Source organism: Carettochelys insculpta, chromosome 6, assembly GCF_033958435.1.
Source record: "Carettochelys insculpta isolate YL-2023 chromosome 6, ASM3395843v1, whole genome shotgun sequence".
Taxonomy (NCBI): domain Eukaryota; kingdom Metazoa; phylum Chordata; order Testudines; family Carettochelyidae; genus Carettochelys; species Carettochelys insculpta.
In genome coordinates, this window is record NC_134142.1 from 9,077,334 (window position 1) to 9,221,512 (window position 144,179).

At 44.8% G+C, this 144,179-nt stretch overlaps 1 protein-coding gene and 1 long non-coding RNA gene across 6 annotated transcripts in view; one reads left to right on the plus strand and one right to left on the minus strand.

The window, feature by feature from the left end:
- Window positions 1–17,599: 17,599 nt before the first annotated feature.
- On the minus strand, window positions 17,600–118,590 carry FERMT2 (FERM domain containing kindlin 2). Of its 5 annotated transcripts, none has more exons than XM_074996222.1 (17): window positions 118,437–118,590; window positions 117,436–117,604; window positions 87,704–87,937; window positions 53,244–53,378; window positions 46,558–46,590; window positions 45,892–46,117; window positions 44,976–45,078; window positions 44,464–44,571; window positions 38,956–39,090; window positions 35,302–35,351; window positions 30,331–30,455; window positions 28,006–28,112; window positions 27,467–27,688; window positions 21,093–21,113; window positions 20,356–20,480; window positions 19,845–19,986; window positions 17,601–18,918 (listed from the first exon to the last, which is right to left on the minus strand). In XM_074996222.1, the coding sequence occupies exons 2-17, from the start codon at window positions 117,590–117,592 to the stop codon at window positions 18,745–18,747; spliced, it is 2,097 nt and encodes a 698-aa protein (XP_074852323.1). In that variant the 5' UTR covers window positions 117,593–117,604; window positions 118,437–118,590; the 3' UTR covers window positions 17,601–18,744. The 5 variants fall into 5 exon arrangements, with proteins under 5 accessions (XP_074852326.1, XP_074852325.1, XP_074852327.1 ...); XM_074996223.1 differs by lacking the exon at window positions 118,437–118,590 and adding an exon at window positions 117,835–117,972; XM_074996225.1 differs by lacking the exon at window positions 46,558–46,590 and having other exon boundaries at window positions 17,600–18,918.
- Window positions 118,591–140,824: 22,234 nt separating this feature from the next.
- The window catches only part of LOC142015105 (uncharacterized), a 7,758-nt gene continuing 4,403 nt past the window's right edge, over window positions 140,825–144,179 (plus strand). Inside the window, exons 1-2 of the long non-coding RNA XR_012646099.1 lie at window positions 140,825–141,353; window positions 142,352–142,447. This is a non-coding gene — a long non-coding RNA (uncharacterized LOC142015105). The remainder of the gene's footprint in view (window positions 141,354–142,351; window positions 142,448–144,179) is intronic.

Sequence of the window (144,179 nt, forward strand, 5' to 3'; positions counted from 1 at the left end):
AAAGTGTTAAAATTAATCTCACACAATATATTTTGGACCACAACAGAGTCAAGACAAAGCCAATTATGTTGTTCTGGTTGCACATTTCTCCGTTTCTTTCATGAGCCCAGTAAAGGATTTTTTGATCCTTTGAACATCTGCCTGTGTCAAAGTGTGAGTGTCAAGAATGGAGAGGGCAGTGGCTCACAATGGATGTGATTCATACAGAAAACTTACTGAAGTGGGTTCAGGCCTTTAACACAATTACTATTTTTAATCAACTTAATGGCCCCTGCTTGATTATACTAAAATGGAACGCATCAAATTTGCATGCAATGTAAGTACATTTGGGTCTGCAAGCAGGAATGGCCATCTTAATGAGAGACCTTGTGCTTAAAACTTGTTACATCCAAGGAGGAATTTGCTTCAAACTTGCATTGCTATTTGGCAGCATCTCAACCTGCCAAGAAACTTCCCTCTGAGCTACGAGAGCCCTTTCTGAAGTTCCTCAAAATTCTGGAGAATTTTGATGATGAATCCTCTTCATTTGTCAGAGGTGTTCTGGCTCCTGGGATAGCCACAGGCTTTTCCCAGATGCAGAGCATGCTTGCTCATGTGTTGAACATAGTCTTTGGAATGGAGCTGGATTTTGGCAGCTGTCATGGCATAAGCACACAATTGCTCCATGGGGTTTATTATCAGAGAGAGGTAGCCGAGTTAGTCTATCAGGTGCCACAGGACTTCTTGTTGTTTTTGAAGATACAGACTAACAGAAATTTTGGAGCCTAAGCTTTCATGGGCAAAGACCCGCTTCGTCAGACACATGGGGTTTGGGGATCGAGTAAATCAAGCTCCTCAGTCCAGCTCTGCAGAAGGGTGTTTGGCCACCTAACTCCAAAAGCCTCTCCTACCTTTGAGGACTTTGGAATGTGACCCCCCCCCCTGACATTTGAGCTCCTTCTTGGAGGCATCTGGATCCACTTTGTTATCAGGAGCGCCTGAGGCTGACCTGACCTAGCAATGAGCAGACGAGACTTTTGAGGATGTGTCCGGGAGGCATAGCAGAGGCTCGGCACCCAGTTCTAACTCCACTAGGCAAGGGAACCTATTAGCTTCCCTAGGCTTCTGTCTGGCTCAGCTTCATTCATGTTTTCTGTGATACTTTTCTGCACCCACATCTGTGTCTGCATTCAAGGACTTCTTGATGGCCTCCTCATGAGTGACAACGTAATTGAACCTACGCTTTGGGGGTGCATCGCTGTGAGCCCTGCACATCGGCAGGCACGCTCGTGTAACAGTGCCTAGTACAACTTTTGCCATATCCCAATGCAAGCTGGGAGTGAGTGTGCCAAGAAGGGTTCACGCCAGCATTCCCTGTAAGCTGAGTGCTTGGTCCACCACATCAGAGCGATCCAGGTGCTACCCAGTTGATTATCAGAGCACCCACTGCCATGCCCAGCGAGTAGCACCCGTTTCTATAAGCTGGTGCACATCCACACATACAACAAAATTTATTCCACCCACGAATTCCAACTAAAATCCTACGCCATGTGAAATAGGGCTATCACTTGTTTTTTGCTGTAACACAGCAGCACGCTGTAGCTACACGTTGAACCTTTCCCTCAAGGGTCTCAGGGCACATTACGGAAGAGGGAGAGATCCCTGGGGTACAGATCACACAACTGAGACAGGAGAGGGCAAGTGAGAGAGAGTCCACATGGTGAAGCTCTGCGATGCTGCCTGGGGTCTCCAGCTTCCCAATGCCATTCTCCAACAAGTAGCTCCCTGGCTTCTCTTCAGTGGCCAGTGTGTCTTCCGGCGTGAACCAGGGCCCAAAGGCTGGGCAAAGCTGTTTCTTGTAACTCTGCTGTGCTAAAATGAGAGAGATCGGGGAAAAGCCATTTGAAGAAACAGAAAAGGAAGCGACGGTACTTTCCAAATTTTAAATGACTGCTTTCAATATCCATCGCCCTAGTCTTCAAGAGGGTCATAATTTACTGGGCTTGAACAATAACAGAGAGCATTGCTTCCTGTTACGGTAGCTCAACAGCCTGTGAGCAGCACTGGCAGTGACTGTATCCTCTTGCCCAGTGGAAATCCCCCTAGGAGCTGAAAATGCTAAGGTGATTTATTTGGAAATTCCTGATCCAAGACTTCCGTGTGACCCTTTGGGATAGCTGTGGCTCTGCAAAGCAGAGATGCAAAGGGTTGAACCGTCCGAAGGTCAGACCTCAACTGCTATCAAAGGCATGTTGGGGGCACTTACTCCAAGGGTTTTCTTTGCTACATGCTGCCAGGTGTGGCATAATTAACTGTGCCCACTCTGGCTGGCACAATGCGTCTGATGACGATGACTGGGTCCCAGGGAGGCCTTCACCTCCTCACCCTGAGTGGGGAGTTGGCCCTCCCAGCCCACCTTGGTGACATGAGAGTGCCTGAAGGAAAGCCTTAACAGCGGCTGGAAAGCATTTTACTTCAAATACAAAATTAAGAGATACGCCATAAACAGAACATATGATGGGGCAGGGGGGCGTCACAGCAATACAATGGGATGAAAAAGAAGAGGGGCTAGATGGAAGTGGTTTGAGCGTCGCCCTGTACAACCCTGGGTGGTGAGCTCAATCCTCGCGGGGCCATTTAGGGACCTGGTGTCAGAAAAAAAACAGCTGGTGCTTGCTGACCTCTTCAGGTCCCTTCCAGCTCTGTGAGATGTGATGTGTGTGAATGCAGCTCTAGCATAGACCAATAGATTCTTAATGCTATAAACAGCTTCCATGGCCACGGTGCAACATCACTAGAGAACACTGGCCCTGCGTAGCGAGGGCTATCAGCTAGAGAGAGGACTGCCTCAAAGCACCCATGTTTATTCAAACGGATTCCATGCCGTGGCCCATCAGCCGTCAGGGCTCCCCTGTTTGGATTCTGGCCCGTGCTGGCCAGGCCTACCCCTTCTGTGCAGCCAGGAGCTGCAACGTCAGTCTTAATATTCAAGTCAAGAATGTTATTCTGGCAAACAACGGGGGTTTCACCAGCAGCATGTGTCCTCTGCCAGCCAGCCGGGCACAGCAATCCCAACAGCGCTCAATGGGCCTCAGCGTGGTGGGTAAAGGAATTAACAGCTTAGTTATGTGATGATCTCCAAACACAGCTGTCCAGATCATTCAATGTCAACCCGCAGTGCCATTTTTCTCCAGAGGGGTTCTGCGTAACAGACAGCCTTATGCTCTATCGCAAGTGAGATAACCAGGGCTACAGAGCGTTGCATGTCCCGCCTGCACTTGGTCTTTGCACTCTAAATTATTCAATTCATTTTGGCCTAGAAAGGCCGGTGAACGCTGTAGCGCTTTGTGCATTTCCTGGCTTAAAAGGTCATGTGAATCTCCCATCTGCAGGCTATTCAATTACTTCAGGCTTGAAAAGCTAGATGAATTTTAGATGACACAGCTAAGCAGATACACGAGCCCCCTGCGCGCATTAAGCAAAGTGGTTTTGCACTCAGGCAAACGGTTTCCATTAGCAGCTCTCTCTCTCTCTCTCTTTTTTTAAAAGCAAGGTGATTGCCTGGCACAGTCACATAGCAAAGAAAAAAACACTGGCTGGCTTGAGTCTATGCATTCTTATTTTGCTCAGCTCATCTTTGGAGTTGGCAGGGTTTCCTCCACATACTTCACTCCTCTTAGAGAATGGGCTAGTATTATTTGTACTGAAGTAGCAACTAGAGATTCTAACTCCCAGCAGAGACTCAGCGTGCTAGGCCCTGTACAAACACATACAAACACAAATGTGGTAGGAGAAACACAGGTAGACTGAAGAGACACAACTGAGGTCAAACAGCAAGTCAGTGTCGAGCTGGGAGTAGAAACCAGCTCACCTACTTTCAAGGCTTGGCCCCTATCCAGGACTACATAAGAGCAGATCATGCATCTCCCCCTGCATCAGTGGTGGGTGATGGACTAGATGCCTTTTTTGAGGCCTCTTCAAGCCCTGGACTTTTATGGTGCTCTATGGATTTATCAGGCTAATGTTAGGCACTCACTGTAGCAAATGGCTTTTGGTTCTTTCATCTGCCACCAACTTGTACAGCCTCACAGTCTCTGAGAACCCTCCATTTAGCTGCTTTAAAAATACCCTTGACGGTTTCCAAGGGGGTCACAGACTTTGGGTGCTCACCATGAGCCGGTGGTGCTCAGCACTTCCAGAACAATCAGGCCAAAGGTGGGCCCCCCAAAAATCCGAACTCGGTGGCCACCAGTGACAATTCTGCCCATTAGTTGTCATGAGCTATTTTAACAACAACATGCATTTCACATGATTCTGTTTGCGTGCCGTGGTGGCCGCAGACCCCTTCTGATCAGAATCGCTAGCTGCCCCCCAGGACACTGTAGGAAAGAGAAGAAGGGAGACTTCATGGATGGGTATTTTGGAGGAATCCACTTCAGCTCCGAGCCTAATGAGGCTGTGGATGAGGAGGTCCTGGGTAGCAGCCAGCCCTAGGCTCAGTCTCATGAGCATTGTAGATGCTGGGATTCCTCCCCGCCATGGATTGGTATGGGGCTAGACTAGAACTGACTGGCTTCTCCTCCCCTCAAGTCTCTCCCTCTTTCACACTAAAGTGGGGTGGGTGAGGATTTTATCCCTCTGCTTAGGTTGCATGTTTCCTACTGTCCTGTAGTAACCCGAGGTGGGTGCCTCAGTTTACCTAGGCCCTGAATCAGTGCAGAGTGGTGATGCAATAACATCTCACACACAGGCAATGGCCCTCCCTGCTCTTTGTAACCCAGGCAACCAGGTGACATCTTTCTTCCCTGGGAACCAAAACAAGGGAGGGAGGAGAGGCCTGGATGCTTTGAATTGGAACGGTGCTGTTGAGGGAGGCAGTCTGGTCTGGTTGGAGGAGGAGGAAAGAGGGCCAGGGCCCCCTCTTCCCATGATGGATTGTACTGATGGCTTCTGTGCTGAAGAATTTGCTCTACACTGTGTCCCTGTCAAATAATAAACCTTTTACTGTACCTGCTGAATGAGTCACATACAACTGCAGATGGGGTGCAGAGCCCCTAAAGACCTGCACAATTCGCCCCAGCCTAGTTGTCTGTCCTGTTATGCTCTTGACTGTTGTCATAGCTCTGCCAATAATGCCAGCCGCCACCGCCCACTTCTCCTCTTCTCCCACCAACTTATTTTTCCAAGGTCTTCCGCCAGAGTTGGCACTAACCTTGCAACCTTGGGTGCCTCCCAATGGTTTGCTGCTGTAGCTCCCACTTGGGCTGCTCACAACCAGCCAAACAGCATGCAAGGTACACCCTGCGTGGAGGTGCATAGCCACAGTGCTGGGTCAGCAAAAATCAGCCACATTCTGGCTTCCAGCAGCCTTACTTATTACTTGCAGGATGACACCAACACCAGCCAAGGGATGCATTTCCTCCTCAAAAAAACGTGTGTTCTTCACTAGCCAGTTCTCTCCTGGACAATCTAGATATATCAATATACAAAAATCTGCTACTTCAAAGGAAATGAACCACACCTGTCCGTGTAAGGCAGCGATGGATTTGTTTTGATTAAAGAGTAAAATGTGTATTTAACTGCAAAGAGATAGGTTTCATGTGAGTAAAAGTATAAGGCATTAAAGCCAAAACTGGTCATAAAAAAACCCCAAAGATAAAATGTGTCCTAAACTCGACAAACTAGACTTTCTCCAAGGTGAAGTTTTTAACTGTAGGGGTCCGGTCACACTGCTGACCAGACTCTTAGGCCAGGACCTGCTCCCAAAGTCCAACGGCTGTTTCTTTTGGCCTCTGAAGTGTCAAAGAGAGGGATGAAGAGGGAAAGACCAGGTGGGGTGGTCTTGCCCCTCTCTTTTATAGTTCCAGCCTCCTTTGCAATGTATTTTCCTGAGGGTTACTCTTAGGAAAAAGGTCCTTCCAATGGTGATTGTGGAGACATGGGAGCCAGTGGTAAGAGACTGCATGCTGTTCCTTCCCACCAATCTTTGCCAAAATGCACATTTGCCTATTTTCTCTCACTGAGGACCCTGTTTAAATGGAGATGTAACTTGAGGTAAGTAAATCCACACTCCTTTGTTTTGGAACTGTGTGGTCAGTTTTGCCTAGATGAGCTTGACCATATGCCACCATCTTTTGCTGGGAATTCAGAACTTCACGTGTAATGTTGCTGCCCACATTTCATCATGATATTATGGCCCAGCAAGTCTTAGTTTTCACATGGTACCTCAGCAAGGGACATTTTGTACAAAGATTGTTATAATGAGGTGGAGGGTGTGCATACAGGAGTGCATTTGGTCACTGCTTCATACTTGATCTTGCAAATAACTGGCCTAGAATATTGCACCCTAATGACCTCCTATTCACTCCAACTATTTCCACTTGCTGGCTCCTGAGATTAGGATTTCAAACCATGTTTTCTTTGCTTTCCAAAAATCAACACACATTGCGTTGATGGCTTCCTCTCAGCAGCTGCTTCAAGGAAAAAGGCCCCTAGTGCTGGGAATTCACTTGCCTTGATCTTCTTCAACCCAAAGGTCCCTTCTCAGTTCTGTCCCTGTGCTGTCACTTCTGTACATCTCCAGTGGGCAGGTCTAGTCTATCTTAGCTTCCTTCTTGCCTGGTGGAAATACTACACCAACATCCACAAAACTAAGTCTTTATTCTCCTTCAATCTCTCCTTTCATGGGACGCTACGGAAAAACTTGATGGTGGTTAGGCTGCAGGTTGTGTTTACTACCCAGCCTGCTGAACTATAATGTCTCATTGTTTCCTAGTTCTCCCCCCATTTGGATGTATCCATTTGTTGTCTCTTGTCAGTCAGTGGTTTGGGGTGATACAAAATAATTAATATTACATACTTCAGTGGAGGTGTTACATCAGCTTCACCAGCTCTCTTCCAGAGACAGTGTGAACACCTCTGCTGAAGAATCCCATATTTCATTGGTCACTTGTTTTAGATGTTCTCATCTTTCCCTACTCTGGGCTGATTTGCTTCCAGTGGTATTTTGTCTTCATGGCCTCAGGGCGGATGTATGTATGGTGTCAGTTTGTGGCAAACATTCCTCATTGTCCTTATTTGTTTAAAGCAATGTCTGCCTTCCCATGACCCTCCACTGACCTCTTCTGCTTTTGAACTTACAATGTTTCCTATGTCTGACATTCTTTTGCAGTTTTCCTTTTAGTCTCCACTTCTGGACTTAAAAAAAAAAAAAATCATATTCCTACCTTGGGCCCTGATTCAGCAAAGCACAAGAACATGGGAACTGCCAGAAAGGGTCAGAGCCAGAGGCCATTTAAGCCAGTACCCTGTTTCTGACAATGGCCAAGAGCATCTACTTGATAGGAAAGTGGAAGAATTCTCCCGCTAGCATACATGGGGTAATCTGGCCTGCACACAGGGCTAATGCCGATCTCAGCTGCACAAGGCCTAAAATCACAGGGCTCGTCTGCACGTATAGCGTTGTACCACTGCAGCTGTAGCACTCTAGTGAAGACACTCCTGCATTGATAGACTCGACCTCTCCAAGAGGTCTCAGCTATGTTGTAGGAGCAGTAGTGATCTGTATGTCTAAAAAGCTTGTTACACCTCCCCACTCCTGTCTCTCACTGAACGCCTGGGAGATGGCTCTCCCTTCACCATCTCCTGGAATGTCTGTTGGGATGAACCAGAGGTTTGAGCAGCTGGAGATTGGCTGAGCTCCCAGGTAGACAAAGCATCTGGGACCCTGATAATCACATGCCCCATGCATGGACACTACCTGAGGTGGAGTTTGACCAACCAGACATGGCCAAGTCACCTCTAGGCCCAGACCAGAAGGAGCAGGTCCTTAAAAGGGGAAGGAGCCAGATGCTCAAGAGTGCACTCACAAGACTGCACCGCCCAAGGTGGCCCTTCGCCCGGACTGCCTGGCCAGTGGTCCACTGCATTGCGTTCCATCCTGCCTCAGGAAGACATCTCCAGTGCTCTGCTTGTCCTGAGAGAGGCCTGACGTCTCCAGTGCCCGGGAGCGTGAGTACGAATATGCGAGTGTGAATGTGACCCCCTTCCTCCACCCCTTACTTATCATTGCAATAAACGTGTTGCTTTCTGCCAAACTCTGGTGGGTCATCAGTCCTCCCTAAGCTTAGTAGGTGGCCCAATTTTGGGTAACAACCTACAGTAGCAGGAGATGTTCTCCCACTGGGATAGCACTGTCCATGCAGGAGGTTAGGTCAGTATAGCTACACTGCTCATGCGTGTGGATTTTTCACTTCCTTGAGTGGTGCAGTTATGTTAGTGTAAGTGTGTAGTGTAGACCTGGCCATAGAAACATAGGGCTGGAAAGGACCTCAAGAGGTCTTCCAGGCCAGGCTTCTGCACCAAGGCAAGACTAAGTATTGTCAAGCCATCCCTGACAGGTGTTTGACTAACCTGGTCTTAAAAAAACCCATCCAACAATGGAGGTTCCACTTAACCACCCTTGTGGAAATTTTGTTAAGAGTCAGTCCTAGCTCTGGGCATTCTCATCATTCACGCAGATGTCCACTGCCTCTCAAAGCTTGTCAAGATTCTGACACACTTGTGTAACTTTAAGCTTGTGCTTCATTTCCTTCAAGGGCTTGCTTTCTGGGGCAGGGCTCCAGGCGATTTATCCAGCAGCGTTCCCTCTAATTTTTTCGTCCCTGCATGTAATAAATTTTGTTATGTGCACCCAGCTGTGTGCTGATGCGCACCACCGACAGAAACACCTACTGCTGGCTGTGGGGGCTCTGCTAATCAGCTGTGGGGTGCCTGAAACTCTCAGCTCAGCTTAGAGGGAACACTGTGCAATGAAGCCAAGTCATTGGGCAGGCTGCTGGGGCTTTCTGAAGTGTGAGTGCAGGGTTGCTGGATACGGTATATCCAGATCGTGCTGTCTGCTCTTCTTATGAGAAAGGAGACCACATCTGCAGTGGTGCAGCCCCTCCCACCCATTAACCAGGTCTCGGGATTCTTGGCTGATTCGGATTCTCGGCTTATCTGGGGCAGGTGTTGCCTGTTTCAGTCACAGAAAATGGAACTTAAGGAGGCAGAGAGATAGCAAAAGTGAAACTCGCAAATGGGGCGGGAATACAGATAAATTGGCAGTTGTTCTGTGACCCAACCATGCAGTAAGGAAGCCCTGCCTTGTGCTTAGCCTCATCTGCCAATCCTTTGGTCCTGTTCTGTTTTTGTTTTCTAGATTTAAACCACTGTGTAACATCAGACATCTTGTCCCAGGGTCTTGGTAGGGAAGGTGACATCCAGCAGCACAGAAAGCAAAGGAAGTCTCTGGTGTTCCCGCCCATGGGGATGCAAGAGAACTGTGCAGTCTTCAGCAAGTGCCCAGAACTCCTAGGATGCTCCTCTCTGCTGCCCTGAGAGGGTTCTGGAAAGTGGACCAGGCTCTGCCTTACAGTAATACCCTCTCTCTCCTCATTGAGCATGGTGGCAGCTACCCAACGTTTCCTTCAACATGCAGATCGGATGTGCAAAGCTCCATCAGGAACACAGGCTGACCTCTTGCTTTATTCCTCCCACTTCACGTCCCAGGTTGTGGCCCAGCAGAGCTTCCAAATTAATTATGGGATTAATTAATTAATTAATTGTCACAGAACTTCCTGTCTGCTTTCTTTGACTACACCGAACAGACTTGCTGGAATCATCTTTCCATTCCGAACAAGGCTTTTCCACAGCTGGTGCTGCTGTCAGATTCTCTCCTTTTGTGATCTCGGCTTGAATCCCAAAGTTGTGCGAAGAAGGAACAGCTGCAGCTTGAGTTATTTTGGTCAGTGGCGTTCATTCAATGACATGCCTACATTCCTGATTTTAGCTTAAAAGCAAAAAGGATTGCAATGTGGAGGCAATTATCAGCTTCACTGGCTGAAATCACTTCTCCACTTCAGCATATTTCATGGCAAGGATATCCAGATAGTAAATGGACAACAGGAGGGATTGGGTGTCTCTATCTAAAGCCAAAACCAGTAGACGAGAAACACTCATTTGAAATGAGGCAGTGCAATACATAGTGGGAAAGCAGAGGATGAGAAGTCAGGAGAGCCAGCTCTGCCACTGACCTGCTGGGTAATCTCAGACATTTCCTGTGACTTGATTTAGTTTGTAAGTTTCTTCCAGCTGGGCCTGTTTTTATTGCATCCAGCACGGCCAGGCACTGATCTCAGTTTGGGACGTTAGGTGCTACCCTGACAATACTAAATTTGGATGCTTTCTGCTATTGCTCTTCCTTTCAGGTTTTTGCAGGTAAATAGTTACAAATGCAGACACTAGCTCATTTAGGGTGCCTATGGTGGAACAGTGGAGCCAGAGGTGAACGGACCCCACAGAATAACTTAACTACCTGCTATACTACTACTAACAACTGATCTGCACGACAGGTTGAACCTCTCTAATCTGGAACTCTCTTGTCCAGCAAACTCTGTAATCCAGCAGGATTTCAATTAGCCGGATGACCACGCATGAGTGTGGCCAAGTTTCCCATGGTCCCATAAAGTTTGTTTCCAGCCACCTGTCCTAGCTCAGTGTTCTGTGCTGCTATTTAGCTGTAATTTACCCCAACTGTCTTCTAAGAGCCCAATAAGCAGCAGGTGTTGGTAGTGAGCTAAAAAATATTGACCTCCTGTCATCCAGCAAATTCTCTCGTCCGGCACCAGTCAGGTTCCAAGGATGTCCAACAAGAGAGGTTCAACCTGTACAAAGGAACATTAAAATGGTAACACAAAGGACTTGTGAAGCAGGACGTTAGGTGTTTCAAAGACCATCACTGTCAGCAAAAAGGAACCCAGTAGGGTTATATATAGACACAGCGTTGTAGCGTCACTCCAAGGGGCACTAGGAGTGACTCAGTGGGTACCCTAGGGAAAAAAAAATCTTCTCACAATGGTGCATGCAGAAACATAATGCAATACACCTGAGCAATCATGCAAAGAAGGAAATGTTTTGGTAGATTAACAACAACAAAAAAAAATCTGTCACTGGCTCCAGTACCTGGATCTGCAAATACAGGCAGAGGTGATATTAGTGCAATGTTATGAGATACCAAAGATCCCTTTTACGATAAATCTCTACTAGCAGTCCTGTTATTCTCTGACTACATTAGTTTTACAAATGTCTTACAAGAGGATTTCACAATTACAATTACACTGTTGTAAACTGAGTTTTGTCCCAATCAGGAAGTATTATTTTCTCTTCCCTTGTACTAATCTTCACTCATCATACTAATAACATTGTATTTAAATTTCATTACCCCACCAATTCAATTGAAAGGATAAAATGTAAGGTTTGCCCCATTACGTTTTAAGTCTGGCCTGTCAATAGATCTAGTTTTCCCTTGCACAAATAGAATTAGCACTGAACTTGGTGCACTTATGCCAGGGGACTGTCATTGAAAATGACTTGCAAAAAATAATTCTATCAGGAGACGACAATTGTAGCAGGTAAAAAAGTTACTTCAAGTTGTTTTGTAGAGAGTTGGCCACTTCTTTTTAAATGGAAGCCTGCACTGCAGCAGCTCTCAGACTTCTGCAACACAAGGACTCCTATTCTGATTGAAAAACTTTTCCCGTGGCCCCTCCGCTCAGCCCCAACTTCCATCCTCACCCCTGAGCACGCCTCATAGCCCCTCTTCTGCCTCCTGTCTACTGCGGAACAGCTGTTCCGCAGCATGCAGGAGAGAGCGGGAGGGAGGAGGCAGAGTTGATCGGGGTGCTGGTGGCCCATACATGGCTTGCAGATCCCCTTGGGTTTGCAAACCCCAATCTGAGGATGGCTGCTGGAGTGCGTGGGGCTGGCAAAAGCAAAGAGTCATTAAAGACTTTCACCAGAACATTCTCTTTCCATCAGATGGGCAATCAACGGGGAGGGAATGGAGGTGAAATATCTTGTGCCAACAGGCTGAGGTGACTAGTTTTGAATGCCACCTGGGATAAGGACTCACTGGCAGCAAAGCACAGGTGGGTGATAGCTGGGAGTGGGACAGTCGAGGTAGCAGGTTAATGAATGACCCGAAGCTGTAGTCCCTCCTCTCGATCGCATTCCACTTCCAAAACAGCTGCTCTGGTTCGGTGGCAGCAGCTTGCAGGCGGGCATCTTCAGACCAAGTTGTATGCCGGCTTGTCTCTCTGCAATGGCAGGTCGTCAGATGCTTGGCAGCCGAGGACACAGGGCCACCTTTGTTGGTGCAGTAACTGCTATTTACTATTTCGACCGCAGTAGCGCCTAAGGGGTCAGCCCCATCTCTATGCGCTAAGCACTGCTCAGACGAAACAACCCATCTGCTGCAGGGAGCTGGCAATCAAGGATTTAGCCACAGCACAACAGCTGGTCGGGGGATGGGTGGGAAGGATGCATTTAAGAGCCGAGATGGATGCGTACGTATAAATTAATTCTAACAGGGGTCTTAATAGTCGCAAGTTGAAGCTCTCTGTTAAGAGAGGGCTGGAATGCTTTTAGGCATCTGGGTTGGAAACACACACAGGCCGTTGTCTGTGAGAGGTGGGTGGGGGAGAACAGGACCAGGCAAGTGATGTATTAGAGTTTGAGCTGAGCGGGTGAGGAATCAGAAGACAAATGATGAGTGAAACCCTTTGCCTCTCCCTAGAGACTGGCCAGGGGCTACTGACTGCAAACACCAAACAGGAAAAGGACGACACATGAGGAACAGCTGGACCAGGCTGTACGCAAGCCCAGATTGGTGCTTTTTCCACAGACAAACAAAAATGGTAATGTTTAACATACAGGTTGAACCTCTCTTGTCCGGCAACCTTGGGAACTGACTGGTGCCAGACAAGAGAATTTCTCAGAGGATGGGAGGTCAACATTTCCTAGCATGTTACCACTAAATGTCTTCTAAAAGCCCAGTAGGCAGTGGAAGGGTTGGTAAAATTACAGCTCAACAACAGCACAGAACACTGAGAGCCAGGACTGGTGGCTGTAAGCAAACTTCATGGGGCCACGGGAAACTTGGCCACCCCCATAAGAGGTTGTCTGGTTAACCAAAATCATGCCAGATTATGGAGTTTGCCAGACAAGAGATGTTCCAGATTAGAGAGCGTGAACCTAGACTACCTGGTGCATCCTAGGGCATTGTTCCTGTGCTGTTACAAGGCTCCTTGGCTCCTCTAGGCACCATTTGGGCATTCAGGGTGTAACTGAAGGAAGCTCAGCAGCCCACAAACCCTACAAAGAAGCAGAATTCTCCATCATGCCTCCAACAGGTTTGCCAGGTGCAAGAGTCTCTTGCATTCATGGAAAGTGAATGCCGACAGAGGTAGTGCAAGGATCTTGGCGGGAACAGGCCTCCTTACATGATTTCTAATTTCCCCCTCTTTGGATGAGTTACTACTTTACGGGCTGTAGCAAATGTACCCTTGCCAGCGGAGGCATCTCAGTGTCAGGCACTGTACAGATGCAGCAGCAGTTGTGATCCCAGCAAGCTTGCAGTCTAAAAAGGCAGAGGGGTAGATCTGGACATACCACATTCACCATCTTAAATTCCTTCCTCTTCTTCCGCATGGTATTTAACCTAGACTTTATTAGGGCAAGATCTATCAGACTTTGGGACGTCATCCATTGCTCACTGAGTTGTCCTCCCTCTTCTACAGGGGTTCGAACACACGCAGAGTCAGTGTTTTGGAACATAAGTGACTGATGGCACTGGTGGAAAAACCAAAGCTGAGCACCACTTAGGGCTCAGCTCAGAGGGAAAAGGAGACTTATCCATCCATGCTGCTCGTCCCGTGGTCTGCGGCCAGGTCTACACTAGGAAACTAAGTCAGTTTCAGATAGTAGAATCTGGCTGTCCACGCTGAGGGAGGTCAACGGGAGGGCTTCTCCCATCCACCTCTCTTGCACCTCACACCTGGTAAGGTGTACAGGGGTCGACTGACGTGAGAGGTCAATTTTGTGTCCCCCTGCCGGATGTGCGAAATCAAACCCTGGAAAAATCGACCCCAAGTGGGTTGATCTTCTGGGGTAGTGTAGATATAGTCCGACACTGGTAAAGCAATGCAAGATTGACATCTTGCAACTGTCCCTGATCCTCCTTTGGGGCAGGAGAGTTGGCTAGCAGGCCACACTCTTGTCCAGATCGTCAGGCGAACAAGCTATAGGAGTAAACACTGGAGCTTTTCCTTTCAGAGCTGAGCTGGCCTAGGATGGGGAGTTGAGGAATTGCTCTACTTACCCCTGAGGAGTACTCAGTCTGGGAGTGCTAAAATCTGCGAATTGCCTGCATTCGTAGAAGCATTCCCAGGTAAGTACCTGCGGGGGTGGTAAGAGAACCTCCATTCCACCGCAGCCTGTTAACAGCACTCCCCTTCGGCAGCTCTGGAACAGGGCTCTGCACAGACTGAGGCAGCAGAGAGGAGCTTTGGCAGCCCACAGGAGAGGTTGTGCTCCCTGCAGCCCACAAATAAAAGTTGACCTGCTAAGGTGCTAAAGGACATGGTGGCAGCTGCTCTGTTCCACCTTGCCTGAGGGGCAGAACCAGGGACAAGTCAGAACCAACTCTGCAGTAAGTAGGGCGTGAGACTCAGGCCGAACGCTGCCTGAGAAGCAGGCCAGCGTAACAATGCTCAGAGGAACGTGGTCGAATTGTCTCATGAATGTCATTTCTTGGACTCTGGACAGTACCCTGTTCAGTTCTTCTTTTCTTCCATCTCTCCCCATCGCAGGATTCTCCATCACTGCAGGAATTTCAAGCTTGGACTTGGTAGAGCCCCTCCTAGCATTTCAGCCCTGAAGAGAGCCTAGATATTGCTAAGGTGTCTGTCTGTGAGGAAGTGTGCGCAGACCAAGGAGAGAGGAAGGGAGATCATGGTACTAGGTGCCTTACTGGGAAGCAAAAGAGGTGCTTGTGTGCACACATGTGGGCAGCAGGCTGGGCACTGTGTGCATAGCTGGGGAATCTCTCCAGCCCTCTTCCATAGAGATCGGGAGCCAGAATGTCTCTAGATCATTGTGCCGGGAGGTCTAAGCCAGCATGACAATCTTTGCAGCCCAGAGGGCTGTGCCAGCAGCTTGCCAGGAGCCAAGGGGCAGCCCACCATTGTTATGGGTATTTACAAATCTGCACATGAGCAATGGAGTATTTAAGCGCATCTCAGTCCTTACAGGGTAGCTAGGTCTTGCTTTTACTTGTTGCTCATTTCCTCCCCCACCTTTATTTTTTCTTCATTATTTTCTTCTCTCCTTGACCATTGTTTTAATCCTCCTTTGTGCTCAATTCCATCCTTTGCCCCTTTTCCTGTCCCCGCCCCCACAGCAAACTGTGCTTTTACTCCTTTGCCTGATTGCCTGCTGTCATAGCTAGTCTTCCACCCTGCTCTGTATCCTTGTCTTTCTCTAGCCCAGCTAGTCTTCACAGGATCCTAGAAATGAAGGGCTGGACGGACTGTAAGAGGTCATTAAATCTAGCCCCCCTGTGCCGAAGCAGGACTAAGGAAACCTGGACTATCCCTGACAGATGCTAGTCCAACATGCTTTAAAAGCTACCTGTGATGGAGGCTCTGCAGGCTCCCTGAGGCTAGTGTCACACGGCAGCAGAAGAATGACCTGCTGAGGGTCGATCTTCTGGGAATTGGTCCCAGGGGTTGGCGTTGCCCCTGTACTCCTGGCGAGAGGTGGGAAGTAAGGAAGGTTGATGGGAGAAACGCCTCCGGCGACCTTCCGCTGTATAGACAGATGTGGAAGTCCACTGCAGATAAATCGATTTTAGCTAAACAATTGCTCTTCAGCCTGGTCACACCTCTGGATTTAGCCTAAACACGAGTGAGTGGTTACAGTAGAAAGTAACACTTGAGCTGCTGCATCCACACTGGTGTGATCCTGACTTATCTGTGGTACTGAGCCTTTAGGGGATACATCCCAGGGTTCTTTGTGCTGCAAGAAGCTGCATCCCTCTGCTGTGTTGGCCCGTAAATTGTGGGAGGACTTGTCCATGCTTGTCGCGTGGAAGAGCTGCAGATAGGCACTGGAGGACCAGTAGCATTTGCATGGAGCTAGCCTGCACCCCCCACTGCAGAGGTTGTATTAGCTCACAGCTCACTAGTGACTGACACAGATTTCAGGCTGCGTGCCGTGACAGGCCACCCAACTCAAACACCACCGCACACGGAGTGAAAGGGTCTGTGTGTGGGGATGGGACTTAAGTTGGGGACAATCCTAGAGTTAAGTTTGAAGTGGTGACAAGCCCATTGTGATTACAGCCAAGACATCCTTTTCACATTTCATCTCAAAGGCACCAGGAGCTTCTAACAGCAGAAAGTGGCTCCCCATCCCAATCCCACACTGCTATATCCTGCTTAGTACTGTAACATTATAACCAATATAGTCTCTCTAGCCATTTTGAGAGGCCTATAGCTTGTCTGCAGCCAGACTAAAGAGCAGCAGCCATTAACTGTGAAGTTACAAGTCACATGCTCACATTCCATCTTCGTTCCAGTACAACAATGTCACATCAGGCTGTTAAGAAGATGACCACATCCTAATGCCGCCCATTGTTAAACAGATCTCCAGATAGGTAAAGAAAACTTAGTTAACAGCATTTCGTCTGGCAGGCAACAACTTTTCAATAGCTGAGGTGGAACCACCATTCTCTGATCATTGTCTTCAGTTTTCTACTGTTTTCTGTATATTCTCTGTCTGGTTTGTAATTGCTCCTGTCTGCTGTATAATTAATTTTGTTAGGTGTACATTAGTTAAGGTGGTGGGTTATAATTGTTAGGTAATTCTGTTACTGTAGGTTATGACTGGTTTGTAAAATTGTACTAACATAATTGGTCAAGGTATAGCTAAGCAGGACTCATGTTTCACTACTTAAAACAGGGGTCCAAGAAGGAAAGAAGGAAGAACAGAACATTGGAGGCGGGGAGGGGGCAGAAAAGAAGAACAGAACATCAAGCAGGAAGGAAGAAGAAAGACCTTAAGGACTCAGGCCCCGCCCGCCCCCGCCGCCCGCAAGACCTCCCCCAAGACCCTGAGGTGCAGCAACCAGAAGCCAGAGAGTGACTTTGTCTGTTCCAGCTGGGGAAGCCTGCCTGACTTATCAGCATTGGTGAGCATGAGACTGTGCTTAGCATGTATTGTGCTTTCTTGGCAACTGTAAATAAATAGAGAATAAGAATATTACTGTGTGAGGCTTTTTTCAGTGACACAGACCCTGCATACCCGCAGGGAATTACACCCTGAGCCCTTGGAATTGGGTGAGGGTGGAAGTTTAGATTAACAGGGTCATGCCTTGAGCCCTTCGGATTGTGTAAAGGTGTGTATGTCCCTGTGCGTGGAAGGGTTGAGAAATTTGTGTGGGTAACAGTACTGGTTTGGTGGAGAAGAGCAATACCTACCCAGTCACCAGTTCTGGTTTCTAGAGCACCTGGATAATCCATCCAAGTACTGACCCATGCAAACATCATTTGGCTCATGAGTTAGGAGAGTCAGGATGGAATCACACCACTCTTATGCAATTGTACAAGTTACTAGCAACATTGAGAACCCACCAAATCCTGTAAAACGTGGTGGGAAACCTATGAGGTATGGTACGAAACCAAGATTCCTCTACACAAGTCACAAGAACCAGAAGTGGAAACGAAACATTAAATAAAACGTATGGCTTTTATTTAAAATAAAATGTATTTATACATAGTCCATGGTTTAAAGACTATCCGAACAGAATACTAGTTATTTTGGAGGGCGGGGGGGGGGAAGGGAAGGAAGGGGCGGGAGCACCCTTATTATTATTATTAGTGTTCATTCTGCGTTGGTGCAGGATATGGGACATCTTGCCTCCAGGCATTAGAGTTATTAAAGACATTGTGGCACAACTGTAACAAAGTCAGATTAACTTAGATAAAAATGTATTGTACGGCAAGTTTTTTCCTAAATGGCTATCTGTATCTTTTAAAAGCACTGTAGAGTTAATATTGATAAACTAAATCTAATGCAAAATTTTATTTGGCTTGTGAGACCAGTTTAAAAAAAAACTGTACAATTTTATAAAATTTGTGTTTTTACATAAGTTACACAAAACCTATACTTCATAGACTTTTACTTCATATTGTAATAAAAAGGTTGCATATCATAGCCAGACAGTGAGTATGCTGGTGAGTACTAAGAGTGTTGTAATACAATATGGTGCAAAAATAAAAAAAGGGACAATATAAATGATTATCAAAAGGAAAGTTAACAAATAGGCTAAACTATAACAGACTAACAGAGAGGACAGTTCTTCAAAGCCCCCCAAAACTATCTTCAAAGTAACGTCCGGCTTTTGTAACTGTCCTAATTCATGTAGTTTGAAAACAGATTAAAATTGTAACCAAAAAGGTAACATGGTAAAATTTACAGTATTAAAAAAAACACTAAAAGAAAAAAACATGCATTAAACATGATAAATAGACTTCATATAGTTTAAGCCCTGGATAGCTTTGTAGTAAATGGCTTAGAGTTCTCTTTATAATTTGGCTAGTTTGAGTCAATCAAGTCTGATCGAGATCTGCCTGTTGTGTCTTGCGCACGGACCAGAGGCAGAATTTGCTACACTATGTAGCTCTCACACTGTCTCTTTGTAGCAGATTAACGGAAGTGCTCATTAGTGCACATACATTAACTGGTCTGGTAATGCAAAAATTTCCATAATTAAAAAGATACATTTCAAGCTTACTTTATTAAGCAGCATATTTCAGACAACAGCTTTTGAAGTTAAATATTAATACGGCCATCGGGTTTCTCTCAGTATACAGCTCATCAAACTCACACCCAGCCGCTAGTGAGTTTGTAGAACATCTCTTCATCTAAACTTTCGTTCTGATCTTTTGCTCGCGTTGACAAGAAGATGTAGCCACCAATGAATTCGTGAACCACTTTGCAATCCACCTCAGTACAAATGAAGGAAACCCTTACGTCATCTGCAAACTCTACGGTGACCTATAGTGCAAAACACACTGGATTAGGATAAAAAAAGATGTTCATTGTAAATTATACCAACTTCGAGATTTACCCCTCTTGACACTACTGTGCTTTATTAACCCAGATGTATCCTCTGTTGTTTACAAAAACGCTGTTAGGTAGCTGAAAATGAAGTAAATACTGTTCTTCTTAAAACATGGTTAGAGCTCTGGCCTTGTAAATCCAGGGTTGAGAGTTCAATCCTTGGGGAGCCTTTCAAGGGTCTGGAGCAGATTAAATTTAAAAAACAAAACAAAAAAGAAGAATTGTCAGGGGTGGTGATAGGTCCTGCCATGAGAGCAGGGCACTGGACTCTGACCTCTTGAGGTCCCTTCCAGTTCTAGGAGACATATGTATATGCATATGCATATGCATATTTAAAAATCTCCTTTTCCCCAAAGGAATAAGTCTCCCTTGTAGCAAACAATGGTATAAAGTTTCATGCTTGATCTTCTGTGTCTCTTTTCTAAACAGAAAATTAAAAAAAGATTGGATAGAGGACTACTGGGGGGCAGGATTTGCTCTCCCCCCAATTATTACTGTCCTCCAAGAAGCCTGTTGTGGCTCTGTTGAAAGTCTTTCACTTGAAGTCTTCAGAAAAACTCCTTCCAGTGATGTGTTTTGTTAACTCTTCATATCAGCACAATGTTACCACGTACTAGTCAAACTCTGGAATAAGTGACACCAACAAGTTCCTTGCTGAGCATCTGGTCCCAACAGCCTGGAATGCTGTGACTTAAGGAACTGGTTAAAAAAAATCCAAACAGTGCCCCACACAGCACACATCAGGAGGACCCCTCAGGCTAAGTTTTTTTAAATAAGGCAGTACTGACCAAAAAGATGCCTTACAATGGACATTTGGGCAAACAGTGTCTCCCCAGCCCTGTGAATACGGCTTTGCTTACCATTTTTATTTCCCAGTTTACATTCCACTGTTTCATGTTGCTGAATCGCCATGTTTTAATGGCATCTCCTGTGCTTGCATCCATTCTGATCAGTCTGTTATAGGCAATTCCAATCAGCTCCTCTTTCTTGCCCCCTTGGAACCTATGGCATGTAGATGTAAAAAAATGTAAACCGTACACATATGCAGACATGTTTTATGAGTCGGTTTAATAACTGGACACACAAGCTGAACCGATGTAATTTTAAATTTTTCTTTCCAAGGTGGGTACAGGAGGACTGTAAATGCAGAAATAGCTTAAAATCCTTCCCTAGACATTTAAATGGAAGTTTAAGTATTGGATGCAAACAAGTATGTGTGTGAATGTATAATTATACATACTGAAGCATTTTATAGAAGTTGTTTCTGTCTGAACTACACTGTTCCCAAAAGGAATATCTCCTGGTAACTTCAAATATAATCTGCGTGTTCATCCATGAAATTTTACCATCTTATTTAGCAGAACCACTGACCTTGCAATAAAGTGTGTGATGCCAAATTCCGGTAGAGATTGCCAAGCTTGAATAAACCGCATCTTGGCTTCAATTAGACTCATCTGAGCTACATTCTGATGGGCCTCCAATATCCGGGCTGTGATCTGAATGTGATGACACAGTCTTCAGGCTACTGTTGCATGTTTGAAATACTGTGTTAACCATCCCCCAAAACAAACAAACATCCTTCCCCCACAGCCCCAAAATCCTACACACCCAAGACCATGCATAAAAATATTATCCTCCCTGGTGGGAATTTTCATAAGTCAATTACACTGTCAGACAGATGTTTTTTCTGCAGCCTCTAAATGGCAGCTATACTTCATACACTATCAGACATGAAACGGAGTATCTTACAGAAAACTGCTGCCATTTTTGCTATGGTTAAAACATAAATATGGTGGTGTTTTTACCAGAGCACCACTGAACATTTTTGGGTTTTTTTTTTGTTTTGTTTTTTATACAAGGCATTTGATGCAAGCAATTTGAACGCCCATTAAGGTTCACAATGAGAATCAATTCCTGAAATGTACATTTCTAACACAAAGGATTTTTATTAGCATGTTGAGAGCATTAAACTACTGAGGATCATCATTAAATCTAAAAGAGCTACATTCCTTTAGGTGTTCTGTTTTAGGAGTACCCTTCATGTTAAAAGGTTTAAAAAACTACTTTTTAAAGTTATCTGAATATTATTTATTTTTACTGTCACTTACCAAATCTCTTATATAGCCTGGCTGTAGATGACAATGTGAATAAAAGAAAAGGAAGCAGAAAGAAAAAAAAGCAATCAGAAATATGGCAACCAAGCAAAGAAAAAAGTGCAAATTATCTGCAAATGAAAGTACGAGCAAAATCATGCAAATTGTCTTAGGAAGAGAAAACAGCAAAAAGTGAATGCAAGCATGAAAAAGCGAACAAGGAAACAACCATCCCTCATGTTATAGCCATCAAAAATTAGCAATGTCTCATTCATCCAGAATGATTTATAGGGATTTCTGAGTTCTACTGTTGGCCAAAGTCAAGAATTGAGTGAAAAGTCCCACCCCCATTCTTCTTTCAAGGGCCGCATCTTCGCTAGCAAGTTCTTTCAGAAAATCAGGCTCTCTTCCAAAAGAGCAAGCGGAGCGTCCACAAGCATTTCGAAAACACGGCGCTTCTTTCAGTGGCCCTTTTCCTCTCCCAAATGAGGAAGGCCACAGTAATAATAGGAGATTTCAATTATCCCCATATTGATTGGGTGCATGTCACCTCAGGACGGGATTCAGAGATTAAATTTCTTGATGCCTTAAATGACTGCTTCTTGGAGCAGCTAGTACAGGAACCCACAAGGGGAGAGTCGGTTCTCGATCTAGTCTTAACTGGAACGCAGGATCTGGTCCAAGAGGTAACTGTTACTGGACCGCTTGGAAATAGTGACCACAATATAATAACTTTTAATATTCCTGTGTTGGGAAGAACACCGCAGCGGTCAAACACTCTGGCATTTAATTTCAAAAAGGGGAATTACACTAAAATGAGGAAGCTAGTTAAACAGAAACTAAAAGGTAGAGTAATTAAACTAAAATCCCTGGAAGCTGCATGGAAACTGTTTAAAGACACCATACTAGAGGCCCAACTTAAATGTATACCCCAAATAAAAAAACACAGTAAGAGACCTAACAAAGAACCACCATGGCTAAACAGCCATGTTAAAAAGGCAGTGAGAGAGAAAAGGGCAGCTTTTAAAAAGTGGAAGTCAAATCCTAGTGAGGAAAATAGAAGGGAACATAAACACTCCCAAATTAACTGTCATAATGTAGTAAGAAAAGCCAAAAAAGAGTTTGAGGAACAGCTAGCCAAAAATTCAAAAAACAATAGTAAAATGTTTTTTAAATACATTAGAAGCAGGAAGCCTGCTAAAAAAGCAGTGGGGCCCTTGGATGATAAAGATATAAAAGGAGCGATCAAGGAAGACAGTGCCATTGCGGAGCGATTAAATGATTTCTTTGCTTCAGTCTTCACGGCTGAAGATGTTACAGAGGTTCCTAAATCTGAGCCGGCCTTTTTAGGCGACAAATCTGAGGAACTCACTCAGATTGAAGTGACATTAGAGGAGGTTTTGGAATTAATTGATAAGCTGAATAGTAACAAGTCTCCAGGACCAGATGGCATTCACCCAAGGGTTCTGAAAGAACTCAAATGTGAAATTGCGGAGTTATTAACAGTGGTTTGTAACCTATCCTTTAAATCCACTTTGGTACCAAATGACTGGAAGACGGCCAATATAACACCAATATTTAAAAAAGGCTCTAGAGGAGATCCTGGCAATTATAGACCGATAAGTTTAACATCAGTACCAGGTAAATTAGTAGAAACACTAGTAAAGAGTAAAATTGCAAGGCACATAGAAGAGCACGAATTGTTGGGCAAAAGTCAGCATGGTTTCTGCAGAGGGAAGTCGTGTCTGTCTAATCTATTAGAATTCTTTGAAGGGGTTAATAAACATGCGGACAAGGGGCACCCAGTGGACATAATATACCTAGATTTCCAGAAAGCCTTTGACACGGTCCCACACCAAAGGCTTTTATGTAAATTAGGTGGTCATGGGATAGGAGGAAAGGTCCTTTCATGGATCGGAAATTGGTTAAAAGACAGAAAACAAAGGGTTGGAATAAATGGTAAATTTTCACAATGGAGAGGGGTAACTAGTGGTGTTCCCCAGGGCTCAGTCCTGGGACCGATCCTGTTCAACTTGTTCATCAATGATCTAGAAAATGAGGTAAGCAGTGAGGTGGCAAAGTTTGCAGATGACACCAAGTTGTTCAGGACAGTCAAAACCAAAAGGGATTGTGAAGAACTACAAGGAGATCTCAGCAAACTGAGTGATTGGGCAGCAAAATGGCAAATGAAATTTAATGTGGGTAAGTGTAAGGTAATGCACGTTGGAAAAAATAACCCAAATTACACGTACTACATGATGGGGTCAAATTTAGCTACGACAGATCAGGAAAGGGATCTTGGAGTTATAGTGGATAGTTCTCTGAAGACATCCACGCAGTGTGCAGCGGCAGTTAGTAAGGCAAATAGGATGTTAGGAATTATTAAAAAAGGGATCGATAATAAGACAAAAGATATCATACTTCCCCTATATAAAACTATGGTACGCCCACATCTCGAGTACTGCGTGCAGATGTGGTCTCCTCACCTCAAAAAAGATATATTGGCATTAGAAAAGGTTCAGAAAAGGGCGACTAAGATGATTAGGGGCTTGGAAAGGGTCCCATATGGGGAGAGGCTAGAGAGACTGGGACTTTTCAGTTTGGAAAAGAGGCGATTGAGGGGCGATATGATAGAGGTATATAAAATCATGAATGGTGTGGAGAAAGTGAATATAGAAAAATTATTTACCTTTTCCCATAATACAAGAACTAGGGGACACCAAATGAAATTGATGGGTAGTAGGTTCAAAACTAATAAAAGGAAATTTTTCTTCACACAGCGCACAGTCAACCTGTGGAACTCCTTGCCCGAGGAGGCTGTGAAGGCCAGGACTCTATTAGGGTTTAAAAAAGAGCTTGATAAATTTTTGCAGGTCAGGTCCATAAATGGCTATTAGCCAGGGATAAAGTATGGTGCCCTAGCCTTCATAACAAGGGCAGGAGATGGATGGCAGGAGATAAATCACTTGTCTTCTGTTCTCCTTCTCTGGGGCACCTGGCATTGGCCACCGTCGGCAGATGGGATGCTGGGCTTGATGGACCTTTGGTCTGACCCAGTATGGCCATTCTTATGTTCTTATGTTCTTATGTTCCAAAAGATTCTTTTGGAAAAAAAGTCATGTGTAGACACCCTGGGAGCCCTTTGTTCAGAAGGGTGGTCCTCATGGGGCTGGATTTTTCAATCCCTGGCCCGTTCTTTCAAAAGAGCAGATCTCTCTTTTGATCTGCTTTTTTGGTGTGTGGACACGCTTGTCTGAAAGAAGATCGTCTTTCAAAAGATCATTGTAGTGTAGATGCGGCCAAGGTATTTAGTTGCATGAAACTCAAGTTTACTCCGCTTTACTGTGTGCAAAAGCGCTCTTGCTATTTAAAAATAAAGTAGCTTCTGCCACTTCAGATAAGGAAAGTATTCCTAAAGTGCCCTTCTCAGGCTGCATTAAAGATACCCCCACAGTTCAGTGACTACAAAGATTCTCAGAAGTTAAAACTGCCACCTGCTTTATGCATTCTCTTTCCCGAGGATACAACTACGCTAAGGGCTGCAACTGGAAATGCAGTGTTCCTTTTTACACCGGACTAAATATTTTAGATGTAAAACCACATAAGTTCATTGCTCTGAGCAGAGTAAATGCCACAAAAAAATCAAATCAGCACCCTCACATTACTACTTAAACATACTAAGCCTAAAAACACTTGTTTTTGTGTTTCTCTCAAGACCTTCTAAATCGCTTGCAAACCTGTAATACTTTAAAGGTCGACATAGTACACTCATCCCTTGCTGTATGAGCACAATTGGTTCCCACCTTTCTGCTTGTAGACGGGATGCTAAATTCTCATTAAAATACATGTAAAAGTCTCTGATCGGCGAAGGAGTGGCAGCATGCGGTGCTGCTTTTGAGAGGTAAGAGAACCTTGGGTTGGGGGGGCAGAGGGGGTTTAAAGGCTGGGGACAGTTTGAGGCCATGAGTAGGAGGAAGAGTTAAAAGCTGGGGGTGGGTAGCATCCAGGGGGCGGGGGTGGGGTTAAGGCTGCTGCAGGTTGGGTATGTGGCCGGTGGAGGCAGGGCCAGGCTGTGGTGGGTTAGGCCTGCGGGACCAGCCAAGGGGGGGACGGGTTGGTAGCACCAGGCTGCTGCAGGGTCAGTGGCGGAGTTAAGGCTGCTGTGGGCTGGGGCCACAGGGCCAGTGGGTGTGGGAGTCAGGCTGCCGAGGCCGGTCTGCGGAGCCAGTGGTTTAAGCCTGCCGGGGCCAGCGGGGGTTAGGCCGCCATGGGTTGGGGCCAGAGAGTGGGCGGGCAGGGATGTCAGCGCACACCAAATTGGAGCCGTGTGGAGTATGGTAAAGCTCGTAACAGTGGGGAGAGTTCACTCATTCAGTGAACTAAGGCGTGTATGTGTGCCCCTCATTTAAGCGAGTTCTTGTAAGTAACGTACTCATTTAACAAGGGATGAGTGTAAAACCATGAACCAATTTGTAACGGCTCTCAATCTAGTAACCATTACGGGCTGCATCCAATACTACCTATATAACCATGAGGATGTCACGAGGGCCACAGCTTTGTACTTATTGGGCTGCAAGGGGACCCACAGGTTACAGGTTGAGAACCTCAGAGTTAGCAATTAATTTATAAACCAAGTGTCTATGTTGCTGTATCTATCACTGCATCCCTCAGTCAACCTCTACCTGATACCATCGTTAACATGATCAAAGACATTCACATTTATATTGACCTAATGAGATCCTTAGTCCAATAATGAGACTATATGAGTTAGCGAAAACTTAACATTTATCTTTCACAGATCAGTGGATATTGTAAATGGACATTTCAAATTCATTTACACTTGATGGGAAACCCCCACCCCACCACCTCCCAAATTGCTCTCAAATTTAATAGCTTGGCGTTCCTTTTCAGCTAGCAACCTACATTCCACAAATTCCCTGAGGGCAGCACTTCCTCCATTCCCTTACTCCCCCGTCACATGATGCTGGGGAATAATCAGCCTCAATGCAGTCTTACACAGCCTCCAGGAGACCAAGGAGGAGGAGAGTAATAAAATGCAAAGGGAGCAAAAAACTGCCGAATATGCTTGTTGCCTTTCTAAATGAAAGGCTCTATTTATGCTTAACTAGTCATTGAAAGGGATCTATGGCTTTTCAGAATTGTTGTCCTGGCTTTTACCAGTCTAACTGCTATCTCCCATTTTCAGCGCTACACCTATTGCTTCTCAAATGAAGATATACACACACTAGGTAAACACCACAAGTGAATAGTTTCTCTAGGGTCTATTTCACTATATGCTCAAGTCCACATACAATGAACGATAAGTTATAATTTGTTGTATGTGCAATCCTTCCCCATCCCCCTGGATATAAAGGCTTATTCAGAGAACAATACGGGCTATAGAAAATGAAATTCCACTGCCTGGAAATGATATTGTGCCAATAAGTAACTATTTTCCTGCTTCTCTGCATGGCAAACCCCCTTCTCATGCTAGAGATCAGATTCAGACACAGTAATTTAACTACAGATTAACAATCAGGTTACTGGAGTTTATTAAATCATTAAAGAGACACTGAGCAGTGGTTTACTTCTTTTTTGCAGCTTTAGCCAAATACTGGGTAACACTGTGTTTTGCTCTGTGTGTTTCATGTCAGAAATAATCTGGCTCTGCCCTGCATTGACTACAGATAGATCACTACTCGAATATTAAGTCACAGCTCTTTAAAAATGAATATTTTCAATGGCTGTTATTTCATCTGTTTACAAATGTTGTTAGCCATGTGACTAAAACTAACAGAATGTATTAACAAAAAAAGCCTGCATGGAACACATGATAAAACAATGGGAACCTAAATTAATCCCAAGGATTTCTTATGAGCCTTGTCAAGTAAGCAGAACTAAAAATCAATTCTTTCTGCTGATTTACTCTGCCACGGAAGACCCATTAGATTAAAACTAAGAGTTACACAGAAAATGAACAACATACTTATGTGCAAATAGTCTAGAATCTGATGCATGGAAAAGAAGTTCCAAAAATGTGCATGAAGTAACTGACCCCACCATTCAGATTCTGGGAGACTGTCAGAGTCTGCTATCTTATGGCAAATTTGACAAACACACTCTGCATGAAATAGTTAAGAATACTGGGACTACATGCACCGAGATATTGGCTCAAGACTTCAAAGTAGATTTACATATGATTTAATCAGCAGTGCAGTCGAATTTGGTTAAAATGAATTGATATTTTGAGTACCTGGGATAATATCCTAACCCCTACTGGAGGCATCTACTGACATAACAAAATTTAAATAGACTTCATCAATGGGGCCAGGATTTCACACTGGGTCACAAAAGTAAGTTTTCTGGAAAATGACTAAAAACACCAGTACCTGTTTGTTCTTGTACTTTTTCAGGTAGCGCGGTGAAACCAGACATTCTGGATTAATGTCAGTTGTGACTTGTTCTGGGATTAACTGCGGATCTGGGTTCAAATGCTGCATCTTCAAAAACGACAGAATATTCTGAACTTCTAAGTTGTACGAGCTGTCTGCCATGGTCTTGCCCTTGGAAGCTAGCCTGCAGGCTGCCATCCAGTGCGCATACTGCCTCTCCTGCAATTAAAAGGAAAGGGGCGTTTGTAGGAAGGCATTTTTTTTTCAAATGTTCAAACAAAGCTCTGTTGAATTTTTCAGTATAAGAATCAAACTGAAACATATCAAGAGTGTCAAAAACCTGAGTAAAGTGTAGGATATAACAATGGACCATGAGGAAAAGGAACAAAGGCCAGTCTCATATATTACATCTATCTACACACAATGCCGTGGGTCTGTCCAAAAGACCATGACCAGCTTATCAAAACATAAGCTATGATGTAGAAGTGAACCGGGGGCAAAGAGAAGAGAAAACACAAGGCCAGCAACAGACTTACACTATCACAGCGAAGCCAGATTTCATTCATACCATCTGCAACTGGAATCAGAAGCTTGATATTAAACTTCTGACCAGAGATGTTTACATCAGGAGTAACCTCACAGCCTGTGATAAAGAGGAAGTCATTAGTGCGGATGCAGAAACACACACGCTAAATAAATAACCATGCCAGTCTAATAGTATTAAAACTGTTCCAGTGATATTTTGCGTTACAACCTGGCTGAGGAACATACACCAGGCTTTGTTTCTACTAAAAGAGGTAAAAACAACATGGAAATCAGACAGAAAAAACCCACTAAACATGGCGTTAGGAATAAACTGATGCCTTGCAGCTAAAACCAGAACTATCGCCTGGTTGCAAAGGGTGTGGCACTGTGGAGAATAGAAGACCAATTGCAGGATTTAGCTCACTGTTTACGTTACAATCTAGGCTATAACATTTCAGCTTCTGTGGTGAATCATCTCCAAGCCGATGGCAGAAAAAAGAAAACAATAAAAAGCATCCAACACATTTCAATTCAATTTGACATGACAAAATTTGCATGACAGTGAAATTGCATAGTCTAATAATTCTTTTAGAACAGCAAATCCAAATGTCAGTTTTAGATTAGTGACACCCAACTGATCATTCTGTAAAGATTACGTGGGTTGGGTGTACCACGTATATCTTTAATGATGAGGTGCCATTTTTTCCTCAGAGTTGGTTGCCAAAAAAAAAACTTAAAAGTATTTATATTGGATCTTAGGCATTTGAGAACTCCAGTTTCTTGAAAACATTCACATTAATGTGGGCTTCATTTCAGCTCAGGCTCCAAGATTCTTTTAAAATGCAGTCAGAAGCAGCGACATCAAGAAGTCCCAAAAAGGTATTTCAAGCTACACATCTCCCTAACTATAATGTGAGATCATCTGGAAGCCTATTTGTTGTTGCCTCCATGGTAAAAAAATTAAATCTGTCAAGTAGCTTCTGCTGCTCCACAGCCCTCTGAGCTGGAATAGTTTACTTCTGAATATGTAAGAAAGGCCAATAGCCTTAGGAATTTAAATGTAACATTCACATCTTGCAGGCTGTGTTTGAGTAAGAGCTGTGTGCTTATATAATAGACAAGAGGAAAGAAAAGCCTGCATTTGAGGAGAAAATGTTTCTATTTACAACTGATTTGCTGCAATCTCTACTTGTTTTTAAAGGTTGGATGTCTATTTCACTAAGTCCATCCCAAAAATAGCATTACAGAATATATAGGTCTTATATGCTGTAATTCAATGGGCTCGTCTATGCTACCTCCCTCCTTCGAAGGTACAAATATGGGGCAACTTCGCAGTACCGGCGGGTGAGCTAGATGCAAGCTGGCACTTCTAAGTTAACACACTTCGAAGTTGCCGCGGGGGGAATTTGCTTAATGAAGTGCTCCATATGCACTGCAGCACTTCATTAATAAAACTCCCAACACCCTACTTACCATTCTCCCTTTGAAGGAGGTAGGTTGTGTAGACACAGCCAATGTTTCTTAAACTTTCTGAGACCATGGAACACCAAACAATTATCTATTTTTTATGTTAACACCTATGAACATTTTCTTTAAAAAATAGCTGTCAGACCCCCCCAAAAAAAAAAGCAAAAGAAAAAAAAAAAGCAACATATCTCTCAAAACCAGAATGAAGTTGTTTCATCAGGTATCACAGCAGTGAAGAAGTAACATTGCATCTGGTTGCAACAACAGGAAATATCTACCAGCAGGGTATTTTTCCAAATGCTCACAGCACACCTGTGAGTAGTTCATGGCACACCAGTGTTCTGTAGGACACAATTTAAGAACCACTGCTCTGACTTATTTTTATTGCACTTTAGAAGCTAGGTATCTGTACCATCAATTAAAATAAATACAGATCTCAACAATGAGCTTTGAATACTTTTACTAGGCGAAAACAGGCTACGACTTCTACCAGGCTTCTGATCCACATGGCATAATCTATACTATTACCAAAATCACTTATTCAGATGTGTATTTTTATACCACACTTAGAAACTGCAGTCACTTTTCCTTTAATATTCAACACTAGAATGACATTTAAGTGCAAAACAAAAATGAACGAACGTATACATAAAAGGGGACAATGACACACTTGTTTGGATGATGTTACTAGAAAAGCATGTCTCTTTTCTCCTAAAAAACAAACAAAAAAAAAGCAGTCTTATGGCACATTAAAGGCTAACAAATTCATTTACTAGGTAATGAGCTTTCCTATTTTTTGTGATGCTAAAGGACTGCTTGTTTTTTCGTGAAGCTACAGGCTAGTGTGGCTACCCCCTGAGACTACTTACCTCTTAAGTTCATTTGATGAGCTGGAGTCCCATTGGATTCATCTTTGCTTTTATAGCAGGAAATGGATGTGTCTTTGAAGGTGCACCAGTATTGCTTGTAACCTTTCAGCGTCAGTTTCTTAGGCCTGCCAGACAGGTGGATATTACTACATTAGAGCTACAATTCACAGGGGTAATAGCGTTTAGTTTCAGGGACACTGCAGATAGCTGGGCTCTTAAGCTGATCTTCTGTACCTTGATCATGTCCCATATTGAAGTCCTTATCAGAAAGCCAGGTGTGCTTACCTCCCTAACCATATCACGTGTCATCTAGGTTTAGCCCCCGCCATGACAATAACATACAGTAAACAAACTAATGCACAAGTGATCCCACTGGATCATTAACGAAGATGCACTGTTACTTGTACACTTCTTATTTTCATTACATTGTTATAGGGAATATTTGTACAAGAAAAATAAAACAAGGTAAAAAGATTGGACTCTTGTATCCAAGTACTTCCAAAGAAGACACGTGTCAGGATAGTTCCTATTAATGTCTACAAAAAGAAACTTTCACGAGTCATGGAAAAAGGTTGCTTTTCTCCTGTACTAATAAAATAAATTTATTTATTATTTTGATGGTTGATGCTTAGATATTTAATGAAAAATCATGATATCTATTAAAGAAAAAAAACAGCAAATCAACCATATGTAGTCTCTTCTGGGCACCTCATTTTCATATGGTTTATACAGTAAACCCTTGAGATACTCTTGGGTTAACGTGTCTTGGGAAACTGCTCCTGTCAGGAGCAGCAGCCTGACTCTGCAGGAGTTGTTTCCCAGTTCCAGGAGTGCCAGGGAGCTGGGAACCAGGCAGCCACCTGGCTCCTGGCTCTCCTCTGTTTGCAGGGCCAGGAAATTGACCAGGGCAACAGCCTTAGTGAGTTTTCTGGCTCCAAGGAGCGGAGGAGAGCCAAAAGCCAGGCTGCCCTGATACTGACTCCCCTCCACTGGCTGGAGTCAGGAAACTGACCCAGGTTGCTGCCCCAGTCAGTTTCCTGGGTCTTGCAAGTGGCAGGGAGATGGGAACCAGGCTGCCCCATGGTTCCTTGCTCCCTGCCACTCAGAGCCAAGAAACTGACCAGTCCTGCACGCCCAGGGAGCCCTGAACCAGGTGGCTCCTGTCTCCCCTCAACTTGCATGAAAATTTGTGTTACATGCGGGTTGTAAGAACACAACCCCTGCGGAACTCGAGGGTTTACTGTAACAGCTTTGCAAAGGCAAAGGGCTGTCCAACTAAAGGCTTTGGTGCCCTCTCTGTGGGAGGCATGGATGCTAACTCCACAACCAGCCACTTGGCAGCCACAGCAGCCCTTCAGGACAATTCTCTTCTGCTAAGCTGCAGGGAGCCGTAAAAGCTACCATCTACTGGAGTGAAACCCACACAGCGTTAGCCCCCTCCCCACTTGACTGTACACTTCACTCCAGGGCAGCAAGCATTTTAGATGCTACTAGGTGAACTTCAAGAAAGGTTTAGGAGATTCAATCCAGGACAATATTTAGAGCATCAGTGCACCTATTCTGGCCTCCCATTGGGTTCCTGCTTTGCTATTCCACAGCCCAGCACAGCGCCCAACCACTTTCTCCCTCTTCAAACCACCACTGGGTCCTTCCTCTCCTTTTTCAATCACCCCTCCAAAAGAGGAGGGAGGAATCTGTTCTCAAACATTCTACGTCTCTGGTAGCAAAGCTCCTTCCGTTTTAAGGCTAGCGAGAACTATGGTGCTCAATAAGCCTTGAATGGCGATGTTCAAATCCCAACATGTGAAATGTAAAGAGGAGGTGCCCAGCAAACAACAGGAAGACAACCGACTCCTCCTGTCAAGTCTAAAGAAAGTATGGAGAGAGGTGTTCTTGGTACTGGAGAAACCATGGAAATGTGGGGGAAGGGTTCAGAGGAAGTCAGGGGGAGGGGGAGAAAGTACAGCCCAAAGCTGCTGCAGATACCACAATACCCTGTGTGTGGTTATGGGAAGGCTCAATTTTAAAGTCCCTTCCCTAGTCAGTTTTCTTTTTAAGATGTTCAGCTTCTAGCCAGAGAAGAAAAATGAGCAGGTTTTTCCATCTTTTGTCTGAATGCCTTGATCCACATTTCCCTTTGCAACACTCCTTTTATTCCTCTAACCTGCAAAAGGGGCCAGGCAGGGCACTTTGGCTGCTACGCTTAGCCACTAGACTGGTATGGGTGACCTTAAGTCTCTCGAGCCCAGGGACAACAGTGCTTCTTTCATGAATTAGTGTTGCAACTTTGTGTCAGTTAAGTGTGTTTCTTATAACAAACTGCCCCCCCCTTCTGTTTTTTTTTTTTTTTTTAAAGTTCTGACAATATGCTCTAGACTTTTTATAGATGATGAGAGACCTTTCCGTTTAAGATACTCTATTTAGGAAATCAGGTGACTAGAGCAGTGGTTCCCACCCTTTTCAGTTACACGGCATTACTTCAATGAGACGAATTATTTCACGGTGCATCCACTTTTTTCAGCTCCGTTGAATGCTCACAAACATCACATTTACTGCGGCTACAGTCTTATTAGGGCGGTCTGCAACCTAGTCATGAATACAACAAGCTAAACAGGGATCGAATGGGAAGTTGAGTAATGGAGTAACTGCTGAAAAGGTCAGTGTTACTCAATTGCTCGGGGGGGGGGGGGGCGCTCCAGACAGCAGCCTTCATTCCCCACCAGCTCGCTGCAGATGGGATGTGAGATAAATTGCATCCCAGCTCCTGCCCTGCTTCCTCCCTTGCCACAACAGGGAAGGGACGTGAGCATCCCACCAGCCCGTTTGGGCTAGGAATTGGCATTTCAGCTGCCTCCTGGCATGAACAGGCTCCTGAAGGGTCAGCATTTCCCTCACAGTGGATTGGCAAAACACCATCATCATGAGTGGAAACTGACAAATCCTGCACCAGCTGGAGCTCAAGTGGCAAGGCTGCCTGAGTCCCAGCTGGCATGCAGTTTGTTAATTTCTCCCCGTGGTGGTGCTCTGCAGAGCCCCAGTGAGGGGAAACCGATGACATTTCACAGCACACTTGGACAGTTCCTAAGGCATACCACTGTGTCACAGTACACTGGCTGAAAACTACTGGACTAGAGGAACAAACATTGGTTTCAATCCGTACCATCTGCTTTCTGTCAAGTAGTGGCAGCTTCAGCTGAAGCCACTGTCAGCACTTCAGACACACTTGGCTCACTGTCTGGTTGCAGGCTAAAGAAATCAAGCCCCAGTTTGTTCAAAATGCAGAAACAAATTTGGCTGAAATTCAACTATTTAACCTACAGCAGATGCTGGAACTCAAACAAAGACAAAACACGACGATAGCCAGGTTTGGAGAATTCAGGAACCTAGAGCATCCAGTGCTTTGCCTTACAGATTTTTTCTATTTGTTTAACCTTTCTGCATATTAAAATTTCATTTTAAATAAATATTCACATCCCTTTTCTCTAGGCACACTTATCCAAGGGAGTCTTGTGAGTCTAACACCTTCCAGACAAGCAAGGTCTGTCCCAAAACTAGAACTCTAGTTGGCCAATCAGCTAGCTTCCCAAGTTATGCCTTTTTATTAACAATTAAGTATGTTAAACCATATTGATAACTAAGACCCCCTCTCTCTCTTTTGCTCTCTCTCTCTCTTTAAAAGGCCCCCCCTACATGAACAGAGACTTTAGTCCTGAAGCTGTGCTGCAGTAATCAAAATACACAACAGAGTCGCAGTCGAGTACTATAGTTAACTTGACAAATATGCATTATAAATGGTCAAAAACTTTTTCACTGAACAAGTGATAGTTTGTTTTCTTGATCCACAGCCTATTACAAAATAAAGGTTAATTACAACACTGCTTTGAGGCAGTTGTTTTCCTTCTGTTCTCTGAAGTGCTGTTGAAATCGCTGTACAGATTCCAGAACTTCCTATCATGTCCTTCACACAGTGGACACTATATTGCAAGAGATGACCACGACTGCCAAAACATTAGTCAAGATCCAAACATGGTTATTCCCAGTTGTCAGACGCCATGATGCAATTTATAATTTAAAAAAAGCACTACAGGAGATAGAAGAGCACTACAGTAAACTCAAGCCTGCTTCTTTTGGCATCCAGAAAAGAACAGATTAGATGGCCAATTGTTTGCTATTCATCCAGTCTCTCAAACCAAGAAAAACACTTGAGTGAGGTTTCTAGTTATGTGATACAGTTCTAATTTTAGGATAGCTTGATTAGCTCATTGGCATAACATTAAATAAACACTTAATCTCCAGCCTAAAGAGCAGCCTAAGCATGTCCCCGTTCCCAACTCCAGTAGTGTACGTGTGAGAGGTGGGGAGGACTAAGGAATAATGGAAGATACTTAAACATTCGAAGAACTGAATCACTGTACTAGAAAACGTAGTAAAGCTACAGCTGAGTCCTTTAAATAATGTCAAGTGACTAGTTTATAGAATAGGCAGAATATAAAGTGGAACATAGGGATGTGAATATCCCTTAAAATAGTTACCTAGTTAAATGACTAAAATTATATTGTTTTATCGGTTAACTGCTGGTGGGCCACTCCAGCGCAGCTGGGGCTGGCACCCTGCCTCCCAACCCAATCTGCTCCAGTGCGGCTGGGGCAGCTTCAGCCTGGTGTGGCTGGCAGTCTAACTGATTATCTGGAAATTATTTTATTAAGCCTAATGCTTACTGGGTAACCAGTTAACCTCTTACACCCTAGTGGAAATGAACAGGAAGCTTTAATATCTAGAGCACTATAGCATTTTAGCTAAACAGAAACTATCAAGTCAATGTGCTAGAAGGTATTTCACGAGTTACACAAATCCAAATAGCAGCGTACAGCAAAGAACCCAGACAGTCGGGTGGAATGGGAATTATGCAGTACAGTCATTAATGATTCATTGACATCAGTTTCACAAGCACCTCTTCCCATCAGTACTTACTTGAACACTTTAATGTAGTCGGCAAGCTCAGGAATGGAAGTGATGTCACCCTAAAAATAAAAGATCACTCGTTTGATTTGTTTGCCAATTATCTGAGTCAGTTCTAAGATGGGAAGGTCCCAAACCAGGGCACTGGGGACTACGGTTCAGTTTAAAGGACAATGCCATGCAATTACTCAATTTCCTAAGTTATGGGGAGTGCGGGGTGGAAACTCCTTGATAGAACTTCACGGTCAAATGTCAAGGGCTTGCAGATCACAGCCTACTTTATTAGAATACAGTTTATGTCACAGACAGAGAAAAGAAAATTCACTCCAAAGTGATGTTGCTTTGAATCTCTATTCTCTCTGCACACAAGTAGTAGGAGACTACTGACTCATTAATATAGGTTTTTAAAAGGTCAGTGCAGGTTGAATCTCTAATCTGGCACCCTCGGGATCTGACTGGTGCTGAATGAGTGAATTTGCCAGACCATAGGAGGTTAATATTGTCCAGCAGCATTACCAACACTTTCACTGCTTACTGGGCTCTTAGAAGACATTAAGGAGTAAATTAGAGCTAAACAACAGCACAGAACACAGAGCCAGGACTGGTGGTTACTATCAGACTTTATGGGACCCTGGGAAACTTGGCTACCCCCATGATAGCTGGTCTTACAGCTAACTAAAATCATGCTGGATTACGGATGTTGCCGGACAAGAGTGCCAGACTACAGAGGTTCCACCAGAACCAGTTCCACTGGAGTTGATTCTGCTCTCTCTCTCTCTCTCTCTCTCTCTCTCTCTCTCACTCTCACACACACACTTCAAGCTGTTTAGGACTGGTTTCATGTTTGAAGATCAACATAGGTTCTCTACAACAAAGATGCGGATTTAAAATATTACAGCGGGTTGCTTAATTGCTTCCCAATTGTTTAAAATGGAAATCTTTCAGTATTTTCACATTTAATTTTATCCCAAAAGATATTATATGGATTTCAGATTAACAATTCTCAAGGGATCAGATTAAGCAATTCAGGAATGACCGATTCAAAACTTTTCCACGGCCATTTTCAATACTGTTCCACCCAGAGATAGCATGTTTACTTTCAAATAACTATCACTAGCGTCACTGATTGTTGAAGAAACTTCCCAAATGAACAACTTATTTGATTATCTACTAACCACATACACTTACCCAGCTGCACCTGGTACCATTTGCTGAAAGACACAGATATTGAATTGGACAGTTTGAACCACTGTGTCATTTCTAAACTTTTAAACTCTTCTCGGGCAGGGCAGACCCCTCGATATGTTTCGAATCATTTTCAGGGGCACTGAAATCTGAAGGTTCCTCTTATGAAAAAACACAAGAGCACTAATTTATATGTGTCATCTAGACCAGCAGTGGGCGATGAGCTGGAGGTGGTACAGCAGGGTTAGCCCCTAAAGGGCCCCCAACACTTTAATACCTGTACATCTGCAGGTATGACTGCTTGCAGTGCTCATTGGCCACACATCATCACTCCTGGCCAATGGAAGCCACGGGAAGCGATGTCCCAGTTTGCATCGCTTCCTGAGGCTCCTATTGCCAGGAATGGTGATCTGGGGCCAACAGCAGTTGCAAGCAGCCGCACCTGCAGACATGCTGGTAAATAAAGTGATGGAGCTGCCAGAGGCTAACCTGGTAAACTACATCCGGCCCGTGGGCTTATTGCTCAAAACTGATTTAGGCAATTTTCTTCTTCCCACAGTACATCCATCAGAGGGAACACAAAGCTCTAAAACTCTGTTTTTAGTAACGATAACTTTAGAAAGCAAAAGCTACACTTAAGACGTCTGCTAAAACAGAGAGGGGAAAAAACCCCCCAAAACTGGAAGGCGTCCGTCTTTTATCTGCCTTGAAAGAGTCTTTTCGCCTGCTTTGACAGGGTTAGAACATAAGCATGTGATTTCAGAGGCGGCATAAAGGTGCCTTACTCCATTTCATTCAGAGGAGCAACTCCAGTAAGACACACAAACCTTTCTAGGCTGGCATTTGGCCTGAATTCTTCTTTCACAGCTCTGTTCCACAGAAGAGCCAACTAATACAATAGAACTGTGTTTTACAAGCTTTATAATTTGAAACTAGTCCTGTTGACTAGGGCTTCTAGCTGCTACGGTAATACAAAAATAATAAAAATTGCTTTACAGAAAAAAAAATCTCAAGCACACTATTAAACTACTTGAGGCCAAAACCACTACCCAAATTATATTTTCAAAATTACTTGTTATGAAACTTACACATGAAGCAGTATGGTGGCTTCTTCTGGCATTGTAAAGCTTTGTCCACCAATTAAGAAATAGTGGAAGAAAAACTACATATGTTCAGAACTGGGTATTTTCTAAGCAATTAGCTGAAATAAATGTGTATTTCATTTGTGTTTTCCTTGATGCTGCTCTATTTCACACATACAGTCATTCAACTATTTCGCGCATATACTGATCATGTTATAATGGGGCCCTACTTCACTCAGTTTTCCACATGAGTAAGCTAATGCTTCAGGAGGCCAGTTTGACTCACTTGTGGTCTAGACTGGAGTCTAAATCTTCTTGCCTCACAGCTTGTTGCTATAGCCACAGATTTATTGTTTATTTATTTATTTCTATGGGAGGACATTTATATGCAAGCTGATTGGACAGTATGACGGCAGGTAACATTTGGTGTAAAGGGATATACATAAGAACAAACAATCTGAGCTACTGATGCATGTCAGCAGGGTCTAGATTAACTGAGAAAGGAGATATCTGAAGAACTCAATGAAATCATCCACTCAGTAACAGGCATTGGTCTCTCTCTCTCTCTTTTATACACACACACACACACACACACACACACTCTCTCTTTTATACACACACACACACACACACACACACACACAAAAAACAGTCCTGTAGCACCTTACAGCGTGGTAATTTTACTCATTAGCATTTATTGACCATTAGGTGTTAGTTACAGTGTATTATACTGCATTAAAGGGTTAGAGCACAATGCCAAAAATGTTATATTTACTAGGGTATCTTCACACTACCATACGAACTTCTCTAGTCCAGCACCCTCTGGATCTGACTGATGCCAAATGAGAGAATTTGCTGAACCACGGGAGGTCGGTATTGCCCAGCAGTGTTACCAACACTTCCATTGCTGACTGGGCTCTTGGAAGGCATTTACCAGTAAATTACAGCTAAATAACAGCACAGGACACAGAGCCAGGACTGGTGGCTTGAAACAAACTTTATGGGACCACAAGAAACTTGGCCAAACTGATGGTAAGTGGATACCTGGCTAACTAAAATCGTGCCAGACACAGATGCTGCTGGATGAGAAGTGCTGGAGTAGAGAAGATCACACTGTATTGGATTTAAGGAGGGTTGCAGTGCTCAGTTCTAACGAACTCCTCTTAAATTCAAGACAGCAGAAAAGTTTCCAGGGAAGGGCACCCAAAATGATCAGAGGCATAGAAAAGACTTCCACTGGAGGGTCAATTAAAAAGATTGGGCCTATTTAGTGTACAGAAAAGACAAATTAGAAGGGACCAAAGGAGTTTTTCCTTCACCAGCAAATTTATTATTCGTACACACTTAAGTTTGCTGACCATAAGTACTTATTCAACTTTAAGCAGACATTAATTCTTACCAGAATTGTTGATGTTTTACCACCTTCTAAAGTAATTTCCAAGTCAGAAAGGGCAGCGTCAACTTCATCAACTTCTTTATCACTGTTGTTCAAGTGATTTTCTGATGACATGATTGATAGTTTATTGATGTGGTACTGAAATACAAGTTAGAGACCTTACTGATTTTAAATATACTTGGCAGAATACTTCAGCAGAATACTCCAAGGCTCAGTTCCGAGGGTGGTGGTGTTCAACATCTTTATTAATGACCTGGATGAGGGACTGGATTGCACCCTCAGTAAGTCTGCGGATGACACCAAGCTAGGGGGAAGGTAGATATGTTGGAGAGTAGAGACAGGATCCAGAGTGAGCTGGATAAATTCGAGAATTGGGCCAAAAGAAATCTGATGAGGTTCAACAAGCTGAAGTGTAGAGTCCTGCACTTGGGATGGAAGAATCCCAAGCATTGTTATAGGTGGAGGACTAACTAGCTAAGTAGCAGTACGGTGGAAAGGGACCTAGGGGTTACAGTGGATGAAAGGCTGGATATGAGTAACAGTGTGCCCTTGTAGCCAAAAAGGCCAATGGCATATTGGGTGGCATTAGGAGAAGCATTTTGAGCAGATCTAGAGAAGCTGTTGTTCACCTCTTTTTGGCACTGGTGAGGCCACAGCTGGGAGTATTACATCCAGTTTTGGCCCCCCCCAGTATAGAAAGGATGTGGATGTGCTGGAGCAGGTTCAGTGGAGGGCAACGAAATGATTAAGGGGCTGGAGCACATGACCTATGAGGAGAAGCTGAGGGATTTGGGCTTATTTAGTCTGCAGAAGAGAAGACTAAGAGGTGGTTTAATAGCAGCCTTCAACTGCCTGAAGGGGTGCTCTAAAGAGGATGGAGACAAACTGTTCTCAGTGGTGACAGACAGCAGAACAAGGAGTAATGGTATGAAGTTACACAGGGAGAGGAGTAGGTTGGATATTAGGAAAAACTACTTCACCAGGTGGGTGGTGAAGCGCTGGAATGTGTTGCCTACAGAGGTGGTACAATTTCCATCCCTAGAGGTTTTTAAGTCCCGGCTTGACATAGTCATAGCTGGGATGATTTAACTGAGGTTGATCCTGCTTGAAGCAGGGGGCTGGACTTGATGACCTCTTGAGATCCCTTCCAGCCCTATGATTCTATGAATAAAAAACCACCATCTGAACTCAGGAGAAATCTCACTATTGTCACATTTATCGTCACCTACTTGAAAAGCTATATGGAAGATCCAAAAAAGACGACCAAGGTATAATACTACATCACTGGGGATCACATTTTCAACCACAACTATATTCAGACAAGGGGATCAATACTCCCATTTAAAACACTGTAACACAAACACAATTGCACAAACTTCCATAGATTCTACTAAGTAATTGGATGAACCAGTTACAAAAACATGCTACCTTCTATTATTAACAACATTTTCCAGACGGAGGAGTGAACCACAGGGATTATGAGTGGGATCTCTAAAGCACTTTCTGCATTGGCCTGGCTCAGTTCCCACTGCAGTCAATAGGAGATTTACCGTTAACGTCAACGTGAGCAAAAATAGGCCAATGCTAAATGCCTTTGACAATTCCACTGGAAATGGCTTGGCTATGATCACAGGGAAACCATGACAGTCAGAAACTAGAACCAGATATGGCTCTCAGTCCTGTGCCTTAATCACAAGCCTATAATTCATTACTCGGTTTATAGTATGTGAACGATATACTTGGCCCTACACAGGTTTGGGTCCAGACAACATAGTTATCATAGAATCATAGAATACTAGAACTGGAAGGGACTTCGAGGCCATCGAGTCCAGCCCCCTGCCCTAATGGCAAGACCAAGTACTGTCTAAACCTCCCTGATAGATGTCTATCTAACCTGTTCTTAAATATCTCTAGAGATGATTCCACAACCTCCCTAGGTAATTTATTCCACTGTTTGACCACCCTGACAGTTAGGAACTTTTTCCTAATGTCCAACCTAAACCTCCCTTGCTACAGTTTAAGTCCATTGCCTCTTGTTCTACCCTCAGAGACCAAAAAGAACACGTTTTCTCCCTCCTCCTTATGACACCCTTTTAGATACCTGAAAACCACTATCCTATCCCCCACTCAATCATCTCTTTTCCAAACTAAACAAGCCCAATTCTTTCAGCCTTTCTTCACAGGTCACATTCTCTAGACCTTTAATCGTTCTTGTCGCTCTTTTCTGGACCCTCTCTAATTTCTCCACATCTTTCTTGAACTGCGGTGCCCAGAACTGGACACAATACTCCAGCTGAGGCCTAACCAGTGCAGAGTAGAGCGGGAGAATGACTTCTCGTGGCTTGTTCACAACACACCTGTTAATGTATCCCAGAATCATGTTTGCTTTTTTTGCAACAGCACCACACTGTTGCCTCATATTTAGCTTGTGGTCCACTATAACCCCTAGATCCCTTCCAGCTGTAGTCATTCCTAGACAGCGTCTCCCCACTCTGTATGTGTGAAACTGATTGTTCCTTCCCAGGTGGAGCACTTTGCATTTGTCCTTATTATTCGTTATGTGGCAGAAGATGGCATAAAGCTCTTTGTGTAACCAAAAAAGATTTTTCTGTCTGCTGCTACTGAAATAACTTTGGCTGATCATCATCCTTTCTAGCTTTCCATGTGACAGAACAGAATGCATTGCCTCAAGTGTTTTTGCATAGTGAACTGTGGAAGCTCTTATCTCTCAGGCTGTACGGGATGGCTGCGTGATGTACTTGTTCCAGTTTATTCTGGGGAAAGGAAAAAAACCTAACTAGACTGCATAATAACTGAACATGTAAGCCTAGCCCACATGATTTTTTTTTTTTTTTTTTGTAAAAAAGGCTTCTGTGCAGGCACCTCAAACATGGACATTGGAAAAGGCTCCAGGAAGCACAGCATGACCTAGCTGGAAACCAATTTGTTTTCAGTGTAGACATAGGCACATCTCAGCCCTTGTTATTATCTTCTTTAGATATTTTGGAATCATAGGAGTAAAATTGCAGAATTGCCCCAGGATGGATTTTGGAGGACAGACATAGAACTTTATTGTAGCCTAAAAAAAGATTACTAGGCTGTTGCTTGGGGGTTTTTGGTTATACTATTATTCATTCTATAGCAAAAAGGTACAATGGGAAATGCAAATAGCTCATCTGATCACATTATTACATCCTTCTCACACCAATATTGGGGCCCAGCGGAAAACTAAAAAACAGATGGAAGCAGCCACAAGTGACCCACAGGAATGAAGGAGATTAGAGTATTGAGAGATCAATTGTTCTGCCCTCCCTGCTAGTGCTCTTAATTTTCTCTTCAGCAGCATCGTTTCATCACACAAGCTGGTTTCCACTTGATAGTGTCACAGGGAATCCATGGGCTGGCATGCACTGTGAATGCCTCTAAACACAGCCAGCACTTCCTGATGAGCTGCTGATTGGTGACTTCTCAAATCTTCCATTTGGTTACGAAGTCTTCCCAAGCAAAATTTTTACTGGGCACTTAATTTTTTGAAGGCATCTGGTTTGCTGCCTAATATTCAGGTAGCTGTACATCACTCACAGCCATATGTTAGCCATGAGATAACATTTACAATAAAAATCCTCAGTTTTGTTCTAGCATTGTACATCTTTGACTTCCATATTTTACGGAGCATAGGAAATGCTCATTATGCCTTTTCTGTCCTTGATGTTACTTCCTTTTTGAAATCTCCAACATGCTGCTGCCCTGGTATGTAAACTATTCTACTTCCTTGATGCCTGTGTCTTCTAATTTGATAGTACTGTTTGATGACTGAATTTAAAGGATGTTTGTTTTAGAATAATTAGTTTTGAGCCCCAACTGGCCTGCTATTTTTGCCATATTATTTGTCTAATTTTTTGCACATGTCATTCAGCAGTGCAGTATCAGCAGTAAACTCTAGGACTTGTAAATATTTGCTATCTACCCAGACTATACCAGTGTTTGTATTGCTAATAAACATTATTATAACAAAAAAACCAAAAAACAGCTGGTCTTATCTCTCCAGCAATTATTGCTATCTGAAATTCCTTACTTCTAATGCATTGCAATAAAATACTGTGCACAATTCAATGAAGTATTCATGCCCCTTAAAGATAGTGGTGTAGAAACAACATTCAGACCTACAATACGAGAAGCAATTCTTCAAAGCAGGTACTGGATCAGGTCCCAGCTACATTAGAGACTGCACCTCCGTTTGCTTAGCTCCAAGATGGTAGCATGCCTCTGAGACAGAGATCACAGAGTGCACCAGAAAGCACATAAAGCATTTCTGCTGAGGGTATCAGGGTGTGGAATGAACTTCCAGAGAAGAAGTACAGAAAAAAAAATCTAGAGTCTAACCAGCTTTAGGAAATGCTGCTACTTGCTAAAACTTAAAAATCATAACCAGAATGGCATTCTTAGCCTGTACTGCTCCCTCTTTTACCACACCAAAACAGAAACAAAACCCTACACCACTAAGCAGAGCCTTCCATAACCGGAGGACATGAGAGCCAAACATTCCATGAAATCCACTAGAGACTTTGCTACTGCCAATCTGTTGTATGAAGGAGGCACAAGTGCAATGGGCAGTAGTACAAAAACCTTAAAATAGAAATGCTCTTTCTAGAGGACAGCTATTTTCTTTGGTGTTCATTCAGTAACTATTTCTGAAGGCAGAAACTTGTGATTACGTATCATAGTCCGGACAGAATATAATTGCTATAGTAATACCGTAATTAAATCTACAAAGCTGAAACTGAAAATGTCACAGTGGATGTCAAACATTGTGCATCTTGGGTTGCTCTTACAGGAAAGCTGAGTTAAGGAGGAACCTGTACATTTTTGCTTTCTCTATTCTTTTCTAGCAACATGATTGTTATGGGTTGAAATCCTTACAGGCCTGGTGCAGTTAGGCAACAGATGTTTCTGAATGACTGAGGAAGAAAGCAGCAGCCTGTTTGCCAGAAAGACTTGGGACCACAATCAAGCAATCTTACGGCAATGAATGGTGTAAGTATTCACAGGTGTATTACCTATGCAAAATTTGCACATAATATTCTGCACAACAGATAAAAAGTTCTGGGAAACCCACAGCTTATCACTAGCTGTTCTAGGGCAAAGAGCCAGAAGCATACTGTTCAGTAACCTAATGTACTTATTTGTATTTTCTAAAGGCAAAATATAAGAGTTGAGATAGATACATTTTTGGGAAAAATAATCTAAATTGCTTTTCATGTGAGGTAATTGGTAGTAAATATTTAAATTACCTAAAAAGTTTAAGTAAACAGAGAATAGGAAACAAGCCAAGCTTCCCTAAAACAGAAAGTTCACTTCTTGACAAAGCTAAAGCATGACTTTATGAACTCCTTGCAGTGCATTTTAACTTAAATGAACTCCTTGATTTTTAAAGTCTACAGAAAGCTACAAAATTGCAACAGAGTTCAATTAAAAAAAAACAAAAAAAAAAACAAACTGCTCTTCTTTTACCTGCAATGCTGCAAACATCATCATTTCTTCTTCCGTACATTCTATTTCTTCTAAAAGAATGGCCCATTTTGATTGCTCGTATAGCTGGTTGATTCTGATTGCATCGTACTACAATGAAACAAACAGACACCACGCACACATAAAGTGCCTTCAAAATAAGGACTGGGGCCCCTTACGCTTCAAACATATCTAATTAAAAGAGAGCAACACTAGAATTATTTTTGCATCCAAATTTCTACTTGAGATTTAAATGTTACTCTACTTTGACTTTGAAACAACCAGAATTCCATCAGCAGACACTCAAGCAACCATCTGATTTTGCTCATGTGGCAGTCTCGATGTGTAAACAAACATACATTATGTGTGTCATTTGAAAGACACAGGGTCACATTTTCAAAGACCGGCAGCTGAGCAGCTGGCTGTACAAATGGACATTCAGGCACTCAGAGTGCTGACGCAGGTTTCCACTTTAAATGTTTGGCCATATGCGCAAGACAGAAATAACTCAGTACCTTTGGATTCAAGTCAAAAAAGTTGTAGTATTTGAACCGGAGCAGTAAGGCCTCATTTTCTTTCACATCTTGTTCCATGAGCGATCTTGATGAATCCAGCCATCTGCAAGTTGTCAACAACAGATAACCAACAAAAGATCTGGTTAAGTCTTTGGCTACGTCTACACTAGCACACTACATCGAAGTAGCTTATTTCAAAGTAAGAACATTGAAATAGACTACTTTGATGTGTATTGTCTACACATCCTCCAGGGCTGGTGCCGTCGATGTTCGACGTTGAAGTAGCGATGGGGAACGTCATAAGGAGCCACCCCGGAAGGAAATGCGGAGCGTCCCCCCCCCACACAGCACTCCCTGTTGAAATAAGGGGCCAGCAAAGCCTCCGGATGGGGTCACAGGCTGGATTAGCCCTTGTGGGGCAACAGCAAGCCACCCCCTTAAAGGGCCCCTCCCAGACACACTCAGCCTGCACAGCACAAGGCCCGCAGAGCTGACAAATGGTTGCAGACCCCATGCACACAGCATGAACCCCCAGCTGCAGCAGCAGCCAGAAGCCCTGGGCTAGGGGCTGCTGCACACGGCAACCATAGAGCCCTGCAGGGGCTGGACAGAGAGTCTCCCAACTCCTCAGCTGATGGCCGCCATGGAGGACCCCGCTCTTTCAATGTAGCGGGATGCAGATCGTCTACACACGCCCTACTTTGAAGTTGAACGTTGAAGTAGGGCGCTATTCCCATCTTCGGATAGGAATAGTGATTTTGGTGTCTTGCCGCCTAACGTCTATTTCAACATTGAAATAGTGCATAGCGTATGTAGACATGACACGTGCTATTTCGAAGTAGCAGGCTAGTGTAGATGCACCCTTTGTAACTGTTTTAAGAATGCAGCTTAAGTTTTTCATGAGTCTTTAACTCACCCTTGGTTGATCTTGGCTTTATCGAGAAGCGCTTGTGGTTTGTACATTTTGGCTAAGATTTCCGGGGTTGTAATTGGCTGGCTGACAGCCAGTATACCAGGGTTCCCTTCTGATAGTGCACTATCTCCGAACCAAGCTGAAGTTGGAGACAGCGGGCTTCCATCATGAGAATCATAGGTAGGCGTCATGGTTTTGCTATAAAGTCCTGGACTTGAATATATGCTTCCTAAGATAAACAGCAGTAAACATGTGAAGTTAGTTTTGCATTGAGTGTACAGAATTTGAGCACAGTCTAATACAGTAAATAGATTTTTAAAACCCCACAACTTCTTTTTTAAAAAAGAAATAAAGACATTGTAATGCTTGTTTTCCAATGAAAAGCTACTGCTCTTTTAACTACCCTTGATAAACAAGGTCGACAGAAAGTTTACTTTCTATTTAACCCCTGCGAAAATTCTCAAAAATACACTCTTTGGGACATGAGCTGTGCTTTTTCATGTTTTTACAGCACCTAGCACATTGTAGATATTACGTACTATTATTTGTCTCCAGTATCCTGGTTGCTTACGAAGTTTGAAAGTCAAAAGTTTTGAACAGTAGGGAAAGAAGGAAACAAAGAAATCACAGGAGACAGGGACAAAAAAGTCCTAATGAGGTGGAGCTCACCTTTCACCGGGCCGATATAAAGAACATCAGTGCCTACAGAGAAGGAAAGAAAGGAAGTCAGAAGGCAAGAGAGAGACAAATCAGAAAAGTCAGAAACAAAAAAAGAAAGAGACAGAAAATGAAAAACACGCTCAACTGTAAAAGACTTAGAATACTGTGGTTACATTATATTGTATTCATTTGTTTTCACAGGTTGAACTTGAAACCAAAGCTACCCTCTTCAACTCGTGCCCCAATTAAACCAATGTTGACAGCCTCTGTGCAGAGGAGACGCATCAGTAGGTGCAGATGTTGCTAGCTACCCACTGAACTTTACAAGATGGCCTGCTGACTTTTCAGCACTGTGTGTGGTCGCCTAGCCTTAAACCTGCCTTTTAAAAATCACTGATAATTATTCCATGGAGTCTGGTAAATTTTTCAAGTCCACACATTCTATTTGAGGGAAGTTTTCAATAACCCTGTGAGTGGCATGCTGGTCATTCACCCTGGTTTTGATATTTTTTGACTCCTCACCTTTGTGTAACAAATTATCAAATTCTGTTACGCCTGAGCATCATTTGCTCTCTTCACCAGTGACCACTCTCCCCATTGTGTTTATTTGTATTACACATTGGTACAAAGGTGTAAACCCGAGAATGAGATATTTAAATGGATTCTTTGTCATTAAACATTTGAAAAAAATCCAGAATATGGGTGTACAATCAAACCCATTTTAATTTTTTTTTTTTTTACAAAAAAGGTTTTTGTGCATCCAATTTACTACATCTTCCCTAGATTTCAGACAGACAAACTGCAGAGACACCAGAAGTTAAAGATTTCTTAAAACTATTGCAAATGGCCTTGCCCATTTACTGCACTTAATGCTGACAAGTGTCCTGCTACCCAAATGCAAAGCAGTTCCTAGTTAGCAATTTTCAAGATACTTGTTCACTTTGCCACAGCGTGTTCCGACCACCTCAGCCGTTTTTCAACGAGAAGTCCTTTGGCACCTTACAGACTAACAGATTATTTTTTGGAGCATAAGCTTTCATAGGCTTCATTACATGGTCTTTGCCCACTGTCTTTTGCAGGGCCAGCAGGGGGTGGGTCAGGCTGTGGCAGTTAGGGGTCTGCGTGCCCGGCTGTGGGGTCTGGCTGCAGTGGGTTGTAGCCACGGGGAGGGGGTTAGGCTTGTATTAACGGGGGGAGTTCACTTGTCCAGTGAATGAAGGCAAATGTGGATCCCTCCTACAAGCGAGTACTCGTAAGTAGTGTTTGTTTAATGAGGTAGGAGTGTACAGCAGAATGAGCCAGATTCCTTTTCATGCCTGCGAATGTCACGGACGCCGCTGATAGAAGGAGCAAAGAGGTAATTGCTCCTGGGCCCCTTTGAAATATGGCAGCAGCACTCCTCCAGCGGTAAGGTGGGGCGGGAGGCAGCGCAGGGGTCCCACAGACTTCAGTAACAGTTATGGCTGCTCAGCACTCCTGAATATTGAAACAGGATCACAAGTAAGACTCCCAGAAAACAAGGACTGCATGGCTAATGGCTAGATGTGAAGAGTCTGGTTTAAGCGACTTGCCAAAAGTAGGTCAGTTGGGTTGGTCACTTTACCAGATAATTGGACCAACAACTGTTGGCCACGTGTGTTACGTTCACAAGCAAGTGAACTGTAAGCACGCTCCAAGCAGGGTTGACCATATTTATTAGAATAAGGTTCCGATGAAACCACGTTAGCATGTGACCAGTTTCATTCTTACTAGAACTCGTCAGACGCACGTAACTGCTGTCTATAGCATAATTCAAACCCGGGACGCCTTTGTCATAGTCAAGTTGACTATGACAAAGGCATCCCAGGTTCGAATCACGCTATAGAAAGCAGTTTACGCACATCTGACGAGGTCCTTGATTATGAGAAAGGTCCTCGACTATGACAAAGGCGTCCCGGGTTCAAATGGTGCTATAGACAGCAGTTTACACGTCTTGACGAGTTCCAATAAGAACAACACTGGTCACATGCTAACATGGTTTCATTGGAACCTTATTCTAATAAATATTGCCAAACAGGGATTTGTGGCACAAACAGGCATAGAACTCAATTTCCCAGAGTAAGATTCATCTGTCTCAACTATGAAGCCATCCCTTCTCTTCCTGCAACCTCCTGCCTTGTCCATCTTACACCTTTCAATTTCTGCACCAAATGAGACAGCAATCCATCAGCCAACTGACTTCACTATCCCACTCCACACTTATGCCAGCCTTTTCTAGCACCTGCAGTGGGTATACATCCTAGAGCCTGGGATATCCTGCGCACTGGATGAGACAGGGCTCCTGTGGAGGAGACGCCACGTGATCCTGTAACCAAAAAGACTATAATGCAATGTCATGTATTTGTGCAAACAGGTTAAGTTAAGGTTACCCAGGCAAACTTGGCTCTGGCATTTTCTAACTTCTGAGTGCTTGGCTTTTCATTCTGAATATACTTGTCCCTTTTTTCAAAAGGCAAAAGGGAAAAACGAATTCCACTGTGTGTCATCACAGGGACACCCATGAAAGGGCATCAGCTGGAGTGGAATTTTTAATTCAGAACATGGCCACTGTGTTAATGGAGTGACTAACAGCCGTGGCAGGTTGTAATCCTCTATGTCCACCAGCAATAGAAAGGGATGAGACTGACAGACGATTCTGTATACTTCCTGCCTGTAGAGGTGTCACAAGTGAATGCCCGTAAAGGGTTAAATCCAGAGAGAGTTGGTTCTCTGTTGGCAAGTGGCCAGGTCAGCCAACGGGAGGAGAGAGGGATCTTTTAAACGGAAGTAGTTACCTGCTGGGGGAGAGGTCAGGGGTCTTTTGTCTGGCTGGAGAAGAGAAAGTGTTTTAAGCCTATGCAAGGCTGAATGAATCCAATAAATATTCAGGCCACAATATGATTGCTATGTAAGTGCAAAGGAAGTGTTCAGTCAGACACAATCAGGTTTTTTTTTTTTTTGATGTGGGACTGCTTAGGCTGCCTTTACACTGTACCTTTACTCTGTACCTACTTTCTTTTAAGTTGCTGTGTTAACACCTAGCAACCAAGTATGCTGCATCAACTTTCTTTGTATACTTTATCTTTGGTTAATAAAGCACTTTTTTTTGTTTTTGTTTAAAGGCAATGATTTGATTGCTGTGTCCTAGCAAAGGGCCTGTGTATATTCACGCCTAGGACAAAAAGGTCAGCTATCGGATTGCAGCTTTATTTCTTCCTCTTTGTTTTCAAGCTCTCTTCCAAGGGAGGGTTAAAAGCCTGGGGTTACTCCACAGGCAGACATCCTAAGTGTGTCATCCTGAGTTTTAAAGGGGTGGCATGTTTCTCATGTGGTTGGTGGCAGCTACCTCCCAGGATCAGAGAATCTGTGACCTCGGGAAGCTTTTAAGCAGACTCCTATAGAGGCAAAGTACTTTTTTAAGGTCTCTTGCAGGCCTCCACCTTCTGCGCCTGCAGTGTCAGAGTGGGGATCAGCCTAGACAAGAAGACAGGGAGATTCAGGGATAATGAGTTTCATTTCACACTTGGGAGTGGGGTATACGGTCATTGGCACAAACTCTCCAGTCCATTTCCTCTCCTGCATCCCAGTCTCCCTCTCCCAGACACCTCAAAACACCACCTCTGCACCTTTCTCAGTTACAGCCCCTTGTCCCATTCGCTGCCCAGGTGCTCCCTGCATCCTGGATCCCCTTCTTCCTACCCACCGATAACTAGCAACAGTCGCATCCTCTGGTTCCCAATTCACCTTTTCAACTCCTGCTAACCTCCAGCCTTGGTCTTCCCCAGCTCCAAAGCCTACTTCCCCCAATGTGTCCTCTCGCTTCGAAAGCAGGCGATTCTACTCCTTCGCTGACTCGCGTGTGTGTGTATCCACACACACACACACACAGTTTTAGGGAATAAAACTGCAAAGCTCTCGCAAATCTCCACAGGTTCAGGTTCAGCCTCCCTCATCCGGCAACCTTGGGACCTGAGTGATCCTGGACGAGGGATTTTGCTGCACCGGGGCAGTCAATTCTGCCCCTGCCCCCAGCCTCAGCCCCTGCTGTTGCCACGGCTTCCCCAACTCCCCCCGTCCCAACCCCAGATCCCCAACCACCAGCTCTCTGCTCCAGCTACTCCTCCCAGCCTCTCTGGCTGCCGCTTCCTGCCTGGCCCCAGCCACAGCTCCTGTGGCCATGGCTCCCTGCCTGGCCCTGGGGATAAGCTGCTGCTCCCCAGCCATGGGCTTTGCATGCAGCCCCAGCAGCGGATTCCTGCGCAGCCCGAGATGAGCTGCCAGATTACCAGCCCAGGCCACTGCTCCCTTCTGCTATTCCTGGCCCGAGCTCCCTAGCTGCTGCCCGCCTCCCCCTTGCCACCAGACCAGCTATGGCTGTCCTGCCCTGCGCTCCTGCTGCTGGTCTAGCTGGCCTCTCCACCTGCCAGCCTCAGGACTCCCTGGTCCTGCAAGATCCATGGTCCTGCCAGACAACAGATGCTGCGGATAAGAGAATACCGGCTTTTGGCATTTTAACCTGCACTGTGTCTGAATTATGATTTTTCAAAGGCCTTTAACTAGGTCAAATTTTTGCAGATTATTCAGGGATGGCAAGAATCACAGCTCCCACAAAGCTATAACCTCTGCCAAATTTCAAGTTCCCATTCCAAATCATGAGAAGGGCTAGAAAGTTTCTCCACAGAATGGCTGTTTATTTTTTAATGGGCAAAACTAGTTATTTTCCACCTAATCCCATTCTCTAAAACAGAATTCCCATTTTAGCTGAAACTCAGATAAACTACTGACCAACAACAGATGCCAGCATGGAAAATTTCAGTCTAAATGGTTAAACTTTGGCAACATTGTAAGCAATTGAAAACGGTATCATAAAGGTAACTGCAGGCAACCTTAGACAGCAGCACTATCAGCTTTGCTTACATGATCTGCCTAGAAGTTCAGCATCTCAATGTGCAGAATGTACTCTTAAATCTGGAAACACAGAGACGTGCATGCCTTGAAATGATTACTCATCTCACATTACTACTCAGTAGTAAAGAAACAGTATACCCGCAGCACCAGGGCAAACTGAACAACAGCTGGTAGTTACCGTAAGGTTAAATATATGCAATTTTTATTTAAGGGGATGGAAACAGTACAATTAAATGCATTAAAAGGAAACCACACTGAACAACACGGGTTCATACACTGAACAACTAATTCCACTGGATAGCAAATCCCTTGGAGGCAAAGGTTAGGAAAAACTATTTTCACTTCATTCCCTTGCTAGTCCAGAATCACTTGTGGTTCTGATAATAGCAGCATTATGTCCAGGTCTGGTATTTTAAGACCAATTAAGGAAGATGTTGCAAGATGTACTTCAATTCAGTGCAACTTCTTATCTCCACTTCTCTGCCTTTGCTTGATTAGTAAGTAACCACTTTAGAACACATGCAGCTCTAAAAAAACGTAGACTGTCAGAACGTACTGCTGGAAATGATAGTGAAGATCCATTCCAGTTTAGAGTTCTCATGACTGACTTGTCCAATATTCTATTTCCACTACTACTGGGTTTCCAGGGCCATCAAGGTCTTATGAGGAGTTTAATTTTTCAAGCAGATTGTAAGTCTGTCTTAATTTAGCACTCCTATTAACTATACTTTCTCCACTGTGGCGTCATTCTGTTTGTCGCCACTGTGCAAATTATCTACCAGATATGCAAATTATTCCACCATTAGACATAATGCAATAAATGAAGAACGTGCTTCAGCCTTTCCAGATGAAAAGTAACCTCTTGTGTCTTTACATAAGGAACACTAATACACGTAAAACTCAAGTTTTATGGAATTGGCTCAGACACTGTCGTCTTTCCTGATTCATACAAAAAGACATAATTCTTGCAATAGCACTGCCCCTCAAAGAGTGGGGGGGCCTGGGACACCACCCCCATAGGGTTTTTACAGCTCCTGTTCTGCCCCCACCCCACTCTGCTCCTTCTTTAAGCCTCCACCCCTGCTCCACTCCCTCCCCACCCCACACCAACCTTCCCCCCTCCCCACAAGAGCCAGCTGGGGGATTAGCAGGGGGCCTGCTCTCACCAATAGTGGGTTTGTGTGTGGCAACCTGACTCCAGCTCACTCCACTCCCCTGGCTCCCAACCATGCTGCTCTGGCTCCTGATGCTGGTAAGTGCAAAGGTGGTTTCATCCCTTCCCCCAAATCCCCTCCCCTGAGAGATGTGGCTGGGAGCTGGAGGAGCAGAGTGGGCAGGAGCTGGTTCTGGCTGCTGCCAGTGGTGGGGGGGAGGAGGTAGGCCTGACCCCCCCACCCCGTTGCTGGTGCCAAGTCCCCCACTAATTCCTTGGGCCACATCATATAAAGCTCTATATAAACAGGATAAGAAAACCGCTCTGTACCGTACCCTAAACAGACACTAAAAGAATCAGACTCAACTTTTCTTTAAAACATTGGCACTGTTCTATTATTTTACACAGGCAAAGGAACTTAGAATTCACTCACAATGATTACTGAATACTACATAGCTCTGAGACGACTTTGGTAGTTTACTTGCAATGAAGCTCTTGCACAGGCATCAATGGGTTACGTGTGACTAATCGATCTTTCACTTTAACACGGGCACCATTCCCTCTCCTTCCTCTTCCTTCTCACCCCAAATAACTTCACAAACAAACCTATACTCACCTGATCCTGGTGTGATTAATGGGCCCTCCAGTTCAAGAGCCTCATCTTCACTCTGCTCATCTATCTTTTTCTTTTTTTTCTTTGTTGGATCCCTGGGTTTCCTCAAGAGAGAGAGCTCTTCTGGGTGTCTGATGTCTGGAGAGAAAGGTACCATTTTAACACAGGAAAGCAAACAAACAAAACCCCTGTGTCCACTATTGACAAACTCAAATAACTTACAGGCTTTAACCTGGGAAATTGTCTTGCAAACTAGACTCTGTGTGGAAATAAACAAAGAGATTTTGGTAATTTTTCTCAGTATGGAATTTTCAAAATTAGCTTTTTTACTTTTTGACATAAAAGGAAACAAACCTGCAATTGTTTCCTGGCCAGATTTCCTGACGGAACCCCCTTTGATTTTTCTAATCACTAACAGGCTAAGGATGTATTTCTTATGAGCCAGTCCAGATGCTGTTTCTGGGTTTGACTCTTATTACCTGAACCAACTGTGCTATTTGTACAGATAATTAAATTTTTCACATAAATGGGTACAGTACGTTAAAATGAAAACATTTAAATACTTGTAAATCATATTGGTTATTTGGGGCAAAGAAAACTTGTGCTATGATATAAAGCATTCAAACTACTGACCAAGATTTTTTTTAAAAAATGGGGGCCTAAATCCACTGGGTGCCTAAATGTGGATTTAGGCACCAAAGTGACTAACCAGAATAGCACTTCTAAAAAAGTGGTTTGATTTTTCAGGTGACCAAATATAGAGTTAGGAAACTATTTTCAGGAACCAATTTTTTTTAAAAAGCTTGGCCACTGTATTTGTTTTCTATTATAAAAGTATTAATAGCTGGTTTTAATAGTTTAAGAGCATGTTGTTAAAACAGAAAACCACAATACACAAAGAACACAAACATTTTATAAAATGCTATTATACCTCAATTTGCTAAAGCCTGAAAATTAGCACAATGTAACAAATGCTTGAGAACCACTGCACTAAACCATAGGGTCATTTTAGACACAGGGTAGCTCTTTGCTTTGCTTACATGTGTCTTCACTCAGCTCTTATTGGGAAACAGCTCTAAGAAAATGAAATCAACTGTCTGCCAGAACATGGGGCTAATCAATAAACAAATTAGATGGAATCCAAAATTCCCATGCTGAAATCAGAAAAAAAAAAACGCTCCATCTAGTACAATTCTGTATGATTGGTATTTGAGTAACAAATGGGAAAGCATTCATCTGGACATTCTGCTATTTTAATATAAGGATAAAAGACTGCAGCACGAAGAGCTAAGGGATAAAAGATGCCAAATGAAGATTAGCAGAGAACATGGCATTTCAGCTGCTAAAGAGCTTTGGTTATCTGTGCTCCGAACTTCACTAGTTACTTTTAACTCTGGCTTCAGCCAGATCCCGCTTGACAGTGGCAGGTAATACAGGGCTTGTCTATATTAAGTGGAAGATTGACCTGGTCAGGGTCAACCTTCCAGAGTTCGATTTTGTGCATTTGGTGAAGATGTGGCCCAAAAAAAAAAAAAAAAAAAAAAAATCGCTCTCTCTGGGGTTGGTAATTGACTTCTGTACTCCCTTCTGGAGTAAGGGAAGTCGACATGAGACTATAGAAGCTTGGTCTTCGCTAGGAAAATAAGTCAACCTGCATACGGCAATTATGCAAATACTGTAGCTAGAACTGCAACTTGTTTTCCTAGTGTAGACTTAGAATTCAAAAGAATAGTACGGAAAGCAACCACATTGCTTTTCTAGAATGGCGTAGGGTGCTCAGGAAGAGATACAGAGTCAGAGTCAATCTTCCAGGGCTTGATTACATGCACCTAGCAAGGACACATGACATCGAACTATCAGGGGTTGACAGTCTACCCCCGTACTCGTGAGGAGTAGGGGAGGTTGACAGGAGTTTCTCCCATTGGCATCCCTCAGCAAGGATGGCCAGATAAGTTGATCCCAGATAAGTCTATTCCAGCTACGCAACTGTCGAACCTAGGATTGACTTTCAGGTCTAGCGTAGACCTGCCCTCAGCCTTTGAAACCAAACAAGTAAGTTTTACCCATGATCACTGACAACTGTGACGTGCTGTGGACAGCGTGTGAAAGGTATACCTCAGCCACAGCACTACAACTAAAAATGGAATTGGTTCCTCTCTGTGTACGCTTTCCTGCCCTAGCGACCTGCTAGTGAAACACCAGGATAAAAACAGTAACAAATCACCAATAAATTGCCCAGTGTTTGCTTTACAATAGGGGTGGGGGACCTGGAGCAGCCTGGATCCAGCCTGCAAGGCCCTGGGTCCCCCCACCATCCCTCTAGTAGTGGTGCAAGCTGGCACTGGCACTCCAGCCATGCAGGGAGGTGCCATGGCTACAGCGCCATTGCCAGTCAGCTTGTGTCACTGAGGGAGTGGTGGTGGAGAGCCGCAAGCCTCGGGAGCTGGAGCCGGCCTTGAGCTCTGTCTCGTATGGGGGGAAAGCTGCTCCTGCCTGCACAGACTGCTGCCCCCCCTTCACTCCCCTTGGCCGAACTGAAGCTGGAGGGAGGGACATTTCCCTGTACTGTGCAGAGCCATGCAGAGGCTTTTCTCCTCCCCTCCACCTCTGCCTTGAGCTGTGCCAGGCAGGCAGGCACCCATGCCTCATCCCAGCCTCTCCTCTCCAGGCTCCACACCCCAAACACCTCCCGAACCCTCTCCCCAGCCCATGCTCCCCACCCTGCTCCTGTACCCCCTTCCAAATCCCTCCACCCCAGCTTACTCCTGCACCCTCCCTCCCACCCCCACCCATTCCACCTCCCCCCCAGAGCCCTCATCTCAGCCTGCTCCTGCGCCCCCTTCCAAAAATCTCCACCCCCAGCCCACCCTGAACCTCATCCTACACCCCTCCTCCTAGCCAGGCCTGTCACCTCCTGTCCACACCTGCACCCTGCCTCCAACCCAGACCACCCATCCCAAGCTCACTTCTATCCCCCCACCTCCTGAGGAGACCCTGCAGCCCCACTCCAGCCCAACCCACCCCAGCCTCCCCCTCTCATTCACTGAACCCCTTTTTTTCGGCCTCACTCCAGAACCCTGGGATGTGCGTGTGCAAAAAAAAATCTACTAGCCTCAGTCTCTGCTGGCTCTTGAGTGCAGCTTCAGGGTAACCAGATGAATGTCTGATTCTTGCTTCTCACCTGGGGGACACACCTGTGAAGATTTTTATTTATTTGGCTTCTCACTTTTCGGGGGGGTCCCCGAATGATTTTTCTATGAGTCACTGGCTCCCGGTCCAAAAAAGGTTCCCCACCCCTGCTTTACAACAGTCAATCACAGCTGAGGACCAGACTGCTGCCGTGCTCTATTGCAGATGGGTCGTACCTGTCTAATCTGTTCAGGGCCTGTCTATGCTTGCAGCACCACAGTTTAACAAGGTTGCTATCGACGCTGATGGAAGGGCCGACCCCCTTTGCGTACGTATTCCACCTCCCTGAGAGGCAGTAGCGATATCTAGGGGAGAAACCCTCTTATGAAAATAGTGCTGTCTACCCCAAGAGTTAGGTCACTGCAAAGCCACACCTCGGAGCAGTGCACTCCTAAACGTCCCGAGGGACACACTTCAGTCAGTATGGCTATGGCTACGCTAGCACACTACGTCGAAGTCGCCTATTCCGAAGTAAGAACATCGAAATAGGCTACTTAGACGCGTATCGTCTACACGTCCTCCAGGGCTGGTGCTGTTGACGGTCAACATTGAAGTAGCGACGGGGAACGTCGAAAGGAGCCGCCCCGGAAGGAAATGGGGAGTGTCCACACACACACACACAAGCGCTCCCCGTCAAAATAAGGGGCCAGCAAAGCCTGTGGATGGGGTCGCAGGCTGGACTAGCCCTTCTGGGGCAACAGCAAGCCGCTCCCTTAAAGGGCCCCTCCCAGACACACTCGGCTTGCACAGCACGAGGTCCGGAGAACCGACAACCAGTTGCAGACCCCGTGCACACAGCATGGGCCTGCAGCAGCAACAGCCACCGCCGCCAGAAGCCCTGGGCTAAGGGCTGCTGTGCACGGTGACCACAGAGCTCTGCAGGGGCTGGGCAGAGGGCCTCTCAACCCCTCAGCTGAAGGCTGCCATGGAGGACCCTGCTAGTTCGATGTAGTGGGACAGATTGTCTACACATGCCCTACTTTGAAACTGAACGTCTAAGTAGGGCGCTATTCCCATCTTCGGATAGGAATAGCGATTTTGACATCTCGCCACCTAATGTCGATTTCAATGCACCCTATAAGTTTGTAGCGTAGACCATGGCTAAGTGTTTAAATCCCAGTATGGGTCCTTTCAAGCCCAACTCTCCAAAATAAAAAAAAAAGTCATTGCTGCCCATCTTACTTCAAGCACGATGACAAAAGACATGCACATATTGGCTACATCTACACGTGAAGCCTACATCGAAGTAGCCTATTTCAATGTTGCGACATCGAAATAGCCTATTTCGATGAATAGCGTCTACACGTCCTCCAGGGCCGGCAACGTCGATGTTCAACTTCGACGTTGCTCAGCCTAACATCGCAATAGCGCAGCGAGGGAACGTCTACACGCCCAAGTAGCACACATCGAAATAGGGATGCCAGGCACAGCTGCAGACAGGGTCAACGGGCGGACTAGCGCTTCCGGGGCAACAGCTAGCCGCTCCCTTAAAGGGCCCCTCCCACACACACACAGCCTGCACAGCACGCGGTCTGAGGAGCCATAGGCACACAGACCCCGGGCGCCGCAGTCATGGACCCCCAGCAGCAGCAGCAGCAGCAGCAGCAGCTAGAGGTCCACCCAGCCCTCCCGGCAGGAGCAGGGCTTGCCCTGGCCCATGCCATGTGGGAGGCAGCTGAGCACCTCCTTGCCCCAGGGGAGGAGATGACCCCAGGGCAGCAGGGCTCAACCCCTACCCCTGCAGCACCCTGCTCCACTCCCCGCCTCACACGCCAGCGGCTGTGGAGCTACCCCACCAGCACCGACTGGTGGGAGCGGCTGGTGCTTGGGGAGTGGGACGACGACCACTGGCTCAGGAACTTCAGGATGACCCGGCAGACATTCCTGGAGCTGTGCCAGTGGCTCACCCCCGCACTCAGGCACCAGGACACTGCCATGCGGCGTGCCCTCACGGTGCAGAAACGGGTCGGCATCGCTGTCTGGAAGCTGGCCACTCCAGACAGCTACCGATCCGTGGGCCAGCAGTTTGGTGTCGGCAAGGCCACCGTCGGGGCTGTCTTCATGCAGGTAAGCAAACCCACGAGGGGGAGGCCAGGGCAGGGGGGCCAGAGCAGGGCAGGGCAGGGCCAGAGCAGGGCCACGCACACCCTGCTCACCCCTCATTGGTGCCGTCCCATGTGCTTTCTCTGCAGGTTGTGCGTGCCATCAACGCCATGCTCCTGCACAGGCTCGTGAGGCTGGGGGACCCAGATGCCACCATCGCCGCCTTTGCCACCCTGGGCTTCCCCAACTGCTTCGGGGCTCTGGATGGGACTCACATCCCCATCTGCGCCCCGCATCACAGTGGTGGACGATACCTCAAATCGCAAGGGCTACCATTCTGTCGTCCTCCAGGCCTTGGTGGACAGCCGGGGACGTTTCCAGGACATTTACGTGGGCTGGCCTGGCAGCATCCACGACGCCCGGGTTTTCCGGAACTCGGGCCTGTGCCGCTGGCTGGAGGCGGGGACCTACATCCCCCAGCGGGAGATCCCTCTGGGGGACACCACCATGCCCTTCTGCATCATCGCAGATGCGGCCTACCCCCTCCGGCCGTGGCTCATGCACCCCTACACGGGCCATCTCTCCGCTAGCCAGGAGTGCTTCAACCAGCACCTGAACCGTGCGCGCCAGGTGGCGGAGCGCTCATTTGGCCGCCTGAAGGGACGCTGGAGATGTCTCCTGACCCGTCTGGATGCGGGCCCCAACAACATCCCCCAGATTGTGGGTGCCTGCTGCGCCCTGCACAATTTGGTCGAGAGCAAGGGGGAGACCTTTCTGCAGGGCTGGGCTGCGGAGGCCGCCAGGGCACATGTCCAGCCACCTGCTGCCCCCAGTTGGCAGGTGGACCCCGAGGGGACCCGGGTCCGGGAGGCCCTGCGGGCCCACTTCGACGACCAGGCCACAGGGTGAACTCTGCCCAGGCCCCCTACTGCCCGCCCCTTCCTCCCCCCCCCCCCCCCCACACTCCTGCCCCAATGCCAACACCATGGAGCACCCCACCGCCCCCCCCTCCCACTTGTCCTGGACAAATGACAGCATGCACTTGTGGCTGAACGTAAACTTTTTTTTTTGTCTTTCAGAAACTTTTTTTTTTGGGATGTAAAAAGAAATATGTGAACCACAAAACAGAAAACTAGGTACAAATGTTCAACAAAAGCAATATGTACAACAATAAATCAATGCAAAGAAACAACTGTGTGCAATAAATAATAAAAAGAAAACCAGGGAGGATAAAGGGAAGAACTATTTACATGTGGGGGGACGGGGCAAACGGGGGCACCAAACAAAGGGGGGGGCCACGTCCCGGGCCCCTCGCCCCTATAGCCCGGCACTGGGCGTGGCCGGCCGGGAGCCCCGCCGCGCTTGCAGCCTGGTCCGTGGCTGGGTGGGAGTGGGCTGGACCGGAAGGTATGGGGGCCGGCGAGTGTCAGGTGGCTCCAGGGGTCCCTCGGCGCTCTGGCCCTCGGGGGGGGGGGGGGGGGGGGGGGGGGTGGCGGGGCGACGGCGGACGGGCCGGCGACGGGCGGAGCAGCTGGTGGTGGGGCTGCAGGAGGGGGCAGGGCGGGCGATGTTTCGGCCGGCGCGGCATGGGGGGGCCAGGTAGTCCACCAGGTGGTTAAATGTCTGCATGTAGGCCCCCCATGCCTCCTGGTGCCAGGCCAGCGCCCGCTCCTGCAGGTGGAGGTGCTGCTCCGTGACCTCCAGCTGCCGACGGAGGATGGCCAGCAGCTGGGGGTCCGTCGCCGGTGGCGGTTGGTGGTGCAGGGTCCGCCGTCTAGCCCGCCGCGGGGCCGGTCGGTCCTCGGCCGAGGGGCTGCCCTGGAGCGATGGTCCCGGAGGGCTCTCCGGGATGACTGATGCCTCGCCGGCGCTCTCTTCTGGTCCTTGTGATGGTGCAGGTGCAGGACACAGAAGAGGTTGGGGGGGGGAAGAAGAATGGAGACAGGCGTTGGTGTGGGCCCCGAGCCGTGGCCTTTGTCCCCCCCAGCCCTGTGCTGCAGGTTCCCCATCCCCGTCCCTGGGAGATGCTGCTGTGATGGATGGGGTTCAGGGGTCCCCCTGCCCTGCACCCCGTCTCCTGGTGGGAGCGACTCTCACTTCACCCCGCAGGGTCTGACAGCAGGAGAGGTTTCTTAGGCCACAGATGGCCAGTTTCTCCCAGGAGTGACAGCACCAGCTGTCGGAAGAGACAGTCCTTCCAACCCGTCATGGGGAGAAGACCCCAAGGGGGGCCCCTCTGGGATGCAGCTTTCCCCCTCCTCAGGCTGGCTGCCTACCAGCTCTCCCTTCCCCTAGCCTCTACCTGTGGCCCCCGCCCTCGCCCCCCAATTCCAAGCCAGCTCGGCTCCTCCCTCCTGTTGGTTCAGGGCAGAGGTATCACCTGCCAGCTGTAGCGCCAGGATCCTCCTTTGGCCCTGGGAGCTATTCGGCTCTTGTGGCTCATATGTAGCCTGAGTCTCCCTTTTGCACTCCCCCCACTCCATCACATGCTGCTGCTGCGGGGTGTCCCACCCCCTCCTCCTGGGGGCCCCTCGAGGTTCCGCTCCCCACTAGTTCGGGGATGGGGCATGGCACTGTCATGCGGGGGGGGGGGGCAGGCACGGGCCGATGGTTGCAGTGCTGTGAGGGCCATGGCCCTGGTGTCCTTGGGGCCATGGCCATGTGAGCATGTGGGGGGCCCAGGACACATATCTCTTACCCCCGCCCCTCAAGCCCAGGGGTGTCCACCAGAGAGGGGTACCTACCTGTGGGTCCGCTCCCACGGTCCGGAGATCCCCGGGGGTCGGAGGCCCGGCTGCTGCTCTGGGATGGCAGGAGGAGGATCTGCAGGCTGGATTCTGCAGAGGAGGAGCCCCCCTCCTCCTCCTCCTGCCGCGATGTCCCGGGGGTGGCCTCCGGGGGGGGGGCCCCCGGGGTGCGGGGCTTGCCTCCAGGGCGGACTCCGTCTGCAGGGCCTGCTGGGCCTCGTCAGCTGGAGGTGTCAAGGGTGGCCGGAGGGGAGGTGGTGTGCCGGGAGCCCAGGATGTCCCTGAGCTCCCTGTAAAAGGGGCAAGTGACGGGGGTGGCCCCAGATCGGCTGGCCGCATCCCGGGCCCGGGCATAACCCTGCCGCAGCTCCTTGACCTCACTCCTCACGTGGTCAGGAGTGCGGGCAGGGTGACCCCGGGCAGCCAGGCCGTCGGCCAGCCGAGCGAACGCATCTGCGTTCCGCCTCTTGCTTCCCATTACCTGGAGCACCGCCTCCTTGCTCCAGAGCCCCAGCAGGTCCCGCAGCTCGGCTTCCGTTCAGGAGGGGCCCCGCTGCCGCTTCCCAGACTGGCTGCCCTGGCTCCCCTTGGGGGGGTCCCCTGGGGGCACTGGGGGGGCTGCCGGCCAGCCATCGCCGTTCTGTGGGGTGGCTGAGGGTGCTGCAGGCTGCCTGCGTGTGCAGGCTGCAGCCTGCACGTTCCCTCAGCTTCCTGCAGAGGCAGGGAGGGGGAGGGGACCTTTAAGGGGCCGCTCCACACGGTCACCAGTGAGCTGAGGGGCTGGAGAGAGCGTCTCTCAACCCCCCAGCTGATGGCCGCCATGGAGGACCCGCCAATTTTGATGTTGCACATCGAAGTAGGGCGCTATTCCTATCCCCTCATGGGGTTAGCGACTTCGACATCTCGCTGCCTAACGTCGAAGTTAACTTCGAAATGGCGCCCGACGCGTGTAGCCGCGACGGGCGCTATTTCGAAGTTAGTGCCGCTACTTCGAAGTAGCGTGCACGTGTAGACACAGCTATTGTGTGCCATGCATTTTAAATACAATGCTATTATGTCATCACGGGGTGTTTTCCCGGTGCAGTACTCTATGAAAAAAAAAAAAAAAGAGTGTAGTTATAATAAAAAAAAGATAACTATTTACCGCATGTCCTTAGGTAAGATGGCTATTATTGGCCTGCATTTTGATATCTAGTATCTGTACCTTATTTTTAGGTCTTTTGGTTTTAGCTACAGAACCAGTGACAGGATAGATTGTGTTTCCTCAGAGCTGCTGGAGCTTCTTACGCCTATAATTGGACTATTAAAAACACCCCAAATACACAGACTTCAATAGCTATGAAGAAGGTGTTCTGCTCCACATGTCAATTTAAGGATTAAGAGTTCCCTGCAGCACACATTAAATAACTCTGTAATGGCTCCAAACAACCTATGGTGTAAGTGAAAGACTTACAGAAGTTAAGTTCCTTTTAGTGTAAGCCACTGTTACACTCTTTTTTTCAGGTTCTGATTTGGATAATAGCCCAGTCAAAGCCACCTTCAGTCTTAGATAGTCTCAAATATCTAGGTGGGTCAACTTGCTCAGCATTTGACTCTTTCAGGACTACTAAGATTGTGCAATATCATTCTGCTCAATATTCCAACTGCTTCTCTAGAAAATGGTATAAAGCAGCGACTACAGGCACCCCAGCAGCTCCAGCTATGGGACTGGCTGAGGTGGGCAGGGAGCTGGCTGCATACCCTACCCCCCCACCCCCCACACACACAGAGAGAGCGCACTGGTATAAAGTGTTCATGAGTTTTGGTTTATTTTAATAGTTTTCAAAAAAACAAACAAAAAAACAAACAAAAAAAAACCAATCAGCTTTTCATCTACTTCTTTCCTTCCTTGACATAAGCCTCCTTACATTTATTCTGACTTTGAAATCCAAAGCCTGATACACACGCTCAAGAGCATATCATGCAGACAAAGTCGATGGTGAGCATCTTGGCAGCTACAGCAATTGTATGACTTTGCCTTGGCAGTTAACAAAATGATTATTTTGGTCCTCTTCAAAGGCCTGACAAGCTCCGAGTGTTGTATGCTGCCGTGCAGATCTATTTAACTTGGCCTTCTCAAGATCAGCTTCTACTGTACCAACATCCATGCTGCTCTTGTAGCCCTTTGTGGAGCAGCCTCGAGTCCTACGTCTTGGGCTAATTCTCCATAGAAAAGCTTCAGGTATGCGAATGATGTGTCCAGCCCAATGTAGTTGAGCATCTATCACCATAGCCTTGATGCTGATGGCATTTCACTTTTCAAGAACCTTGAGGTTGGCAATGTTGCCCTGCCAGGCACACAAAGATCACATGGGCTACATCTACACAGGCGACCTGTGTCACTGAGTGTCTACACAGTTAAAGTGCTCCATCGAGAGTTTGTCGACAAAACTCAGCTCTTCAGCTGGCAGGATTACACCTCTCCCCGATCAGGTATAATGCCTTTGTCGACAGAGTGCCCATGTAGACACTTCTGTTGACCGAGAGGGCTTCCGGTTCCCTAGGCAGCCCTGTTTGTAAAGCTTTTGGTCAGCCCTTCTGTCGACAGAGGGCAGGAGAAGTCCGGCTGCTCTGTCAGAGTGGCTTGCTCTTTTGAGCGGCTTTTATGTGTAGACCGATCTGCTGACACAGGTACTGCTGAGGTTTCCCTGTCAACAGTGACCTCTGTCGACAGAGGCTACCTGCATAGAAAGCCTCAAGCAGTTCAAAACTCCATTTTTATGGTGTCCTGGTTTCAACTGTAGAGAAGAGATGTGAGCACAAAAGCGCTATTAAGCTAATTTTCTTGAGAGGGTTATATTGTGGAATTTCAGGACTTGCATAGCTTTCCTAATGACTGAAAAGATTTCTTTATCTGGTTTGGATCTCTTTGTCAAGAGCCATCATTGCATATTACTTCTGAGATAGTTAAAACTGCTAACTTGCTTTAGTTGGACTCCACTCCTGGATACACTGGGGGATGGGAGATGGAGTGGGGAAAGGGAGTGCTACAAACACCACACACAGTATTCACCAGGCCAAACAATTCTGACGCTTCTTCGAAATGAAGAACACACACCCTGGAGCACTCCCTCTGGCTGCGCCAGGAAAGCATGATCATCCCAAAGAGGGATTCCATTATTATTAGTTCTGTTAATTTTGTTTTTGCTCAAAACCTTATAAAAGGTCAAAGACTGAGTCATTATGTTTGTATCCGATGTCTATGACCCTCCCAAGCCCAACAGTAGCATCGTTGACATCTTGGTGAAGAAGAGATTGAACAGTATGGGGCAAGGATACAGCTTCAGCTCTATCTGAAATGGGACACGAGTAAGTGAGATCTCCATTGAAGAGTACCCCACCATTGCTTATTTCATACGGGAATTCAAGATGTTTACCAGTTTGAGTTGGCAAGCATCAATCATCTTGCTCTCCGGACTGGATCAAATACTTTTGTCAGATCAGTGAAGATATTAAACAGGTCCATTTTTTGACAAAATTGTGCACAGTATAAAATATGCAAAATTTGTTGGAATATTAAGATTGTTATGCAAGAGAGATACTATTTTTAAATTAACTGTATTAAAATGCAAGGCAGTTACAACTTTATATTCTTATTTTGCTCTTACTACATTAGCAACTGGTGCTATTTCAAATGAAAGTGAGCATTAGTTTCTGGAGCAAGAAATCATTCAGAAGTGATTCAAGACACAAATCGAGGCTTCCAAAGGGGGGGGGCTGTAAGCCAACATAGTTTTCTGAAAGCAATTCATTTTGGAGGTTACCCAACTTAGACCATCTGATTTCAAAGCAGGCTTTTACAGTTTTCTCCCATAATTTATTACACTAATCAGCAGATAGAGATATTACGGAGGTTATGGATAGGAAATTTTAGCAAGCTGCTACAGAAATGTATTACCAGGTCACTAAAACAGTGCACATTTTTATTTCAAAACTAAAACGGTATTATTACCCTTAGAGGTTTGACAGCACTTAGCACTACTAAACTATTGGCACAAATTCCATAGCCATTATATCCATTTCTCAGCAGCCCCAAATTTAGCACTGCTTACCCAGAAGCAAACCCAGGAATTTTAGCCATTTTAAGAGTATTTTTTCCCCAATCACAGAACATGGAATAGCTTCAATGTGACTACTACTTCGAGTTTTCCCTAAACAAATAATTCAAAAGAACCGCTACCTTAAAGAAGGGATAGCTACTTTCTTCTAACCCGTTACAAGTATGAAACAAAACCTGCCTAGAAAACAACCACCACCACTGAACAACATTTAACTGAAGTACTTTGCACTCATTTGGTAAACTGTTGGTGTGCGGGGGTGGGAGAGGTCTGTTCTACTGCATATGATTAACAACATTTACAAAAGGATCTTAAAACATGTTTTGAACAAAGAAACAGCCCTGGCAAACATGGTGGTTAGTTTCTGCAGTTAAAGCAAAGACATTCCAGGGGTTTAAGGACTACCAGATGGCAGTGCTGTAGTTAACTGGAAACTGGGACAAGAAGTTGCTATACAAATGCCAGATCCAGATACCAGTACTCACTTTAACCATATAAAAACATGGGAGACTCCCTTAATGGGGAGAAGTGGTATAAAATGCTTTAATCCCTTTAAACAGGTTCGCACTTTTAACCAAGCTTCAAGTCACTTGCCACCTGTAGAGGCTGGTGTCTGAAACAGTTTGCTAATGAATATATCGAGTGAATGGGGTAAAATACATCAAAAGGCATCATCTCAGTGAGATGTGTACAATTAAAGTCAACTGGATTTCTGCACTTCATTACAATGGAAGCAGGACTGCACCAGCAGAAAGTTACTGTGAAGGGACAGCAGCCCGTCTGCACTTCAGAAGATCACCACCGTGATCATCTGTGAGGAAGCTGTATGGAAATTACCACCCCCCCCTCCCCGCTTTTTTTTTTTTTTTTAAAAAAAAAAAAAAAAAAGCTATGCCATTTCCATTCTGTGATCTGCAATTTTGTTACCATGAGGTTGCGGGAAGGGGAGTTCTTTTTAAGTCTACGTGACTAAGATAAAAGTTCTCTCAGAATTGGCTTAAGTTATATGCAGATTTTTAAGTTTAGACAGTTTTGTTTCTTTACATTATACGGTTATCCTTTTAAATTAATCTGCAAAAGACCTGACATCAATTCACTCATAACAGATAATCTTGCAGGGTTTGCCAGAGTAGGTTGTGTAATGTGCCACTTAAAACAATCCACAGAAGCGTGCTGCAGTGTGCAGGAATATGAAGAAGCTGGACAAGATTTCTCAAAATGCCTTTATGAAGTATTCACTATATTTCTTCAGATGTCTCAGACTAGTCTACAAAAGAAATATTTTGGGATACTACAGTCTGACATAGGAGCCTGACGGGGAACCCCTTAAAAAAAAACCATGGTTACAAGCCAGTTCCTGTTACACTTCTCCCCAAGCCAAATGGCTGATTGCTAAAGGGATCTGGACCATGTGAGAATAATCCCTGCTACTGAAATATTTTAAAAGCAAATGTGATTATCAAAAAGACAAAAGAAGAGAGAATGTTCCTTTTTCAAATGGAAAAGATCTCACTTACGCCAAAGTCGACTATGCACATTTCGGAGAGTGCTATTTCAGAAATGTAGGTGGGAAGCCGTCCCAAATTTAAAATACTTATGCTTTTATAATTCTCTTCAGCCTTTGGGTCAAGTGACTTCACCTTTCCTTTCTTTGCATCATGATTTCCAAAGGCCTGTGGCTGACCAGAGGCTACATCTCCAGAAGGACACATTTCCTTAGTGTTTGCCTTTCGTTTAGGCTTCCATTTCTTTTTGAGCCCTGTGGTGGGAATTTTTCTCCCATCCACTTGACAGACTAAAACAGGCACCCAAGTACACTTAGTGCTATTACCACTGTTTCTTATTTCATAGACCACCATCCCAAATAGTCCCAAAGGACTGGGATTTAAAGAAAAGTGTGCCTTCAGAATATGTAATTAGGACTTCCCAGGTCTAAATTGTTTGGGATCTGCCTAACAGACCGGTCCTCCTCTCGCCTCTGCTGTTGGCAAAATAGCAGACATCAGCGGAAGATTTTAAATAAAAGGGAGTAAGCAGCAGGGTGTTTCCCCCTCTACCACCTTCCTTCCCAGATCCTTCCTCTGCCCAGTGTGACTGATCACCCTAGCCCAATACAGGATTTAGAGGAAGCAGATTAGGAAAGGACAGTGATGAAAGGATTGTTTTGTTTTGGTATTTAAAGTGAGCCTTTGGGCCCACATTCTCAATGCTTTGAAAATCCATGGCACCTGCAATTAAAGGGCTTGGGAAAGGAGACCCAAAAATAAATGAAACCATGATCCCCTGATTGGAACTGTCAGACTTAACATGTAAGGTTATCAGTCACGAGAAGATTTACAGAAGGCTAGCTGCAGATTTTAACAGGCTTGATAAGACAAAAATCTTATCTTAGAAGCTCTGCAAAGACAAGTCATCAGGTCAAAAGGCAGAGGGAGAATAAAGACCTAACTTTTACATAAAAATACAATTACCCAAGGTATTTCTATTTCGTAAAGAATTAGTCCAAACATACATGCGCAAATCTAAGTGATGCTGCAAATATAGACGAACATTCACCTGAAGATCTATTTCTACAATCTGAGAAGAACCCTCAAACATTTGAAACTTAACATTCATGCTAGTATCCCAATAGCTTAAAACCCAGTTGGGAAAAAAAAAGTGAACCTGAGACTTAGATCTTTCTACAGTATGAATTAATTCTGACTCCTCACAACCGGGACCTTTACGGCCCCAGGAAGTGTTCAGATGTGTAAACATACAAAAACCTCTACAACTTTATTTTTCAAAGCTATACATTACAGCACAGTTGGCATATAGGGCTATGTTTACACTAGAGAGTTTTGTCAACAAAACTCGTGGAGCATCCATATTCCCAAGGCGTTCTGTCGACAGTAAATCGACAGAATGCGGCACTTCTGTCAGCCTTCTACTGCACCCCCATAAGTCAGAATGCCTCTGCTGATAGGAAGCTGGTCTGGATGCTTCAGGGTGGGGGTGGGGCGGGGGCTTCTGTCAGAAGACAGGGCTTCTGGGTCACTGGACAGCCCTGTCTGCTGTGCTTCTGGTTGGCCAGTCTGTCGAGAGGGCAGCTGGGTAGTCTGGCCATGCTGTCAGAGAGGATTGCCCTTTTCACCCACTTGGCCGTCTGGCTGCAACCTGTCAACAGAAGTTTTGTTGTAAGATACCTTTTGACAGAAGTCTCTGTTGACAGATAGCTCTAGTGTAGACACAGCCAAAGAGAAATCCTCACTTTAAGGGAATTGCTTCAGCACCAAAGAAGGAAGCACGATTTGAGCTGGGAATATTTCTCTCCTAGCTCACCACGGTTTGGAATCAGTGAATCACAGAAGTTACTGCCATGACACATTAGCGTAACAATTTTTAGAAAAATTAAACCTCAAAACCACCCCATCACTATTTCAGACTGAAAACTCTGCTTTTTCTGAATGCAAGTTAAGTTCTATAGATCGTGTTTCATGGCTTAAGTTTATGCAATTACAGATCTGTCTTTATAATAAAATAATACAGGATAAAGTTTTATAGTACATGCTGAAGGCAAAATAATTGCTTTTCAAGTCATAGAATGATTGTCCAGCTCCCTGCTTCAAGCAGGATCAACCCCAACTAAGTCATCCCAGCCATCACTATGCCAAGCTGGGACTTAAAAACCTCTAGGGATGGAGATTTCACCACCTCTATAGGCAACGCATTTCAGTGCTTCATCACGCACCTAGTGAAGCAGTTTTTCCTGATATCCAACCTACTCCTCTTCTTCTGTAACTTCAGACCACTACTCCTTGTTCTGTTGTCTGTCACCACTGAGAACAGTTTCTCTCCATTGTCTGTAGAGCACTCCTTCAGGAAGTTGAAGGCGACTATTAAATCACCCCTCAATCTTCTCTTCTGCAATCTAAATAAGCCCAAATCCCTCAGCCTCTCTTCGCAGGTCACATGCTCCAGCCCCTTAATCATTTTTGTTGCCCTCCACTGAACCTGCTCCAGCACATCCACATCCTTTCTATACTGGGGGGCCAAAAATGGACATAATACTCCAGATGTGGCCTCACCAGTGCTGAATAGAGGGGAACAATAACTTTCCTAGATCTGCTCGTAATGCTCCTCTTAACGCACCCTAATATGCCATCAGCCTTCTTGGCTACAAGGGCACACTGTTTACTCATATCCAGCCTTTCATCCACCATAACCCCCAGGTCCCTTTCTGCAGTACTGCTGCTTAGTCAGTCAGTCCCCAGCCTATAAACAATACTTGGTATTCTTCCATTGCAAGGGCAGGACTCTATGCTTCTTGTTGAACCGCATCAGATTTTGTTTGGCCCAATCCTCCAACTTAGGATCCAGAGTGACCTGCATCCTATCTACCTCTCCCCCTAGCTTGGTTTCATCCACCAACTTGCTGAGGGTGCAATCCAATCCCTCATCCTGGTCATTAAAAGATGTTGAACACCACCAGCCCTAGAACCGAGCCTTGGGGCACTCCACTTGAAACCGACTGCAATCCAGATTGACTGAGCCATTGGGCCCGATGGTCAAGCCACCTTTCTAGCCATCTTACAGTCCATGTATCCAATCCATGCTTCCTTAACTTATGGACAAGGATATTGTGGGAGGCTGTATCAAAAGATTTGCTGAAATCAAAGTATATCACATCCACTGACTTCCCCCATGTCCACAGAGCCTGTCACCTCATCTCGAGGTGATAAGACTGTAGCGCTGTTAGAAGTTTTATGGTCCAGTAATATACAACAGGTCACAATATATTCTTAGTGAGAGACGGGGTTGTATCCACAGGCAGGAGGGTGTGCACTACTTGCGCCTGCGTGCACATATGGGGTGTGTGAATTCTAAAGTGCCCCTTAGCAGAGGTTCACTAGCCCACATAGACCGTGCCAACATGCACAAAAAAATTCTTCGACTCGGGTTAATACAGTCCTATTTCAAACAGCACTATGCTACTGTGCACTGTGGAACTTTTAGCCTGCACCAGCATGGAGCACATCGTCCAGTTAGTGCATGACACAGTGTACTGGAATTCACGTGCCACTGATGCACACGATCACACTGGGTACAACAGCTCTTTGCATTCAGTACATTTATTATGAATTTTGGAGTTGGCCTGTAGTTTAGATATTTAGATATCCATGGCTTAGCAGGGCTCTGTTTTATATCTGCTGGTATCTGTTTTATAGTTTTGGTATCAGCGGCCACAGCTCATTTTTGTATCCATGCAGTGCTCCATAGGTATCTATTTGCGCTAAAGGAAACTGTTCTGTTGTCCCCAAAGCTGAAGAAACCACAAATTGATGCTTTTAAGTGTCCTGATTTGCCCTGCATCGTCAAAAGATTATTGCTCTGGTCCCAATGCTCTGAAAAATGCAGTAGTGAGAAATGAAAAGAAAAGCGTTTAAAGGATTGGAGGAAACAAGGAGGGTCTCGGAAAAAAAAAAAAAAGTACTCCAACCGCCTCCTTTCCAGCCTCCTCAAATCAAGTCAAAAACCCTGTGGCCACCATGCTCCTAGCCCATGTCTTAAAGTCATTGAGAAGGGAGGAGGTTCTCTCACAAAACATAAAAATTTCATTGTGTTCATTTCAGAATCGGGAAAAGTAGTTTTGTCCTTGCTATACTTTTACACAGGTTTCAACAGGCAAAACCAGTTCACACTTGGGCAGAGCTCAATCGTGGGAAAACTTTAGCCCAGGAGGCTCAAAGTTATGAGACTCTAAACAGAATGGATATGTTACTGAAGTTGCCACTTTAGCTGTTGTAATATACCGTTATAATAGAACTGAAACGTTTACTAAGATAACTCTCCTTCGCACCATACTGAAGTCTTTCACTTTTGCCACTGACACAATGGAATAGGAGGTGAACTCCAGCTGCAGAGACTGCTTCGTATCTCAGGGCAGATCTACATTAGAGGAGAAATTCAATCTAAGACGTAAAACAGAGAGATAGCCGTGTTAGTCTATAGACTATCAAACCAAAAAGCACTCCCGTAGCACTTTAAAGACTAACAAAATAATTTATTAGGTGGTGAGCTGTCGTGGGATAGACCCACTTCTTCAGACCAAGAAGTGGTCTGAAGAAGTGGGTCTGTCCCACGAAAGCTCACCACCTAATAAATTATTTTTAGCCTTTAAAGTGCTATTGAACTGCTTTTTTGTTTTAATCTAAAGACATGTAATTCCAGCTATGAGAATAATGTAAGTGGAGTTGACGTACTTTAGTTCACCTTTCTCTGCTGTCCCCACAGCGGGAGGTCAATGGGAGAAACTCTGACCTCGACTTCACTTACACCTTGTGACTGAGAGGAGTACCAGGGTGAACCGGGATGCCCTGAACATTCAGTTGAGTGTGTCTCTACAAGATGCATTAAACTGAATTCTGGAAGATTGACCACAGCAGTGTTGATCTTCCACTAGCATGTCGACAAGCCCGAAGCGCTATCGGACCAGATACCCACGAGACCAGATCACAGATTGGATATATTCTACAATTATCTAATTGAGTTATTCCAGTACTAAACAGAAAGAAGCCCTAAGTCATGCAGAATTGAAAAGGGTTTAAGGATGAGAAAAAGAGGACTGCCAAAAAGCCAAGTGCATTACGTCAGGTCATGTAAGAAGGCCCAGAAATAGAACTGTATGCTATTGTTAAATCTCTTCATGATTTCCACAAGTGGAATAAGATCTCCAGCTTTTTACCTCACAAGTTAGCTAGATGCTTTCAGAGCACATACGCCTATCCTTCTAACCCTCCCCCACCGTCCATTTTGCTTATTTAAAAATGCCTCTTGAAGTGTACAGTTAAATTAAACTCTTGCTAAAATAAACAAAGTGAAAAAAATCCAGTTCCTTTCTGCACAAGACCATAAGAGAACTGCAAGAGCTGCAACAATACCAAGTGTAACAGGATTTACTGGATCAAGTTCTGATGGTACCAGACAATCTATTTTTAAATAGAGGCCATGTCAATTTATTAGTAAAGGTGGCGGGGGGGGGGGAAACAAAAGAAAAAAAAAAAAAAGCGACTTGTTACATGTAACCTAAGGTTGCCTGACAGGAAGAGTGGGAGAGGAATTTTCTTTTAAAACAAAACAAAAGCCACACTACCTTGGTTACTTTGTGGGTAGTCAGCTTTACTATTTCCATTTATCATCAGTTTTGTATGCATGTCTTGTTCCCTCCCCCCTACAACAATACATTGAGAAAACCACCTAAACCATACGAAAATGACACTGCAAAAGCACAAAAACTGACTGGTGGAGATTTAGTACAAAGAATTTTTAAAACTGACTGCAATTTAAAGTTGACAATGGCCCTTTAAATGAAAAGTTTCTCTTCCATTCCTAGCTCCCTCAGCACATTTGGAAATTACTACATTATTTCCAAATCTCTCCTGGTAGCAAGACTGCAAACATATGCTTTACTAAGTCTTCATCAGCTCTCTGTCTTTGGTAGAAACTCGTATACTTTTTATTTCTCAAGTGCTTTTTCCTTCAGAGGCTTTCCCAGGGTCATTAATTGCTCAGTCACACGGACTTTCATTAGATACATGCTGTATACCCTGGGGCATTGAAAAAGCTTTATCAGGGATTCCATTTTGGTCCTGACATTTTAAAATAAATATTGCCTCATTCTTCTGTAGCTAACTGAAATTCCTTCGAGGAAGGCGTCTAAGAGCATACTTACAGCCCTAAGCAATGAAAGACAGATGCCGTGATGGCACAAAAAGTGATCACTAGATACAATAGGAACATGCCCTATTAGGCTACAGGCACACAGCAAAGTTATTTCAGGGTAACAGATGCGATTTCAAAAATAACTTTGCTAGTGTTTACACTACGCACATATTATTTCAAAATAAATTTGAAATAGTGGGAGTGTTTCTCCCCCTGCAATGGAGGTTTCCCAGTTTCAAAATAATGCCCATTTAGAAATAGATGCTATTAAGACACAGAATAGTGCTACTTCAAAATAAGTCATCATAGTGTCCATGCCTACAATTGATTTTGTCTTTCAAAAGAGGAGTGTAAATGAGGGAAATCACAAATGCAAACAAGGCACTGATTTACCTATCATGCTTCACTTGCATAATCTCTTTTCAGAAGAGATTCTTTTGAAGGGGGGAGGAAAACAAACAAAACAAAAAACAAAAACCACAACACCACCACAGTGTAGGCGGCACTCTTTCCAAAATAAACCCCATCTTCAAACGAACCTTTATTCCTTTTTAAAAAAAAAAAATTAAGCATAAGGGTTCTTTTGAAGACAGGTTTTATTTTTTAAGAGCCCCCATCTATACTGCTTTTTTTCTTTCAAAAGAATCTCTTCTGAAAAGAGAGATTATACAAATGAAGCATGAGGTATGTAAATCAGTGCCTCATTTGCATTCTTCTTTTGAAAGGAGGAATGCAAGTTTAGATGCAGCCAGTGTCCAATGGCACTATTTCGAAATAGCAACAAAGGGTCCTGTGGCACTTTATAGACTAACAGAAAAGTTTTGAGCATGAGCTTTCGTGAGCACAGACTCACTTCATCAGATGCTTCATCTGATCAAGCATCTGATGAAGTGAGTCTGTGCTCATGAAAGCTCATGCTCAAAACTTCTGTTAGTCTGGATCTGTAACAGCAACGAAGGGTCCTGTGGCACCTTATAGACTAACACGGCTACCCCTCTGATATTTCGAAATAGGCACTATGGCTACAGTTACACTAGTGAGTTTTGCCAGGAAAACCCTGGTTTTGTCGACAAAACTAGTGGCATGTCCACACTCAAAATGGGATTTGTCTACAGTATCTCAACAAAATCCGGTACATTTGCCAACAACCATCTGCCTCTCCCAGATGAGGGGGAGCACCTTCCGTCGACAGGAAAAAAAGCTCTGTAGATGTTCTGGGGCAGGGGACTTCTCTCAACAGACAGGGCATCCAGAACAATGGGCAGCCAGAAGCACAGCAGACAGGGCTATCTGTTTTGTCAAGAGAGTGGCTGTGCAGGTTGGCTGCTCTTCTGACAGAGCGGAGTGCTCTTCAGATTGGCTTTTGTGCATCGCCACACTCTGTCAACAGAAGTTTTATCAGGAAATCTCTTCCAACAGTAACTTCGGTCGACAGATCACTGTAGCGTAACTGTACCCTAAGTGTTCAGACATGTGGTTTTGAAATAGCTGGGTACTATTTCAAAATGCTTTCAGTGTAGCTGTGTTATTTTGAAATAGCTATTCCAGAATGGATTATTTCGAAATAAACACTGCTGTGTAGACATAGTCTTATTGAGCAGGGAAGGGAAGAACAAGGCCATGGTCATTATTACGGTTTTCCAGCCTTTCCCACTTTGCAATGGAAGTTTAAAGTTACCGCCACAGAACGGCAGAGGGCAAAACCTTTCATTTTTGCCTCTAGAAAGCAAATGGAAGACAGGAACACCATGATAAGGCCATCACTGGAGCAGTTATAGGACAAGGACTTGCATCTATGATCAGTTAGGCTGCAACTCGTGGGGCTCCTGATGCTATAAGTGCAAAATTTAAAACAAAAAAAAAACAAAAAAAACAAAAACCTGATTATTGTCAATAAATGGTGACCGTATAAAGGCCCAAAGAACAACTCATACTTAAATAGCAAATGACATGATCTTGAAACGTTGGCTAATTCCCCCTTTGATATGCAGTGTTGTGGGATAGGATACTGTATCTCTGTTTTGATCACATTGCTAACAAAGTCTTGATTTCAAAGGAAAGGGAAGCTCACAGCATCCCTGCTTTGAAGGGCAACATGCTTTAAGACAGAAAACTGTAATTAAACAATAAGTCAAGCTGGCATAATAGAAGTGGATTTGGGAGTGAAAGTCAGGAAGACAGTGGTACAAACACACACCTAAATTGTGAGGAAGTGCGATATGTAAAAAATTTGTGACCATCCTGCAGCAAACATGTATCGCATTACAAAACACTGTGCGTATGTGGTCCTTAAAATAGGGGTTACAAAAAGTACAGTTTGGCTGAGTGTCTTGAAAACATGTATATTCAGCAGCATGATGTACGCATGCGAGACATGGGTGATAATGACACATTCAAAAGAAGAATATTGGTGTTCGAAAGGAGTTGTTATAGAAAGATTCTGAGGATAGGATGGATGCAGAAGGTCACCAATGAGGAATTATATAGGAAGATACAGCCAAGAGAGAACCTGCTGCAGAAGGTTATAAAAACAGAAGCTACAACTATTTGGGCATATTTGCAGAATCGACAAATGAAAAAAAAAAAAAAAACAAAAAAAAACAAACAAAAAACCCCCACGATCCTGGTATTTGGCATAATGGACGGTTCAAATAGGAGAGGCAGACCTCACAGAGAATGGATAGATGATATAGTAGATTGGTGAGGAGCTAGTCTACAGAAACTAAGCTACTCCGCACTGGACATGCAAAGATGGAAGGAAACAGTGAGAGAGGCATCAGACACCAATAACCGTGGGCTCAGCACCCGTTGATGAGGACGATGACAATCTCATATTCACATACCTTGATGCTCTTGAATTACTGTTTTTGTTTTTTTTTTTTAAAAGCCAAATTTAAAAAGCTCTTCTTTTTATTTTGGTTGCCAGCCCCTGAGTTAGTCCATTTTCAGTATATGAAAGGCAGAGACTGAGCCAGCCAGCCTGACTGTCCCCAAGACAGACAGAAGCAACAACATGATTTCTTTACATTTGTAACAGAAGCAGCATGCTGCTGTTCAACATTCTCTCCCTGCCACTTGGTTTTATATTAACTGTCCACTATGAGCACTGGTTTATAAAAAGTTTGCAAATATACCTTTCCCAGATTCTGCAAAAACCTACTTCATGTTTATTTGTGTATAAATAAAAAAGAATGGGCAAAGTTCTGGAAACAGCGTGTATTTGTTTGTAGGAAAAAGCAGCAACTGACATTTTATAAAAACAGCAGGGGGTTGTTTTTACAGAGGATGTCAAAAAGATATGCTGGATGAGATGCTCATTTTTAAAAAAGGGAGGTCAGAGTTGGTGTCTAGACTACCTAACTGCGTCCTTTTGAGAAGATTTGTGCTCCACAGTCCTGCTTGCATCTTTGCCCTTCAAGATGTCTGATCCACACAGAAGTAGACTGTTAGTGGTCATAGACAAACAGTGGTTTGTTAGGAGATGAACCAGATTTCTATTCCTTTAGCTCCCCGATTGTTGCACAGCATATGGGAGTTTATTAAATTAAGTGTGCTGCAATCTGCTGTGGAGGAGAAGGACATCAACCATGCCAACACTCAGAATTTCAGCATGAGTAGACTGCAGTAATTTAGCTACCTTGTTCTACAGGATTAAGTTAATGCCTATGCAGACTACAGGAGGGCTTAAATCCCAAAACATATGCTACTAAATTGTATCAAAGAATCTCACTAGTACAGGCAATGGAGCAAACATGGACTATTTCCTACTCATGTCCCTTTTCTGCACAGCTTCCCTCTCCCAATGCCCATGCATCATCCTTCTCCCATTTGATCTCTTTTGGGGGAGGAAAAAAAGGAGTGTTTTTCTATGAAATTCCACTTTCTATTTATCTCTTCCCTTCCCGAGACTAAGGAAGGGAGCAGAAAGCGTAAAGCCAAATATCCCCTCCTTCTAACAGAGAAGTGTGTCATCCCAGTAGTGTTTCTGCCGACCCAGGGAACAAGTATGCTTGGAAGGTAAGCAGATGACACTTCATTCTCCACCAAGGATGACACAGTCTGAGCCTGGACTACGGACATAAGAATTTTGCAAGGATACAGTACACTTCCAGGACATCTCTTTACCCTAGTTGGGCTGATCTTATGTTTTCACTCCACCCCAACAATAGAACGTTGGGAGGTATGACAGTCAGCTCACACTACTGCTCCCGGACCAGAACAACTTTGGGCAGGAACTTCGGAAGCACTGGAGAAATCCTTCCTATTTGCAATTTACTGTTTGCTTGTCCTCTCATTTGCCCATGCAGTAGTGGAGGAGTTTCCTACCTCAGGCCTCTTATTCCCTCCCAGAACACTGGCTGAAGGCAGCAGCAGTGTGAGAGCATCCTGCAAGGAAGCTGTAAAAAGGGCATGGGAATATGCAAGGTTTCCACGGCCTCATAATCAAATGAAGTCTTTTTGCAATGCAGGCTGTTCCTGTGAATAGCTGTGAAGTATTCAGCCATCACTACAATTGCTGCTTCCTGATATACAGATCCAGCTCTCCTCGAGCACCAGTAGTGCTATACAGTACTCCGCAGTCGCTGTCTCTGCCCCAGGAGCTCACTGTTTAAATAGTGGCGAGGTTTTTCCCCGCCCATCCTAGACTCCTGCACAAGAAAGGGCCATCTAAACTCCACAGCTATGACTCACAATACACCAGAATATTTTTGGAGTTGTCTGCTATGTAGAAAGCAGCATGAGACAAGGCTGTGAGAGTAAAAGGGCACAAATTCCCTTTGTGTGTCTTTAAGGCCATGTGTACGTTAGCCCAAAAGACTGACCCGCTCAGGGTCGATCTTCTGGGATTCGATTTCACCCATCTAGCAGGGACAAGCAAAAATTGCTGTGTTGACAGTTGACCCCTATACTCCTTGCATATAGTGAGGAGTAAGGGAGGTGGACAGTGGAAACTTTCCCCATCAACCTTCAGTGAGGACGGGCATGTAAGTCGATTGCAGATCAGTCTATTCTAACTAAGCAACTGCCATAGCTGGAATTGCGTATCTGCAATTGACTTACTTTCCTAGTGTAGACATAGCCTAAGTGTAGTGTAGTATTTCCTGCAATACTGAAGTCACAAACTTTTGTCTATCGTAAGGCAGGATGACAATATGAAACATTAAAAGCACAAATGCCAAGGTGTTATCTTTATAGGTAGGATCTCAAATAGGCTCACAGAAATAATCTCTGAAAAGGCAGATTTTTATTTTCTATATAGTCCCAACTTTGAGATTGAAATTTGCACCTGAAAAATTAGACTTCACCACCCCACTATGCTACAAGATATGTTCCAAAATTAAGCTGTCAGCAACACCACCTGCCTGAGAAATTCTCCCGCTGGTCATGCATCTCTTATCTAATCAAGAGCCAGCAGAGATTAGGCCCACACAGAATGTGCTACATGAAGTTGCTCAAACTTTGCTTGTTTAACTGGAGAAACAAATCTGTGCTCCCAATTTGAGTATTCTGATGGGGGGGGGGAAAAAAAAAAAAACAAAAAAAAAAAAACCAGAATGAGCAGAATATGAGCCCTCTCTTCACAACACCTCCCCTCTCAAACAGCCTTAGCTTTCAGGCTCTTGCTCCAAACCAGGGGGGAAGACACTTCACTGTCGAGTCCAAGATAGGTCTCACTTCTATTCCATAGGCCCTACTCTAGGATTTAACCTCATGTTAGGGAAAGATAACTGGGAGACATCTGGCAGATTGCACCCTTTTGGCCATTAGGTCCCTCACTTGTCTGATAGAGGTCAATGACAATGGGCAAAAGCCCGTTCAATTCTACAAGTCCTTCGGCACACTATAGTGACAGGGAGCCAGATCTGATGAAAACTGCAGCAGCAAATTCTCCTCATTCCTTCCACCAAAGGTCCAGAACTGTGAAGCAAAAGCATGTCCCAAATCTTTTGGGCAAGGAAGTCTTGGGGCTACAGTCTAGCACCCCTGACAAAAGGGTCATACCTTTCATTCTTACCAGATCATTTGGATAAAGTTGCCCATAGGGTTACTTGTCCACCAGCTCAAATGGGGGAGGAAGCAACTGTTGTCCCAAAAGAGAATCAAAAGGAAAAAGAGGAGGAGGTAAAAGTCAACTGTCAATGACTGCAGCAGCTCTTGGGAATTACTTTAGACTGCACAAGATAAGTTAGATTGGCAGTTACCTGCCTATATTAATACACTAGAAGAGTAGTCGTGTTAAGAGTTTAAAAGTATTTTAAGATGTTTAGAGACCAGCTAATACACATCACAAAAGGCTTCTTTCAAGACTTCATGAGTCAGTCTACCAAGTTCCAGGTTTTGTTTTTTTTAAACAAAGCTGTCATTGTAGTCATTATGATGCTGCTCGCTATAAGAAACTATACCAAATAGACATCATTTCTACTATGCTAGGCCTTTTGGAATCCTGATTGCAAAGGCGGCTTGAAGTGTCGTGGAAGCAATGCCAAAATTTTACAATGCATTCATTTTATGAATTGCTGGAAGACAATGGTTCACAACTATTGAGGCCCATTCTAGACAATGGGCCAAAAATAAACAAACTCATCAGTCAGGCACTGTATTAATCACAGTTACTGCAAGACAGAAGAATTGTGGTGATATGGTGACAAAATAAAGACCCAAGTAACACATTTATATTCACTGTAATTCCATGGTCAGTGAGATCACAGTTTACCACAGAAAACACAAGCACCTTTGTGCACTACCATTAATGTTACAGAATTCAACAACCAGAGTTACTGCATGCCTATACTCCAACCCTATCCAATTGCATTTATTAAAAACAAAACCCACCAACACCACAATGTAACAACCCCTCTCCCCGACTCTTTGGCAATCAACAGTTTTCCTTTCAAATCCTCTTCTCCTCAGTTGAAAACCAGGCAAACAGCAGAGTGATCTTACACTGCCCTGTTTAAAACAAAACCAGAAAAATCCAAACCCTATACCGCTGTTGCGTTAGTCTTTTGACTCGCTTTTTTCTAGTGTGGTAAATTCAGCTTGGAATTCTTACCCTTCCTATTTTTTTCCAGGGCAAGAGATTCCCCCTTAAACAGTTGACTAAAAAACACTCAAAGAAATCCCGAAGACAAGGCATTGCTACAAAGGACAGAAGACTGACCTCCCTGGGTTCCACCTTTTGAACGATGTTACCCATCACAGAGTCTTTAGATTCAAAACACAAATGGCTATAATTGCTACTATGGGTCTTTTTGCCCCTTTTCTTCTGCAGGCTCCATAAGACCATCTCAACCATGGCTCTCCTCTTCCCTTTTCTTCCTCCCACCCGCCCTGTCAAACTATGGACTTTGACAGTGTTGGGTCCCTACCTCCGTCTCTTTGATGGACAATCTTAGAAAGACTGAGGACCTGGATAGCTTGCCATATGAGAGGTTTAAAGCAAATGTTCCCTCCCCAAGGGAGAAGCTGCTGTTCAAGTAACAGCTTTTTCTACCATTATTCAGGTTCTCCACAACAAAAAAGGTGGCAAGAACCTACATCTCTAACAAGAGAAAAAACAAGCAGGAAATATTCAGAGGAGGAATGAATGGGAGATCTCGGTTGTACATGCAGCTGGTAACATAACCTCTAAGTTAAGATTACCCAACGTCTCATTATATATACCTCCCATTTTCAGATGCTTAAACTTTGTCAGATTGGGTTTTTTCCTCCCAGAACAAACTCCCAGGCTATGTCCCCACCCCTCAGCCCCCGCCACCCACAGCAAGTGAAGCGTCTGCAGCTCTTCACAACTGCCCTGACGCATGACTCTTATCATGGCCAGGCTGCAACTCCAAGGCCCCATCCCCTGGCTGGAGCTGGGTTGGGGTAAGAATGGTGAAGGCAGCTGCAGGGAACTACGAACCCTCCACCTTTCCTGGGTGGGAGCCTGTAGGCTGGGAACACAGGCCTGGGGCTACAGCTCCAGGTTGGCCAGGGATAGACTCAGGAGGGGAGCTTGCTTTTGATAAGGCTGCACCAACCCTGCCAGCAGGAGGTCCTGCAACTTTGTGGGGCCACTGATGGGTTGGGTGTAAATGAGAAAGTAAGGGAGGGAAGAGAAACAAAAAAAAAAAAAACAAAAACAAAAAACAAAAAAAAAAACACAAAAACAAAAAACCAACCAGAGTCTTAGTAAGAGGTTTTGAAGTCACCAAAACAGGGGCTACAACTTGAGACACCCTACAAAGAGGTTTGCCAGTGCAGTCCTTGCTGCAAGAAAGGCATCAGGAGAATTTGGACCAGGGCAAGGTATGTGCCTGTGCTCATGGCTCCCTGGAGAGCCCGCTTACTCATGGAGATACACATATCACAGAGCTGCAAGGGACCTTGGGAGGTCACTGAGTAAGTCCCCTTCCTGCCCTCTTGGCAGAACAAAGCCTCCCCCTCCTCCCTTTTTAAATCTGTTTGCCCCAGATCCCAAAATGGCCCCCTGCAGGATTGAACTCACAACCTTAAGTTTAACAGGCTAATGTTCAAACCACTGAGCTATCCCTCCCTGACCTGAAATTAGTGGTTTAAGGGTAGTGATGTGTGTGGGATGAAATACGGCTCTATACCTATCACAGAAGTGGAAGTGACCTTCAGTGGTCAAGCCCAGTTCCCTCCCCTCACAGCAGACCTACCACCATCCCTGACTTTTTTTTTTTTTTGTTTTAAATAAAAAAAGGCTAACACACCACACCAAAACACTATTTACCCTCTGATCTCTCTGTGGCCCCCTCAAGGATTGAACCCACAATACAGGGCCTAGCAGGCCCATCTTCGCCCCCTCTTACTAATTATCCTCGGAGGGTGCAGAACCAGAGGGGAGTACAGGCTGGCCCATTAGGGGTTCTTTACCCTTCTCACCTGGAAGCAGGTCCTGCCAGTTGCTGTCAGGTTAGGTCATGGGAGTGAGGGAGTGAATGGTAAGAGGCACAAACCCCCACCTCCGACCACAGGCCAGGAGGTCAGTTAGTCGAACCACTAGTTTGGTGCAACAGAGGATGATCCTATGTACACTGCACCAGCTGCACACTGAAGGTGTGACCTGTGTAGCAGGGGGTCCTGATAGGAGATCCTCCCCCCCAGCAGCTGCTTTAAAAAGACCAGCAGCTCAGACAGGTCTCGCATGGGAAGGTGGGTGGGTAGTCAATGACATGGGGAATTAAGAGGAAGAGAAAGATCTGTCTCATGTACAAGGCAGTAGACTATGGCCCTGGGGAACTGAATCCCACCCCTTTCTTGTCTGGAGTTCCCAGGTGATGTTAGTCAAATTGCTTGACTAACTGAAAAGTCAGACAAGCGAAGAGAAAGACCTTCCAGAGATGGTCACCCTGTGTGTGAGACTCATTTTCTGGATGCTCGCACAGAAACTGGGGCGGGGGGGGGTGGTATGTCTGATTCACAGATATGCAGAGCATTCCAATTTCACCTGTCATCAGTGTGAGCTGTGTTCCCTGCACATAAAGTGCTCTGCAGTGCTAAGAACACACAGGCTGGGATGGAGAGAGAAGGGAGCAAGCAAAATCAGATCCAAGACATTCCATATTTAGTTCCCAAAAAATCAGTGGATACTTTTGACCTGTGTCTTTGTGCTTTAGGCTCTTATCTGGAAAGCCAGCAATACCCCCTCAACTCAACAGGTCCTGTGAAAATAAATTAATATTTGTGAACCACTCAGATACTACAGAGATGAGTACCACAGAAGTCTTCAAGAAGAAATCAGTTCTTCAGAGCTGGGACTGTATAGCATGCAATAAATAAGGGCTGGAGAGTCACTGAACAGAAGCATTCCATTACTGCTCATTAAGTGAGCCCTGACCATGTGGTACACAATTAAACAGGAGCCCCATAGAAGAGAAATAGTATGATCATGTAATTAAGAACTGCATCATAATGCACGCACACCGGGGATGGGGGAGAGAGGGGACAAGTTGAGGTTCCCAGTGAAGCCTTAATTCTGGCATTATCCAATTAATAAATAAATTCACCTTTCAAATTCACCAAATCATACTCTTGATTATACATAAAGTTGTAAAAAACAGCATCAAGGACAGGGTCACAACATTCCACATTTAAGATCCCCTGAATTCTAGAGTCAAGTGTTCTGGGGTTAAAAGAAAGTGTGCCATTATGGGCAAGACACAAGGCACTGATTTAATCACTGGAAGGTTTTCTCCTGCACTTGCATTCAGGCACCACTGGATTATAAATTGCAATATTTTTAAAGAGAGAGTCACTGCATATAAGGTCAGTCCACTGATGTGATTGCTATCTGCTATTTTCAAGGTTAAACTGGACAAATCTCAAAGTAATCAGCAGAATACTGGCAACAAGAAGTAGCCACTCCCTCACCTGCACTCAGGCTACATCCAGACCGCAGGCTTCTGCCGGGAGACCAGAGGTGTTTTGACAGAACTCTGCCGCGTGGGAAGCATTCTGCTGACATCCTGGTCTAAAGGGATGTCTTGGCAGAGGGGGTTTTCCTGACAGTTGGCCCCATGGGGCTGGGCCAATGTCAGGAAATGCTCCTCTCCTGACTGAGCTGTCAGCAAGAGCCATGCAAGTGTGGTGTGTCATTTGCATATCTTTCACCCAAAGTGTTTGGCAATCTAGACGCAGTCTCAGATGCGACAAAGACTGGCAGCAGTAGAGAGCTGCAGGACAGGAAATGCTTCTTAAGCCATGATCTCATTTTAGAATTTTAGTATTACCCATTTGTCTTTCTCCTGGGCTGGAGAAAAAGGGGAAAGGATATTCTAGGCAGTAAAGGAAGTTTTGAGGAAAAACGCAAAGAGGGTACCCTTGGGAGATTATGGAAAATGACTCTAGAAGCCAAGAAAATGGCCTCCCACTGGGGTGAATTAAAAAAAAGCAGCAAACTTTTTCAGACTTGCCATGATGCAGGCAGGTGGGAGACAGTGGATTGCTCAAAGCCGTGGCGCCAATGATTGGACTTTGTACTCGGTACACAAAGGAAAACCATTTCGTATTCCCTAACTAGATGTAGGTTTATTTTCTGGGAAGCTGGCATGTGGAGCCTAAATTTCTTGCCTGGCCTGGCAGGTATGTGAAATCCAGGGATTCTTTAAAGGAAAAAGAGGAACTACTGCAATCCACAACTCCACAGCCCAGGAAAAAAAAAAAAGATGTTTTAAGAGTTGGAATGAAGTTGCTCCCCTAACATGAAGGCTAATGCTTAGGGAGCCCCTGAGGAAGAACAGAGGATGCTGGTAGAAATCCTTTATGTTATTAATAATACTGTGCAGCCGGTTTGCCACGGGAGCCTGGAGAGATTCCTGCTATCCACACCCTTTAGGGGAATGAAAGGCAGAAAGAAAGGTTACTCACCGTAGTAACGGTGGTTCTTCGAGATGTGTCCCCGTGGGTGCTCCACATTAGGTGTCGGGCTCGCCCGGCGCCGCAGATCGGATCTTCCAAGCAGTTTCTGCCGGACCGCGCATGCGCCGGTGCGCGCCGCTCCCCCGCGCGCTCCCGGCCATGTGCGCGATCCGGTCCCCGCCAGTTCCTTGACCAACCGCCTCGGATGCTCCTGCAAAACACTAAACAGAGATCCGGAGCGGGGAGGATGGGCGGGTAGTGGAGCACCCACGGGGACACATCTCGAAGAACCACCGTTACTACGGTGAGTAACCTTTCTTTCTTCTTCGAGTGTCCCCGTGGGTGCTCCACATTAGGTGACTACCCAGCAGTAACCCAAGATAGGAGGTGGGTAATCGGATTATGTGCAGCTTGTCCCCGAGAGGACCGCTGCCAAGAGACGGGTATCCTCTTGGAATACCCTGTGAAGGGCGTAATGTTTGGCGAAGGTGTCACAGGATGACCAGGTCGCCACTCTGCAAATGTCTTTTAGCGCAACGCCCTTGAAAAAAGGCTGTTGATGCTGCCACCGCCCTAGTGGAATGAGCCCTGGGCGTGGCCAGTAAAGGAGTCTTTGAGTTTGTAGCACATTTTTATGCAAGATACGATGTGCTTAGAGATTCTCTGCGAAGAGAGACATTCTCCTTTTGATTTGGGAGCGATAGAGACTAGGAGCCTATCCGTTCTCCGGAAGGACTTGGTCCTGTCCATATAGAAAGCTAGCGCCTGCTCACGTCCAGGAGGTGTAGGCGCACCTCTTTGTTAGAGTTATGAGGCTTTGGATAAACAAGGGTAACAATAGGTTCGTTAGTATGAAACTCAGAAAGAAACTTTAGGAACAAAGGCTGGATGCAGCCGTATGGTTACCGCCTCCTTGGAAAAACAGCGCAGGGCGGCGTTCAGATAAAGTCGTTGAATACACTACTTGGCCTTAGCCTAGTTGGATTCCGTCTGCAGCCGACGGCGGTTAAGAGGAACTGGCGGGGACCGGATCGCGCACATGGCCGGGAGCGCGCGGGGGAGCGGCGCGCACCGGCGCATGCGCGGTCCGGCAGAAACTGCTTGGAAGATCCGATCTGCGGCGCCGGGCGAGCCCGACACCTAATGTGGAGCACCCACGGGGACACTCGAAGAAGAACCTTCACTTCATTTAGCTAGCTCATAACTAGCTTGATCACAAGATAGCCAGATGGATGCCAAGAACAGCAGGGTGCTCAATTTTCTAGTTCTCACACCCTAGGGAGCTCTTGGCCTGACAGACTCTTTACAGATTATTTTTGAGTAAGAAAAGAGTAAATCCATGCTTGGGGATAACTGGCTCTCCCCCCTTGGCCATTCAGTAACAAGCACTTCCCGGGCAGATCTGACAAGGACAAATAAATAAGCTTATTCCTCCAATGGGCACTCTGTGGTCTCTTGAAGTGGGAAGAAGATCTGTGACAACATGCCTCTACACTCAAACTCTTCAAAAGCTGGGGGCTTGGCAGAGAAGAGAAAAGAGGCAGAAAACACTCCCAATAACTTCACAGCATCTAGTTGCAATGAAGAGTTCTCGGTCACTCACAGGAGGTTGCAGCTGGGTTAGAGCAAGCATCAGTGGCCTGCCAGAGGATAACCCTGTCGAACAGCATCTGGCACACAGGCTAGTTACTGCTCATCCCTGGGTTTCAGGGTAGGATGGAGAAAAGTTATTTCCAAACACTCAGAATCCCCTTAGTTTGAGGATTTCCTTCTTAAGATACCCCCAAACCAAATAAGTACTACAATCTCAGCCCTTTTAAGCTTTTCAATGTTTTGTGGAATCAGTAAGGAAAGATCTCTTAAGTGACTGACTACACTGGAATCTCTTGATGTGACTCATTGTTATAAAAATTAACTAGCAACAAAGCAGGAGCTTGGGGAGCTTTAGCAAGAAAGGGTTTAGTACCTAAAGAGAGAAAAGTATTAAAACTAGTAAGTGGGTAATGATGGTTAAGCTTTTATTTTTAAAAAGTTGCTATTTTCACTTGTCATTAAAACAGCAGCAAAAAGTCCACTATAAAGAAACTTGATCAGCACCTTCATTTGTGGATAATGCTATTTATATATTGGGGACTATGTTGTAATAGTTCACATACTCTGTCTAATGACATGAGTGAGTCACCCAAAAGTAAACCAGGTCTTTTTGAAAAACCTGAGATAGATTTACTGTGACAAAGCTCAAACTGCAGGTTCTAGGTCAGAAAGACAGCACTTTGACATCATTTCCTTCTGGAACCAAGACTGCCCTGGAAAGGAGGAAAACAATACAATCTTCCCACCTAAGCAACACTAACATGGCAACTTCTACGAGGAGTAGTCACTAGAAGGCAGTAACCACGAAACCAAAGCACAAAACCTACAATAAACACTTACAGATATCCACCGCTTACACAAGCTTCCTCCAAAATCAGAATATACACACACAATTTGGTGAGTGAAAAAGAGAAGGTTTAGAGTAGACCCCACAGGTCCATAAACATCCAATGCCTAGGACAGGTAATGGGGGAGGAGCTTTAAAGTAAATTGCAATTATACCTGTGGTAGTTTCTCTCAGCCAAGGGGAAAGAGGGACTTAGATATATTGTTTAAGGCCATTCACAGTCTTTGGTCACACTGTTCTATGTGCGTCACACCGAGCAAAGCTAAAAAGTACTTTAACAAGACAAGGGAAGATGGAACCAGCGCTTTCACCGCACCAGATGTTTTTGTAGCAAATACCTTCATTTGGTCGCTAATTTGATTCGCCACTGAAAAACCTGTGAACATGGCAGATTTAAAAAAAAAAAAAATTTAGAGGCTTGGCTCTGAAAAGGTTACATACAAATTAAGTGGCAACGCCAACAATTTTAATAAAATGGAAAGAGTTTGAGTAGGTGTACTGTTTTTCTAGGTTGTACTTGTTAAAAAAGGAGAGATTTGATTTTGATGGGCAAAAATATTTCTTTACCAATTAAGATAGCTGAAGTATACAAACTTAAGCACCATCAGTGAAGTAACTGTGCATACAGGACTGGAGTTTCATAAAACCAAGTTATTTCATTCCCAGATTGTTATCCAACCGTAAAACTCAGAGAAGAAAGTCAGTAACATCAGGTATTGTCAGCTTGTGTAATCCAAGACAGAAGAAAACGTTAAAATCATGTTGGATTTTCTACAGAGCTAACACTCCAGATTAATGCCACTTTAAACTGACTACGCAATTACAGCTGTCTAGATACCAGAAGGCGGCCTCTTAGTTTTCTAAGTATCTGATACTTACTGAAGGTCTTACAGATGTCAGAGACAGCTTTGAAGACTTTATCGGAAAAGTTCACTTTCACCTTCACGTACTTCATATTTGGTAACTGAAGGCGGAGCAGTTTGTGTTGAGGAGTGAACTGCAGCTTAGCATCAGCTTGTATGCCATACTTATCCAAGGTCCAGTGGGTTTTAAGTAGCCAGGTTCTCTTCTTTTCCCACCACAGCGCATGATCTGACCAATCTTTCTTGACATCTAGAAGGGAAAATAATTTTAGAAGATACATTAAGATCTGTTTTTACTTCTAATTAAAAGGATGTATTCATTAACAAAAACGGTGACAGCCCGATATCAATTGTTGTATGCAGTGCTGATATGGGGGGGGGGCGGGGAGGAAGAGCTCTGTGTGGCTCAAAAGCTGCCCTCTCTCACCAACAGAAATTGGTCCAATAATAGATCTCACCTACTTTGTCTCTGTAACATGAAATCTAGTCAGTTTCAAATACAAATACATACTTTGAGATGGAATGTCGATACTCCAATAGCACCTAATGGCCACAACAAACATAGCAGGACAACAACCTCAGATGTTGTAGAAATACAGCGGTCGGGTATACATTTTTACCCCCCCCTTGGCAGCACCTAAGCACTTAGCAAACTGGTGTGCTGTGAGCACTTGCTTTTTGTGTGAGCAGTACTCTCTCGCTGTATTTGTGCTTCCCTTTGGCTAGTTAAAATAAAGTGATTTAAGTCCATTCCCTACCCATAACAAATCATAAATCATTCCTACTAACATTATATGAATCTGCCGGCTATTCGCTTCTGCTTAGAGTGGAAGACACTCCATGAGGAAGGGACTGTCTCTTAAGAGCTTGCACAACACCCAGCACCGTAGGTTTCTAGGCACCACGACAATATTAAATTATTAGTAACGAGACAGGACAATGGCTCAGAGGGAAAAGGGAGACAAAAAATGTCAAGTAACTTACTAAGGATCACACAGCCAAAATGTAGCAAGGCATGTAGTTCTGCTCCTATGCCCCGTCCCAGATCTCATGCTGAAGACATCTGCTGCTCATTCCTGTCTAGTTGAGGTTTTATATTTATTTCCTAGATTTCTCCCTCAAGTGTTGTGAAACAAGAGATCCACACGACCAAAAGGTGAAATAGGTTACATAAAAGTGACCCTACTGGGTCACACGTAAGCTCCAGCTAGTCCAGTGTCCCATCTTCAGACGGGTGGCCAATGCCAGGTGCCCCAGAGAGAACAAACAGAAAATCATCAAGTGATCCATCTCCCGTCGGTCATGTCCAGCTTCTGACACCACCCCGCCCATCCTGGCTAACAGCTATTGAGTGCCCAACCCTCCAAGAATTTAGCTAGTGTTTTTTTTTTTTTTGTTTTGTTTTTTTTAACTCTGATATAGTCTTAGCCTTAACTACATCTTCTGGCAGGGAGTTTCACAGGCTATCACCTAATGAGGAACAGAAGTGTAAGTGATTTAACAAAGTGCTCTGAAAATATTTTCCTCCACTTGCAGTTGTTACCTGTGAACAATAGGAGTATCACATTTTCAAACAGAGGAATGATTGTTTTAAAAACTTCCCTTTCAGCATCACTTAGTTTAAAACCAAGTGATTTAAGCCCATGCCCTACCCATAACAAGTCACACGTAACATTATGCTATCCCCAATCCTTTGAAAAATATCAGGCTTCTTAAAAGAGAGAGATCTCAAACTGGGACACCACCCACCCCCAAACCAAACCAAAGGCATCTTTGATAAAACACCCAATACTTGAAAGTGACTGACTATATACGGTATGCCCTGCAGGTATGCATATGTTGCAAAATACACCTGTGTTGCTCCTCAGCCAGTGGAAATCCACACTCTCACCTGTTGCACTACAATGCCTCCAATTCTCTTATGCTTCAAAACATGGTAAAAGCAGTTTCTACATTACACTTTTAAAGATAAACATAGCAGCAATGCAAGTGCTACCATGAGATATTTTGGCATTCGCCTGTAGTTCTACAAGACAAGCATTCACACAGAGAATAAAGGATACAGCTCCCTCCTCAGAATCTAACAGGCTGATTAGATTTACTTGACATGAGACACGGAAGAGTGCCATGCATAAAACAGTGGTAGGATTTTGATTGCTTGCAGGGCGTCCACTATTCTCTCCATATCATCTTGTCTTTCCAGAAGTCTTAATAAAACAGACCCAGTGTAGTAAGGTGGATCTTTGGGTAGCTAAATCTCCCACGCACTAGTTACATAGTGCAAAGAGGACTTACAGCTGTCCTAAATGGCCAAAAGAGGATTTTCACACATGGGTTGGGGGAGGAACCCCTAGCTGACTTAGAACTGGTTACACACTGCTAACCTCCCCAACCCCCTTCTCACAATTAGGTAAATAGCATGGCCACCATGTGCTCCGCCTCAAGGAACACTGGAACAAAGCAGAATGCGAGAGACTTCTGAGGCAGCTCTAAATTATGTTGTGGATCAGGTTCCCTGCCAAGACAAGGGACAAAAATGCTCTTTACATTCTCAACTGGTGCGCTGAAGGTTGCTCAACAACACTTGCGGATTCACTTTCTGAAGACGGCAGGCTATGCAGTGGCATAACATTTAGTTAGAAACGAAAGTCAGCCATATACTGTGAACTCTATGTGGCAGCCCCGCATCTGGGTTGCTGGATGTTCAAAAATTCTGGCTTATAGAGGTACACCTAGCAATGCATAGCATTGCAGAAAAACAATATTAGATATTAAGAAACAACAAAAATGTATGCACAGTACTTTATTGACCAACAACCTTAGTATTGTGCACTGTAAACTTATCCTGTATTTGTTGTATTTATTTGTATTTACGGAACATAACTAAAATTTACTTCTGGATAACAGAATGTCTGATTTCAAAGGCTGTGCCTCCAGAAGCAGCACGCTAATGAGCTATCCGGAAGTTGCTAATGGAGGTGCAGATGTAAGTTTTCCGTGCCTCATTAGCATATTGGCATGTGGTTTGGAGTCTGGAAGAAGCTCTTCCGGACTCCGAAGTACATGTGAAGACGCGGGGCCCCCCCAAGAGATCTTCCAGAAGGAAACCTTCCTTCTGGAAGCCCCTTCCCCAAAATTTTGGGGAAGAGGGGTTTCCAGAAGATCCCCACAGGCCGTGCGTGGATAGTCCTAATGGGGCCTGATTTTGCAATCCCTCGCCTGTTATTTTGAAAGAGTAGGGGTTGTGTGGACACTCTTTTGAAAGAGGTTCTTTCAGAAGAGATCTTCTGGAAGGGCTTCTTTAGAAAGAACTCTGTAGTGTAGACATAGCTCCATTGACACGGAGGTTTTGGCAATCCTCTGGACTTCTATTAAAAGCAGATTTTCTTATGACCATACACTTCTAATGCACTGACTTAGTAGTCCCAAGTTACTGCTGATAGTTCATGTCTACTGTAAAGATGGTCTTCTCTATATCACCTAAAATGTGGGAGTTTAGAAAACTACTTGACAAGCTAGCACCAAAATAAGTATTTTTAAAAATAGCCAACCTCATGATAGCGGTTTTCAGGTATCTAAAAGGGTGTCATAAGGAAGAGGGAGAAAACTTGTTCTTCTTGGCCTCTGAGGATAGAGCAAGAGGCAATGGACTTAAACTGCAGCAAGGGAGGTTTAGGTTGGTCATTAGGAAAAGTTCCTAACTGTCAGGGTGGTCAAACAGTGGAATAAATTGCCAAGGGAGGTTGTGGAATCGCCATCGCTGGAGATATTTAAGAACAGGTTAGATAGGTGTCTGTGTATCACAGATGGTTTAAGACAGTACTTGGTCCTGCCATTGAGGCAGGGGCTGGACTCGATGGCCTCTCGAGGTCCCTTCCAGTCGTAGTGTTCTATGATTAGGCAGATGACCAACAGTACAAATGCTGTAACCTGAACAACATACTCTAGTTTTATTAGCAAACACACTTCTTCATGCGCTTATCTGAACTTCAGTGGCTGATGTCCAGGCTAGGGTGGAAGAAGAATCTTGATTACAGTGACTCCTTATACCTTCAAGCTATCTGGATTACAGGCTCACTAAGAAAGTTCACAAAATATTGACGGATAGTTTCTTTGAGCATGGAAAAAGATCCGATTGGTATAATATGGCAGCCATGAAGTGGGACTGTCAGCTAAACTTTTCAGCAGCTTTGTGCAATCCAATTAAACAAAACCAAATATAGAAAAGCATGCAAACTTGTACAAGCCTTGGCTACTCTAGAAAATCTGACATCTCATTACAAACAATTTCGGACATGAAGCTCAGCTTCTGCTATCCTGAAAGCATTAACAAGTTGGCACCGAAAATAAAGTCATTTTGAATCCAACACTTGTGTAGCTACTTTCATGCTACAGAGAGTGAATTTCGATTTATTTTTTACTACAGCAGCAAACGGCATGCGACTATCTTTTGGGCAGATACTAAAACTTGGCATACAGTAGCAAACGGTGAACATTAAGATGATTTAAAAAAAACAAACACACACACAAACCAAAAACAAAACACCAAACAGTTCTGAAAAATAATCCTGTGGCTACTTTACAAATAGTTCTATTTTCCTTTATTCAAACAAACAAACAAACAAAGAAAAAACCAACCAACCAACCAACCACACACCTTGCTAGATTTACAGGTTCAGTATTATTATTTCAGTGGTCATTTAAAAAAAAAAGTTTTAAAAGCTATTGCTAAATATAGTTATCCAAGCCATAGCCCCATTAGGCAAACAAATGACCATGTTAGGTTTAAGAATTTTCAGCGTTGCTCACATGAATTGATGAGCTAGCTATTGACCAGAAAATATGTAAGTTCTTATCCCAGCTCTGGCTACAGATTGAAAAAGACCCCAGAGAGTTCTACCTTGGACCTCTGGGATGAGTGGCAAGGGTACTTAAATGGAGAACAATATTAATTTGTTACAATCTTCATTAAAAGAAATGCAATAAGTGTTATAAAACATATGATCACAAGCGCTTAATACCATTCTAGGACTCTGGGTGGTAACATTTCTAAGATAAAGAAGACTTCTAGGCTTGGACTGAAGCCCAAGCCCTGGGACCATCCCACCCCAACAGGCTTCCAGGACTTGGACTCCACTGTAAGCCTAGAAGCCAATACAGCACTGAAAAACAGCCTTGTGCCCAAGCCCAGGTCCATGGGCACAGGCCACTGAAGACTTTGCTGTGTAGTCATGTCCACGTTTCTGTGGGTATCTGCCAGCTGACTGATGGGGATGCAGAAGGTGGGGTAGAAGAGGAGTCCACTGCAGTACTGTATAAAAGCAAAAGCCCTGCATCAGGCACATCCAAACATCAAGGAAGCAAACCGTCAATTTGGTAGCCAGCTGCAGATCTGTCATTTTTGCAAGCAGCTGTATGCCATACTTGGCAAAGACAGCACCAAACGTCCCACACAGCGTCTTGGATTCCTCTGAGGAGCCTAAGCTGCATATCCCTGGCATGAACAGTGAGGAGGAGGATAGGGAACGTGTGCCCAGAGGCTCCAGCTATGTTGCAGGTCAGGACCTGTTTGAGTCTCTACTGCAGTTCAGTGTGTTCTGACAGTCAAACACAGGTTAAACTGATGCAGAGGAAGCAACCTCAGTACATGCATAATGGTGCAATAAATTTCGGTGGAGGAATTCTGCACCACTGTATAATGCATAAATTTCTGCACAAACTATTTTTAAAAACACAATTAATTTTCCCTCTGCACAGAAATGAGCTGCAGTGATGCAGGTTGCCCATGGGGGGCTGGGGGGAGGGAAGAGAAGAAGCTGGAGTGTTCCTGGTAGCTGCGGTTTGCCACATACCCTGAAGGAAGGAGGGGCCATGTAGGGAAATCTGTACAAGCCCAGGACCCAGCATCAGACTATTTCTCCCTTTGGATCCTGTGTAGGGTGGCTTGGTGCCTGGGACCCTGTCAGCTCCAGTCAGCACTCTGCACTGGGACATTACAAGTCTGGCTGATGACCCGGGGGGCTAAGGCAGGCTCTCTGCCTGCCACCTGCATGGCTACTGGCAGAAGTCACATGTGCCCCACTCTGGCTCCAACCTGGAGGGACAGTCAGGGGGCTCTGCACGCTGCTCCCAGCCTCAAGAACTGCAGCCAGTAAGAGATGGAGAACAGGTGGCACCTGCCGAGCCACCTTGCTGCACCTCCACCTAGCAGCTAGATAACTTGCTGCTGCTTCCAGGAGCTGCTTGAGGGAAGTGCTGCATAGAGCCGTCACCTTCCCGACCCCTCTCCCACCCTCTAAATCCAGCCCTGAGCACCCTTCATGCACCTCAAGCCCCTCATCCCCATACACAGCCTGCACCCTCTCACCCCAGCCCCAGAGCCAGCCCGATGAAAATGAGCAGGAGAATGAGGATCATGAGCAACCAAGGATAGGGACTGGAGTGAGTCGGGGAGGTACGGGGGGTTCCACTTTGTGGGAGCAGAAAATTGACAGTGCCATACAAGGCTCAATAGGGTATAGCTGTCTGAAGGGAGGGGGTCACTCGTAGTTGGTGGAGGGGGAACGTCTGGGTCCCTGGGTAGGCTCTGGGGAGAGGGGACAGAAAACCAGGAACTGCATCACTGTAGGGGTTTCCCTAACTCTACTCCTAGAGGAATTTTTGTGCATCTGTATTGTTACACAATTCCAGAAACTGAAATTGGCAGGGCTGTACAATGTTATTTTAATAAAAACGGTGCAGATTTTAAAATATTGAGAGAATATTTAACTTTCTGGTCCAAAATTCCTCCAGGAGTTGCTTTTCATTCCTCTCTCTCTCTCTCTCTCTGAGTTTAGGTAAGGGATCCATATGGAGCAGTTTGTTTACATACACAGGACATAGCTAGACTGCTCCCGAGACATCTTCGTGAAAGATTCACAGAGGTACCTGCAATTTGCTCCCAAAAAGTTTCTAGGGATGGCAACCCTATTTCATAGAATCATAGAAACCCAGGGCTGGAAGGGACCTCAGGAGGTCATAGAGTCCAGCCCCCTGCCCAAGGCAGGATCAACTCCAACTAAGTCATACCAGCCATTACCATGTCGAGCCAGGAAATAAAAGCCTCTAGGGAGGTAGATTCCACCACCTGTCTCTAACGCATTCTAGTGCTTCATCACCCTCCTGGTGAAATAGTTTTTCCTAAAATCCAACTTACTCTTCTCCTTCTGTAACTTCAGACTCCTTGTTCCGTCATCTGTCACTACTGACAACAGCCTCTCTCACTCCTCTTTAGAGCCCCCTTTCAGGAAGTTGAGGCTGCTATCAAATAGCCCTTCAGTCTTCTCTTCTGCAAGCTAAATAAGCCCAAATCTCTCAGCCTGACCTCACAGGTCATGCTCCAGCCCCTTAATCATTTTTGCTGCCCTTCGCTGAACCCACTCCGACGCATCCACATCCCTTCTACACTGGGAGGCCCAGAACTGGACGCAATACTCCAGATGTGGCCTCAATAGCTTCTCTATGTCTGGCGGAAATGCTGCTCCTAATGCACCCCAATATGCCATTAGCCTGCTTGGCTACAAGGGCACACTGTAGACTCATATCCAGCCTCTCATTCACAGGCTCTTTTCTGCTGCACTGCTACTTAGCCAGTCAGTCCCCAGCCTGTAACAATGCTCGAGATTCTTCCGTCCCAAGTGCAGGACTCCGCACTTCTCCTTGCTGAACCTCATCAACTTTCTTTCAGCCCAATCCTCCAATTTGTCTAGGTCACTCTGGACCCTATCCCTACCCTCCAATGTATCTAGCTGACCCCCTACCTTAGTGTCATCTGCAAATTTGCTGAGGGTGCAATCCATCCCCTCATCCAGGGCATGAAGATGGTGAGCAACCCTGGCCCTAGAACCAATCCTTGGGGCACTCCACTTGAACCCAACTGCCAACCAGACAGCGAGCCATTGATCACTACCCACTGGGCCTGCCCATCAAGGCAGCTTTCTATCCATCTTACAGTCCATGTACCTCATCCATACCTCCTTAACTTATAATTTCCACAGCAGGGTGTTCTCCCAGGCCAGTCAGCGTTAACGTCAGCAGGCATCATTGCCATACATATGCTAAGAATGTACAGGCTGCATTGGGATGCCAGCACCAGCTTTTGTTATTCTCCAAAACGAGAAATACCAGCTGAAGTCACTACCCTGCGTGGAACCTGGTACAAGCAAGTAGTGCTAGTGCCGATACTCAGTCCCATGAAAGCGAGTAGTTCCCTCCTCGTACCCACTCTGCCCCCAGGGCCAGCCTCTTCCCGGCTCCTGCTGGGAGCGACACTGCACAACAGGCCAAAGTGTCAGTAAAGATCTCTTTGCTCCCATAAACCTTTTAGAAGAGCAGTCAGTCTTCTACACTTTGACTATCTGGGCAATGGTAATAGTAGGTGTTTTATCTGCTTCTGCTGCTGTTGGTGGCTGGTGGCGCTGCCCCTCCAAACCCCTGTCATGCCTGAAGCCAGATAAACGAGGAGAAGAAAGTATCAGAGAGGTGGCAGTGTTAGTCTGTAGCTTCAAGAACAAGAAATATTGGGGCACCTTACAGACTAACAGATACTTTGGAGCATAAGCTTTCGTGGGCAAAGACCTGCTTCATCAGATGGCCAGTAACAGCCTGAAAGCCACTGCAGCCCAGCTTAGCCTGGCTAGATCATTACTGTGGAGAGGCAGAGAGAAAGAGACACCAAAAAAATGGATTAAATTTAGAGGTTTTAGAACTTATAGGGGAAACCTAAAAGCTGGACCAGGATGATAAATACATTACTATAGGAGAGTGGCTCAACCTTTCCAGACTACTGACCCCTTTCAGAAGTCACATCGGCCTTGTGCACTCAAACTACCTTTAAAAAAAAAAAAAAGAAAGGGACAAATATAAAGTAGTGTCACAGCACACTACGGGTTGAAACATCCCTCATCCAATAGAGCAGAGCAGACAGCACCTGGACCAAAGAGCTCCAGCTGTACAGGATGCAGCAGAGTCCTGCTGGTGGCAGGGATCCCTGATAGCAGCCCGCTCTGGAGAGCCCCATGGGCAACTCCAGGGCAGGAAACCAGGTCAGGACTCCCCCACTCTGAGGATCCCAGCTGGGGTTGGGGAGCCCTGTCCCAATCAGGAGGCCAGCTAGGAGCCCCATGGCAAGAAGCCAGAGGGGCACCAGGCTGTGGCATGAAGCCCTGCAGCCCCATAGAGGGGAGCCAGCTGGGGCATGGAGCCCCACTGGCAACCCTGAAACTGTGGAAGCCTCACCAGCAGTTCCACAACCCTGGGGACTCTGGTGGTGGAAGCCTAGCAGGCCTGCTGCAGGGAGCCCAGACACCAGCCACGTCTGGCTAGGGCAGCCTCAAGGACTCCAGCAGCCCCACAGCAGGGAGCCAGCTGGGACACAGAGCCCTGTTGACAGCCCTGCAGCTACAGAGACCCTGACCCTGGGGGAACCCAGTAGCCCTGTGGGGGAGTCTGAAGGAGTGGGGTCCCCCTCCAGGCACATGGGGGCCTGACCTTCCATTGTCTCGCAAATCCCCTCATTCAGGACCACTCTGGTCCAGAGTGCCAGACGAGAGGTATACCCTGTAGTACTGAGGGCGGGGGGGAAAAAACAAACACCCATACTCCATTTTTACCACCTGATAAAAAGCCCAATTGGAATGGAAATCCTGTACTGCACACAGAGCAGTATAAACAAGTCACAGCATAAAATTTCAGTTTGTTGTGATTTTGCTATTACTTTTTAGGTGGCCTGTTAGAAAACCTGGCACATATCTGGAGGAGTTCCTGTATGCACTGGACAACTGCGGCATACTCCTGCGGCATACATACTCCCATGTATCCCTGTTGAGAATCACTGGCATGGAGCATTACCAAGGAGTTACTACTTAAGTTTCAGGACACCAACATGTTAACCTTTGTGAGTTTGTACATGGTTCTCTCTGTGCAATTAATGCGCAAGGCATTGTCACGAACAAGAGACTGCTCAACACCACACTGTATCATTTCAGATAAGACTCAACCTTTCCTCTCCCTGGCTGCAAAGGGGCTGGCTGCAAGGCAGCAGCATTCAAACTGCTGACCAGAGGTGATGTTTGGGAATTGTGGGCCACCTCCTGGAGGCCAGAATTAGTGACAAACACACCTCAAGGTATTATCCTGCAGGGCCCTGTCAGTGTTTTGACCCACCCATGGGTCCTACAGGCACATCCAGCCTTAGTCTGATTCTTGCCACTCCGTCATGTGTAAACTTGAAAACCCCCATTAAAAAAAGGCTGGTTTAATTGAAGTGTCCGAACCTGCATTAACTGGTTCTGTTGTAGCCTGTGCTACACCAGGACTTCAAACATATCAGCCCTTGGCTTTTCAAATCCTATTAAACTCAACCAGATTAACACAAAACAAAAGTCATACACACACGAAAAAGAACCTGTGCTTTTTGCCTATCCAAACTAGGTCTCAGAACTGGAAAAAAAAAAAAAAAAAAAAAAAAAAATATATGGAGGCATCATATAGGCAATGCATGGGGACGCACAGGGGGCCACATGCACACTATGCCCCCCCCCCCCAATCCCCAGTACTCCCTAACAGTGCCACTTCTGACGAGTACAGGGACAGTCCCACCCCTCCCTTGCAGTGGCGCGGCCTGAAAGCACTACACCTAGGACATGCTGCTTTGGTGAGTGATGGTGGGGGAGGAGGGGGCAGGCAGGGGAAACTCAACACAAACCTACGCCCTCACACCCACCGAAAGCAGCGCAGCATTTCCGCGGGAAGAGGTGGGCAGGACCAGAGCCCCCTCTAGATTCTTAGCATTGGTCACCTCCGTAGAAGCACAGCAAAAAGGGACTTGAGCCCATCTTTACATAGATTAGTGGCAGAATTTGTTGTGTGCATCTTGAAGCCTAGCAGTATTTTAACAGTCTTTCATACGTGACAAGCATTATAAAAATTCTCACAATAATTCCAAGAGCCCTCCCAAGGGCAAACTTTACGGACAAGAGGACAAAAAAAGTGACCATTTACTGAATGGAATATTTCATAGCTAAGGAGAATTTTAATATTAATTCATACTGGTATGTGCCCCTGCACTTGCAGCATGCTAGCCCATCCATCGTCTCAATGAGAACCGACAGCGATGGCTTTAAAATAGAACTATTTCATACCTGGCATTCATCTAACAGAAAACAAACCTAGAATTTAAAATTGTGTAGAACATGAAGCTTAGAAGGCAGATCATATAAATAAAGAGAAACCATTTTTGAGACAAAGCATACACTACGAAAACATAAATTAAGATTTTTTTTCAACGTTTTCTTCAGCGCCTATGGTTGTGGGAAGGGTGAAGAAAGGAGCAGAAATATTTCTACCATGAAAGTCACATTTTACTGTGACAGAGAGATAGCTGTGTTAGTCTGTATTCTATCAAAACCAAAAAAAAAAAAAAGGTCACATAGCACTTTAAAGACCAACAAAATAATTTTAGGTGATGAGCTTTTGTGGGACAGACCCACTTCTTCAGGTCAGTCCCACGGAAGCTCACCATCTAAAATTATGTTGTTAGTCTTTAAAGTGCTACATCACTGCTTTTTTGTTTTGCTATTTTACTGGAGCTATTAATGCCACTTCAAAGAGTTAGAAGTGTTTTGAAAGTTATGTTGACAGGTTCTTTAGCTTGCATGGTTTTGGACTCAAACTATTAATTTAGTCATATCACCTTGTATGGTCTACAAAAAACAGGACCCTTCCTTCCTCTTCCAAAAATCAATACATGCAAAAAGCTGCCTATTCTTTCCTGGAAGACTAATTATTCAAGAACAATTTACTTCTGTCAATTTGCTGCACTTGTCAGAAGTTTAGGGAGTAGTGCAATATGTTCAAAAGACATTTTTCCTGTTTGGTTCAAAGAGGCGATATTTTCATTCTTTCCAGTGGCAGTATTAATGTTACTTGGCAGGCAGTCAAAATCAACCACTTCTCAGTAAACTGTATACAGGCCTCTGACTTTAAACAGATTCCTATTTTTTCCACTCTTTGGGACATCCCATATTCAAAATGGGATCATCCTTCTGTTTGCTGCTAAGAACAAAAGGGCTGAGTATATCATAACCAGGCCTGTGCCTGACAGACTGGTAACCTCCACTATATTGATATGTGGCTTGAGAGAACTAAACAGCCATGAACTTTACGTCAGGAAGCCATTTCTACAGAGTAGCACTAAGGTGCGGTCTACGCCTAGGCCTCTTATAAAACCATTGCTACCCTCATTAGACAGCTGAGTATACCAAGTGACTTACTGAATTTGAACAAAATGCCACCGTGAACTATGTTTCTGTATAAAATTTGAGTAAATATGCATCAAAAATCTCTGCTGATGAGTCTGTTATGGCTACTACAAGCTTTTTTCTAAAAAACCAGTACAACCTAGAGACATTTAACTTAGGCATGTAAAATCCCAGTTAATAGGTTTAAACCTAATATTTATTCAGTTAACCAGTTAAAGGGCAGAGGGATGGTGCATCGGGGACCGAGGATGCTCCAGCTGGGCTGGAGTGCCCTATCCGTGGCATGCCAAGGACTCTGGCTGCTCCAGTCCAGCTGGGGCTTCCCTGCCTGTGACGCTGCCATGGGTGGGGGGCACTGCAGCATGGCCAAAGCAGTGCAAGCCCCTGGCGCACTGTAGACAGGGATGTTCCAGACAGGCTAGAGCAGGGTCCATGCGTGGGTGGCCCACCGCAGGCGTAGACACTCCATCCCTGCTGGAACAGCCCCACTCCCTGGTAGGCTGTCGGCAGGGAGGCCTTACCCACGCACAACCCCGCCTACCCTCATTGGCAGCCATATGTTTTATCACATAACCAAGTCTGAATACAGGATTGGCTGCAATTATTTACATACTTACTTGATAACCAAGTCAAAGGGACCTGGCTCATCCCCTTCATGGAAATAGCCAGCAGGTAGAGTTTCAATTCTCACAAGCCTCCTCCTCTGCTATTTCCTCCATCATGTTCCCTGCTGCCTATGACCTGCAAATTGTGGGCTGTGCAGGGGGCAAAAGCTGTTGATAAAGAGGCCCTGTGCCGCTGAACTGTCTCAAGGCACCCTGCGTTCAACCCCATTCCTGCAAACTGCACACCAGAAACAAGTGCCACATATTGAGCACCACTGGGAGTCAGTGGGACACTGAGGTCACAGACATTCACAAACATGCATCAAATTGCATGATGAGGGCCTTTATTCAGGGGCAGCTGAACACCTATATGAATGTTTGATACCCAATGTAATGTGTTTTCTACTTACAAAAATAAATCGCTTTTACACACTCATGTCCAGCAACATTGTAGTCCGGCATGATTTTAGTTAGCAAGATGACCACTTCTCATGGGTGTGGCCAAGTTTGTTTACAGCCACCAGTCCTGGCTCTCAGTGTTCTGTGCCGTTATTTAGCTGTAATTTACTCTAGATGTCTTCTGAGAGCCAGCAAACCATGGAAGTGTTGGTAATGTTGCTAGACAATACTGACCTCCTGTAGTCTGGTAAATTCTCCCATCCGGTGCCAGTCAGGTCCCATGCGTGCCAGACTAGAGAGGTTCGACCTGTACCTCTTTCCTGAAACATGGTGAGATTTATGGACAACATTTCAAGGCCACAGGTCAAGATAAACATTTAAGACATTCCCTGGGATCAGTAAACTAGTCAGGTGCAGGTGAACTTTGACTTCAAAAGTTGAAGTACCTTTTGATCAAAGACCTAGTCCAATCCCTCCTGCAGCATTTTTGCAGTGTGTGTTGGGGGATGGGGGAGGCAGTTTTTCTTTTAATTAGAGAGACAAGTTGGCTGACTAGATGGTGTATGCTCTTTGCTGAGAAGTCCAGAGGGGGGAGAGATGTTTTTGCATGCATGCAAAGGGAAAGAAGTAGGGAAGGGTGGGGAGTTGCAGGCTTATTTTGCTGAAATTACTTAAGAGGTCTGACATGCAGCACGTTGGGGTGGGGAAGGGCTGGGTATGTGGAAAGAATGGATTGCTGCTGTTGGATATCAGAAGGGAAACAAAAGTCACCTTCCAACCAGGAACTGAAATGTGGCTATTTGTTAGTAACACAAGTAGTCATTGCAGGGAATTACAACATATAAACCACTGAACGGTTCTAGATGTAGAGTGAGAACTTATCAAATGCACCTGAACTGTATTTGTACATGTGTTACAAAATGTTTGTAAAAGGTTAGTTACATCAATAAGTTATAGTAAAGATGCATGTGCGAAAAGGGGAAGCTCCCTCTAGATCTAAAGAGATTCTGCATCATTTAATAGTGTTAAATTATTAAAATTACCACATGTGAAAAAGTGCTGCTATCAAGCCTTGGACCTGTGCAATGAAATATTTTAATGCACACTATTGAAGACCTTGTTACAGTCATCAAGACATCTCAATTGCTGGTAATTGGTGTAGGTATTTTTAATTGACTTTAGGAAACATATTTAAATATTAATAGTAAGTGTTAAATACTGAATTTTCTCCTTTCACTTGTGGGTTGTAATTAAGAGTGAATGTGTGTGTGTGAGAGACCGTGAGAGTGAGTTACTGGAATTGTTCCATATCTAAATATTTCTCTGAAGGTTAGAAATTTGTCATTAGAAATCTATCAGATAAGGCAGAGTGACTGTGTTTCATGACATCAGATGTGCACTTAGCCAGTCTCGCTGATTCTATCAGTGGCCAACTGAGATGATTACCTCTTAACTTGATCTGAACTTTCAGTCTGAGCTAACATACTTAGCACACAAATGAAGTAAAGCAATAAGCAAGTTGATTTAACTTTACTATGTGCAAAAAAGAAAAAACATCACTTCTTTGAACAAAACACTGTACTTCTCTGCCTCCTACTTCAATTACTTATTTAAAGACAAATTCTTTCAAACATGCCAGGAGGTAAAGTTACAGGAACAGTCCAATGCTGAAAAAACCTATTTCAGTCATCTCACTGCAAATTTAAAAGACAAAGGCTTTTACGTGTTACCAATAAGAGCCCGAATCAGTTTATATCAAAATAGCTGACAATACCTTTGGGATGAGACCAAGCATGAGTCAAAACGTGAGATTTACATACATCCTGATCAAATGGGTCTTTGCCCATGAAAGCTTATGCTCCAATAAATCTGTTAGTCTGTAAAGTACCTCAAGACTTCTCACTGTTTTTGAGGATATAGACTAACATGACTATTCCTCAGATTGTGTTTTTAAGTTCTTATGGGATGAAATTAGGAATTTAAATCTTGCGTATTAAGAGATAAAACAATCTCTTTCAGTCATCACTCCCAGCAGAAGTACTGCAATTCAACATACATAAAACAACCCATTCACACCTGCAAAGAAATTTCATCCACAAAGCACCATAGAAAAAAACTGTAGTTAAGACTACTAAATTCCAATGAAAGTTCACACAAAAAGTTTTCACATGAGAAACAAAAAAAAAAAAAAAAACAAACATTTTGCTTTGACCTGTAATTGTTCAGATTTTCATTTTTCATGACCAACCTGAACTCTATGCAGTGCTATAGATGATTTATGATATGGTTAACATTTCAGCTAGCAGCAGGCCCCTGAAGAAGGGGGTCTGTCCCACGAAAGCTCATCACCAAATGCATCATTTGGTTAGTCTTTAAAGTGCTACATTTCTACTGCTCTGTTTTGTTGGAGTACAGACTAACATGGCTACCTCTGTTAGCTCTGCTTGAGTTAGTGTGCTAAAAATGGTGGTTGTGTGGGCATTCCAGTGCAGATGGCAACACAGACCAGATATACAAATGCGAGCTTGCCCAGCCCCCAAAATCTGAGTTCATGTAGCTAGCCTATGCTGTAGTGTCTACACTGCTTTTTTTTAGCAAATTAGTTTGAGTGGAGCTAATCCATCTCTCTGTTTACCTGATCTTGGAAGTATAATCTCAGCAACAGCATAGACCTATCTTTAGAGGTCCCAATCGGGAACTCAGGGCATGTCTTTGTTCCCAGCAAATCAACCCGGTCAGGGTACATCTTCCAGGATTTGACTGTGTGCGCACCTAGTTGGGATGTGTGAAATAGAACTAACAGGGGTTAACAGCTGACCCCTGTACTCAATCTCATGATACGCTCAGTGCTGAGAAATAACATCAGAGTTGCTCGGTGCGTGGGCATCTTAGATGTCAATAATTCTGGAAACAGAAGGGAAAGAGAATCTTACACCGAACAATGACAAAGCAGTAAACCCACGTTTGTTTACGTATGTGTGACTGTAATGCTTGACCATCTTTAGCCAAAGATCTTGGCACTCCAGTAAACAAAAGTTTTAAATGAAAGTGCAAGATATTTAAAATTGACTTTGCAGTTAGAAAGCTTCACTTAGAGCAGACAGATAAAAGCGGTTTTAGAATACGCTCAGTGGTGGAATTTAGCAAGCAAGCATTTAGACAAGTTAGCCCTATTGTCTGAACAGATTAAGAACTATGTCTACACTAGCCAAAAACTGCGAAATGGCCATGCAAATGGTCATTTCAAAGTTTACTCATGAAGCACTGAAATACATATTCAGCGCCTCATTAGCATGCAGGTGGCCGCAGCACTTTGAAATTGATGCGGCTCTCTGACGCATGGCTCGTCCAGATGGGGCTCCTTTTTGAAAGGACCCCGGCTACTTTGAAGTCCCCTTATTCCTATCTGCTCATAGGAATAAGGGGACCTCGAAGCAGGCAGGATCCTTTTGAAAAGGCGCCCCATCTGGATGAGCCGCGCGGTGGCGAGCCGCATCAATTTCGAAGTGCTGCGGCCGCCCACATGCTAATGAGGCGCTGAATATGTATTTCAGCGCTTCATTAGTAAACTTCGAAATGACTATTTGCATGGCCATTTCGAAGTTTTTGGCTAGTGTAGACACGGCCTAGGTGACTGAACTACTGCCCTCTGGTTTTGACATTGTCTTTGCCAAAAGTAGTAAATCACAGAAGTGTAAAGCATGTGGACATTTCAAATCACTTCACAATCCTGAGAAATTCATTACTGAGTTTTCAGAAAACCATTAAGCAGCTCTGCTAAACAGAAGACGCCCCCCCCTTCCCCCCCAGCAAGACATTACCTAAGGACAAGTCTACATTGAAAAAGTTCACTCATTCTCAACCAAAAGAATAAGTGTCTTCAACTTCAGCCTGCTTTATTTCAGTTTGAGAATCCTAGTGTGTGGTGATCAGGAAGAAGCAAATAAGATCTTGAAATATTCACTTGCAGTTTAATTTAGTCAGCTTATTGTAACCTGTTCTGCCTTTCTCTAAATGTACTCTGATTCTGTATCACTGATCTCTTATTTGAAATGAGCTGCTAACAATGCAGACCTAGACAAAGGATCTGAACTGCCGTAAGAAAATTTTAATTTGATACGAAGTACTAGCAGTTAAACACAAACAAGTATCTGAAGTTACTGGATAACTGTATTTCATACATTTGTTTGGACACACACAACTGTTGTCCAGTAACGTCAAATGCTTAAAAACAAGCTACTGAGAATTTAAATTTCATATCTACTCTGTGCAAACATTGTTCTAGTTTCATACAATAATGTCGAATCAGAAATAAAAAAAGTCAGATTCTCATCATTATCCGAGTACTGTAGCTTAGAAAAAGTTAATCACTGCTTGATTAATGTGTTACCAGAGACCAATCACTATTTAACCTAAAAAGGCCAAGTGTACTACCCTAAACTCTCTCAAGTAGTACCACTGAGTTCATCCAAGGAGTAAGAATATGCTTGCTCAGGGCTGGTCTACACTGGGGGAAAGTTGATCCAAGCTACACAATTCGAATTATGTTAACATACTTGTCAGCAGAGTTATCAGAGAGCTAGCCATGTTAGTCTGTAGCTTCGAGAACAAGAAGTCTTGTGGCACCTAATCTGTTAGTCTATAAGGTGCCACAAGACTTGTTGTTCTCATTACAGCATATCACCAGCAGAGTTCTCATCTCATGACAGGGGAGTACATGGGAAGGTGACTGGCAGACAATTTAGTGGGTCTTCACTAGACCCAGTGAACCCACTCATAGTGGATTGCCTGCTGCAGTGGCTCCATTACCAGGTGGTTTGGCAAGCCTTGAGAGTGTTCAGCACCTTACTGCTTGGGAAGTGGGATTATTTAGAGAGCACAGTATGGTACTACTGAGGCCAGGTCTACCCTCAACAATTAGAGTTGACAAGTCAGATGAGGGGGATGCTTGGGGGAAGAGGTAGGGTGGCTGCAGAACTCCATGGCTAGGGATCAGGAGCACAGCCCCACCGCTGTGGGGCTCATGGCACTCCCAAGAGGAGTTACTGCTCTGGCATGCTGCAGCCACCCTGCTTCTTCCCGAGCATCTTCTCACCCTTACCCACTCCTTGTTGAGGCAATGCTGGCCCCTGCCAGCTACAGGACCCTGGTCGGGCAAATTCCAGGACTTGGGACCAGTCAGGTCCTAGTCTGGCACCCAAAGGGAGGTACAACCAGTATTACAGATTTCAAAAGTCCACACTATACATTCTTCTTCAATAAAGCACTTAATGCTACTTGTATCGGAGGGGTAGCCGTGTTAGTCTGGATCTGTAACAGCAACAAAGGGTCCTGTGGCACCTTATAGACTAACAGAAAAGTTCTGAGCATGAGCTTTTGTGAGCACAGACTCACTTCATCAGATGCTGGTCATGGAAATCTGATGAAGTGAGTCTGTGCTCACGAAAGCTCATGCTCAAAACTTTTCTGTTGGTCTATAAGGTGCCACAGGACCCTTCATTGCTGTTAATGCTACTTGTGACCACTGAATTGGTTATGTTTCCGAGTTCTGTCTTAGGAGTAATTTTTTTTAAAAGTCTGTTTGTAGACAACACAAAGGTAAACCTATGCACTTTGTTAGTTATATCTTCATAACCAAGACTAGAAACGAAAGAAAAAGAACCCTCTTGACTTTTTGGTAACACTGCAAAAGGAAACTGTATTCCATTGCATTTGAACAGCCCAATTTGCACGGGACTTCAGTACAAGCTTTCCTGAGACGCTGTATCAGCATGTGTAAGTATAACACTTAGATTTTTTACTTTAAAAACAAATTATAAAGAGGAAAAAGATTTTTGCATGTTAAAAGACTAGCCACTGAACACCCAAAAAAAAAAAAAAAAAAAGACACACCAAATTCACTGACACTAACAGATCTTGCTTCAATTACCTGAGAAGTGAAATACAAATTCCACATCACTTAAGAGTCAAAAAGATCATTAACTTCTATTGTTGAGCTTCTGAAAAGATGTTTTGCAGGAATCAATACCATTTTCTACACTTTTTGGACACACATACGAGTAACAGAAAATACAAATTTGCAAATACCCATAAGTTTTGTACATCACTTGATTTTAATCCCACGGGACAAAAATGGTTGCAGTAATTCATAAAGTGAGAACTAACTCCATATGAATTAAACACATCAAAAAAAGTCTCCAAGCTCCAGCCTCACACCAGTCTGTCTCTGCTCCCTAGCCTCTAGTCGCAGCCTCTTGTCCCTCCTGGCACCTCTTCTATTTACACAGTGCTGAAGGACATAAATGTCAACAACTGAGTCTTCCCCCTAACACTGAAGGAGAAACAGATTTTACATGGGTGTGGAAAGGAAGTCGCGGGCAAGCGTTTGATTCTTCTCTCTGTATCAGTAGAGATGTATTTATTTCAGTTTATTTTCCAGCACGAGATTTAATATGACGAAGCATCAGTGAAATAGCTGCCCTGCACAAGCCATAGTAATACATCTAAGAAAAATGAAGTATAAAACCTTATTAATTTCTCCTTTGTGGCAGTTACACTGCAATAATTTCCAGACAAATTCCAGCCACATGCATATCTAGGTACAAATGTTACTTGTAATGTCTCACTAATCAAACACTTTCAGACATACATTTCTTAACACACAGAGAAAGACAGGATATACACAAGGGAATTTTATGTAATTGGAGTAATATTAACTCTAGTACTTTAAAAAGTACCAGTCACTAACTTATTCCTCTTTTTAAAAAATTAACATTTCTGCAGGTTTGATAAAGATTCAGCTTTATTTAACCTGAAATCTAATGAATGTGCTGATGGCTAGGGCAAAGGGAGAAAAAGGGGAGTTCTTGAAAACTTCTTCAAAAAAATCAGTTTCTCTTAACACATTTATGTAAAACAGAAATGTGAAAGTTTTAAGAGGAAACTACTGATTTGGGCTGGGTCTAAGCTGTAACCCAACAATTTCCTGTCTGTGGTATAACAGACTAGAACTTCAGTATATGACAGAAACTGTAACAATCTATTTAAGCCAACCAGCGCTCCATTTGCTTTATAATCTTGCCAGTCTCTATGTTGCAGGGAAACTACAAGAAGCAATTGTTTCCAGCAAGCAGTTAATTTGAAGTTTAAAAAAAAAGAGAGAGATAGCACTTGCTATTTTGCTAAGAATAAAATGAACCAAATTCAAGTGGACAACCGAGATCTGTGGGAATTCTCCTCCCACATCTGCAGGTGTGATAGAAGGGAAACTAAGGTGTTCTCTGAACTCTGAAGCATTTCTTTTAGCCTGTTTGGCTCCACTTGGATTTAAAAAAAAAGGGGGGGGGGTGAGGGGGAAAAAAAAGACTGATTAACAGAATTAGGTGTAGAAAATTAAAGTTTGTATATAGGCATCTGCAAAATACCATGATGTCTAAGAGTTTTATCAACACTTCAGTTTATGAATGTTATTTTTAAAAATGTGTGCTGTTTCCAAGATGTTCTGGGACGCAGTAGAACCCTTCCCATTGTAGCCTCTCTTACCACATTATTTAAACCCAGACCAGCCAAATCTTTCCCTGCAAAGCCATCCACTGAAGTAATCAAAAGGGTGCCATGTGGTAGCAGAGTCCTGCCCACATGGATCCAGTCAAAGGATCTAGCCCTAGGCACGTCGGATTAACTTGTTGCATTGAAAAGGTATACTTTGATTTTCTTATTACTTTTAATGGTGATAGAAAGCCTGCTGTGTTTATAGCAGAAACTGCAGTGTTTAAATTTTAGGGAAAGATTCAGCATTGGTCAGAAGCAAAAGAATCAGTTAGCAATATTAAAATTTAAGTTATTAGAAAGTGGTTGTTTTGCTTTCCTGAATGCAAAAATTGATCTTAAAAGATTTTAGAAGATACCACTACCCTCAAAATAGACACTTGTTTGTTTTTGAAGAAAGACAAATTTTTATTCTCCCAAACAAGGGCAAACCCAATTACCTGTCCATTGATAGTGTCCTTTATTGTCATTAACGTACATCTTGACAGACTATTTTAACCACTTATTTTAAAATTGATGTAATAGGAGATGAAAATATAAGAAAACCCAGATCACTACAAGCACTGAATCTTTGAGGAATGCTTTTTGCTCGAGACAACTCAAGCTCTTGAATCTGGATTTAGCAGCAAATACAGCTAGAAGAGTTAAACATGCCAAACTGCACAAGTAATTTCCTGTTTAGGAAGGAAATTACAGAATTTTAGCACATTTATCACATTACAGCAAGACAGCTCACTACTATGCCTCTAACATAAGCAGTTCTTTGCAAGTACATCTACAGGGCTCACATAGATCAGTTTTAAGTCTGCAAGATGTTTAGATACACAGTATCAACCCTAAAGATGACTAAAACAGTTAAGGAAATGGCTTTAAAAACTGTGCTGATGATCAAGCTCTGACCAGAAAATGTTTGCAGCACTTTTAATTAAAAAAAGAAAAAACAAAAACAAAACAAAAAAAACAAACAAACAAAACAAACCACTTGTCCACATTAAGAAATGTAGATGCTTTAAGCACTATACAAAGCTAAACTTTATTGAAAATATTATATATGCTTTGCTCATTACCCCAGGACACAGTACCACAATTCAATTACACAATGTATAAATAACTTTTTCCTTTATAAATTACGTTTGTTGCTTTTTAGCTATCTAGTGCCTCACCACTCTTGCACTATGGAAGAAAACCCACTTCATCTCACTTAAGTGAGAGCTTACAGAAATTCTAAATAAATGTTACATATATAGAAAACAGAAGACAGAATACAAACCAATAGTTACTTAGCAACACATGCAAGAGAAAAAACAGGAGGTGGATGCTGGGTTTCTCTTTCTTTAAATTATTGTTTGAAAGTCTTTATTGTAAACTCAAGACAATCTAAATAAATGGTCTTAATATTTGAAAGCACTTGTCAAATGCTATAAAACTTCAAATACAAAACTCGTGAGTCAATAACATTGCACTTTCTTGGTTTTTTTATTCATAACCTGGAAGTACTTTGTGTCATGCCCTTTTTTCCTTGCTTGCAGTACATTAATACTTTAAATTGCACAATTGATCTTCCTGAAGATGTAGAGCTAAGCTTATTAGCAATGCAATACGCAAAAAGAACAAAGCTCCATCTCCCAAGAACAGATTCCCCCTTGTGTTCTTCATGAATATCGTGAATTGAGATCATTCAAAGTTTTAGCACACAAAAGGAGGACAATCAGTTATGCTGCCAGAATGTTTTCCATTTAAACCCAATCCTTCTGGAAAGAGCCCTGCCCAAGTATAACACCAGTGAAATGTGATGACTTCCAGAGTGGCTGACAAATTATCAGAAGACAAGACAGTAACATTTTGCAAAGGTAGACAAGTGGGTTTTAAAAGAATGCCCCATTCACTCACAAACCATAACACTGATCCACAAAAAAACCAAATGCCCTAGAACACCTTATCTTTTCCCCTGCTCAGAACACCAGCCACCACATAATCAACAGCACGACACACGATACTGGCAGCTGTACAACCAAGATGCTCCTACAGACTATGAGGTACTAGAACAGACATACAGACTATGACACATCCCTCAGCCAGTACTGTCTCCCCCAGGATTTTCCTCTTACATGTAGCTGCCCGAATGAAGATTACTTTGAGGTTTTCAAATTTTGAACTTTAAAGTAAAATGTCAAAGACCATTCTCTTTAATCGAATCCCTACTTTTTTAAAAAAAATCTGTTTATTAGACAGTTAAGTAACCTGTCGTACGTCGGTCATCTGCTAAACATGACTTGTCCACTTCCTCAGTTTGAGCCACTCCTGACAGGTTCTTGCTTGTAGTTGCAGCTGGGCAAGGTTTAAATTTGCAAGTATTTAAGTGCATCAGTAAGTTCTTGGTTTATTTCCTCCCTTTTGCTCTCACTGATGTTAAGCTTAATTATATGCAAAAAGCTGAAGCACTGCAAGCTTCTCAAATGCCACTGAAAGAGGTCAACATGAGTTTCCTGCCATTTGACAGCAAGACCCATCCTGCTTAGTTCTGGCAAAAGTGAAGAATCAGCATGCAAGGTGTGTGCAGGGCTGCTTCCTAGGAGAGAACAGGTTTTGCAGGCGTTCAAGCCTTTAAGTGGTCTACGAATTTACCAAACTGGTATTTTGGAAAAAGGATGGATACAAATCCATTAAAAGAGCATAGCTGGGCTTAAAACTGGACTTCAATTGTCCTTTGTGGCAAGGGCTCAACTTGGAATAACCTATTAATAAAACTTAAGTTCATATACTGAATCAGCAGCAGTATTATGCAGAAAGTGTCACAGTAAGATTAGATTAATGTCCACGTTTACTACGCTACAATTCATGTTTTCACACAGTATTTACAAATAGGGCCCTAACAAATTCAGGGTCATAGGATTGTTTTTAAAAAAATTAATAAAAATTTCATTATTTCAGCTATTTAAAATCTGTAATGTCAGAGTTGTACCTGTAGAGCCCCAACCCAGAAACACTGTGGGGGGAGGTTAGACTACTGCGGGGGGTGGGGAAGGTAAGGTATTGCTACCCTTACTTTTGTGCAGTTGAGGAGGGCGGGAGACTGCTTTCAGAGCTGAACACCGGGCCAACAGCTGCTACACAACACTGAAGGCAATGCAGAAATGAGGATAAGGATACCGTGATGCCCGCCCTGCCCCTCGCCCCCAAATAAATAATATCACTTGACTCCAGTGCAACTCTTTTCTGGGTCAGGACCCTCCAATTTGAAAAACACATCTCCACCTGGAAATCTGTACAGGATAGGCTAAAAGCACACAAAAGACCCGATTTCACAGGGACGAATTAGATGTCATGGTTCAGGACATGATTTTTGTGGCCACGAATTTGCTGGGTTCCTATGTATAAAGCTGAACACATATTACAGTCTGGACTATGCAACAGATGCTGGTATTCTTAGTGTTGGTAGTTTCATATTAAATAAATGGCTAAACCCAAGTGGGGGCCCCCTGTTAGCTGGGAAGCAAACTGATTGTTTTCAATTCACTTGAGTAACCTTGGTCTTCCCCTGCTGCTCTGATTTTTTTTGAGCCATTGCCTGGAACAAGAAGGCTAGTTTTCATTCTGTGCATACTCCCAGTGAGGTGTTCAAATTTGAACACAATCTCACAATACACACAAGCAAGAAATGAATTTACAAAAGCCACACAGACCTACAGATTTTCTGCTAATAAGGAAAAGAATCCTCCCTACTCCACTTCCAAGACAGAACACTGGTGAAAATCCAAGAGCACGACCAGACCTCACAGATACTAGTTTGCTTTCTCTTCAAGGAACGCTGCACATACCCTCCTCTCAGCCACACTCCTCAAAGGCTTATCAAGTACCCTCTTGAAATCAGATACGATTATAGAGCCTAAGCCACTTTCCTCCCCAAACCAATGAGCAGAATAAGCTTTCTTCCCCCATCTTGCCCCTGAATTATAACCATGTGGCTTAGCTCTCCTCCCTTGCTGATGTTTCAGCAAGTCTTTTCAGGGGAGTTCCCATCCTGCTACCAGATCAACTGGGTGAGTGCACTCCAAAACCCATTCATACTGAGCCTCCCTAACTTCACAGGAAGTTTCTGAATGGACATCAGAAACCACCTGTGTGTCCAACTGCCAGATTCCTGACATTGTGTATCTGTGAAGACTTTCATATCGCCCAGCTAAGTGATGAGACAAAGCTAAAAGGCTCTGGAAAATAGATAAGACAGCATATATAATGATATTAGACATCATTTACAACAGAATCTCTATTTTTTTCCCCCACACAATGTAATTTTTAAACAGAGCAAGTCCCTCTTAAGATCTCCATTACCAATCTGGAAGAAGGACTTCAAAGCATGTTACAAAGATTTAGATATGAGCACTATCATGGGAAATGTTGCAGACATGAGCAAAAGAACAACAAAAAAGGAAAGAAAATAAAACAAAAACAGGACCTGCAGAGGTTAAAAATATGGATATAAAAAGAGAAGAAGAATTTCAGCTTGTAGAGATGTAAGCTAGTACATGTGGAGAGATAATCCAAGATACAAATAAGTCGTTGCAAGGGTGGCATTAGGGAAAAAAAAATACTGAAAGAAAATAAGGGCTTATAACAAGCACACGCTAGCCTGTCTGCTATAAGAAAGGGAGATTGGGGAAGCCAATACAACTGAGGTGCGCTTGTTTGGAGGGAAGGAAGTTGCACTACAGAGAAGCAATAAGGTCATTGAGCAAAAAGGCACTAGTGCCTTTTCTGTGTTTCCCTGCTGTGAGACTGTATCAGGAATGCCACAGCCAGTTCTGTGCACCTCATGGCTAGAAAGATTAGCCACAAAAAAATAGTTGGCTGGAAGAACTGACTTGAAGAGAGATGAAAAGGAACTACATATGTGGTTGCTTAGTCAAGTTATAAAGATCATCAGAGGAAGAAGACAATCTAAAAAAAACCAGAAGGGTGTGACCATTGTTGTGGGAGAAGAATTATTTAGACTAGTATATGTGGGCCCTCCAGAAATAAGCCCATGTTCACATACAAAAATCCATAAATGTCTCTTGGGTGAGAAATATTGCACCTACCACTTTTTTTTTCTTTTAAAAACTGTAATACAAATGTAAAGAGAGAGTGGTTCTGAATAAATACAGTTTACACAAAAGAGAATTCATTGCTTGAGCGCAGCACGTTCTGAATTACTTCAGCCACTCTCGCTACTGATTTTAGATCCCAATTTAACCAAGCACTGAAGTACATGCTGAATTTTAAGCACAAGGAGCCACTGAAATCAATTTGGCTTTCCTGAATTGTGGATTTTAAATACAATAGAAAGGCTTAAAACAGCTCTCTCATAAGTCTATACTGCATTGATTAGAATTTTAGTAAAAAAGATAGAAGGCAGCATTATTTATGCATGACATGACAGTGGTTTTCTATAAGATAAAACTGACTGAGTCCTAGAAACAGCTGCAGTCACCTTCAGAAGATCCCTCTGTAGTTGGGGCACAAAAATAGCTTAGTGAAACTTTCTAACCAGCCAAAGTTCTCTCAAGAACAAGAACACTTGAAGCAAACACTTGCTTCCTTTTGAAGTATATTTATATCTGCCTTTTCCTTCCTTCAACTTCAAATCTTTACTACATCATTATGAAAATCTTATTATTTTGCAGAATGGCCTTAAACATAAGATATCTGCATTGCCCCTTTTTTAAGTATGACTTTTAGGAACAGACAAAATAGTCAACTCAGATAGACAGCCATGTTTTAGGCAATACACATTAATCTTTTATTTGAGCAAGTATGCTAATCTGCCTGAACCATGCTGTTGAGAAAAAGAATAACTGACGACTGATAAGAGTTTCAGAAAACGTACTCTTCATTCAGACCATTATATGTCACAGAATCTTAAGACAGAAAGTTTGACATTAAAAAAAAACAAAAAACAAAAAATTAGTGTCACACACAACAGCTATTGTAAAATGGAACTCACTAAATATACAAAAAACCCATTTCTTCTTTGATATACAGCTAGCTATTCTATGCCTTTTGGTTCACATTCTCCTTTTAGAGCAACAAAGAGTCTTGTGGCACCTTACAGGCTAACAGATATTTTGGAGCATCTATAAGGTGTCTAAGTCTATAAGGTGCAACAAGACTTCTCATTGTTCTCGAAGCTACAGACTAACATGGCTACCCCTCTGATACTATTCTCCTTTTAGTGTATTCTGTGCAAGTGGGCCTTTTGTCCAGGTGTAAAATTGACAGTTGTTTGGCTATTGTGATGCTGTCCTCTATATTAGTCTCCATTTCATCCTGGAAGATTTGGTCCTAATATTCATTTGAGCTGTTTTATTGAACGGGACTATTGTAACTTTCCTTCCTTTTAATTGTGTGTGTTGTCATGGGACCTAGCAGTCTAGGAGTCATGGACCAGGAACCTGTTGCGCTCGGTGCTGCGTAAAGAGAAGAAGAGACAGTCCCTGGCCCCAAGAGTTGAGTCTTATTGGCTGTGTCTACAAAACTTCGAAATGGCCATGCTAATGAAGCGCTGAAATACATATTCAGCGCCTCATTAGAATGCTGACAGCCGCGGCACTTCGAAATTGACACAACTCGCTGCTGTGCGGCTCATCCAGACAGGGCGCCTTTTTGAAAGGACCCCAGCAACTTCAAAATCCCCTTATTCCTAACAGCAGATAGGAATAAGGGGATTTCGAAGTTGGTGGGGTCCTTTCGAAGAGGAGCCCCATCTAGACAAGCCGCACGGCAGCGAGCTGTGGCAATTTCAAAGTGCCGCAGCTGCCAGCATTTTAATGAGGCACTGAAAATGTATTTCAGCGCTTCATTAGTAAACTTCGAAATGGCCATTTCGATGTTTTGGGCTAGTGTAGACACAGACATTTAGATTTTCGACACATGGGGCTGGTGTAGAGACAGCCTCTTCTTCGAAGGGGCATGATATCCAGCCTGAGCAGAGAATACTAATGAAGTGCTGTGATGAATATGCAGCACCTCATTAGGCTAATTCTCTCCACAACAATGTCAAAGTTGCCAACTTCGAAGTGCTGGCATACCATGTAGCCACAGGCACTTTGAAGTACCCACACAACTTCAAAGTGCCCTCACTCCCAATTGGGAGTTGGAAGTTATGCGCTTAGTGGCAATCAACGGAAATGTGCCTTTTGGCCAATTATGAATAAGGACACTTCAAAGTTGCATGGGTACTTTGAAGTGCTTATGGCTACACGGTATGTCAGTGCCTCAAAGTTTGCAACTTGCAAGTTGCCGTGGGAAGAATTAGCCTAATGAGGTGCTGCATATTCATTGCAGCACTTCATTAGTCTTTTCCACTCAGGCTGATTACCATGTCCCTTTCAAATAAGGGGGCTAGTGTAGACACAGCCATGGATACAGACAGGGTGTTCCAGAAAACAAGGAGATATCACTGGTCACCATTACAGGCCATTGTCTCAGGGCACCAGCATCCAAACTGCTGACTTTAAACAGAACTCAGAACATCAGGGCTTTCTTCTTGGGGGCGGGGGGAAAGAAACAAAAAACCAAAAACCCTGGACCAGTGCTATTTGTAACCCAGGAAACAGTCTACAAAAATTTCCTATATGGTTGATGTATAGGTGGAACTCTTCAGAACAGCTAAAACTAGTCAGATGCTGCCCCACCCCTTCAAAATGCCAGCAGGCATAAAAGAACGAACATTTTAATGAGCTTAATAAATGCATAACAGAGAGCTTGTATATTTCTCCAACAGTAATCAGTTCATTAAAAGATATTACTGCACATACTTTGTCTCATGTAACAGAGAAATATTCCTACAAAATCTTCATGAAAAGTTTGCAGGCCCAGCCACAGAATGTTTGCTCTGCTTTTTACCATAAGGTTTCATAATCAGAGGTAATTTGTCTACACAAAACATAAAACTCCACGCATAATAGAACTCCCTCACCACTCAAAGCTAGTTGAATTTTGCAGTTATTACAAATATTGGACCAAGTGAATTTTCTAGTTGCAATATGGACAGACTTTCATCTGTAGCAGAACCTCAAGAGTTACAAACACCTTAAGAGTTAAGGTTTTTAATCGGACTGAAATTTTTGCAACTGACCAAAATATTATGGTTGTTTTTTAAAAAGTTTACAACTGAATATTGACTTATTATGGCTTTGAAATATTAGTATGAAAAAAGTGCCGCTTTAAAACATCTTAGTTTAAGTGAAACAAGCACAGATCCAGGTTCCCTACCATGTCTTACATTTAAGCACAATACTGTATTTGCCTTTTCTTTTTTGTCTTAGCTGTTGCGTACTTCCAGTTCCAAATAAGATGAATGGTTGACAGGCCCATTTAACTGAGTTTCTGCTGCATATTGACTCTCTAATATATTCAGCACTTTGACGTTACAAAATTAAATCTACCTCTTGCAGTGCATACAGAGCAAGGGAACACACATAAGTTTCTCCCAATTCTATGGATCAAAAAAATCTAACCAGACGATTAACAACTCAGAGCAGTCAAGCAGCTAATCACTGTTACATTAAGTTATTCTGACATATTATTTACCAGAGTTAAGAGATGCAAAAGTTAAATTTGAATATTAAGATTTTAAAATTCACCCACATGGTTTACTTGTAAATGACAGCTTAAATGGATTTTAATATTCACTTGCATAATTACAATGCATGCTGAACAAAAACTAAATGGGGTCATTTTAATTATAAACATTACAGGTATAACAGCTTTCTCAGCAAAAACAACCTGAGTTTTGAAATCAGATTTACAAAGAAACTGTTCCCTAAGTGACCCAGATGTGTAAATCCCTCCATGCACTGAGGAGAGCCATTCAGTTGCATGAAGAGCCACACCTTTTCCCCCTAATTAAAACTTACCAAGTTTTTCCACCAACTTCAGCATTACCCCTCCAATGTGCACCTCCCCTGTGACTCTCAGGGTAACATCCCTGTTCAGGTCGGTCACATAGACATTCAGCTCCCATGTCCCATCTGCATAGCAGCCATCTGGCATCCTTATACCGTCCAAAGCCATCGTTCCTTCTTCCTGCGAGAGTAAAGGAAATGGCATTCATTAGCCAACAGAAGGGCTCTCTCTCTCCCTCCCACACGATCTAGACAGCAACAGTTTCCCCAACGGAAAAATATTCATTCAATCTGAGCAGCAGAAACTGCAAAGCAAAGGAGAAAAAGAAAATCCGTGTGCGGGGGGGACACGGACAGGGAACTGGAGCTCCCCACCCACCCACCGCTGCAAGGAAGCGGCTCGCAGCTCACCGCAGGGCTCCCTTGACGGAGATCTCAGTAATGCAATGGAGCGGGGGAGCAGAAGGGCCACCAGTAACTGCCAAGGACCGCCCCGCCCCCGGGAGCAAAAGCCCCAAGCCCGGGCGAGCGAGAAGCGGGGCGAGCTGGACCCTACGCCGGCTTCCAAGGGAACCGGCCCGCGCCGCTCTCCCAGGTCTGTCGCCACGTCCCGCACTGGGTCCGCAGCATTGCCCGAGGTCTCCCTAAAGCCCCCGCCCCCACCCGCCTACTCGGGACGCTCGCTCGGCTCCCCCGTCCGCCGGCACCGCTCAGCCTCTTCCCCGGCGCCGCTGGGTTGACGGCGGCCAGCGCCAGGGCCGCTGCTGCCGCGGCGGGGACGCGGGTGCCGGGCTGCCCGACCCACGCGGGGGGCGGGTGCAGCCAAACCCCCCTGCGCCGCGCAAGGGGGCAGGGAAAGGGTCAGACCCTGGGGCGGCCGCCGTGTGCGTATGGGGCCGCCCCCAATGGGGGGCGCTTCCCCCTCCTCCCCCCGGCCCCCCCATGGGGGGAGGGAGCCACGCGGCCGCCGGGCCGGGCCCTAATCCCCCTCGGCCCCGCAGGCCGCGGCTCACCTCCGCCTCAGCGCTCGGCCCGGCCCGGACACCGCGGAGCCGCGTCTCCGGCCTGGCCCAGCGCGGCCGCGTCCCCTACCCGCAGAGCCGCCGCCGAGGGGCCGCTGCGGGCGGGGGCTGCAGCCCAACCCCGCGGAGCCGCTGCCCTTTTATGGAAGCGAAGGACGGAGCGCGAGGCGCGGAGCCAACATCCGGGCCTGCAGGAGGGGCCGGCCCGGGACCCCCGGCCCGCCCGCGGCGGCGGCGGCTGTGCGGGAGGGGGCGGCATGGGGTGTCGGGGGCGGGGTGTGGGGGATAGAGGAAGGCAATGGGGGGCATAGGACGAGAGGTGGGGGTAGTGGGGCTGTGGGGCATGGGGAAGGGATGGGGGTAATGAGGCTGGGGGGGCTAGAGGAAGGCAGTGGGGGCGACGGGTGTGGGGGAGTCTAGGGAGCTGTGGGTCATGAGGGCTGCGAGGGGGAATGGGGAAGGGGCGGGGCTATGGGGCTAGAGAAAGGCAGTGGGGGGAATGGGGTTGTGGGGGGCATAGGACAAGGGGTGGGGTAATGGGGCTGGGGGAAGGGGTGGGGCTTTGGGGGGCATGGGGGAGAGCTGGGGTAATGGGGCTATGGGGAGACACACAAAGGGTGGGGTAATGGGGCTGTGGTGGATATGGGGAAGGGGTGGGGCTGTGGGGGGCTTGAGGAAGGCAGTGGGGGTAATGGGGTGAGGGGTCTAGGGAGCTGTGGGTCATGAGGGCTGTGGGGGGAATAGTGGAAGGGGTTGGGGTGGTCATCAGGGCAATGGGGAGAGAGAGCATTGGAGGTTTGAGGGGGCTTTGGGGGCATGGGGAAGGGGCTATGGGTGCAGTAGTGGGGTGTTGGCATTATGGGGGAGGGGATAGAGAAGAGGAAGGGGTCTGCTGGGAGAATGGAAGGGGGCATGGGGAGAGGGATTTGAGGGCTGTAGGAGGGCACGTGGGCAAGAGGAAAGGGTGGGGGTCATGAGGGCTGTGGGGGGAATGAAGGGGGCATGGGGAGAGGATGTTGGGGGCTTGGGGTGTCACGGGGTGGTGTGAGGGGAAGGTAAGAGGTGGGAGGGAGCACTGGAGATTTGGGGGATTTACGGGGGCTGTGGCAGGGTGAAAGTGGCATTGGGATGGAGCCATGATTTGTGAGTTTGAGGGGGAGGATTTGGGGTTATGGGGACTATGAGAGGAAACGAAAAGCAAAGGGGATGTTGGGGGAGTTAAAGGGGTGTAGAGGTAGTGGGACGTTGGGGATTTGGGAGGACATGGGGCCAGGAGAGTGTCAGCGCTTTGTTGACAAGAGAAAGTGGGAGCAAAGGTGCCAGAGGTTACCCATGTTAAGAGCTGGGGGGAAACAGGACATTGAGGTGGGGCTTGGGAGACTGTGGTGTATGGTCTGTACCTGGGTACTGTAATGATTTGGTGCTTGCTACCCTACACAGAAAGCTCCTTGGTTCCAGTTGGTTTTGAGGGGCTTGGGGTGTGTAGGAATGAATGCTGGCCAGTGTATTCTGCCAAAAAAACTGACGTGACCACCAGGCTTTCAAGAAAATGAAGGACTGTCTGAAAAATGGGGTGAAAGGCAAGTTGTCTGCATCCCATTTGGCTGCAGATTTACAGTGAGCAAGGACATGCTTTTTATAAAATCTTACTGCAATGTAGAGGCTGCCATGTTTTGTACTTTAGCACATTTGCTTACAGCATTCCCACAAAATTCCAGTGGAAATATGTTTTGAAGCAAAGTGTCCAAGTGCTGTGTGAAAGTTGCAGGCTTTAGCAAAGGGGACCTGAAAGCGAAACTGACTATAAACAAAAGCAAAACTGGATTCACTTTTATTGTTACACATGTTGTGGTGGCACCTGCAGCGAGTTAGACGCTTTCTAAACACAGAGGAAGACAGTCCCCCAGCCACAAAGAGTTGACAGTGTAAAACCGCAAGCGATAAGGGAAAGGGATGTAGTACACAGGTAGACTGATTAATTGCATGTTTTGCTGCAGGATATTTTTGATTTCCTAGATCATAAGTGGGGAACCCTCAGTCCAGATCCACACTCTGGGCTTGGAGTTCCCCTCCATAGCATCTGGCCCACAGCAGGATGGAGGGTGTGGAGCCGTGAACCTCACTTGCCAGATCCAAACTGCAGGCTCTGCTGGGGGCTTGAAGGGAGAGGGGAAAAAAGTGGTTCCAGGCTCTGCTGTTGCTGGTTGCTGTTCCTCTAGTCAGAGGAAAGGGACAGAGAGCAGCCGCAGCCGGAACAGAACTGCCCCTAAGGCAGTGCCTGGGGGCAAAGGGAGGGGACACAGTGTGATGTGCATGTAAGCAGGTAAGCAGGTCTGTTCCTGCACTGCCCCCCCGACCCCCACCCCTCTTCTACACACCCCTCCCACCTACAGCCTGCTCCTCTCCACCCACCCCCACTCACATGCACTACTCTTAGCACACTCCTGCACCCCAGCAGCCCAGATTACCTACCCTGCTCCTGCACCCTTCCTCCTGCCCAGACCCTACAGCTGGGGACCAAATCTGTGATGGTACGTGTTTGGTCTTATTGCACATCTCACTTTTATGGCCTCTGCCTGGTTCTGCAGGTCAGCAGCCTCCAGCCCAAATAAGGTTCCCCGATCCTGCCCTAGGGTTATCTTCCACTCACAGTTAGCCCTTTCCATTCTTCCCATATCATTTCCCAGCTTGATGTTTGTTTTGTACATTTTTATATCTGTGTGCTTTCTGGGGGGGTGGGGGTGGGGGAAAAACAGATGAACTGAAGTGGAAATACAAAGGCAGGTACTTTGTATTTCCAGTCTGGTTCATCTGATGAAGAGGGTTTTACCCATGAAAGCTTATGCCCTGATAAATCTGTTGGTCCCTAAGGTGCTAGAGGACTCCTTTTTGTTTTTATTCAATCATGCGATGAGTAGTGAAATAGTAGGTAGAGGTTTTAGGTCCAGATCCTACATCTGATGAAGCAGGTCTTTGCCCACGAAAGCTTATGCTCCAAAATATCTGTTAGTCTGTAAGGTGCCACAGGACTTTTTGCTGTTTTTGAAGATCCTACAGCGTTAAAAACTTTGCAGATGCAGAGGTCAATAAGCTACACATTATTCCAGTCTACTCTAGCTATATGAATTAGGGTTGTAATTTTTTAATGTAGTTATATTATTACAAACTTATTGTGGACACGGTCATACCAACATAAAGGTGTAGCTTAGTGGTCTCCCTGTATGGAAATACGGTATTGGTGTAAGTGTCAGAGGGGTAACCGCGTTAGTCTGTATCTTAAAAAACAACACAAAGTCCCGTGGCACCTTATAGACTTAGCAGATATTTTTGGAGCATAAGTTTTTGTGGGCCAAGACCCGCATGTGACAAAGCACGTCTTTGCCCATGAAAGCTTATGCTCCAAAATCTGTTAGTCTATAAGGTGCTACAGGACTTCGTATTGGTATAATCACTTTTATACCATTGTAAATCCTTACAAGGAGAGTTGTAGAATTTTATCTATACTAGGATACATCAAGCAGTTTAGACAAACCCTAAGAGGTTCATGTGAACGTGTGGCAGAATTTTATCTTCAGGGAAGATTTAAGTGAGGAGAGGGAAGTGGCTTTGTTGGACTGGTCTCAAAAGGGTGGCTTTTTATTTTTTTTTTCCCCCATAGAGGTTCTTGAATCTGTAATTTTAAAGTGTTTGTGGGAATTTTGAAAGTTTGCTTAATGCCATTGCTTTTGCCCCCTAAATTAGCCAGATTTTCAGTTTCTGCATGTTTTAAAAGTATTCTTTTCCATTTTCAGAATTAAGTTTTCAAAAATTGAAATCCATCAAATTTCTACTTTTAAACATATATATAAAATAGTTCAGATTATTGCATTATGGACCCCTCTTTTTTCAGCTGTTCATAAATTGCTAGTGGGGAGAGAGAATTGTTGGGGCTGAAACGTTTTACGCTTAGGCTTAGCTCTAATATTGAATTTTTTTAAAGGGGTGAGCACACTTTTTGAATTAGCCCATGCACTGTTAATTTAGGCAGTCTGAATGTACTTAAGTATAAGAGTAGCCAAATCATCATTACTTCAGATTCTTTACAGATTAGAGATCATTTCTAAAATTGTACCGATTGTTTCATACAACATACAGCACAGTTTTCACCATATATTACCTTGGAATGGTTTCACATCTCACCCCAGATATGTATTAGATATTTAGAAACCATGAACATAACGTGGTATCTGTCATTCTTAGAGGATTCTAATGGATATAAAGAAATGTTTTTAAACCATTTCTTAGTAGGCAAAAAAATCACCTTAATGTCAGATTCTATGGCTGGAGTCCTGGAAACCTGGAGCTATCCTCAAACCATGTTTGCAGATTGGATGCAGATACAAATTTTGTATCTGTGCAGAACTCTATCTATGGCCCATGTTCAGCAGGAGGTCTAATTATTCCTTTTAACTTGACACCCTTAAGAACTAGGAGCTGTATTCTCCTGCACCATTGAAATTAGTCAATTTTTCCATTTATGTGAATGGATGCAATGTCAAGCCCCTCTAATGGAGGCTATTGTCTGGAATAACATTATTGCTGTTGTTATTATAATTTTAGACCTATAAGTAACAAGCAGTCATGTAGCACCTTAGAGCTTAACAAATTCATTAGGTCATGGGCTTCTGTGGGTAATACCCACTTCAGATAACTGGAGATGATCTGAAGAAGTGGGTCTTATCCACAAAAGCTCGTGACCTAATGCATTTGCTAATGTCTAAGGTGTTACATGACTGCTTGTCAGCTCTGAAGTTGCAGCCTAAAACGGCTACCCTCTGCGACTATTAACATTTAGGTTATGTCTAGACTGCCGGCTTCTGCCAGGAGACCACAAGGGAGAAGGGATGTCTCGGCAAAGGGGGATTTCTTCACTTTTGGCCCTGTGTGGATGCGCCAGATGTCGGGAAAGCCTCTCCCAACAGAACTGTTGGCAAGAGAGACACAAACATGGTATGCAATTTGCATACCTTTTGCTGACAATGTCTACACAGCATTTCGGAACAAGGCTCAAAGGCCAGGTCCACAGACTTGTGTTAGTGGAGCTTACACTAGTGCATTAAAAATATATGTAGATGGTGCTTTGACATTAGCTTTTGAGGGGGGGTCTTTAGAGCCCAGGTTCCTGACTATATGGCAATGTTAAAGCAATGTCTGCATTGCTGTTTTTAGCTTGCTAATGTAAGCTTTGCTGATGCAATTCCAGATCCAGGCTGGGAGGCTTGCTCCAAGATGTAGTAGAGATAAACCCATGTAGATTTATAATTGTTTATTCCTTTGTTTCCCTGTATCCTTATAGCAACTGTATTTTCTGGGAACCTCTAAACAACAGTTACCCAGAACCTTAAGCTTCTCAGGGTCTGTGAATCAAGCCCCCTGCTTTGTTCTGAGCGTTGTAGATTTGTTTACATGGTAAGTCACTAAGAAAAGGGAACAATTGTTTCAACATTTAGATATTTCTGAACACAGTATTATATTGAGTTGCTCCAAGTTTAAAACTCTGGGGTGATACTATTACAAATGGAATAATGTCAACTTAAAAATTTGGACTAGATTGTCGGTTGGTGTAATTCAGTGCAGCTGTGTTGAAGCAAATAATGCTGCAGCATTGTTAAATTCATACTGTGTTACAGGCGGGCTATTATATTCCTAAAACAATTTTCCATGTATGACTGAAAATGGGTATAGCTCTGATCTGTAAAGCCTTATAACTTAGCCTGGCATAGAGCTGGTGTATGCAATTTTTCTTAATACTTTTATTTTCCTCCCAGAGATCTGTTGCTCAACAATGCATAGGTTCAGTCAGCCTTATCATATCCTCTACAGAAGCTCACAGGCAAGGCTGAAAATGTAAAGCTGGGGTATATGCGTCATCAGCAATAAAGTAGTTGTGAGCTATTCTCCCCCTAACAACTGTTTGCTCTTGAAAAGCAGCAATAACCAAATAAGGTGCAGAAGCAGAGGCCTGAGATTTAGACATCAATGATATCTACCAGATCTGCCTTCAGTTTAGCTACCACCCCTGAAACTTCTTAGGGACTTCTGCCTTTTCTTTCAGAGACTTTAGGTAGAATGCTCGCTCTATTATATGGGAAGTTTTATTTAGAAAACAGCTATTCTGACTGGTAGTGGTTGAACACTTTGCAACAGTTCATTTGTTAGATAAATACAGCCCACTATTCTGTTTATAAGTGAGCTTTGATTTTTTAAAATTTTATTTGCAATTGTACAACCCAGTTCATGCAAACAAATTTCAGCTCATGGACTGTATACAAGCTATGGACTCTTTGCCATCAGCGTCTGGTCACCTAACTCGGTGCTCCCTATTTAGATGACTGAGATAGGAAAGTTATGTGTAAGGAATATATATAAATGCCCACATTTACATGCAAATACTTATTTTTGCAGAGTAGATCAATTCCCTAAACATCAGTGCAGACAAAATTGTGTTTGCTCAGATGTTCACGAGTAGCAAATTTAACAGAGCACAGAGCTGCTTAAAGTAAACAGCTGTTCTGAATTATAAACACTGCACTATTTGCCCAGCTCTAGATTGTCGTCTTTCAGCTAAGCTTATGCTTCAGCAAAGACAGCCTTTTTGAAAAATCTTGGCAAGGACAAGAGAGGAACAAAATTTTACTCTGTGGCATTTTAGCTTTTGTAATGTGTTCCTTCCTATCATGCTTTCAATAATTATTAAAAGTAATCATTTCATTTGTATGCTTATATTTCCCTTACCATCTGAGGATTCCAGAGGGCTTTACAGACTTTAATTAATTAGCGTCAACCATTACTTCACTCCCTTAGAAACAGCTTGAAAAAATGTATTACTGGAAGTATATTCTGAAGCAGTAGCAAGTGCACTATTATATTGCAACTAAAAAGAGGTTAGGTATGGGAATGATAGCACCCAGAAGCACCCACCCCAGTCGTACAGAATAAGAATCAGTTGAAGAAGACTCTAAAGCAGTACGAAGTTTAACAGATCTGGTAAATATCTCCTGGCTGTCCCTCAAATATTACCACACAGCCCTCCTCCCCTAACAGTACCCCTGCTGACTGAGAGCTAGGGTCCCTTTCTCTCTGAGGGAGCTACTGCTAGTCCAACCCAAGTGCCCCAGATTACAAAAGATACCTTCTGTGAGCCCAGAAAACCCTCAGCAACCAGTTTATATTCTGCTGTCCACTTAATTTTAATGGCACTGACACACCTTGGCTATGTCTACACGTGCACGCTACATCAAAATAGCTTATTTCGATGAATAACGTCTACACGTCCTCCAGGGCTGGCAACGTCGACGTTCAACTTCGACATTGGGCAGCACCACATCGAAATAGGTGCTGCGAGGGAACGTCTACACGCCAAAGTAGCACACATCGAAATAAGGGTGCCAGGAACAGCTGCAGACAGGGTCACAGGGCACACTCAACAGCAAGCCGCTCCCTTAAAGGGCCCCTCCCAGACACAGTTGCACTAAACAACACAAGATCCACAGAGCTGACAACTGGTTGCAGACCCTGTGCATGCAGCATGGATCCCCAGCTGCGGTAGCAGCAGCCAGAAGCCCTGGGCTAAGGGCTGCTGCACACGATGACCATAGAGCCCCGCAGGGGCTGGAGAGAGAGCGTCTTTCAACCCCTCAGCTGATGGCCGCCATGGCGGACCCTGCTATTTCGATGTTGCGGGACGCAGATTGTCTACACGTGCCCTACTTCGACGTTCAACTTCGAAGTAGGGCGCTATTCCCATCCCCTCATGGGGTTAGCAACTTCGACGTCTCGCCACCTAACATCGATTTCAACTTCGAAATAGCGCCCAACACATGTAGCCGTGACAGGCGCTATTTCGAAGTTGGCGCTGCTACTTCGAAGTAGCATGCACGTGTAGACATGGCCCGTAAGTGCCATTGTCCCAGTGATTGCCTGGAACAGACTTGCAGGGTGGAATGCAGCAGCACAGAACTAACCAGTAGCATGAAAACCCTACTCTTACCTTGCACAGGGAAAAGAAATTGCTCCACATATTTTATGGGGACTGTCTATTATAAGAGCACTTGCCATAAGTTCACAGTATTACTGACAAGAGCTGGTGAATAGTCTTCCCTAGGAAGGAACCCAGCTACATTTAAATAGGTCTTTAGATATATTATTAGTAATGAGGAAGCTTAGCTTATGTATGGTTCTTCTCATCAGTAGATCTTGAGTGCTTCAGCCAAATATAATGTTCTTTCATGTGCAGTATGGCAGGTAAGTATTTTAAATATCCCCAACGTTTCCTAGGGCTTTGTATTTTTTGTTTCTCTCCATGAAAGCCTCCCTACCCTGACATCTGCCTGATGCACTCAAAACTCTAATGGTTTCTTGAGGCATCCATGGCTTATAATATGGAGCAGAAACCATGCTCTCTGATTTAGGTGACCAAATACCTGGTTAAAAATACTGAATACTCAAAGTATCACTTGCTTCAGACAGTTCATGGAAACCTAACCAGGTTCTTCAACCACGTGTGTCAAACATTAACAAATTTTCATGGACAACTCTTGAACAGAAGAGAGGGCCAGATTCCACCACTAAATTGTTCATCAAAAGTAGTTCAAACAATTTTGGTTTTTCAGATATTTTATTGCTTAAACTTAATCTTCAGTCTAGTGCAAGGGTGAGCAAAGTGGGAGGTAGGACCCCTGGTGCGGGTGTGAAATTTCCTAAGGGCGGGGGGGGCACAACACAATCAGCTGCTGGGTCTCAGGCTCATCTCTGTGATTAAAAATGTTGAAGTGTCACTTTTTATGTTTGTTTATTCCCATGATGTACCAATTAAAATTTTTACAGTCTACAAACTTTCTTACGTATGCCAAAAGGTTCCCCCACTCCTTGTATAAACATAACCAACATCTCCATTGGTTTGTATTATATTAGACAGGTTGTGGGGCCCCTGCCAATTGCAGGGATGAAAAGTGGGACCCAACGTAAAAGGTTTGCTCACCCCTCGTCTAGTTCTTTTGTCTTTTGTGTGCTGTCATGCAAGCCACGTGAGCGTGCTCTACCAATACTAGCTCCAATGTCAGGAATGCTTTTGAGCAGGGGTGAGCAAACTTTTTACATCAGGCTCCCACTTTTCATCCCTGCAATTAGCCAGGCCCCTCCACCCTGTCTAATGTAATCCAAACTGATGGAAATGTCAGTTATGGTCGTATGAAAAAAAAGCCTTTTTGGTATGTGTAAGGAAATAAGTACGTGGAATGTAAAAATGTGAACATACATAGATAAAAATTAACATATTTAAACATTTTTAATGAGATGGATAAGCCTGAGATCCAGCTGCTCATCATGCTGTGCGTGCCCCTATGAAGTTTCATGCCCCCCCCAAGGGGGCCCGCCCTCCACCCCTTGCTCGCCCCGGTGATAGAGCACCAGGTCCATGGCAATTGCTGAGAACAATAGTCAAGTTGTAGGTTTCAGCCAAACCATGTTGGGTCAGACTGATTCGTATTCTCTGTCAAAGCAAAGATAATAAAATCACGGAATTTAAGACCTGATGAGAACATTATAGTCATTTTACAGAACTCTTACATAACTAACGTGGGCAAGGAATCTCATCTACTGGTCCTGGCAGTAAGCTTAAATTCTATCTGAGCACTGAAGGAGACGTTGCCTTGATGTAAGGATGTCAAATGAGAGAGAATCCACCTCCTCCCTAGTTGTATTAGTTAATGACACTCCTGGTTAAATTTTACTTCATATGTGATTTGTCTAGTTTCATATTCCCCGCATTGGTCGTGTTATGCCTTTATCTGCTAAATAAAAAGTCCTCTCATCAGACATCTCCTCAGATGCTTCAGGAATGCTGATGCTGATGTCAGGATATGTTGCACGCTTCCCCCGAAGCAATGCTGCCCCAGTGATCTAGCGCAGGAATTCTCAACACTTTTAATAGTGAGACTGGTTGGCGGACAGATTCCATTTCCTGTTCTCAATCCCACCAGCCTGCCTTTCCCCTCTTTACAATAGCATAACAGTCCTAGGGAGACGGCAGCAGTTACTTGCATGGAAATGTAATGTTAGGATGGTATTGCCTGCTGTGTTCTAGGAGCAGAGCCAGCATTGTTTCACCAGCCATCTTGGACCATTGTTTTGAGAATCACCACTCTAAGCTGTTTGATATTAGTGTGCAGGCTGCTAATGGAGATGCCAGCTCCAGGCTGAAATACAGAACTCAGGTCCTCACAACTTTGAGGTTATTAAAACACCTCCATGGAATTCTTCATAGTAGATTAAGTGTTCACTTCAGCCTTCTGGCTAAATCCCACCTTTTGTCTGTCTACAATTCTTACTATGAAGTGTTTTTCAAAGTCTATCTATTTATTGTTTGTTTACTTGTATGCAAATAACACAATGTGTAAAGGCTGCCATCTTCCACCCCAGAGACTGAGCTGCATTTTACTTGATTACACACAGGGATTACATCAATTTGTTGAGCTCTCTGGCCAAAAGGGAGTATTCAAATGCCAGTCAAGCCCATTTATTAGGAGATGATAAGTTGCAGACATACAGTTCAAATCTGATTCCAGCCATGCCTTATAGGCTAGCTGATTAGCATTAGAGCTGGAAGGTCACCAGAAATGACAAACCTTTTTTTGGGGGGTGGGGGGAAGTGGGGTTCTTTTTGTTTGCATCCTTATTTTTACTCCAACATCATCTAGCATTTCAAGCTTCTCGCCACAATCATAAGGACTTCTTTTCTTCTGACAACTAAAGTTGAAACTCACATCTTCAGGAGCTGGGACTTTAAGGAAAACAACTGTGAGATGCACACGGAAATCTGTGGAAATTATAGTACTGCATTACTGGAATAATAAAAATATAATTAATCACCTACCATCAGGGGAAAAAATCCAATCATTTGCTATTATTCCACTATCTAAAAAGCTGACTGAATAGTGGGAAATATCAATTTGTAAACAATTTGTTAGGCACCCAGTGGAAAAATGCTTCAAATAAATTATTCATAAATGTTATTCAACCATTTCCAGCAAGGATGCTATGATAGGAACTAAAGGCTCTGGAAGCCTTCATGGTGGAGTGGAAACCAAGGTATTCTTTACCTAGCATAGCAAAACCAAAGCAGCCTCCAGCTAAACACGGGAAGTAAAGTTTTATTCAATCCAGTCCAGCATCCTTTTCCATGAGATTTGCACCCTACCCTGAATCTCATCAGTTATTGCAATGAGCTGTTAGATACCACATATTTCATTTTGTTTAAAAGCTAACATTATCAAGCATGGCAATTTAAAACACCAAATACACAAGCAGAGGCAAGACATTTAAACCAAACCACATTGTCCTTTATCACTTTTCTTCCCCCACACTCTATTCTTCCAAACAGGGCTTTTATCCCTCTACCAGTCAGCCCTTCACTGGAGAGTAGGGTTTCTGCTATTTTAATTGGTGGCCTGCACAAAGGCGGGGGAAATACAAACCCTAAACCTGTTTGTCCTTAAGGAGTGATAAAACTTGTGCAGTAGGGCACCTGTGTTTGCAAAGGGGAGACGCTAAGGACTTGGGACAGTTTCCCAGTGTATAAACAGAAATACTTTTTCTTGATCGTAATCAAGGAAGGAGACAGACTAGCGTCTATCAATAATTGCACTGGCTAGAAATGTTTATCTTTGCTGGCTGGGTAAATGCCCTGGTAGAGCATGCTGGCCTGTTGTGCAATCTGGAGGCAGGGTAGGTAGAGACTTTGTAGGTGACTCCAGGGGGCCTATTCATAAATACCTGGGACAAGCTGATGCATTCCGCAGCAAGTTTTTGTCCTGGCTGGGAGCAGGGTCATCGGTGGAAAGGTAGCCACAACCAGAGATATGACATGACCTCAACAGAGGCTCTCTCTCCACTTGTCCCTTCAGTGTTTTATTTGTCCTACAGATCCACCTTCAGCAGGACACCGTGGGTCTGAAGTGTGTACTCAAAACATGATCACATCCCTTGGTCCCTGTGAAAAGGGGGGGTCTCAATGTCCAGATCTCACTGCCCCCCCCCATAGAAAGGTGACAGATGCTGCTTTGACAGCCTTTTCGTACTTGTGCATGGAGTCAAAGATAGAAGCTTAATGAAAAATTCCTCAGTAAGGGAGACATGTGTAAGTACAAAACATCCTACGGTGTTAACAAAAATTAAATTATTCCCTGTCAACAGACACATTTACCATGGAAATAAGGAATGGTGGAACAGCTACTGAAATTTACTTCTTTGGGGATGCTAATTTCAAAACTTGTCTTCCCCCTGGACCTTTATTTACAAGGCCACTTTTCTTCCTGTTGCCATGGCAGTGGCTGTACTTAGTGACGCCTGTTCTGATCATGAAGAGGTGATCTTGTGAGAAGGGTGGGCTTGTGAAGATCTGGACTCTACTGGGAACTGGCATGCTAGGATTCTGCCAGAAACCATGCATTTTACACCGGAAGTTCCCTGCAGCATTGGTAGGGAAGCACTATGAACACTAACCTTAATAATGGGCGTCTTTCCACTAACTTTAGTAGATATTAGCTTAGGTCCCAAATAGGCGACCTCAGCTCTCCAGGAGCATCAACAGAGTGAGGGGCCTCAGTCAAGTCATTTTGCCAAGGAGCTGTGTGGATGATAATGAAGGGTCTTTGGGTGCACAGAGCTGGAGTCTGGCCAAGAGAAGATAGGAGCCCTGTATGATTTAAGAGGGGCATCAGTGTATTCATGCCATTTAGGTTTTAGGGAAGCATGAGGGAGTGATGGGGAGAATGGAGCCTCTGGTATTTGAGGGCAGGTGAGGACTCAACAAATATGAATGTGAGCATTTCAAATCATAGAACTGGAAGAGACCTCAGACAGCCAGTGAGTCCAAGCCCTGCTGAGAGCAGGGCCAGTCCCATCTAAATCATCCCAGGCAGGGCTTTGTCAAGCGGGAACTTAAAGACCTCTAAGGAAGGAGATTCTACCACCTCCCTCGGTAACCCATTCCAGAGCTTCACTGCTGTCCTATTGAAATAGGTTTTTTCCCCCCTAATATGCAACATAGGCCTCGCCCACTGCAACTTGAGCCCACTGCTCCTTGTTCTGTCATTTGTCACTGCTGAAAACACCTCTCGCTGTTGTCTTTGGAACCCTGCTTCAGGTAGTTGAAGGCTGCTGTGCAGTCCCCCCCCTCACTCTTCTCTTCTATAGAGTAAATAAGCCCAAATAACTCAGCCTCTCCTCATAAGTCACGTGCTTCAGCCCCCTAATAATTTTTGTTGCCCTCTGCTGGACTCTCTCCAGTGCATCCACATCCTTTCTGGAGTGGTGGTCCCAGAACTGGACACAATACTCCAGCTGCAGCCTCACACCAGTGCCAGATAAATGGGAATAATCACTTCCCTATATCTGCTGGGAATGCTCCTGCTAATGCACCCCAGTATGCCATTAGCCTTCTTGGATACAAGGGCACACTGCTGGCTCATATCCAGCATCTCATCCATTGTAATCCTCAGGTCCTTTTCTGCAGAACTGCTGCTTAGCCAGTTGGTTCCCAGCCTGTAGTTGTAGTTAGGATTCCTCCATCCTACGTGCAGGACTGCAATTGTTCTTGTTGAACCTCATCAGATTTCCTTTGGTCCAACCTCCAATGTGTCTAGGTCTCCTTATACCTACCCTTGAGAGTATCAACCTCTTCCCCTGGTTTAGTGTCATTTCCAAACATGTTGAGGGTGCAATCCATTCTGTCATCCAAGTCATTAATAAAGATGTTGAACAAAACCAGCCCTGGAACTTGACCTTGGGGTACTCCACTTGATACCAGCCACCCACCATACACAGAGCCATTGACCACTATGCTTTGAGCCTGACCGTCTAGCTAACTTTCTATTCGCCTTACAGTCCACTTATCCAATCCATACTTCTTTAACTTGCTGGCAAGGATGCTATGGGATACTGCATCACAAGCTTTGCTAAAGTCAAGGTATGTTGTGTCTACGACCTTCCCCACATGTCCACAGAGTCAGTTACTTCGTCATAGAAGGCAAACAGGTTGGTCAGGCATGGCTTGCTCTTGAGGAATCCATATTGACTATTCCTGATCACTTCCCTCTCCTCCAAGTGCTTCAGCAAAGATTCCTTGAGGATTCCCTCCATGAGTTTTCCAGGGACTGATGTGAGGCTGACCAGTCTGTTGTTCCCCAGATTCTCCTTCTCCCCCCACCTTTGTTAACCTTTTAATAAAAAGATGGAGATGACATTTGCCTTTTTCCAATTATCCAGGATCCCCCCCCATTGCCACCAGGTTTCAAAATTGATGGCCAATGGCTGTGCAATCACATCAGCCAATTCCCTCAGCACTCTCAGATGTATTTGATCCAGCCCCATGGATTTGTGTATGTCCAGCTTTTTAAAATAGCTCTTAACCTGTTCTTTCTCCCCTGAGAGCTGCCCACCTCCTTCCCACGCTGCTGTCTAGTGCAGCACTCTGAGAGCTGACCTTGTCTGTGAAGACAGACAAAAAAAAAACAATCAAACAAAAGCATCGAGTACTTCAGCTGTTTCCACATCGTCTATCACTAGTTTACTTCCCTCATTCAGTTAACAGTCTTACACCTGCCCTGACCATCCTTTTATTGCTAACATGCCTATAGAAACCTCTCTTGTTCCTTTTCACATCCCTTGCTAGCTGCTAAGCTCAGAGATTTCTCTGTTAAGCCAGGCTGGGCACCTACCACATTTGCTTTTTTTTTCCTTGCACATCAGAATGGTTTGTTCTTGTGCGTTTAGTAAGGTTTCTTTAAAATACAGCCAACTTTCCTGGACTCCTTTCCCTGTCAATGTTAGTGTCCCAGGGGACCCAACCCCTCAGTTCCCTTTGGGAGTCAAAGTTTGCTTTTTCTGAACTCCAGGATCTGTCTTTTGCTGCTTTTCTTTCTTCTGTTGGTCAGAATCCTGAAATCAAACATCTCATGATCTCTGCTGCCCAGGTTACTACCCACATGTACTCTCACCAATTCCTCCCTGTTTCTGAGCAGCAGGATGAGCTGAGCATGGCCATTGGTTGGTTCCTTCAGCACTTGAACAAAAGATGAACACAAAAACAGGACCAAATGTAGAGGCTGTTAATTTTTATCCACCTCTTTCATTTAGCAGCACTGAAATGTTTCCTAGTAGTCATGACTGCTTGGCAAAGTGATAGCAACCAAAGAATCCACCACTGGGGCTGCAGCTGAGCTGGGAGAAGTGCTGTTCCTTTAAGGACTGGAAAGATAGCAAAGGGCCCATGTAGGCCACAGCTCAGGAGCAGGATGAGGTCACCTCTGAGCGTGTAATGTAGCATGTGAGCAAATTAACAGCTCAGTCATAGCAAACAACCATCCAGGCTGCAGGGGGACCAATTTGATTTGCAGATGGATTCCAGCTTTAAGCTTCCACTTTCTTAACAGCATATCTAAGTGAAAGGAGTTCATGCTCCAAGATTATTTTAAATACTCTGCAATGCTGTTCCCCTCATCCAGAGATTCTAAAGTGATTTAGAAACATAAGTAACTGACTATGATAACAGCCATCCAGGAGGTAAGAATTACATTCCCCTGTTTTGTAGAGGCACAGAGAGGATTAGATTTACTTAGTCCACAAGAAGCCTGCAGCAAAGCCACCTGTGGAAAGAACCCAGATTTCCTGCCTTCCAGTCGTGTGGTTTAACCACAAGATTATTGTTCTTCTTAAGCATTGACAGTAAAGCCCCTTTAACAAATCCCTGTCTGCATTAATTTCATAGAACCACTAATCTCCAATGACACACAAAAGTTTGTGGGTGTCTTTGGTTTTAAGGTATTATGTAATTTAGAACCCTGGCTGTTGAACTGGATAACCTTCTCCCCCAGTTAATAAGTGACTGTTTGGAAACTCAGCAGATTGCGCTGTGATGCCAGAACAGACTAAAGTTTTTTTTTTTTTTTAAAAACAGAATAAACATGTTCCTCACATTAGCAGCTTGACTATCAAGCAGGCTCACAGTGTGGATGTTTAGCAAACTAACATTAAAAATGCCACGTAAGCAGATTAACTATGTTTGCTCAATAATATTGTTTCACTTGCTTCTAAATGGATTCACTTGCAAGCCTTAGATTAGTATTTCCCAGTTTTCTTTGACCATGCAACCCTTTTAAACTCAGATTTTGCAGAACCCCTAATAACAGCCTCATATACAGCTTAACCCTTCTCAGATGGCTCCAGACCTCAGAGAGGCCTGTTCCCCAACAGATCGGCTTGCTGGCTTTTCTAATCACCTGTTCCGTGGCTGACCATTCTCTGGAGAGGTAGCTGATTCAGTAAAGCTGGGCCTAGCTCCTTTTAAAGTACCAGTCACCCTGTGACAAGCCACCTGGAAGCTTATCTTGAGGCTGTATGGTTCATCAGCTGAAAAGCAAATGTGGCTGCATGCAGTCTTCGCCTTACCTGGCCAGACATCCAGCAGCTCACAAGCTTTCAGCGGCTGCCACAACATCCAGCATGAAACCTGAACCAGGCCCTGCAGCAATGCTCACAAAAGGCAGATCCCAATCCCCAGCTAGTGCAAATGGGCAGAGAGCATAGTGGAGTACTTGGTGCAAAAGTACCATGGAAATAATTACATTCAGGCTACTTTGGTTGCCTTTCAAAGACAGACTTCTGTGCAGTAGCAACTTTTAGCAAATGATCTCAGGTCTGGGGGTGGTCCATGGCCACAGTGGCAGAGAACACTACCCAGCTTCAGAATAAAGTCAGCTTCCTAGAGAACTCAAGGCACAATTTTACCACCCTTCTCTCTGCAGCCAAGACACAGCATGAGAAGGAACAGTGCAGAGAAGACCTCAGTTGAGCAATCTGGCATATAACTCAGCACTCTGGAAACTGCATCTTGGGTTAGCCTACCTGCGACAAGGCTCTGTCTCTCCCTGCAGGACAGCACCACCTCCTGGCAGTTCTGGGGATTAGTTCTGCTGGGCAGATGCCCCTGGTAGTGGTTGCCCTCCATTAGGCTGTCTCTTTCCCTGCAGCCCGTCTCTCAGGCCAGGCCTACAACTGCCTCTGAGATTCAGCCCTCTGGCCAGGCCACTAAATGGTTTCCCCTTCCTAGAGTGCATATCAAAATCTCTGCTTACTAGCAGGCTCAGCCACTCCTTCCCATTCAGACCCCAGGCACCACTCCCTCACTGGCTGGTAAGAGAACCCAGGCCCTGGCCTCTGCTCTGGATTCTGGCTATGGGACCCTATACACAGCAGCCATCTATTCCCTCCCTCACCTTGCTGCCATTCCCAGGCCTCTGCCTGACCTCCTGGCTTGCCCCTCACCTCTGGGTTTGCCAGCCACTCAATTCTCTCATCCTAGGAAGTAGCCATAGGCTACTTGACCCTATAGCCTCCAAACACACCTCCCAGGGACTGACTACAGACCACCTCCCTGCAGCTTCTATGGTTGGTGACCTCCTGGCCTCATAGCAGTCCCACCTGTGCCGCCACAGGTGAGTCTCCCTCCGATTAACTTCCTCCAGCCTCAGCCTCCTGCTTCTGCAGCCTACTTGGCTGACTGGGGCCCCCTGGCCTAGTTCAGCTCCTCCCAGGGGTATGCCCTACCAAAGCTAAAAGCAGCCAACATTTCCTCCGCAGGGAGGATTGATAAGTTTGTGTGGCAGATGTCTCAAAGGCAGGACAGCCCACCGTGGCTCTGCTCACCTGGCTGCATGGAAGGTCAGCCTTGCTGTGTCATGGTTCAGAACGTTAACACGGTGGCCTCTGCTCTCACCTGGCTCCAAGCACCAGAGACATTCACAGACCTTTAAAAATAGTCAGAGAATAATGAGGCATTTTATGGCCTGCTGGATAACAAACTCTCTGTCTCGTGGGCTGCACGTGCATGTGCCTTCAGTGCTGAGGAGCACCACGCCTCTTGCCCAAATCGCCTGCCCCCAGTGCTCCGTGAGTCCTGCTCTTCGGCTCAGCACCTATTTCTGGTTTCTCTTCCCCCTCAGAGCTGATGCTGGACTTCTCTGGAATTCCTATTCCCGCCTCGTATCATTCTATCAATGTCTCCTCCCTACACACTGCCATTCCTGCAGTCCTGGCTCCTTGGATTGTCTAGTTATCCATCTGGCGCTCATCAGGAGCATAGTGCAGACAAGGATTTGATCCTGCGCACCCCTGGAGGCAGGGTGGTGCCATTATCCCCATTGCATGGATGGGTAACTGAGGCCCAGGATAGGTGGCAGGATTTGCCCCAGGAAATGTAGCAGAGCCAGGAACTGAGCTCAGATCTCAGTTCAGTTCCCTCTGTGCGAAACCGCTCTCGTGGTGTCATTGTACCCTCCTCGTGGTGGATGTTCCCAGCACCCACTCTCTATGTAGAGACCTCTCAGGCAGCATGAAAACCTGGTGCTGCTCAGGCTTTGGGGAGACCGTCTGCCAAAGGAACTACAGAAGTTAAAAACAACAGCTGGTATGAAACATGAAAGGAGCAAGGACTTAAAGGTTTTGCCTGTGCCTAAGGTAACCAAAGTCTCAGCAGGGCCAGATAGATACAAGGGGCTTCTTCTCCATTCCTCCCTTTGAGAGAAGTGAAGAAGTGACCTCTGCAAACCTCTTGTCCCATTCCCCATTTCCAGGACTGGGAAATGCCAATTATCTTGGCATCCCCTGCTACTCTGAGCCCATGGTGATGCGTGTGACCCTACACAGACTAGATTATGAGGCTGTTACTTCCTGGGCAATTCCCCAGGCCTAGCAAGAGTCTCCCATTGGAAAAATGGGATGTTTTCCTAACATAATCACAGAATCACAGGGTTGGAAAGGACCTCAGGAGGTCAACTAATCCAGCCCACTGCTTCAAGCAGGATCAACGCCCACTAAGTCATCCCAGCCAAGACCTTGTCCAGCCGGGACTTAAAAACCTCAAGGGACGGAGAATCCACCACCTCTCTAGGCAACTCATTCTAACACTCAGCTATGTAAAATATCTCCCAGTACCCATGCTCAAACCGTGGTTAGTGGAATACCAGCTGGTTGTCTGTGGGCAGCTCTAGTAGGTGACCTATTGCTGGCCTCTCCTCCTTTTTTCCACCTGCTACATGCATTGAAAGAAGCCAGAAGTACATTAAATATGTTCCTATATTTTTCCATGTTGGGATGCTGTGGAATGAGAATGATAAGGGAGGTGGTTCTAATTTCACAGTAATATCAAGGCCTTCTGGATCCCTAAGCATTTTATGGCTGCCTTTCAGAATGTACTCCAGTAAAAATGTCTGGACCCCACCTTCCTGGTGGCACTCGATAACGAGTAGGACCTCTTCATGTCACCCTCCTATTTGTGACTCCATTGATGGCTGATCAGCCCAATTCTGGAGCCGCAGATCTTATCACACAAGAGGCGGGTGCTAGTAGCTGTGGGAGGGGCATGGGGCAGTTTTTGCTACTCTTTTCTCCTTCTCCACCTTTCCTTGTCTGCACTGTGGCAGGACCTCTCAAACTGCGCCACCACCTCATGGATCACCATTCTCCACTGGGGATGGTCCTGGGCAAGGTTCTCCCAAGTGTCAACACTGATGCTGCACCTTCAGCATGTCCTTATATTGCTTCCGCTGGCCCCCAACGCTCCTCTGTCCTTCTTCCAACTCGGAAAACAGGATTTCTTTTTGGAAGCGCTGATCAGACATCCGAACCATGTGGCCAGTCCAGCGAAGTTGTTGATGAATGATAATGGCTTCAGTGCTGGTCATGTTCAACTCGCCCAGGACTCTAGTGTTCGTGTGTCAGTCCTCCCAAGGGATAGTTAGGATTCTTCTGTGGCAGTGTTGATGATATTGTTCAAGTGCCTTCAAATGATGCTTTTATGTTGTCCAGGTTTTACATGCATATAGTAGCACTGGAACAACCACTGCATGGTGTACAAGGAGCTTTGTTTCAGAATAGGTGTCCCGGTTCTCAAAGACCCTTTGTCAAATGTGGGCAAAAGTACATCTTGCACGGCTCAGACGATGCTGGATTTCCACATCAATGTCAACTTTAGCGGACAGATGACTTCCAAAGTATGGGAAGTGGTCCACATTTTACAGCAGTTCTCCACGGACTTCAATAGAAAGTGCATAAGATTGTCCTGTTGGTGAAGGTTGGTGGGGCACCTTGGTCTTTTTGATGTTCAGTGTGAGGCCGAGAGCCTCGTATGCTTCAGCGAAAGCACTTAAGATGGTCTGAAGGGGTGTTGCAGAAAGAGCAACAACCATATTGTCATCCGCGTACTGGAGCTCCATGATTGAGGCCATGGAAGTCTTGCTTTTAGCCTTCCATTTCCTGAGATTGAAAAGCTTCCCGCTCATTCTACAGACAATCTGCACACCATCTGGATGCTTGTCATCAATGAGATGAAGGCTCATGGCAATGAAAATGCAAAACAGCAATGGGGCAATGATGCAGCCTTGCTTGACTCCCATTTTGATTTCAAAGGGGTCGCTTTGGGCTCCACTGTTGCTCAATTCTATGGCAGTCACGTTGTCATGAAGCAGCCGTAAAATGTTGATGAATTTTTTGGGGCAGCCAATCTTTCAGAGGATGGTCCACAGGATGCTGCAATTGACTGTGAACCAGCTGATTAATCATCATTTATTGGAGCTTGTGAAGAGTTTTATGAGGCTGAAAGAGACTAGGAGAGAGTTCGATTAAAACCCACAGAAGTCTGTAAAAGGATGAAAAGGCTGCGTCCATTTCTGCCCTGGTGCTTCTGAAATCAGAGTAGATTGATTGGAAGGAAGGTGATTTAAGCCATGATTTATAGCACCAAGGAAAAAGCCTCAATCTGAATAATCAATTATAATCAACAGTTCCATTTGTACTTTGGTTATTTATTTTCTGAAGATAGGAACAAAAAGCTACTAAATTGTCATGTTTTAATGGTTACATGAAGCGATGGAATGCCCCTAACAGCTTCACTAATATCTATACATTTATTCAAGCAATGATGTGGCAAAATAGTTTCAGATTCTTATTCAATGTACCTTTTAGCATATTAAAATGCATGAATGATATATTGCACATTTACTAGATAATAGACTTCTTGCCATAATTTGTGTCCAGCTGGATTAGGGTGGTAAACAGAACTTAATTAAACACACAAAGCAGAACAAGAATGTTATTTTTGTTTACCAATGCAACCTTGAATATTTTGGATGCACAAACATCTCACATCAAACCCTAGTTCACATTTACAATTAAACTATAAATAGTTTAGCCCTTAATATATTTTGTATTATATTCAGATTTCCTTATAAGCTGGTTTCCTATAAACAGAAAAATATTATTTAAATACAATCAAAATGATCTGATTTCAGTTAAAATCCATTTTAAAAAAAATTATCTATTTTTAATCCACTCTCAAACCACTTAGTCTTCTCCATAGCAGTGCTAAAAGATAGTAGGACTGTCTATGCAGTGAAGCCAGTAGCTACAAAGGTACATCAAATAATATACTTTAACCTTTAACTAATGATTTAATCAATTTTCTTCCCTGTGACGTTAAAAATACACAAACTTATCTCTAACCAGAATATATACACATAGCTTGTCCCTTTAAATCTGTAGGACAAGAGTAAAAATTGTTACAGACAATTCTCTCCTGTGTTACCAGCATGAGACTTACCTTGTTTCACTTACAAAACGTACTTCAAGACAGACGTCAAGACAATTAATTTACTGTTTGCTGCTCTGTGTTAATTAACATTTGCCCTTTAGTCAGCTTGCTTTGTGTTCACAGTCGGAACATGAGCAAAACCAGGAAGGGAAATGACTATGATGGGAATGTGTTGGTCTTTCCACTGCTGAAGGGGACTTTTAAAAATTGTGACACGTGTCATGTTGTGTTTCCGTTTCAGATAACACCCCCTGAACACATTTTTATTCACACTGGGTCAGATCTGTAGCTGCTGTGAATGACCACTCCTCGACTAATGTTCACAGGGCTCTGCTGATTGACACCCGCTGAGGATCTGGCTCCTTGTTTTGTGGACTCATCCAATCCCTTTTCCCCCTCCCTTTGCTGCAAAAACAACAGTTCTAAACTAGCCCCGTTCACCTGGCTACATTTGACACCAACATCCTCAAACCAGACTTGCTCCTCAGTTGGTTTGGATGGTTTGGTTACACCCGAATGGCCAGGCAGAATTGAAAAGCTCTTGGACCATCTGTAATTTGGGCCCAGGAAAATAAAAATTGAATGTTTCTCTGAGCAGTGTAGATCTGCAAGATATGGTGCTCAAGTCTTGCAGCCCAGGGTCTGGCTTTCTGTGGGCTACACTTGCAATCCTGCTGGATACAACTTCAGGATTGTGGGTGGGGTTTATTCTTTGGTGATGGTTTTGTCACCTGGCCTGCAGACCAGCTGGGATCTATTCCTGCTGTATCCACTCCATGGCTGCCCTTGCATTTATGTAGAAACTCAAAGAGCTATTCTTGTTAGTCCAGGCGTTTGGCAAGGCTGAGTGCGTTCTGAAAAGCCACACTGGGAATCTGGCTTTGCACAATGCAGATCATGGTGCTTTTAGACGTACTAATGCACCAGAAGGAACACAGCCAGCCCTGCGGGGGCTCCATATAGAGGCCCATTTCCTCCTCAGAACTCAAGACCCTGTGATTATAAAGCAGATTGCTACCCTGGGCGAACAGCTTAGAGAAGCCAATCGCTTGCGGAGCTGTCATGTCTTCACCGTGAAAACATCTGAAGACCAGCACGGCTGTCCTGCCAGCGCACCTGTGGTCTGGGACAGCCTGGCTCGTCCGGAGCAGCAGAAGAGGAGAGATCTATATGGAGCACCGCAAGGAGCTGGGGCTAGGAGGTCAGCTCACCCCGACAAAGCTGAGGTAAACGGCCATTTGGTTGGCCAGGGTCCAAGTGGCTGCATGCTACTTTTGTGCTCATCCCATGGCAGGTGGGAGGGATGAGACACAGCCTCCAGGGTAGCCAACAGCAGCCTGAGGGCTCCTCTAACATGTACCAGCTAGAGTCTTCCCACCATGTCCTCTTTGGTGGAAGAGGATGGCACAGAGGCAGCTGCCTCTGCCAGTTCGGTACCTACTAGGATTTCCCCCACACCAGAGCACCGTTTTGACTCCCTGGGGCATGTGGGCCAGGATATGAGGCACCTGAGTAGCGTTAGGTTTGCAAGATGTGGCTCCAGTTCATGTCACAACAAGGACGAGAACAAAATTAGGGTCCGGTACATTGTGTGTGCCTCCCTTGTGCAGCAGTCAGCAGAGCCTGCGTTAGCCCTGCTGCCCCGCTGACTGGAGCTGTCCGAGGTAAGGGCCCTGCACGTCCTCCTACACCACAACCCCCTGCTCCAGCCCTAAGCTGCCCCACAAACCCTAATTCCCTCACAGAGCCTGCACCCCCATCCCCCACTCCATCCCAGAGCCCAAACCTCCTCTCACACTCCAACCCTCTGCCCCACCCATGAGCCACCCCTCTTGCCCAGACCCTGCACCTCCGTCCCACCCCCTGTCATGAGCCCACTCCTGCCCTCCAAACCCCTTGGCCCCAGCCTGAAGCCCCCTCCTGCACCCCAAACCCTCATCCCCACCCCAGAGCCTGCACCCCCAATTGGAGCCCTCTTTCCCTCCCAAACCACAACCCCTTGCTCCAGTCTGGAGGCCCCTTGGCATCCTGAACTCTTCCTTTTTGGCCCCACACCAGAGCCTCAGATCTCACCCCCACCACACACACTGCAGGGCTGCGTGTGGCCTGCAATTGACTTTTTCATGGGGGGGTCATTGGCCCTGATAGGAATAAGGTTCCCCACCCCTGTTCTAAACCATTTGTGTCCACAACGCAAACATTAACTATTGTTCCCATACAACAGTTCTCCTCGGTGGCAGCTGCTGTTAAACAAGCGAGTTCATCTGTATAACGTGAGCCTCAGGAGGGCAGAACCCACAAGCAACTTGAAAATGTTCAGGTGAGGAAAAAAGTGGGTTGATGATCGGAAACTCCTTTCAGGTACTTTGCTTCTCATGATAAGAGCTGAGTGTTCCCCAGTGTGGCCTGCCAGGGCTTTTCTAGCACGCGCAGAGCACCGAGGCTGCTGGAAGAGATCCAAACCACAGATTTCCTGCCCTCTTGTTTAACAAAAAGAGTGAATGAATGCAAAGCACTTGAAAGGTGCCAGACTGAGCAATGCCCTCAATTAACCCTGTGTGCCAAAGAGTTGGAAGGGATCATATTGCTAGGCTTAGGAATTTGTTTCTCCTCTGGGCTCGCCTTCTCTGCAGAGATGCCAGCCGTGACGACTGTTTATAACAACCACCCCCGCACCTTATACTGAAACCAGTGCCTCCTTTTGTATAGGCCTGTTATGAATGAACGTCTGTAAAGGGTTAAACCCAGAGAGAGTGGGTTCCCTGTTGGCAAGCAGCCAGGTGAGCGAATGGGAAGAGAGAGGGATCTTTTGAACTGGAGCTGTTACTGTTGCTGAGGAGTCTCTCTTTGTCTAGCCAGAGCAGAGAGACCATGAAGTTTTAATCTTGGACAAACTTAACAAATGCCCTAAATAATCAGGTCACTGCAAGACCTGGGCATACAGATAGGTAAGTAGAAAGAAAATGTGTAGTTAGACATGATCAGTTTAGTTTTATTTTGGTTTGGGGTGGGGCTTTTTAGGCTGGTTGATATATTTCCCCTGTACTCTGTAACTTCTAAACTGAATCCCAGGGAAGTAATTTTCTATGGTGTAACCCAGTGTTTCATAACTTTTTTTTTCTATAAAGTACCCCTTTAAAAAAAAAAGTACCCCCAAACTTCTCTTGCATATCCCTATGTGTACGCATACCACCAGTTGAGAAACATGGTCCTGAGGTAATATAAGGTATTGAAACAAGTGCCATTCAACCCTTCCAGATTACTGTACTCTTTTCAAGAGTCAGATTTGTTTTGAATATCACCAAGTTACACCTCACTGAAAAACTTACTTACAAAAACATGCAAAAATATCACCGCAGACTGCTAGTGAAAACTTGCTGACTTTCTACTGTCTTATTATCAAATAAATTAATTGGAATAGAAATATTGTACTTACATTGCAGCATAAGGCGTATGAAGCAGCAGAAACATGTCATTGTCTGAATGAACTTTAAGATTGCACTGACTTTACAAGTGTTGTTTTACATAGCTTGTTGTAAAACTAGGCAGCTATCTAGATGGAAGACCTCAATGTACCCTAAGGGTACACGTAGCCCTGGTTGAGAAACACTTCTCTAGCCTCAAAAAAGTCTATGAAAATTCATGTGTAGAAGTGTGAGATGGGGATAGGCCCTGATCAGGCCACTTAATAGCCGGCAGAGAAGGACTGACTATGATTAGACTTTGGGCCATTTTCACCTTGCTGAATAGACCTTGTCAGCTCTGGCCCTCCCTTTTTCTGGGACCCCACTCTTTAAATACCCCTCTGAAACCACCCCCAGCCCCCACTCGTGCATCTGATGAAGCGGGTCTTTGCCCATGAAAGCTCATGCTCCAAAATATCTGTTAGTCTGTAAGTTGCCACAAGACTTCTTGTTGTTCTCGAAGCTACAGACTAACACGGCCACTTCTCTGCTATATGATTAGACTTGCGGACCAAAGGAGAAAAGCTTCACATACTCCGCTACCAACTCCCAGAGTCATCCAGTCAGCTCTTCCTTTCATCATCGTTT

Excerpts from the sequence above, each read along its gene's own strand:
- FERMT2 (XM_074996222.1), bottom strand. The coding sequence starts at position 117,592 with ATGGCTTTGGACGGTATAAGGATGCCAGATGGCTGCTATGCAGATGGG. Across the intron at positions 30,456-35,301 it reads GACTACATTAAAGTGTTCAA|GCCTAAGAAACTGACGCTGA; the intron begins GTAAGTACTGAT and ends CCTGTCTGGCAG. Across the intron at positions 19,987-20,355 it reads ATCACACACTTTATTGCAAG|GTTCCAAGGGGGCAAGAAAG; the intron begins GTCAGTGGTTCT and ends TACATGCCATAG.